Source organism: Brugia malayi (genome assembly GCF_000002995.4).
Source record: "Brugia malayi strain FR3 genome assembly, contig: Bm_v4_Chr3_scaffold_001, whole genome shotgun sequence".
NCBI lineage: Eukaryota > Metazoa > Nematoda > Chromadorea > Rhabditida > Onchocercidae > Brugia > Brugia malayi.
Window position 1 is genome coordinate 4,228,407 of NW_025062477.1, and position 101,917 is coordinate 4,330,323.

The 101,917-nt window shown below is 24.6% G+C and overlaps 5 protein-coding genes and 2 further genes across 11 annotated transcripts; 4 read left to right on the top strand and 3 right to left on the bottom strand.

The window, feature by feature from the left end:
* Positions 1-7,164: 7,164 nt before the first annotated feature.
* Bm3009 (Plexin repeat family protein) lies at positions 7,165-28,952 on the top strand (the record flags this gene model as incomplete). The annotated part of the gene is made up of 15 exons (XM_043079948.1): positions 7,165-7,309; positions 15,230-15,320; positions 16,992-17,100; positions 18,487-18,712; positions 21,940-22,079; positions 24,426-24,620; positions 24,844-25,072; positions 25,456-25,613; positions 25,744-25,887; positions 26,179-26,396; positions 26,989-27,113; positions 27,458-27,577; positions 27,882-28,074; positions 28,406-28,505; positions 28,869-28,952. The coding sequence occupies 15 exons, from the start codon at positions 7,165-7,167 to the stop codon at positions 28,950-28,952; spliced, it is 2,277 nt and encodes a 758-aa protein (XP_042935882.1).
* Positions 28,953-32,633: 3,681 nt separating this feature from the next.
* Bma-afd-1 (conserved hypothetical protein,hypothetical protein) lies at positions 32,634-53,730 on the bottom strand (the record flags this gene model as incomplete). 2 transcript variants are annotated; one of them, XM_043079949.1, is made up of 33 exons in its annotated part: positions 32,634-32,768; positions 32,953-33,042; positions 33,141-33,282; positions 33,407-33,509; positions 33,608-33,890; positions 34,081-34,443; positions 34,817-35,131; positions 35,211-35,351; positions 35,645-35,733; positions 36,063-36,132; positions 36,676-36,787; positions 37,309-37,382; positions 37,709-37,774; positions 39,113-39,190; positions 39,915-40,007; positions 41,465-41,580; positions 41,768-41,827; positions 42,177-42,372; positions 42,730-42,904; positions 43,267-43,441; positions 43,798-44,029; positions 44,228-44,424; positions 44,564-44,694; positions 48,625-48,692; positions 48,841-48,936; positions 49,019-49,200; positions 49,399-49,732; positions 49,957-50,111; positions 51,230-51,385; positions 51,844-51,925; positions 52,374-52,536; positions 52,642-52,787; positions 53,617-53,730. In XM_043079949.1, 33 exons carry the CDS (start codon positions 53,728-53,730, stop codon positions 32,634-32,636), a joined length of 4,932 nt encoding a protein of 1,643 aa, XP_042935883.1. The 2 variants fall into 2 exon arrangements, with proteins under 2 accessions (XP_042935883.1, XP_042935884.1); XM_043079950.1 differs by lacking the exons at positions 48,625-48,692; positions 48,841-48,936; positions 49,019-49,200; ... (5 more) ...; positions 52,642-52,787; positions 53,617-53,730 and having other exon boundaries at positions 36,643-36,787; positions 44,564-44,819.
* Positions 53,731-55,331: 1,601 nt separating this feature from the next.
* Positions 55,332-65,217, top strand: Bm14237 (Zinc finger, C2H2 type family protein; the record flags this gene model as incomplete). Its single annotated transcript, XM_043079951.1, has 25 exons — positions 55,332-55,548; positions 55,992-56,047; positions 56,438-56,535; positions 56,746-56,962; positions 57,363-57,508; positions 57,809-57,936; positions 58,291-58,427; positions 58,852-58,996; positions 59,159-59,208; positions 59,486-59,722; positions 59,931-60,008; positions 60,130-60,397; positions 60,683-60,822; positions 61,115-61,264; positions 61,605-61,719; positions 61,795-61,934; positions 62,412-62,471; positions 62,826-62,904; positions 63,145-63,370; positions 63,494-63,689; positions 63,795-63,883; positions 64,075-64,255; positions 64,482-64,682; positions 64,779-64,858; positions 65,070-65,217. The coding sequence occupies 25 exons, from the start codon at positions 55,332-55,334 to the stop codon at positions 65,215-65,217; spliced, it is 3,582 nt and encodes a 1,193-aa protein (XP_042935885.1).
* A 703-nt stretch (positions 65,218-65,920) lies between these two features.
* Positions 65,921-69,076, top strand: Bm6675 (Zinc finger, C2H2 type family protein; the record flags this gene model as incomplete). The annotated part of the gene is made up of 6 exons (XM_043079952.1): positions 65,921-66,019; positions 66,230-66,380; positions 67,086-67,252; positions 67,612-67,752; positions 68,180-68,357; positions 68,847-69,076. 6 exons carry the CDS (start codon positions 65,921-65,923, stop codon positions 69,074-69,076), a joined length of 966 nt encoding a protein of 321 aa, XP_042935886.1.
* Positions 69,077-72,842: 3,766 nt separating this feature from the next.
* Positions 72,843-85,627, bottom strand: Bma-hlh-2 (Helix-loop-helix DNA-binding domain containing protein; the record flags this gene model as incomplete). 4 transcript variants are annotated; one of them, XM_043079953.1, is made up of 10 exons in its annotated part: positions 72,843-72,924; positions 74,786-74,865; positions 75,761-75,905; positions 76,580-76,871; positions 77,109-77,190; positions 79,989-80,111; positions 80,421-80,531; positions 80,810-80,954; positions 81,075-81,334; positions 85,451-85,627. In XM_043079953.1, the coding sequence occupies 10 exons, from the start codon at positions 85,625-85,627 to the stop codon at positions 72,843-72,845; spliced, it is 1,497 nt and encodes a 498-aa protein (XP_042935887.1). The 4 variants fall into 4 exon arrangements, with proteins under 4 accessions (XP_042935887.1, XP_042935888.1, XP_042935889.1 ...); XM_043079954.1 differs by lacking the exon at positions 72,843-72,924 and having other exon boundaries at positions 74,722-74,865; positions 85,451-85,525; XM_043079955.1 differs by lacking the exons at positions 72,843-72,924; positions 85,451-85,627 and adding an exon at positions 82,460-82,489 and having other exon boundaries at positions 74,722-74,865.
* Positions 85,628-85,922: 295 nt separating this feature from the next.
* Positions 85,923-86,169, top strand: Bm16795. The gene has a single exon (XR_006228102.1). The product of XR_006228102.1 is annotated as a pre-microRNA Bm16795 (primary transcript).
* Positions 86,170-95,620: 9,451 nt separating this feature from the next.
* Positions 95,621-95,705, bottom strand: Bm16233. The gene has a single exon (XR_006228055.1). The product of XR_006228055.1 is annotated as a pre-microRNA Bm16233 (primary transcript).
* Between the last annotated feature and the right edge of the window lie 6,212 nt (positions 95,706-101,917).

A 101,917-nucleotide genomic window follows, 5' to 3' on the forward strand; every position in this document is an offset into this window, starting at 1 on the left:
TTTCAGATATTTTCATTATTTTTGAATGTTATTATTATCATTCTTATCATTTTATTAAATTTTGTTTAAATCGATTATTTCTTTTCTTCATCGAAATTTATGCTTTACGGACTTTTCAAACAAAATATATTAAAATTTGTCAACGATTATTTGATGTTTAACATTTTGTTATCAAATTTTATCAAATGTTTATGAAATCTTATCATTATCAATCATTAAAATTACTAAATAAAATAAAATAAATTTTTTTTAAAAAAATATATTTCTATTCTTTTTTTTCTTATTTTATTATTTCATTTTGTTATTTCTTCATTCCTACATTAATAATTGTCACTGCATCACATTCATGAATGATCATCACATTTTGAGGGTCACACAAAGGTCATTTTATCACAATCCTTTTCAAACATTTTCTTTCCAATTCGATGATTTCATTTACCTCTCTCTCTTCCTCTCCCTCTCCCTCTCTCTCTCTCTTTATGTTAACTTTATTTTTGCTTCAAATACTACAACAATTATTAATTCTAATTCTACTTATTATTCTTCCAACTTCTCTAATAGCCATTCTTCCATTTATTTCTAATATAATTTTAAATGAGTAAATATTTACATTTTAGCCAAATAAACAAACAATTATTGAGCATTTAGCAAAGAAATACAAAAAACAAATATTAATAATTTTTAAATTAAATTTCTTATTTTTTGTTTATTCAAGAAAAAAAAGATTAGTAATAAATAAATTTTTGATTAATAGCATTCAAAAATTTTCAAATTAAAAAATAATTGTACTAGAAGAGATAATTTTAGATTAACTATGTAATATAAATTTAAAAAAGTTCATTCGTCGTTGGATAATTGCCTGAGTGATAAGATAATGATAAGATGGAATATTTTAGTGATAAAACATTTAAAGTAACAAACATATTGCAAATATTACTGTTTTAAAAGAAAAAAGCGAAAATTACTTAAATTAATCGAACGATAATTTTTTGATCTGATCGTTGCTTCAGATCAAAATTACTTTTAATTAAACTATTTTTAGCCAAAACAAATTTATCGATGTAGGAGCTTGGCATTTCTTTTTTTTTTGTTTAGAAATTCAAATATTTTTAATTTCAGTTTTTTCTTTTTGCCAATTTTTTTTTTTGAAAACACATTTTGAAAGTAAAATATAATATTAATAAATAAATATAAGACATATACTTTAATAAAAATTAAATTATAAATTTTGATATTTTGACAATTTCAGTTCATCCAAATTTTTTTTTTTGTTTTTAATTAATTCTTAATTAATTTTTTTTTTTAAATCAAAATTTCAACTTTTTAAGGGTTAGAAATTGTAGCAATACGAGAAAACTTTATTTCTGTGCAATGAAAGTCACAAAAAAATTTTTTTTTTTTTTCAATTTAAAATTTAAAAAAATGTTTACTATAAAATATAAAATTCAACTGAATTTAGAGTTAAGTAATATTTGAGTTAAATTTTATTAATTTCTTTTGCATTAGCTTAAATTATATTTTCAACAGATTAATCCATTTTGTTTTTCTTTCTTTTTCTTCAAACAATCAAAAAATAAACATTTAAATTTTGGAAAAATTAGAATTGTTTTCAAAGCTTGATCATCACGTATAAATCACGTGCTTCTCTCGATCACGTCACTCCAATACGTCAATTAATAACTTCTTTCTCATTGGTATATCTAAATTCAGCAACAAATATATTATTTACTTGCAATGATTAATTATAAAAATAAATTTCATTTAAGTATTTAATTTTGTAAAAATTAATTAAAAATTTCAAATATAGAAAAATTCGAAAATTTAATTAAAATAAAGTCTTTTTCTATTCATAATTGTTGGATTAAATGTTGTAAAATGAAAGTAAACAAATTACTGTTTTAAAACTTTTCTAATTAGAATTAAATGATTCAGCAAAAAATTAAAAAATTAATTTTATTTTGTTATTTTGTGATAATAATTTTAATCAAATTTATAGTTTGATATTTAAGATGCAATCGAAAAATTAATTTAATTTCCAAAAATTCAATTTTTTCCTTATTTAACTTTATTTTTTTACTTCTAAAACATTTGATTTAAACTCAAACTAAATTATATTTAGTAAAAAAAAATTTTTTTTAAATGTTGATATTTAAATTCGAGTTAACAAATGCATATTTTAAAAAATTAAAATGGATTGCAATCGATTGAAATAGTATAAAAATGAAAATGTTAAAAATTAAAAGTTATGCATTCCATTTAAAAAATTTAAAAAGGTATGTTTATTTTCTATTTTAATTTAAGAAAGCTATTAACTGCTTTGAAAATTTTGAATTTGAAGTTTTTGGAATGAAAATTTCTGCTAAAGTTTTATTAAAAATTAAAATTTTTTGTTGTGTTTGTAGCAAAATTATACTTTTTTCCTTTTTTAATTTGTTAATCAAATTATTCCAATTTTTATAAAATTTAATTAAAAAAAACACTTTTTAATATGAAGAATTTAATATTTTATCAATGATACTTTGAATTGATATTTTTTTAAAGTTATTAAAACAAAAAAAAAAAGTGAATAGTAAAATTTGAAATTAAAAATATAAAAAAAAGAAGAAAAAAGTTTCAAAATTCAATATTAAATGATTTTTTATGTGTTTTTCAGTTTGTTTTTTTTTTTTCTTTTAATTCCTTTTTTTTACCAAATATAAATTTGAAATAAAGTTGAAAAAAAAAATGAAATTATTTTTTTTTTTTTTACAAACACAAACTATAAAAGGAATTGACAATGTCGCAGGTGGTAACAAGTAAACAAAAAAAAAAAAAAACGAAAAATAATTTGAAACAACGACCACAATGCCAGCTGTTATTTTATCAATTTCTTTTGATTAAATTTTTTTTTTTTTAAATTGTTATAAACCGGACAGACTAAAATTAAATTAGATTAACAATAATCAGTTTCCGGTTTTATTTATTAACTTTTTTTTCTGAACTTGATTTTGTTTATATACCAGTTCCTAATCATTGCAATCTTACAATACGGATTTTATGAAATCTTTTTTGATTTGAAAATTTGTAAACAAATAGATAAATTCGATTAAAAAAAAATTTTTTTTCTTTTTGTTTTTTACAATATTTTTTGGATTAAATATTATAAAATGAAAGTAAATGCTTTTATGGTTTATGTTTTCATAATAATAATTCTAAAATTATTTCAGATTATCCAACAGAAAAACTGTTTTGCTTAACTTTCTCTTAAAGTAATTTTAATAAGTTGCGCTAATAATAATAATAGTAATAATAACAATAATAGTAATAATGAATCACTATTTTATACTTATCATTCGTCATTATTGTTGTTATTATTATCAGTTGTTAAAATTATTTATCATTATTAATTATTATTATTATTATTATTACTTATATTTTTAAATTGTTCATTATAATTTGAAGTAAAATCATCTAGCTAAATTCGATTCATTTAATTTCAGTTAAAATTTTCAAATTATCTCAAAGAAGCTTTTTCTTCTTTTTTTCTCTTCGTCATTTTAAACATTTATTTTAAAACATACTTAAAATATATATTCATTCAAGAACTTTTTACTACTAATTTGATTATAATTCTGTAATTCAGACAATTCATTGCTTATCTTATCATTTATCATTTACGCACACTTACATTCTTATCACTTTCTTATCATTTAATTTATCATTTCATCTTCACTAATACTCATCTTTTGAATTAGTAATAAAATCATGAAACTGTATACGACTGAAATTTTTATTTCTATCATTTGATAAAAAAGTAGAATAATCAACTAACAAATTTTTGAGAGGCACATTTGAAATTATTTGATAGATGGGAGTGACAAGTCGTCTTTCTCTCCTACAAACTATCTCACCTCACCGGGGTTTCCAGCATTTGTCACCATGTTCTTGTCACCTTTAAATCGCCACCTTTTTCCTCCTTCTTTCCTATAACTCTACTTTATCCCTCCCTCCCTTCCTCTCTCTCTCTCTCTCTCTCTCTCTCTTTATCCTCCTTTCTTAATTCATCTTTTGATCATCTGAATGCTCCGATTGCTCCACCCTAGAACACATGTCCAAGTGTCACCTTTTTTGTGACCTGTCCACCATATACACCTCTCATTTAAAATTCTTTTTAACTTTTCTTATCATTCGTTCCGATCCATACTACTCCTTTGCGGGACATTAAATGCTAAAAAGGTTTAAATTAGCCCGCAAAGACAGTAAATGGTGACAAATAATACTTATTAATTGTCCTAATTTATTGATAACAATCTTAGCACTAATAATTTTTTTTATTTTTTTTTAATTCTAATTTTGATATTCAATTCTAATATTATATTAGTATCATTGCTTTTTCTGTTTCCTTTTTTTACTATTATTGTTGCTGTAAAAATTATTGTTGTTTTAAAAAAGTTAACATAATTTCCTTCTTTTCCTTCTTTTTAATTTCATCTTTTAAAGCAATCAATTTAAATAAAATATTAATAATAATTTGATTATTTAATTTCTGTTTTGAAAATTTTTTTCTTTTCAATATTAGTGTAAAGTATTAATGCTAAAGATTTGATTTATTTAAGGATTATAAATGAGATATAATAAAAAATTTTGTGAATGTTTAAATTTTTAATGAAATTAAAGACCAATGATTAAAGAATAAAATGATGAATTTATTTCTTTTTCTTTTCAGTAATCCATGCTATTACTATTAGATTTTAGCATTTTCGAGATGTAATTGATTGCATTTTAAAAATTAGTTTAACTAAAACAATTAAATGCAATTTCTTCAATTTCTGTTTCTTAAAAATTTCCAATTTCTATTTCTTAAAAAATTTAACTTTGAATATAATTGTTAGAAAATTTTTATATCATAATCAAATTTTTAAAAATTGATTAAGTAAAACAAGCAAAAACAAGCTTTTTTTTATTTTCTGCTATGTCAAAATTGATTAAATATTTTAGATAATTTAGTAAATAAGGTAAGGATTTTTTTTAATTGGCGAATTTTTTTTCTTAAATTTATTTAGAATATGTAACTTCTAAGGAATTATCAAATTAATTAATAGCTTATATTGAAGAAAAAAACAATAACTTATATTTAATAACTGAAATACTAAAATTTAATTTTTCCCTCTCTCTCTCTCTCTCTCTCTCTCTTTCATGTAGCAATCGATGGTTCCTTTTTTCACACTCAAAAATGTTTTTCTTTTTTTTTTAAAAAAAATTTACATTCAAAAGTTTTGAAATATTGTTTGATCAGCTAATTATTAAAGTATTACTAATAGGAAAGTGAAAAAAGTTTTAAGCTAAAAATGGAGGAAAAAATGCGATGAAATTACTACGATTATTTGCCTTATTTAAACAAACATTTTAAATGAGCAAATAGTACTACTCATTCGCTATGAAATGAAATAAAATAAAATAAAATAAAATAATCAATTTTAATTCATATTAATTAATTAATTAATTCATTCTCAAAATATAAGTTATAATAACTAATTTTATAGCTATTTATTATTACAATAAATGTAACAAAAAGTTCTATTTTATATTATAAAATACTTAAAGATATTTTATTATTCATCATGTTTTTTATTAATTTTCATTTTTATTTCTTATTTAATTATCTATTTAACACTACACAAATCTCAATAAAAGCTTTTTCGATAATTAGAATAATTATTAGATATTCAAGAAGTTCTGCTGAAAAATTTTTCCTAAAAAATATATAAAAGAAATTTAAAATTTACATTTTTTTTTTTTTGTTATTATTTACTTAAAAATGATAAATGCTATGTGTTAATAATTTAAGTTAAAATCATTTATTGAGAGAAAAATTCAATTATATTATTATTACTTTTATTATTATTATTATTACTATTACTGCCATTATTGTTTTTTTTTTTTTAAATTTTTCTACGAAAATAGCAATATTTTAATTTCTTAATTTATTCACATTTCCTTTTATGTTTTATTACATTCATACATATATTTATAAATGTACAATGAAATAATTTCAAAAAGAAATAGCGAATATTTAACTTTTTCGTTTTTTTATTTTTTTATTTTTTTATACCAATTTCAAACTATAAATAACTAAAATTCATTCATTTAATATTAATAATTCAATTTCAAGCAAATATTTGTCATTTTATTTGTTGACAATTGGAAATTTCTACTATTGCCACTTTTATATGACATTCTCTATGTTGAATAACAATAATAATTATTATTATTATATCATATGTTACAATTTAGTACTTGAATTAATAAGTATACTTTTGTTATGATAGTAAATAAGTAACAATTTTGTTGGATCTTTATTTCAAATAAAATACTTTGGTAAATTTTTACAAAATTACCAATCTGATTTTGTTATGTGATCTGATCTGTGATAATAAATAAATTGTGATGATATATGAAATTAAAAATCATTGAGTATTCCGGATCAGGAATGCATATTTAACCAGGTGATTGCTAGTAGTTTTACCGGATACTGTTGTATGAGCTTAATCATAGATTAATACTTAATTGGAAATGTTGATATGAGCAAATCGCTGTTAATTAATCACTTCCTACAAGAAAAAAAATGATAATAACATGTGATAATACAGATGATAAGAAGTGATAATAATGATTACAGCCAATAAAGATATCTAAATTTATAGGAAATTAATAAATTACTAAGTTCAATTTTTCAATTTCTGATACTTCTTTAAAAAGTTGAGGAGAATTCAGTTAATTCAATAAAACATTTCATAGCACTCAAATGTTTGTGTAACTTTTAATCCTTTTAAAAGTGACAATTGTTGATTTATTTTCGATAACCATAAACGATACATTGTATAATAAAATAAATTAACATTCTTAGGAAAAATAAACAAATATAGTTACTAGTTAAATTTAAATTTTTGTTTAAATTTTAAAATATTTTCTTCATATTTTCTCTATAAAATACATTTTTGTACTATTTTAATTGTTTTATCTTATTTAAAATGATTATTTAAATCATTCATTTTAATTCTATTTTTATATTTAAGTACTGTTATCATTTGATATTCAATTTTTTCAATTCAAATATTTTTGTTTTATAGAAAAAAAAAAAATGCATTTAATGGATAAATGATTGATTGTACATCGAAATTCTCGATGCATTCCAAAAATTTTCATTCATTTCTCGTATGGTTGCTTAATTCTGTATCAGTAATTGCTGAATTGGTTACTGATAATGGTAATATTATCAGTTCTAATGATGGATATATCAGTCAACCAGTTAAGATTTCATTATTTAATGGTTAGTCAGATTTTTGTTTTCTTTTAAAAATTTTCCATTTTTTTTTTTAATTTAAAATTTATTTTTAACTCCGTCAGAATTTATTTTCTTCATTTCATCTTTCATTTAGTATAATTTAATACAAATATCAATATTTATCAATTAATTTGATATATAAATATCTTTTTTCTGCGATAAAATAATGCAATATTTGAATTTAAATATTAGTTTATTCAAAAACATAAAAAAGTTTTAAATTAAGTTTTAAAGTATATTTAAAATATAACATTTTTATATTTTATTGAAAGAAAAAACAAATAAAAATAAATTTGCACAAAATATTTTCAATTCTAACAGATATTTGTCATTTCTTTTCGTTTGATACTTTCTATATGCAAATTTTTTTAATGCAAAATAAATGATTTATATAATTTGTATTAGAAATGTTTTTTCTTTTTTTTTAATGTGTGAAATTATTTTAAATTCACATAAATAAAGCATAAATTTTGGAATTTTCTTTGTATTGCTTTTTTAATTATTATTTTAATTTCCAAATTTTAAAAAATGAAATAAAATTTATGAATGTTATGAAAATCTTCAAAATAACTTTTCTCAAAGAAAGAAAACATTTCTATGTGTGAAATTGTTAAAAATTAATTTATTTGATGTCAATTTTCATTGCAAACTTCAAATTTCATTTCATTTTCATTTTAAATAAATAAACTTTTTTCTTCTATTATAAATATTTAAGAAGAAAATTCATAATTTCTGCAAACGGTTCATTCATTCATTCATTTCTTCTACAATTGCCACTATTATTGTCCTTTAATATGTCTGTGTGTGTGTGTGTGTGTGTATGTGTATGTGTGTGTGTGTGTATGTGTGTGTGTGTGTGTGTGTGTGTGTGTATAGAAAAAGGTGAAGAGTGAATAATTACCTGTATGTATGTGTGTGTGTTTATACATAAGTATTGAATTTTGTGAAATTGAATGAGGTCGAATAACATTGTCAAAATATGAGAAACAATAAGAAATTGGATATGTACATATGTCTGTGTATATGTGTGTGTTTGTTTGTGTGTGTGTCTGTACATTCATATTATGTAATTCTAAAATTCAATAACTTTTTTTAAATTTCAAAAAAAATTTAAAAATTCTTACAATAGTAATTTCTTGCAGTTATAAGTTTCAAAAGCATTAATTATCGATTATTTAAATATTTAAATAATCGATAATCGTTAATTTAAATTATTACTTCAAATAGTCACTCATTTAAAAAAAATTCACTTAAATTTCTTTTTGCTGAATGAAATAAATGAATAATTTGTTAACAAATGAGTGAGGTGAGGTGAGGTAACATCTGATTATGTCACCTCACCTCACCTCACCTCACCTCACCTCACCTCACCTCACCTCACCTCACCTCACCTCACCTCACCTCACCTCACCTCACCTTACCTCACCTTACCTCATCTTACCTCACCTCACCTCACCTCACCTCACCTCACCTCACCTCACCTCACCTCACCTCACCTCACCTCACCTCACCTCACCTCACCTCACCTCACCTCACCTCACCTCACCTCACCTCACCTCACCTCACCTCACCTCACCTCACCTCACCTCACCTCACCTCACCTCACCTCACCTCACCTCACCTCACCCCCTCACCTCACCCACCTCACCTCACCTCACCTCACCTCACCTCCCCTCACCTCACCTCACCTCACCTCCCCTCACCTCACCTCACCTCACCTCACCTCACCTCACCTCACCTCACCTCACCTCACCTCACCTCACCTCACCTCACCTCACCTCACCTCACCTCACCTCACCTCTCACCTCACCTCACCTCACCCCCCCCCCCCCCCCCCCCCCCCCCCCCCCCCCCCCCCCCCCCCCCCCCCCCCCCCCCCCCCCCCCCCCCCCCCCCCCCCCCCCCCACCTCACCTCCCCTCACCTCACCTCACCTCACCTCACCTCACCTCACCTCACCTCACCTCACCTCACCTCACCTCACCTCACCTCACCTCACCTCACCTCACCTCACCTCACCTCACCTCACCTCACCTCACCTTACCTCATCTCATTTCATATCCATTATTCCAATTCAATAAGTGTAATCTTCGTTTCCTTCCTGAAATCAAATTTGAAATGGTCACTTATTGAAATTGTTGAAAATATTAATGTAATGCATTAAACAGAAATGATTATAATTGAAATGAAAAATTATTTCAAATTTTAGAATATAATAAATGTTCATTATTATTATTAATATTATTATTATACTACTTATTATCATTATCATCGTTTATTATTATTAATTATAATTATCATTGATTATATCACAACAACTTTTATCAACATTATTCACAGCTATTGTTATTATTAATTATTATTGCTGGTTGTTATTATTATCACTTATAATTATTAACCGTAATAATAATGATATAACTATTATTATTATCATTCACTGTTATCATTATTATTACTACTGTTATTGTCGATTATCATTTTTTCTTTTTCTTCTTCTATTGCTATTATTGCTGCTATTATTATTATTAAATTAACAAAAGCATTAAAATATCCAAGAAGCATTACTATTGATACTATTTTTAGCATTGTTAGCTTTATAATTTTCAATTACAATGATTTTTTTTTTTAATTAAATTAAAAATTTGTGTTTAATATTTTAATTGAAGTCTTTTTTTTTTTTTTTTTTGCACGGACTTTTTTTATTGGATGAAAAAATGAGGGTTAAAAAATAAAGGTCATTTCGATTTTCAACTTGTTGACCTTTCTATAAAATGACCTTCAAGCAAATTTCAGCTATAATTTTACTGTAATTTCAATTATACCATTCCTATTGCCGTACTGTATACTAAAATTGAAATCCCATCTATTCAATATAATTTCTTTTTGCTAAATTTCAAAATTAGCTAAAATTTATAGAAATTTAGCAAAAAAAAAAAATTGAAACTATATAAATATGATAGAGTATTTGAAAAGTAATGCATTCATATAAACTATCAAACGCATATGAAATATTTACGTACGTGTATACACGTACGTAGCAGTAAATTAGACAATTAATGTTTGTGTGGAAAAAGTAGACTGAAATATTTGTTTATAAAAGAAAAATATTCGAAAATTAAAAAAAAAAATTTACAGAATATTGCGTGACGTTACGTTGAAATTTAAGTTTTACACTTAATTAATTAAATTTAATTTTGCTAAATGCTGTTGCTTAATTATGTAAAAATTTGCTAAATAAAATTTTTGAAATTAATTGAAATTAGCAAAAAGAAATGAAATTTTCTTGTGAAGGAAATAAAAAAAATTTTTATTGATAATTGGAATTAATTTAAAATTTGACATAATCGCTTGCTCTTTCTTTCTTTCTTTTCAATTATTAATTTTAATTTCAGTAAAAGGAAGAGAAAAGAATAAAAAAAAGGCTAAGAAAGGTTTAATTAAATTAAAAAAACTTTTTTTGACTTTTTAATTAAAAAAAAAGAAAATTTTCAATTTTTTCATTTCCATTTTTTTTTTTTTAATTCTTCCTAATAACCTTAAATTTATCGCTGTGTAAATATAATTAGCAAATTTATTCTTTTTTGGACTAATTATTTTTATTCTTATAGCTTAATTATTTCAAATGAATTTTACAATTCTTTAGCAAATAATTTTTGATTGAAACTAATTATTTCTTTTTTTCTTTTTTCCGCTATGCCATTTTTTAAATTTTAAAATGGAAAAGAAAAAATTATGCTAATTATTTTATTACTATTAATTATCATTTTGTATTTTGTATAATGAAATTTTATTTGCAAATTTAAAATTTCATTTTTTGAATAATTTTATATTTGTTAAATTACATGATAAATGTGAGGAGAATTTGAATTTTGAACTTTGCAAAACTTTAATTTTGATAAAATATAGTGATAAGAGCGGAATTGTTGAAAATTTTACATCTTAAATGACCTAAAATATCTTTTATATAGCAATTATTATGCATTTTTATATTACAATTTTGTAAATTTTCGGGATTTTTTCATTCCCGAGAAACTAAATTTGATCAGTGATAAAAATGTGATAAGAGAATAAAAATGGGAAAGAGGAATGTTTGATAATTATCTGAATTTAATACAATATCTAAGCATTTATACAAGTATTAAATATCATTAAGTAAGTAAGTAAGTATTAATTTTAGATTTTTAGGTTACTTCTAGTCTAATAACTTCAAAATTTTTAAATTTTTTACATTATTTTTTTTTAAATTTTAAAATTTTTTAAAATTAAATTAACTAATTAGAGCCAACATTTCATGAATTACAAACAAACGAAAAAAAAAAATTATGCATAAAATTTATTTTCTTTTTTTCTGTCTAAGCTAATTAGTAAATAAACAAATGAGTGAAATTTATTGGGGAAAAAGCTATTTAGCTAATAATTAAGTCCAATAAAAATAAAAATAAAATAATTAAATCCTAAAATATGCAAAAAATTATAATATTACAATGATAAAATTGTAATAACAATAAAAACAATCAATAAGAAATGATAAATTGATAAAATGATAACATTAGTGAATTAATTTATCACATTAATATACGATCAATAACTTATCTTAATTATTAATTTATTAATATATCATTTATAATTGATTTAAAAAAATTTATTATTTCTTATAAAAATGTTATTTGTTTCAATTTCAAGTTAAAATTAAGAGTATTAAGATATTTTTATTGGTTATAATTTCATTTTATACATTAAATATCTTTTTTGGATTCTTTTTTTTTAAAAAAAAAACAAAAAAAAAGCAAAATGAGAATTTATAAATTAGAATAAAAGAAAAAAATAGGTTAAAATGCTCTAAAATTTCAAATCATTGATTAATTTTATAAAATTTGATGTACTGATGAAGTTTGACATATTGTCCTCATTTTAATTTTTTTTTTTATTTTTTTGAAATTAACAAAATAAAAAAAAAAAAGAAAGAAATGAAAATTACAAAAATTAAAATGGTTCTTTAGCAAAAAAAGATTTAAAAGAAAATAATAATTATATTTATCATTTAATTAAATTAAATATTTGAATAAAAATTTAATAAGTAAATAAAGTAAATAAAATAGTTTGAAAAAGTAAAGGAAAAATGCACAAAATAGGAAAGTGTTAATGTTGGAAGTAAAATGTTGGAAAATTCTTTTTTGTTTTTGATCACCAAAAAGGTCAAAAGGTCAAAAAGTTAATCTATTTTTTTTGTTTGACCTTTTGAAGTTAATTAAAAAGACAAGAAAAGTGGTAGAAGTATGATAATAAATGAAAAAAAAATTTAGCATAATAACTTATCATAATGTTAAAAATGTTTAGAATAAATCTCTTATTTAATTGGAAATTAATTAAATTAATAAAAAATTTCCATTAATTTTTATTTATTGCTATTATTTGCATTCATTTTTTTAATTGATTCTTTAAAAATTTATTTTTTCATCATATTAGCATAATTAGAAATGAAAATTAGAAATGAAAAAATGACATTGAACTTTTTTTTTTTTTCGTTTTGTGGTAGAATTAAAGAAATCGTAAAATGTAATAATTACTCTTTACTTCATGCAAAAATTTTTTTTTTCTTTCTTTCTTTTTATGTAAAACTAAAAAGGAAAAAAAAAATTTAACTTTGAAAATTTTTTATATTTTAATTTAACATTTTGTATTGTGTAATTTACAAAGAAAAATGAAACATTTTACTAATATCAATTAATTATCAAATTTCAATTGAATAAAAATTCAAAATGAAATTTTCTATATTTGATAAGAAATTTATATTTTATTTTCTGTTTTTTTTTCCTTTAAATTATTAAATTTATTTATGATTAAATGTTAATAATTTAATATTAAATAACAAATTGTTCACTAACATTAATAATTATATTTTGCAATGTTAATGCAAATTTTTTTTTTCAGAAACGATAAAATCATTAATTTTTTAAAGTTAAATTTGCCAGTGAGTAATTTAGAATTAATTTTTTTTTTTCTCACTGAAATTATTCCAAAAGATCTAAAATGAAGAGAAGGTCAAATGTGAATGCATTGTGTGTCAACCTTGCTAAAATGACATCTACCAATGACAATTTTACAAGGTCATTTACTTATTGTACATGCAATTTGCAGTTTGTTCGTTGATCAATAAGCATTATACACACTCTTTTGCTATGATATATTATCAGAGAGATATTATCAATATGTTTATCAGAAACAGTAAGAAGTAGTTTATTTTTTGATTACATATAAGATAACATATTGAACGGTTGACATTGAATTTTTATAAACAAAAAAAAAAAATTCAAATCAACTTGAAATTTAGGACAGAAAATAAATCGTTAAAAAATCCTATAAAAAAAAATCTACGAAAAAAAAAAATAAAATTTAAAAATGCTAAAAAAAAGAGATCAATGGGTCTAATGAAAATGGAAAAGAATACAAATAATTCCTTCTTAGAAAAATAAAAAAAAAATCTTAAATCTTGATTTTATTTTTTTTTTTTTTTAAAAAAGAAAACAAATTTTTTTTGAAAAAAAAGAGACAGTAGCAAAATGAACTGAAAATTTTAAAAAAATTTAAAAATTTGATTAAGGAAAAATCTCCAAATCCAGTATTGGGGATTTATTTAATTATAAAAAATGAAAAATTGCTATCAACAAAAAAAAAAAAAAACAATTTCCGGATATTTTTTAATCCGGCACCATATAATTTGTATAATTTGAGACGAAAAGTAAATTCAAATTTAAGATTTTAATTTAAAAATGTAAAAAGTTAAAATTAAAAAATTAAATTAGAAATCATTTTTTAATATATAACTAATTATATTAAAAGACGAAATGTTAATTTATTTATTTTTTTTTTTTTTTTGTTTACAAAAAATTAAACATTTTAATTCGATTATCTAAAATTATCACTCAAAAAACACATTTAACATTTCAAACACTGTAAATTTGCATTTTTTTTCTTTTTTTTTTGTTACAAATTTCAATCAAAAATTTTATCGTTTGTTTGTTTATTTGTTTTCTTTTTTCTGTAAAACAAATTAGAAATGAAAATAAAATAGAATAAAAAAAAAAAAAAATTTGCGAAGTGTTAATTTATCAACAATAATTTCATTCTGTTTATTTTAGATTTTTTTCACTGATAAACAATTTTGATAACAAGAAATAAAATTTAAAAATGCAAAATTAACTTTTTTTTTTGCAAAATATTAGTATTATTAATTGAAATTTGAATTTAAAATTAACTTTTCGTTTGCAAAATATTAGTATTATTAATTTAAATTTAAATTTAAATGGTTATTAAATGTAACAAAAAAAAAAAGAAAGAAACTGCGTGTGGAAAAAAATTAAATTAATAATGCTAAAAGCTGAGATTTCATTCAAATTTTTATTTCTTTGAGTTCTTCAATTTTTTTCCAAATTAACAATTAAAATTTTTTTTTAATTTCTTTTATTTCAAATTCTTTTAATTTCAAATTTAAATCAATGATTATTTGATTTCTTCTTTATTATACTCTACCACTAGTAGCAATAAAGTAATGATCACATTAGATCAAATCTTTTACATCTCGGTCAAAAAAATTTAAATATTAATCGTTAATTTTTACAAGTAGAATTTCAATCACTCAAATTTTTTTTGCCACTATCATTACGTGTAAGACGTAAGTTAACGTAAACATCAAAAGTTGTAACGTGAAATTTTACGCGTCACTATTACTAGTATTTTAAGTGATAAGTGATTGAAATGATATGATTAAATGATAATTTTTACAAATCACTGTTAGAGATATAAAATATAAAATGGCAGAAAAAATTTTTTATTCTTAGAAAAATTATTTTTATAAAATTTTTAAATAAAATTGATTAAATGATTATTTCCTTTCTCTGTTTTTTAGATCCATCAGTACTTCGATTTGGTAATTCATCAACATCCGATTATTTCAAACTTCTTGATTTAGATGGTAATCATTTACTAATCGGTGCAAGGTAATTAACCCTCTTTTCTTCAATTCATTTCGTTTTTAGTTTTTTTTAATTTTGAGTTTAAAAAAAAAAAAAAAAACTAAAAGCCATAAAATTTTTAAAAAAAAAAAAAAACTAAAAACCATAGCAAATTAAAATCGTAACATTTTGATTTATGCAATAATTTGTCACAATCATTTGACACTCTTACTCGTTCCTTTTTTTTTTTTTTTTAATATAATAAAATAATTTAAAATTTTGTTGTGCATTTATTTTCAATTTAAATTTTATTTTATTAAAAATTTAATTTTTATGTGATAATTAAACCAAAAAAAATACTAAATTTTATCATTTATTGCCTACCAATTTGTGTATAATATAAATAAGTTTAATTGTTTTTATAAATTGTATAAAATGCTATTAAGGCAAAATTTTTTTATTCAATAATAAAATTTAATAAAAAATATTTTATAATAAATTGTTGATATTATAAATAGTATTTGTATAGAAATGTTTTACAGTGTTATTATTATTTATTAATTATTATTATTATTTATCAGAAAAGGGAAATTATGATTTTTTGAATTAGAATTAAAAATATTGTTGATAATAGCACTGTAATAATTTAATAATTTAAGAATAAATTATATTTAATATTTTTACATCATTTTAAAATTTATTCAGTTTGTTTTTCCTTAAAAAATATATTTGTAAATTTTTTTGCGCTAATAATTTTGCAAATTTTAGTTAAATAAAAATATTTAAATTATTTTAGATTATAAAAATGAATTAAGCATATATATATCTGATGAAAAAAATGTTTGTATTAAAATTAATTTTTTTAGGAAAAATTTTTTTTACAATTTTATTAATAAAGCATTATTATATATGAAATTAATTGAATTAGCCTATAAAAAATGATAGATTTATCACAGATAATTATAATTATCAGTACTACTTATCAGTTTTACATTAAATTAAAAATAAATATTGAAAAATTTTTTTTTAAAAAATAAAATTACACAAATTTTTTATTGTATAACAACATATTACAGATATTGTATCGATTTATTTAAATTAATTAAATTTCTTTTTTTTTTTTTTTCAATTCTGTTAAAAAATTTGTTGCAATGTGATCGAATGATTAGCTAATTAATTAATTAATTAATCTAAAAAGAAGTGAAAAATTTTTTTTAGCAATTGTATGAATGTATCCTTTTCTGTAATAAATGATTTTACAATTTTTGATAAATTTTCATTGTGTGTTTTTTGATGATTGAAATTTTCAATTAAATTTAGAGTGGAAAAATCTTTGATAGACTAAAATTAGTCAAATTTCAATTTAATTTTAATGTTTTTTTTTTTTTGCATTTGTTGCTATTCATTTAATTTATGTGATAAATAAAATATGTTTAAAATATTTATATTATAACTTAATTATTTCACTTATTTATTTATTTTTCATTTCACGTCAAACACGTTAAATACGTTTAAAATTAAATTAAATTTTATGCTATTTTTATTTATTATTGATCAAAATGATAAAAGCTATAAACTTTCAATGCAAAATTTTTAAAATTCTTTTCTTTGATATGATAAAGAAAATTTTTTGAATGATAATTTTATTTAAATAAAAATTTTATTTATGATTGCTAATTTGAATTTTTTTTTTAGATTTAATTAAATATTTTACAGAGATGTTGTATATAATATTAGCATTGAAACATTCACCGAAATACATTCAATTAAATGGCCATCAAAGGAAAGTGTCGTGAAGGAATGTTTAATGAAGGGAAAATCAAAGGTGAAATTGATAATAGTGATGATAAAGAAAATGATAATAGCCAAAATGATAATAATGATAATATAAAGAAAATGATAATAAAAAATGATAATAAAATAAAGAAAATGATAATAGTATAATAAAAAAATGATAATAATGATAATAAAGAAAATGATAATAGTTATAATTAAAAATGATAATAGTGACAATAAAGGAAATGATAATAGTGATAATAAAAAAAATGATAATAGTGATAATAAAAAAATTGATAATAGTGATAATAAAAAAATGATAATAGCGATAATAAAAAAAAGATAATAGCCAAAATGATAATAGTGATAATAAAGAAAATGATAATAATGATAATAAAAAATGATAATAGTTATAATAAAAAATGATAATAGTGATAATAAATTGAGAAGCAAAAATTTATGATTGTTGTAATTTTGTTGACAGAAATTAAATTTTTTGCCTAAAAATTTTCTTCAAATTTTCAAATGTAATTCAATTTTCTGTTAAACTTAATGAAAGTTTTTCTTTTTCCTTTTTTTTAATATTTTTCTTAAAAAATAATTAAATTTTGATTTGAATAGTTGTTAAAAGTTAGATAATCAAGCATTCCTTCATTCCGATTACAAAGGCTTTTGAAAATTTCCAAAGTTGAAAAATAATTTAATTTGAAAATTGAAAATTTCAAATGCTTTCTTCTTTTATCACAAACGATTGATTGCTGTGTTTTCAGTTGTAAATTTCAATTGAAAATTTGATTTATTTTATAAGTTAGAATAATTTTTTTTTTTGCCTCAAAAAAGAAATAAAAATTGGAAAAGTGGAAAATTTAAGTAAAATTCAATAATCCTAAAATATCTTTTAAAAAAAAAATAACTTTGAAAAAGATTTTTCTTCTTTCGTTGTATAAATATTATAATATCTACGATATTATAACAAAATCCAACCAAAAAAAAAAAAAAAAAAACGGAAAAAAAAAACGAAAACGGAAAAAAATATCCGTTCAGCATGATTAATCATGCAGAAAAAAAAATGTTCCGACTAATTGTAATTATATATGTATATATTTTTTTGAAATGATCAATTTCACTTTTTTGCTTCTTCGTAAATTTAAGTTTTTTTTAAAAAAAAAATTATGAGAAACGGAAATTTTAATTTGAAGAAAAGATAGAAAAAAAATGATAAAAATTATAAAATATCCTCGAGAATTTTATATCTACAATTCATTACTTTCTTTCTTATCCTTTTTCTTTTTTTGTTTGTTAAATAATAAAAATTAAAAAACATTTCAAAAAAATAATTTTCACTTTCCCTCTCTCTCTCCCTCTTTCTCTCTCTTGCTTTCTTCAAAATTTAAATTTATTTATTTACTAAATAAATTTTATTTTGAAATTTCAGGATCTATGTCATAATTATGTACGTATTCTAGCTAAACATAATAATGATCAAAGTATTTTAATTTGTGGTACCAATGCATTTCAACCAATGTGTCGAAAATATGAACCGGAAAAATATGATGAATATAGGCAAAATTTAGAATTTTCCGGACTCGGTATTGTACCGTATGATCCAAATCATAATTCAACATTTCTTCGAGATGATGATCTATTGTATGCTGGAACAGGTAATAATTATTTTTGATAATAAATCTTTTTTTTTGTTAAAATTTTGCAAAACTTTTTTTTATTTTATTAACCTTTCAAAAGTTTCTAAATTTAAAAAAAAAAAGAACGAAATTATGATTTATTTTTAAAATTATCATAATTTTTTTTTTTTAATTTAAAAAAAATTACAAAAAGAAATGATTACAGGTAATTTTTTTTTTTTATCCTATCCTTTTGTTTTTTATTAAATTAACAAATGATTAAAAAAATGAAATATGAATTTTTAAAAATTTTGTTTTAACAAATTTTTTATTGGGTAAATAACTTTGTTGATCGATTTGTGGTTATTTTACCATTTAGAGGTATGTAACCTTGGGAATTTCATATAAATTTTAAAAAATGTTAACGAAATGAATTAAATTACTGTCATCAAACAACAACTTTCCCCTTTTATCCTAAATTACAACAATAACATTCCCATAGTTTCGGGCATTTTTGGAAAATTTAACCTGTAATTTAGTTGGCTAATAAATAATCGAAAAAAAAAAAAGATTTGAGTGAAATAATTAATTATGGGAAATATATTTTGAAATCGTTATCAATTTTTGAATTTTCAAAATTTAATTTCTTTTTTTTTTGTTCATTTTTAAATCCTAAATTACAACAATAACATTCCCATAGTTTCGGGCATTTTTAGAAAATTTAACCCGTAATTTAGTTGGCTAATAAATAATCGAAAAAAAAAAGAATTGAGTAAAACAATTAATTATGGGAGATATATTTTGAAATCGTTATCAATTTTTGGATTTTTTTATTAATTAATTTATTTTTATATCAATTAAATCTTTGAATTTTCAAAATTTAATTTCTTTTTTTTTTGTTCATTTTTAAATTTTTGAATTATTATACATTTCTTTTTGAATTCATTCGTGGAATTTATAGTATTTGCATCGATCATTTAAGTAAATATTATTTTCAAATGTAAATTATTTTGTTATCTTCGGAAAGAAGAAAGAAAGCAAAAAAGAAAACAAATTATAATATTTCAAAAATTACGAAAAATGAAGCAAAAAAAAAAAAAAAAACGATACAGAAATTAAGTATTAATAAATTTATCAAAACTTGTTTTTATTTTCAAAAAAAAAAAGTAATTGTTTTTGCAAATTGCATTACGACAAAAAAAAATTCAATCAAAAATTTGATTAAAAAAATTTGATACATAAATTAAAATTAAATTCTTAAATTTTAACAATCACAATGAACAATAGCTTTTTTAATCATTTCCAAAACCATTTTTTTACGGAATGTAAAATTTTTTTTTTTTTTTGCAGTTACAAATTTAATTTTTAATTTATGGAAAAAACTAATTATAATGTTTGTTTTTAATAAAATTGTGCATAAATTTGCTAATAATTTCAACGAACAAAAAAAAAATTAATGATAATTTAAAATTTTTCAAAATTTTATCAAAGTTTTCATTATTAATTTGTATAATAATAATAATGTATAATTTTTAATAAATATTAAAATTTATAAATTATTTTATTAATTATTAAAATTTATATTAAGAAAAATAAAGAAGTAAATTACTTTAATATAAAAGTTTAGTTCTAAGTTTATTACGAATTGATTAGAAATAATAGTTTTTGACAAAGATAATAATTTTCTAGAGTGTATGATTAAATTAAATTAAATTTTCACTTTTCATTAATAACTTTTTGACTACTTCAAAAATGTCCATTTGCGCGAAGGTCAATAAACAATTTGACAAAGTAGTTTGTCACTTTATTATTCCATTTGATTCATTAAATTGAAAGAGGCAATAATATTTGTTAATAAATAGAAAGCATTTATATTTTCAAACTTTATAAGTAAATAAAGTGAAAGTGAAAATATTAAAAATTATTATCTTAAAATGATTTAAAATATTGTAAGGATAAAATTAAAATGCAAAAATATTTTTACAATTTTTAATTTTAATAGTTTTTCTTTATTTTATGATTTAGCAAAATTTTAAGTTTTAATTTTAAAAATTTTTCTTCGTTTTATGAATTAGCAAAATTTTAAGTTTTAATTTCAAAAATTTTCCATACTTACAAAATAAATGAATTCGTTTTTCTTCTCTCCTATGTATTTCATTTAAATTTAATTTCCAAAAAAAAAAAAAAAAAGACGAAAAAAAAAATTTGAATAAATTTTTTTGACATTTCAAACGTATATGGTAGGATCAATCTATCACATCTCTTTCTTCTTTTCCTTTTCCAGTAGTGTCCTTCAAAGATTAGATTTTAAAATTAAACTTTTCCCGATATCCTACTAAAAAAAATAAAATAAAAAATAAAAAATAATGACATTTCCCGAATATACCATCAAAAATATCACAGAAAATAAAAATAAAAAAAGAACAAATGGAATGATTCGAAAGACACTTTGCAAAATGAAATAATTTTAATTTTTATTCATCGTTTTTTCTTTTTTTTTTTTTAAATTGTTATCCAAAGCACAAATTTAAAAATTTTGCTCATCGAAATATTAATTAACAATTTTATCAACAACAATAAAAAGTTTATTTGAAAAAAAAAAACTATTCAAATTAAAAAATAGAAAAAAAAAATAAACATTTTATAAACGATGAAAAAAATATAATAATTTGAATAATTTAAATAAATATTTTGCATTTAATGTTTTATAAGCGAAAAGTAATAAATAGGAAAATTGCTATATTTGATTATAAAATTTTTGTCACATTAAAATTTACCATTTCTTAATGTGTGTCAACAATTGTATAATGGTAAATTTAAAATTTTTTAAATTAAAATTAATAGTTTTTTCTTTAAATTTTAAAAATGAATTTTGGTTTTAAATTAAATTTTATATATTTTATATATAATTTAAATTTTTATATTATTCCTTTTTTCATTGCAAAAAAAAAAAAACTCAAACATTTGTTTATTTATTTCTTTTTTTTCTTTTTTTTTTTTGTTTTCTGTGTTCAATTTGATAAAAATTTTTTAATAATTTTTTGAATTAAACTTAAAAATTTAATTAATTAATAATAACTAAATAGCTTTGAATTACTTTTAACAATTAATAATTTGAAATTAAATTTTTTTTGAATAAATTTTTATTATTTCTTAAAAGATTTTTGCTTTCGAGCATATCTCATTTAATTTGCTTTATAATTTTAATTTTTGATAAATTAATTTAACTAATTTTGAAAGCTATTATTTAATTGAATAAATTACAGTATCAGATTTTTCGGGTGCTGATCCTTTGATCCATCGACGAAATATTACAAAAATGATTGATTTGGGTATTCGTACGGAACGAAATGATGTAAAATTTCTTAATGAACCAAATTTTGTTGGTTCATTTCGTGATAATGAAGTAAGTTTTAATTTTTTTTTATAAAAATTTACGGAAAAATTAGATTTAAATTTTAAACAAACTTTTTTTTTTACTTCTTTTCATCTTATCTTCTTTCATTTTTTTAAGTCTAAAATTATAAAAATACTTATTTTTGTTATATCAGTTGTAATTTCCCTCTTATCATTCCTTTTTTTTTGATATGAAATTAATAATTTTTAAAATTAAATCATTCATACATCAATAAGCCCTCTCTTTCTCCCTCTCTCTCTTAAAGCAAACAAAGAGAGAGAGAGGAAAAAAGAAACGACTTTCATATATATTTTTAATTTCAAAATTCAATTAATAATTGAAAGTTAAAATTTTATTTTTTATTTTTCATTTTCTTTTTTTAAATGAAAAATGTTAAATTTTAAAAAAGTTTAAAAAATGAGCAAATAAAATTAACTGTTATTTTTTCCTCTTTTAACCAAAAAAATTAGTCATTTATTATTCGCTGTTGTTCGTTTTTCAAATCGAAATGTATAATACTTTTTCATTTTGCTAGACAATAAAGGATTTTAACTTGAAGAAATAAAGAAAAAGAAAAAACCGGAAAACCGGTTTTTTCCTCTTCTCTATTTCCATTTCATTTCATTCATTTATGTTAAACGATATTATTGAATGCTATCTATTTTATGAAAATAAAGAAAAAATGAAAAATGCAAGAGAACAATCAAATTTTTTTTTCTCTTTTCAGATAAACTTTTTTTTTTTTATTTTTTAAAAATTAAAATTTTATTATGTCTTGCTCTTTTCATTGTGTAAAAGAATTTTTTTTTTTTGATAACAAATTTTTTTAACTTTTATAAAAATTATTTTAACTTTTATTTTGTAAAAACGTTTTTCTGCTTTCTTTATTTTTCGCTTTTTTTTTTTGTCTTTTTAAAAGTTATACTGAATTTTATAGCTTTCCAATTTTTTCTTGCTTTAAACAATGTTTTATTGTAGCTTTAAAAAGACAAAATAAAAAAATAAAAGAAAAGACGAAATTATTATTAAAATAAGAAATTTTATGAAGCAGATAGTAATTCAATATTTGAAAAATTTTGCTAATAATTAATGATAATCGTAATTGTAAAAGTGATAATAGTAATAATAGCTAACACTGAATTTTATAATTTTTTTTTAGAAATTTTTTTTTTTATAATTTTTCAATAAATGAATATAAGTGAAATTTAAAATGGTATATGCATTGAAGGAAAGCATTTCGGTATAATATAATTAATTAAATAATAATAGCAATAATAATAATAGTAACAATAATAATAATAATAAAAGTTTTTTATTATCATTAAAATCTAATTTCAAAAAATACGATCATGTAATTATTTAATAACTATTCGAAGCAGAAAAAATTTTTTTGCTTGAAAAAGTATGCAAAACCAAAAAGTAAAAAAAAAATAAAAAAGTAAGAAATAAGATTCATTTTATATTAATTATTGTCTATTATTTCTGCTATCATTATTATTGTTATCGTTATCATTATTACTAGCGTTAATATTCTTATCACTATCATCATCGCTATTGTCATCATTATTATTATTATTGTTACCATTATTACTACTGTTAATAGTGCTATCATTATCATTATTGCTATTATTATCACTATTGTTAATACCATTATCATATATTTTTTTTCACCGTCTTTTTCTTCCATATTTATGCATCCGAATTAAATTTTTATTATCATAAAATAACATTACTTTTTGTAGTCTAATAATATAATACGCTAAATATGCAATAATTATAATACCGCACTATGATACCTAATAATCTTAATATAATAGTATAATAAGTAATAATTATAACACAATATAACGATAAGCAATAATGATAATATAAATATAGTGATACATAATAATTATAATAAAAAGATTATTTTTTACATATGATAATCTCTCTTGATAGGTAAAATTTTTCCCCGACAAATGTAACTTTTTTTTTCTACCATTCGATATTTATTACCAAAATGAAAATTCCCTTCTATTATTGGAATTACCTTCTCTCCCTCTCTCTCTTTCTTCTGTTTTCTTTCTCTTTATTTTCTTGAGAATATTCCATTTGTTCCGGTCAATGAATTCCCACATCATTCTTAAACGAACAAATAAACATTTTGTTTCTTGAAAGATTCATTCCGGCTAAATCAATTTCACATCATTTCCATAATGTATCAATAAATCAGTCAATATTGATCTGTTCCAGGAAGTAATCTTTCATAAAATTACTAAATAATTTTCAATTATTTTCACTCAATCAACTAACTATTAGGTGTAATCAGTTTCAAAATTCTGATTGTTTTATTTGTAATTCATTTCAAATTTTTAGTATGTATACATTTGGTTCCGTGAACAAGCAGTGGAACGTGAATGTTGTAATGACGGTGCCATATATTCACGTGTTGCTAGACTTTGTCGATCGGATAATGGCGGTCCAAGACCATATTCCAATGAATGGACATCATTTGTAAAAGCTCGGCTAAATTGTTCCATACCAGGCCATTATCCATTTTATTTTGATCAAGTTAGTAGTTACGTGAAACGTGAACTATTACTCGAGAGTTACACTAAATTTTTTTTTTTTTTTTTTAACCAAATTCAATAATTTATTTATCTTAAATTCACAGAACTTTAATAAACAATAATTATTGTTGTTTTGTTAAGAAAAATAAAAAAAAAAAAAAAAAAACAAAATTGCTATTCTGTGTTTGTATGAACTAAGCCGCCTATCTTGCGGTATATTTCAGATAGAAGCTATTGCGCCACCGGTAAATAGCTTTCATTTATTAAAGATGAAACAGTTAGTCTATGCAGTATTTCGTAGTCCTTTAGCTGGCATCTCATCATCAGCCATTTGCGCTTTTGATATTCAACAAATTAATGATGTTTTCTCGGAATCTAAATATGGTGATCGAAGTAGTTCACAATCATTATGGATGAGTGCACTTTATAGTGATACTTCAAAATATCGACCTGGTAATTTGACCTTACTTTTATTTTACAAATATTAATTTTAGAAATTTTGTGATTTAAAATTTGATCAAAGCACAAGATTTATAATTTACAATTTGATCCAATTGAAGGTTATATAAATTAAGAATAGGTCAAGTTAGAGATTTTATAATTCGAGATTGGGTTAAGTTAAGAATTTCATAATTTGAAACTGGGTCAAGTTTGAAATTACAAAAATGAAGATTAGGTCAAGTTAGAAATTTTTGAAGCAGTAGAGTGGTTTATGCTATAAGATGTATTAATGTATGAAAAATGTTTGATTCAAATTTAAATTTTTTACAAACATTAAAAATTTACAAATTCTTCTGCTGTTTTCTAATTTATATACCCAAAAAATTTTATTTCAGGTAAATGTGCAAATAATTCACGTCTGCTACCCGAAGAAGCGGTAGCATTTGCCCGATCTAATCCGCTAATGAATGAAGCTATACCAAATTATTTTGGTGCACCAATTGCAATACATACGGGTTTGGATCATTTTACACAAATTGTCATTGATGCTCAGGTATAATTTAATTTAATCAATCAATCGATCGATCAATATGAATTTTAACTGAGTTTAATTCAGAATTTTGGCTAAAAAAAAATTAGCAAAACCGTTTGTAAAATTTTATATATAGCAAAATTAATTATAGGTGAAAGCAGTTGATGGACATTTATATGATGTTATATTTATTGGTACCGATCAAGGTAATATTTTCAAAATGGTAAATTTAGCTGGCACCAAAACTACCGCAAAGCAACCATCTCATCATATTTATACATTTCAAATTACTAATGTAAGTTCATAATTAAAAATATGAATGAAATATATTGCTCAAAAAATTCTACTATTAAATTAACAAATTTTTGACATTTTTGATTATTTAAATTAAAAATTCTTGAAAAAAAGAAAATAGAAATTCAAAATTTTTAAAAATAATATTAATTAAAAAAGCTATGCTAATAGTTTTTTTTTTTTGAAAATACCATTAATAATTTATTAATTATAAGTATTAAAAATTTTTTTTACAAAATTAATTATTATTACTTAATTATTATTACTAACTTATTTATTATTACTTTGACAGGAACCAATTCAAAATATGATGATATATCAGGGAAATATGAAAGATTTATCTGTTGAAAGATATTTAATAGCTGTTAGTGAACGATCTGTTGTACGTGTTCCGCTAGCGCAGTGTAATAGATTTGAGACGTGTACTGATTGTGTCGCTTTACGTGATCCACATTGCGCATGGGATTTAGAAGCTAAGAAATGTATATTATTAAATAATAATTTAAATGGGTATGTATTTTGATATTTTTTGTATTATTCAATTTGATTACATATTAATATTTATTATTTTTGTGAATGTAGTCGAGAAAAGTTTATATTCTTAGGACTGTTATAAAAGGTGAAAGGTCATAGAGCACTGAACTATTGAAAAGCAGCTAATAAATGGTTGTTATAGCTTTGCTAAAAATAAAATGATTGTTCGAACAGCGCCAAAATGCTAAACATAAAGAAATAATCGTACTCGTCAATAAGAATTATTCATCATAAACATATGATTGTGCTAATTAATTAATAATTATGATTTTGTATTCAAAATTAATTCACAATTTTCTGTTGGGCGTTAAAGGCTATAGTGTATTAGTGATAATTATTTCATCGTAAAGAAACAAATAAATAATATACACAAATATGCAATTTTAATATATAAAACTATTTATACAATTTTAATATATAAAATTATTCATACATGACTTATTTATGCAAATTAAAGATTTAAAAAAATGAAATTATTTCGTTTTCTAAATGAATTTTCCAAAATTAATTTTTAAAATATTTGATAATTTTTAGCATCAATATTTTAACTAATTTAATATCACTGTAGATTATATGAACAACAAGTTATAACAGGCGATACACAGGGTTGTGGTACTTTTACCGAACTTCAACACTTTTTTAATTTTGATATTATACCATCGATTGTTAATGAACATGAGGAACCTTTACAAGGTAATCATTAAAATTTATTATTATTTTATTGTTTCACATAATTTTGTAAATAACTTTTTCGATCAATTAATTGCAAACAGTTGTAAGCTTTCATGTTTGCATGAACAGTTAGTTTAAGTCAATCTTTTACAGAATTAAATTGGTAAATTTTTAGCTATGATAGCATTAATAAAAAAAACGGATACGATATCCTAGATTAATGTATTGCTGTGAACGATAAATCCACTGGGTACGGTGTGCTGGACTACTGTATTTTCGGATATGGTAGTCTTACCAGATACGATAATGTTACAGTGCTGCATTTGCATGTCAGAAATTTCACTTTTTTTTTCTTTTTTTTAAAGATATATCATATGTTCTTCCATTATCAAATTCGGCAGCAATCAGTAAAAATTGTTCGTGTGAAGAAAAGAAGTCAATTCCGGTTTGTGCTTCCACTAGTAATTCATTCCGTGTTACTGCAGGTGTTTTTTTTTACTTACAAACAAATTTTAAAATTTAATTTATTTTGCTGTAAGCAAAAATTTTTTAAATTTTTATTGTTTTTTTTTACAAGGAAAAATAGCTATAAATAAGTGATAAAAGTTGTAAAATTTTTTTTTTTTTTTGAACCAATTATTAAATAATAAAGTTTATTTTATTTGGTTTTTCTTTTGCATATCACTAAAAATTTAATAAAAATTGTAATTTTTAAACTTTTTTCCGTTCTAATTTATTTGTTTTGAAAATTTTTGAATTTAATTATGGAAAAAAAGGAAAAATTTACAGAATCGACTGCATATTCATTAATTGAACATAGTTTTTTTCTGCCAATACTTTGTGCTTCCATTGCAACATTTGCAATATTTATTGGTTTTTTTGTTGGAAACTTATATTATCGTTGGAAATTATCAAATAAAGGAAAGTCTTCATCATGTCAATCATTTAGTACCACTACACCTCAACCGATCTTTGGTACCAGGTAATTTGATTTATATCCATTATCATTAATATAAATTATTCAAATAGTTTATTAAAACATAAAAATTCTATCAAAACTTAATATAAAATTTTTAAACATTATCAAATTAAATTTATATCAAACATTTGAAATAGATGGAATATATTTAGGAAAATTTTATTACCAAAATTGCAACGATAAATTACTCATGAGCAACGTTTCAAAATACTATTTCAATTATCTAATACCCTACTATTAGATCAAATTTAAGGTTAAAATGAAAAATCTATTTGAATTATTATTGTTATCATTAAAATTACACCTAAAATTATTTCTAATGTGCAAATTTTAGATTATCATCACCATCGTTAAGCATTATCAATGCATATGAATCAATATCAAAATTTAGCGGTGCTATACCATTACGATCAGATTCGCCCATATCGCTTATGGTTTGTTATTATTTTTACTTTAAATATCTATTTGAAAGAAAAAAAAAAAACATTCCTCATAAGTATTTTAAATTTTAGTTGTAAATATTATAAATGATGTTTAAAAAATATCTTGAATATTTGGTAAAATATAATTGCAAATTTATTCGTAATTAAAAAATATCAAATTTGTTCAAAAGAAATTTTGTCTCATAATTTTTAATCATTTCAAATCATTTATACATTCATTATAGTCAAATTTATAATGAAATAATTTAAAATCTATTAGATTAATTTGGAATTAAATTAAATGAAGAATTATCAAATTTAAAGAGAAAAGCAAGAAAATGAAAGACGAATAAATTATAATATGTTATTTTCTAGGTGGAAGATTTGTCACATTCATCGTCATTTAAAGACAAATTAAAGCAATCAAAAATTCATCGGCCTAATCAAATTTATTTGTAGCAAATTTAAATTCATTTCTTTGTTTAAAATATACTTTCAAACCAATTTGCGGGTCATTCGTATTATACCTTCACGCATTTTTCAGTAAGTTTAATATTGAAATTCTATAATAATAACAAAATATGGAAAAGAAATAATCAAAAAAAAAAAAAAAAAAAATGAAATAAAAAAGGAAAAAAAAATTGAGGCAATTAGTTTGAGTTAGTATTTTAAACTAATATTAGATCATTCATTTTTTACCCTCAAATGGTATTCATTGGTCGTTAATTAATTAATCAGGGTAAAGAGGGTAATATATATATATATATATAAATATATAATAGCTTTTACTTCTTTTAAATAACTTTTTGATTTTGTGTGAAATATAAACGATATCATAACTTCTAACAAATAAAATGAATTTTTAAATGAAATTTCTGAAATTCTTCCAACTTTTAGTCGTTTTAGTAAAAATATTTGATTTAGATCATCTTTATTAAAATTCCGTATATTAATATAAGCATGTAGAGGCATAATTTGTTTGAAGTTTTATGACTTCAAAAAAAAGAAAAGGAAAAAAAAAAAAAAGGATTTCGATATCAAATTTATAAAATTTGGACACAGTGTTTAGTCAATGTTTTCCTTTTTCAAAATTAATTTTAATGAAACAAAAAAGTGTTATTTTTTTGTTGAAAAAAAAAAAAAAACATGTTGTATATATAATTTTCATTTGCTGTGTTTTGATTTAATCCTAATTTATTTTTTAATAATAAATAGTAGTGAATTTTATGGTTCCGGTAAATTAAATCGGTAAATAAAGATAATCTCTGAATTTATATTGTTATTACGTATTGGTGTTTGTTTAAGTTTTCCATCTATAATTGATTCAATTTTGTATTCAATTATACAAAAATATTGATAAAATTATCAAACATTGTAAAATAATGAATTTATGTATAAAACTGATAATTTTAAAACGTTTTCCTGATTTCAAATAAATCTTATTTCATACCAAAATACAATAATTATTGCTAGAAGTTGATTATAGGTTTCGAAAATTCAAAGTTTACAAGGACAACCTAATCACAAAAAAGCAATAAAAAAAAAAAAAAAAAAGAACTGAAATTATGGTAAACTTAGAATAAGATAAACTTGATTTGAATTTGCAGTTTTAATTTTTTCTATTCGATCATACATAAATTGCATATCTTCATGCTTGATTGAATGTTAATACTGTAAATTTGCTGGTATCATAAAATAAATGAAGTGAATAAAATTGCTGAAATATACTTTTCGTTGGACATTAGTTCTCATATGTTTGTATATAAATGTGTTATGTTATGTACTGTAATGCTTCTACTACTACATGCAGGTGTACCGTATCTGCGTGCGCGACCATATACCGTATCCCGTGGAGTGCATATACTGTACCCCACAACATGATTATTAGGATTTCGAAGCAAGAACAAAAAATAAAATAAAAATTTAATTATCATTTATTTTCTACTTTCCCACATGTATCAAAATGAGAAAGGAAGTGAGATAAGAAAAGAGCAGCTGGAATTGAAGGATATACGGTAGAATGAAGAAACGATCACAGGAAAAATCTCAGTTAATCAAGGATCAAAGTAATCAAGGTAATCAAGTAAACAAACCAACCTTATATTTCTTGATCTGTTCTTCTACCCTTTCAAATATAAAAAGAATTCCATTTAATATCATATATCGTATCATATTTTCCTATAATTTCCTATCCACTACATATTGTTTTCATCTAAGTTTTGTAAATATCAAAATGAATGGTAATACTGTTAATGCTAATACCTATTTTTGTTAACATAATTTTGTATGAAAACTGGACAATTAAAATCTCCGCAAATTTATTAATGAAAATTGAGATAAAATGAATAAATTAAATTAAGTGAACAAAAATTATTTTGAAATGAATTTATTAATAGTTTGAAAAATATTTATACTCTTTTTTTATCATTCAAGCGCATAAATATTTTAGTAATATAGAATGAAAAAACTTTTCCAAAATAAATGAAATGCAAAATTTGATAAAAATTTCGCTTGAGAGAAAATAGCTTGAGAGAAAGAAAAAGCCGTAGGATACAATAGCAGCAAAGTGTTGATGATCTTTGATAATAGCTAAAACATTTCTGAAAGCCACTGATGTAGCACTGATAGAGATGTGATGATAATAAGGAAGAAATAATATGAATCAAATTTGTTTAGCAAAATGAGAAAAATGAAAATAAATGCATAGAGGAATTACAAATTTAATATAGCAGGATGTCATATAAGTGTTGTCACTAGTCACTTGCTATTCTCATTTAATAGTATTTCAAAAAAGAAAATCCATTTAAATTTAAATAAATATTTAATCTCGAACAATAAATCCACTCAAAATTTTCTTTTTTTATCGATGATTACCTTGAATATATATATTTTGCTGCTCAAGAATCCCACTTTTATCTTGAAACTCTAATGCATATATGTGTTCTTCTAATATTATGAAGTGTAATTTAATAAGTGGTATGAATTTTTACCTTTTTCGAAAATGATCAGAAAGTAATCTATGCTACAACTTGATCACTCATCCAATGACAGTATGAATAACAAAGGTGTCTCATGATAATAACTGACAGTTAAAGATTGTACATTTGGGCGAAACTCTCAGTATTAACCGAGTTATTTAGCAAAAGAAAATACACTTAGAAAAAAAGTTCAGTTCCTAAAATCTTTCGCTAAAGCCAACTTAAAAACAAAAAAAAAAAGAAAAAACATGTGCAAAAAATTGTATGCACATAGTGAAATAAAAAGGCAAAATGAGTAAAGCAGAGCAAAAATATAAAAATGAATCTAAATGATTCAAAATTGCAAAATAAAATAAATAATTGGAGAGAAATATTGCAATAAAAACCATAAAATATATAAATAAAATAATATCGACGAATTTAAACAAAGATGGTTAAGATTACACGAGACCTACCTAAGTGTGAGATTGTATGAGAGATATATAATACACGCAATATTAAAAAAAAGAAAAAAAAAAAACGATTTAAAAACAATTAATATTGCTATAAGTGCCAAATAAATAATATAAAAGACGTATGTATAAATCAAATACATATATATATGAACAATAAAGCTGAAATCTTTGAGAACATAAACGAATGATATTTACAAGGTACAACAATTCAACAATATTTTTGAAAGAGTAATATTATAAAAATATCATTGGTTTTTCATAACAAACTATTGTGTAAGTGAGAATGTGGTACCGAATGTTATTAAATGAAAACAAAAAAAAAAAAAAAAAAAGAACAATAATTCAAGAAAATAAGTCAACTTAAGTCAAACCATATATTCATTATTAAATCTCTATGCTAATGATAAATGTTTCACAGTTTTTGAATTCATGAAAAGCTTTTTATTAAACACATCAAATTAATGTTTACAAATTTTCGTTTTCTTCCATCATATATTAGCAGGAAAAAAAAAAAAAAAAAAAAACGTATATGTTTGTGTCAACGAACAACTACTATTAATCATTTTCTCGAATAATCCTTGAATTGTCACATAAAAAGAACTAACAGTTTTTTTTTATAGAAAAAGAAGTCAAGCATAACCATGAATTTGTACTTCACTTGCATAATGCTATATTTATTAACCAAGTCCAATATTCAGGGAAGGATTTCAGAAATCATCCATTGTTTGTTCGATTTCACGCTGTATAGTAGATGCTTTATAACGATCCTTTAGAGCTTTCTCACCGATTTGTTCAGCAAATAATTGCATTTTATCGCGGAATCCTAACTTGGAGCCATCAATCTGACAAAAAAATTGATTTCAAAAAAAAAAAATTTTTAAGTTGTTCAGGTTTTCTGTAATTTGTCTACAATCCCTAGAAAAGTCCTAGAAAAGACGAAGATTCTAATTCTCACTACTTATTATATACAGAGATTCTCACTACTTGTTATACACAGAGCTTATCCAATAAAAACCAAAAAATCACCTTTGCCTCTTTTGCTGCATGTTGCTTTGCTTCCAGTTCAATGAGACGTGCCTGTCGTGGATCTCGATATACTTCATGGGTACCAAGTACCTGAAATAAGGAGTGGTACTTAATGTGGTGGATCCTTTACGATAGAATGAATCAAGAAATAAGTAAAACATTATCTTTTTATAAATAAAAAAACTCACCTGAGCTCTTGGTTCCGGTTGATCGTCATCTTCATACATAAGTTTATTGTCACCATCCGAATCTCGTTTTTCAAAATTCTCCTCAACGCTGTTACCCCACTGTACTCCCTTCTTCTTCGTTATCGTCTCATCGAAATTTTCACTAAATGAAATTTTGAATATGATTTTCACAAAGGGATTGTTGAACTATGAAGTTTTGCTGTGAAATAATTTCTGATCTCCTGAAATATGAGCAAAAACTGATTACTTAAATCAAGAAAACATACTTGGTCGACAACGAATCTTTCTTTTCTTCCATAAATCTCTCTTGATCTCTTGCAAGAGTGTCCTGTTTCTGCTGTTCAGCTATTTTTTCCACATTATTCACTTCTAAAAATGTTATCTAAATGTCTGGTCATAAAAATCAATGATGCGAATGAAAGAACAGTGCAGAATATACACCAAATCTAAACTGAATTTTTACCAACCTAGTTTGCTTGATGTATTTTCACATTTTTCCGATATTGATAAGTTTTTCGGTCGTTCAAAACATGAACCATCCCCTCTTGTAGAAATAACGATCTCTGGTGATACGGATTTCAAATGTTCCCGCTGAGCAATGTTTTTGTTTGAATTTGATTCAACTGGAAATGGTACGCGGATTTTTGCTAATTCGTTAACAAGCTCACGATATTTTTGATGATCTGCTTCGGTCATTGCGGAACCTTTTGATTCAAGCTTATCCAGTTGCTCGTTCAACTCATCTCGTCTCTTCAAAATATAAAATGTTAAGGACTTCTTTCTTTTTTTAAAAAAAAGAATAAGAACATGTTAATGTGAAAGAGATTGGAAGACCTACATTAAAAACTATAAATTTCGAAAGAAAATAAGAGGTTCATTTAAAACCAACCAAAATATGATAGTACGAAGGGAGAAAGGAAACCGAACATAAAAAACTTACAGTGACATGACGTTTGGGTGGTACAGGTGGTGCTTTCTTCGTAAACCGACGTCCCGTACATTCATCCATCGCTACTCCCGGTTCTTGCATTGCAGCAATAACCGATGATCGTGAAGAATTGTGAGATGATGACGTAGAAGCAACCGAATTTTGCTCACGTAATGTGGAATTTGTGTTAGCAGTTCGTGAAGTCTCAAATTGTTGCTGCGTAGAAATGTGTGGAAAATGACGCTGATATGGAAGAATGCGTGAAGAGGTAGAAGAATAGGATGAATCGAAGGTAGAATGATGATCTTCGATTAAAGGTAAATTTGCATAATCAGTAATCGGTGATGATGATGCACTTGACAAAACATATTCCGACTGCAAAGTAAACAAATGAGAAGGAAATAGAGAAACTAGCAAAGATGATTAAAAAATTAACCTCCAAGTTACCAAATTTAATTTAAACTTGAATTTCCGAAACGAATTTTCATTTTTCTTTTCAAAATTTTGATTTGAAATAAAGATGCTAAGAAGGAAACAAATTTTCATTAAGCCAAAAGTAAAAATTCAAAAGTTGTACTAAATGAGCTGATTAAAGAAATATTGCATACGATGTAAAGAAATTTTTAATGAGAACTGGCATGAAATATACAAGAATGTATATGACAGTAAGATAATGAAAACACTTGGTAGAGTTAAAAGATAAGTATGAATGGTGCACATTTTTAAGAAAAAAAAAAAAAGAACTTACTGATAGAGTATTTTTCAATGTCGAATTCTGGCAATGAGTGGATGATAAAGCAGAATTGGCATAAAGATGAGATGGAGAATGTGAACGTGTATGATACTTCTGTTGTTGTTGCTGTTGTTGACGTAAAGTTGGTGATGGTGTAGGACGTGATGGCTGAATAACGATGGGACGAATATTTCGATAATGAGATGGCATGGTACTACGTTGCGAATTTGTTGTACTTGTCTGATATTTTTCACAGTGTACTGCTGGAACTGTGGTAGTACCGGAAGATGGCTGTAACGATGTCAGAGAAACGGTCAATGCCTTGTCAACCTGAAAATGATGATTAAAGAAAAATAAAGCATACGTAGATTGAAAAATTTGCACAATATTGTGAATTGATAAATCAAACCGGATTCTGATAAATGTCAGATGTTGAAGATGATCGATTTTTGATTAGTTGCTGATCAGTTGCAGTAATTGAATCATGCTGTGGCTGCATCTGATAAGTGCTATTAATCGTTGTCCCAGCACATCCATTGCGTGCAGGTTTCTGAAAATAAAATATAATTAATAAACTTTAATAATATATGTAAGATGTTTCTGTGATAAATGATGTGGAAGTAAATTGATCCAGGACAAGCAAAGCTGATAAGGCTATCATTTAACCTGCGACCAAATCTCAACAACAATGATATCAGCAATTGCGATGAAATTGTATAATGAAATTATAAAACAAAAAAACAAAAAGCAAAGAACAAAATTTTATTAATAATTCATAATATTTTTTTGTTTTCAACTAGCAAGTTATGAATAATATAATCCATAATAATTCAAGAAAAGCACCATTAAGTTGAAGTGAGCATTGTTGGAGTAATTAGAATTCATCGACGCGTTTGAATTTTGATATGAAAATCGCTGAGTGTTAGTGATAGCTGTAACACAAAAATAATATAGTCCATAAAATATTATGACTCATGTTTGATTCAAATTATGAAATTTAAACACAAATTTTATTGTAAATGCACTAAATTTTAAATTGTAACGGAAAGTATGCACCAAATGAGAAACATCGAGTTGTGACAATTAAACAATTTGATTCACAACAGATTATGTATTAATTTTCAGTTCAAATCTATTAAAAGTATTCTCTTATTTTGAGAGAATATTTTTATTTTCAACTGGCAAGTGGTAAAATTAAAATTGCTACAATAAGATATCCAAGAACTGAAACAATTTAACAATGAAAAATGCATATGATTACCGTCAAAAGATGCATTTTCTGAAGAATTCGGCATGATCGGTTGTTGGCCAGAAGAAGGTAGCTGACCTGTCTGCAATATAACAATCATACAAATATTGGTGAAAAGTTTCGGTAATTCTGGTAATTTTGCTAATTATTTCACTTTTCATAATCAACATGCGGGCAATGTCCTCATGATTATTCAAATCTTTTGTGTCATAAACATTGTTAACGGTTTGTTTTGGAACATAAATGCATTATGTCATCACTAAGGTCACTTTCAAATACAATAAAATTAATTCTTCACGAACAGGTTGACTCGTTATAATTTCACTGTATTTTAAGACTATAGTTCATAAATTGAATCTACAATATTTTGTAATCAATTACAATACTGTGAATGTAAAAAGACAAAGACACTTGTTAAGATGGATAGATTGGTCATTGAAGTTACAAAAAGGATTTTCTTCTTCGGCAATTGTCTCATATATAACGGTCTGTATTTTATCATAGCTAAGAAGAAAGAAGAAAGAAGAAAAAAAAAAAGAATGAAATGAGATAAACTTCGAAAAGAAAGAAATAAGTCTTAGAAAAGACCGACTTGTATACTAGAATTAATGCCTGATGATGATACTTGTGCTTGCGGAGGATTTTTCAACCATTCATATAGACCATTGTATCGTGCGGCATGTTTGTATACCTCAAACGATACGATTGGTCCACTCGAGGACATCTTCGATGCCGCTCTAAAAATAAATAAATGAATAATTGATTCAATAACAATTTTCTCGTTTTGCAAATGTATAATGTCTGTAGGTGACAATAACCAATCAACATTCTCTACTATATCATCATCATCTATTCATTCTTTAGAATACAAAAAGATTGCAAAATGTTCCTAAAATTGCTATAACACTTTTATATTACAAAAAAAAATAAAGAAAAAATCTTATGCTTAGAATAACAGCAAAAAATGATCAATTTCATTCGTAGAATGTAAATTTTCAACATGACTCATACAATTTGAGGGACAAACATTTTTTTTTCTTTTCTTTTTTTTTGACCAACAGATTATTTCAAGAAAAAAAAAAGAAATATTCCAATTCAAACTGCTAAAAGGTTGCTAAAGTATTTATAAAAAATAAACAAAGGATTAACTTGAAATCGCTTTGATAATTTGATCTTATCTATCATCTTAACCAAAATTAATATTTTCAGTTTTTTACTGAGTAACAAATGAAATTTAATAATATATCTCAAAACATACTCTTCTTGGCTGATACCAATAAGTGATTGGCCATTAACGGAAAGTAATTGATCGCCAGATTCAAGGCGACCATCCTTAAAATTCACAACTTTTTATTTTTCAAATTTCCAAACTAAAAACTTTATTTGATAATAATTAATTTATTAAAATAATAAACTTGACAGATAGATTTTTGTTGTCAGAATAGATCTTAATAGAAAACATTTCTGAAATATGCTAATTCAAAAAAACATCAAATTTTTTAATGATCTACTAACTCTAAACTATAAAGATTTGCAATTGATAATGTAAAAAAAAAATCTTTTTTTAGACATAAAAGTCTTCAAGTGAAATAATCCAAACAAAAAAGGAAAAAAAAAAACAAAACAAAACAAAACAAAAAAAAAAAAGGAAAACAAACTCGATATGCAGCACTACCATCCACAACTTTCTTCACATAAATACCAATGGAATGTTCACCAACCCCCTGAACCACGCAAAACATCATTTTAGAAAATAAAAAGTGTAGATTAAATACTCTTTCAGATAATAAATATGTCAGGTAAATTGTTATTAGGATCCGTTTGTGAAAATAAAAAAATCGCCACCAAAACAATGATAATCAGCACGATTACAGTATGCAGAACAGAAGAATGAAATAACAGATTGAAATTGATTTTTTCTTTTTTTATTTCACTTTTTTTTTTTTTTGTTTTTTTTGTTTCCTTTTTTAATTAACTATGAATAAGTTTTTCCAAATAATTGTGCAAAGAGATAGTAAAATGAAGAAAAGAATAGAAATGTAAAATAGTACAGTAGTAATTGCAAAAAAGAATATACTAATATAGGAAGCAAAAATAAGAATAAAATATGGAAAATGAATGATAAGCGTATGTGAGATGGTAATAAAGTTAAATGATCAGAGATAAATGATCAGTTATAGGAAAATTAGATAAAATAACAATTTTTATAAGTATTATAAATTGGATTAGACGTAGATATTTCACAAATGTGCAATATAGTAAGAGGAACAATTCTGCTATCTAAAGTAAAATAGGTTATATGAGATATCATCAAGGTGTTAACTATCAGTTCAACAATTATAACTTTGGTTGAGAAATATTCTATTTAATGTTTACTAATGTCATCTGTGATATGTTGTAGATTGGTAACGATAAGGCAAATTTTCCATCGCTGATGTAATTTTAGATATCTATTAGTTACATTGATATACTCCTCCTCCTCCTCTCTTTCAAATTGGCTTTTCTATCAATATCATTCCAATTCTCTTTTCATACTGACAAAATTTAAGAAAAATACAAATAACAGAATAACAGGGGACTGAAAATAATAGAGTAAGAAGAAAAGATACATTTTAATAAGAGAGAGGAAGAAGCAGTAGCGCAACATAGCAAAATAGAAGAATAGCAAGTTAAAACTTTCTTCCTCTTTGTTTTCCTACTTTCAAATGTTTTTTTTTTCTTTTTTTTTTTTTTAAAGTTGCAAAAGTTAGTGATTTGTGAATGTTCAATTTTTGGTTGAACTTCATTGCCACATTAAAAAAAAAAGACATTTAAATACAATTATCTTTACATGAAAATAAAGATTTAGATGGAAAGAATGGAGGAATTTTGAGTGATTTGTATTTGGTAATAAAATTTTATGATGTCTTTCATTCATTTGAGTAGAAAAAAAAGCAGCAATCATAAGATATAAAAACGAAAACATATATATGCATATATGATCTTTTTTAAACTACTGATTAGCAGAAAATTTTTTAAAAAAAAAAATAATATATAAGAAATGAATAAAATATAAAATATACCTGAGCGGCTACAATACTTAATCCAATTCCACCAGTACCACGATTAATAGTGATCACTACAATCTCTGAATCTCGTTCCTGAAATGTGCTAAAATTTGGAAAAAAAAAAAAAAAAAAAAAAAAACTTTCTTTGCAATTATTTGTTCAAATTGAAGATAGAAAAATGAATAAAACTACAAGTATAAGAATCAATCAAACATTCACCACTTAATAAAACCGTACATCAGTCATTTACTACTACTTTGCTGCATATATTCACACAATAATATATCTTATTTTGCAAAACAAAATTTAAAATTTCAGCTGATAAATACATATTTTAATTAATGATCAATCGATACGCATCAGAAAACTGCATAAGATTAATTTGAAATTAAACAGCCATAAACTTCAATATCAAAAAAAAAATTAAGGTTTCACAATTCCACTCCAAATGACTTAATGAAAATTATACACTACAGACTCAGTGAATGATTCAGAACCTTACTGCTTTAACTTTAAGTCTAAGTAAGATTAAGAACAAAAGAAAATACAATTTGCCACATTTATATAATCATTACTATAACAATATTATAACCAGTATGTGAGTAAATACTAGTAATATAGATACCAAACTGCAGCGATTCCAAATTAAAGAAAAAAAAAAAAAAAAAAGATTTGAGAATCTTCTTGTCACTTATTTAACCAGGACACTCAGCTATAAAATTACCAGCATTTTTGATGGTCATAAATATAAAATTTTAAAAGATTAGCTTAACAATTTTAAAAATACCAAAAATCAAAAAAATCAATTTAAACTTACTCGTTTGGGTAATGAATTCATACTGGACATTGATATTTGCTCATGTAGACTATTCGATAGTGTTCCCATTTCTGACTCAGTTTGTTCTTTGTTCTGTAACGTACATATGTATACCATATGCTTATGGTTTAAGAAATTTTCCCAAATATTCCATATATATATATATAACTTATTTCAAGTTAAACATGAAGAATGAAGAAAAGAGAGATGAATTTTCTTAAACAGCTCCTCGTTAATCCGATAATTTCAAGTAATAATTTGGTTGTAGGTAGGCGAAGCGAAAGTAGTAAAATAGTTCTTGAATAAAATTTAAATGTATTCTTAGAAATCAATGAGCAATGCGAAATAAATTAGTATATATGAGCTGATATGAATAAAGGAAATTTTAGCTTTCTTTATAATCCTTTTGAAAAAAAAAAAAAATACCAAAGTATAATCATCAATCAAACAAATGTCTCATTTTTCATCTTTTCTGAATGATTCTTGAATTGTACGGAAATAAATTATGAAAATCACGAAAGACACACACACACACACACACACACACACACACACACACACACACACACACACACACACACACACACACACACACACACACACACACACACACACACACACACACACACACACACACACACACACGCCCATTCACAATATTAGTTTTTCCGATTGAAACTTTCTTAAAATCTGTGAAAGGACGTTAAAAAATACGGAAGGAAAAAAGGAAGATATTCTGATTGACAATGAAAATGAGGTTGTTTCAGATAAATGGAACAAATAACGAACAAAAAAAAAAAAAAAATGGACGAGAATTCTTTCTAATTTCCATTATATGAACATTTTTATACACTTGAAAATGGATATATATATATCAAGTTGTGATGAATGATGACATGAAAATTATATGTGAAAAATGACAGGAATAAGTGATGATGATGATGATGATGATGATGATAACTAACACTCTTACTCTGACATACTTATTGATGTTTGCCAAAATCATCAAATAAAATCACGCAAAGTTTCATTATTATATTCTTCATATTATTCATATGTCATCAATTATACCAAATATAAAGATTTCCAAGGTTTCTTTTTCCAGTTTAATACAACTATAGTAAAAATTAGGCTACCTGATGATCATTTCTTTTTCTATCTTCTACTCTCATCTTCTTCTTTACACCTTCAAATGTTGCTATATACTTAATTTAACACTTAAAATTACACTAAACTAACAGCTGTTTAGTATTATCCAACAGTTTGAATCCCTTTTATAATCACCTTTAACCACTGACTTTTCTTTTTATAATCTCTCACAATAAGTTACTTTTTTCATTATTTCCTATCCTTTTCCATAAATTAACTATTGAAAGAAACGTCCAATTGTTCCAAAGTCAAGAAATATAAATTGCCATAAAATGGTAGGTTTCTAAAATCTTAATCCATCCAAAAACTGCATACAGATATACCGAACAAAATATTCAACCATATATCTCTAATGTAAATTAAAACCAGATCCGTAATTATTTTCAGAAGTCAATGTATACCTGTAATCTTTGCAGTGAGCCGATTGCCTTCGTAGATTCTTCAGTAGGAGATGCAGTTTTTAAATAAACTGTCCAACTACCTGAGGACTGGTTTTGTGGAAGGAAACGACATAAACCTGAAAAGTTTTGAAAGAAAAAAAAAAAAAAAAATCACATTCCAAATGATTTTCTGCAACAGTATTGGTTCTTTGTAATATAAAATGCGAATAAAATCTTCTAAAAATCCTTAAAGCTTAAAAATTCGAGAAAGTTATTAAAAAATCAGCATAAAATTTAAGAATGAAATACAGGATTGTTCAGTACCTTGCGCTTGTAGACTACTAATTACTTCAGCAAAAGCGGGAGAAAGTCCACGGATAAGATCTGAAAATTCGAACCATTTGAAAAAAAAACATTTAAGATTAATGTAATAAAAAAAAAACACAAATTTTCCACTAGTCTCAAAGTATTTATATCTAAATAGAAATAAACAAATAAACGTTTGACAGATAAGCATAATATAGAAAAAAAATAACCAAAAAAAAGCATTAAAAAGTTTCTGTGCACCAATAAATATCAACATAATTCTTCTCCGTTAGGAAATAAAAGATAGAACGAAAGATACACATTTAGGGAGGAAGTAAAAATTACATTTCTGGAAGACATGGAACTAAGTGAATAATTTACAAAGTACAAAACTTTTTTTTTTACTTCCTAAAAAAAGAAAAAAAACCTGGAGAATAGCCATCTTGAGGAAGAAGAAAAGGCAATTGCAATTGTGGTTCTTCTTCAAGTTGTATAGATGCTTTATCTTGTGCTGCCATTACATCTGCATGAATTTCCGCAAGCCGTACAACACTTTCAACTAGTTCATTCAAGACTGGCTCTTCACCAACATCCAGAACTATGTGCTCAAGGAACCAACGTACCTTAAAAATTACCGATTATGTAAAACTTCAAAAATTATTAAACAGATACATCATTTGATATCACAAAATATATAAACATCTAGTGAATGTATTTTTATTGTTACTAGCAGTGATTGAAATTTTGGAACTAAGTTCAAGAGTTCGAATAGAATGGCAAACAATTATGTGGCAGATTTGTAAGTAGTTTTCCTTTTTTTTCACAATATTAATTAATCTTTCTCAAAACATATGAGCTTGCAAGTAAATCCTGAAAATGGTAGAATTTGTTAATTTCCTCTCAGAGAAATTCGATCAGTAAAATTTTTGTTCGTGGAGAATTATTGTGAAACAAAATGAAACTTTAAAAATCAGACTTACTTGTACGCTATTCAATTTGTAGCACGTTGCACCTAAATTACCAATATGATCAACAGTTTTTGGTGTTACAAGAAGAATTATTGCTTGATTGATACGATCCATGTGACATTCAGCTGCTAATTCCAGTCCTTGCTGGTAAGCCCATTCATTCACGTAATTAAGACGAGTTCGCAGTCTAAAATCGATAGATTAGGCGTTTTCAGAAATAATGTATTAAATAATACTACACTAGTAAATGCAACAAAATAAAGGTCAAAAATTCAGAAATACATTATGAATTAAAACTAAATCCAAACAAATCACTGATAATTTCGATCTGCTTCCATTAAACCGATATTCGCTGTTAAGTTTAACTATGAAATTTGAGTTTCCTTAACTAAAACTGAATTTAGTGTAACATAATTGACTGTAAAAGATTCTCACATGTTGATTTGAGCTATGCATTTGGTTAACTATACAGCATTCTTTCCAAATTAGTAAACTTCCAGTTGGAAAATGCAGTTGTATAATAAATGAATTTATCTGGAAGAAACATACCGAACACCGAAAGCTCGACTACAGTATGGTATGCCAGATGAAGATACAAGCCAATTAAAGAGTACCACATTTATGTGATAAAATAATTGTGAGAATAACTGAATTGTTAATGCTGCATTCAAGCGACAACGACGTAACAAACACATAATTTCCTCCAATCTTGCAACTAGATCATCTGAAATATGATTGATTTAGCTAAATTTCAGCTAAGCTTTTAAAAATTTTAGTCAAATCAATGATTCATTGAAATGGTAACTATAGCAAAGATAATGAATTTCCTTTAATTTATTTAACCAAATTTTCTAATAAAAGCTTGAGAAATGAAATCAAGACAAATAAGCAGTCATTCAAAAGAAAAACAAAACAAAATTATTCATCCAATTTCTGTACTTTTAAAAAAATTTTTAAAAAAACATATGATTATAACAGTTTATCTTGTGATTGTCTCCATTAGATTTGATTTTTAAAAAATCCGAAACAAGAAAAAAAGAAAAAAACTCTCATCTCCTTGTAAAAAAAATGAACACATACGTGAAGCAGATCGATCATCCAAGAATGCATCTCTTATTGAGTTTAGTGTGCTATCCAAACTACTTTTTAACACTGTTCCCAGCATTTCAAATGTTTTTTCAACACAACCAGCTAAAATCTGCTGAGGCATACCACGTGACAATATTGCTAAGTCGACGTCCTGCTTGAAAAAATTCAACAATTCACTTGAATTTGCTAACCAGAATCCTAGAGATTCTCGCGATCGTCTTTGCTATAATATTTTTGAGTTGTAAAAGTTGTAAAATTAGAAAGAAAAGCTCACCAGAACTGCATATAATTCAAATTCCAATTTAATAAATAATTTTTAAGCTAGCGGTCTGATTGCCTAATGACTACTGTCAACCGATTATTCAGTTTCAATTTTTTTTTTTTCGTATTGAACTGATTAAATTGAAATTAGTTCAAAAACCTTTGAAACAAGAAGAAAACGATTAGCAGCTTTTGTTAAAAAAAGTTGTAATCGCGTGCGGCTATCAGTAGAAACTGTTTGCGAAGGAAACAACAATCGATGACGTGCAACCACGTACACCACATATGCTGGCGTAAGTTTGAACTGTGCATTTTCTCTTTCAAAACAAATTAGTCGATGCAGAAATTCGTCTTCAGCTAAGAAAAAATTCTCCAAATATTATTAATTTTAAAAATTACAAAAGTAATGAAATAACTGATAAACAGTTAGAAATATTTTCAATTTAGTTTGTTATTAGGATGATAAATGTCTAATTTCTCACTAAAAATTACAAACCTTCTTCTCTTACTTCAGCCAAAGCTGGTAATGTATCAGCCGTACACATTGATTTCTCAGTTCCAAGTCTACTTATGGTAGATGTTGAAACATTTCCTACTCCTTCGCTTATTGTTGATGATGATGCTAACCTAAAAGTGGTGAAATAATTGAAATTTGAAAAATTAGGGATGACTAGCAAGAAGATGATAATATCATTCATGCCAATAAGTGAAATAAATATAGAAAGAGCTAAGTTGTAAGATAATCTCTTCATGAAAAGTTGGGATAGATAAAGACAAGAGATAGGATTCGAATGCAAGGATAAGCAATGCTAAGCTAGACTCAGTAATGAGATAAGCAATACTAAGCTGGGTAATACTCAAAACAAAAAAAAAAGAAATCATGGATGGATGATAAGCTGAGCAGATTTGGCATTGCAAAATATAAAAATAAAACTACCAAAAGATTAGCTCAAAAATTCGTTAAAGTTAATTTACCTCTTTTTTTTTTCAAAAGGACTAAACTATTATTGATTTTTGAACAATAGTGAGTTTTTAGCCGATTTTGTTAATATTTTGTGTAAACAATTAAGAAATCATAGTTTAAGCAAGGAAATGCTATCCATGGATGATTTAACAAACATTTTGGGAAGGATAAAAATTTTAATGGAAAAGAAAGGGAATTTATAATATAGTAAACACATTTACTGATACAGAACGTTTCAATTCGAAGAAAAAAAAGTGGAAAATCTTTAAATACATCCTAAAATTCTATCAGTTCTGCTACACTTCTCTTAAATCTCTGTGAATAGAAAATTAGTAAATAATAAAATTAATTCATAATTGCCCAATTTTTACATAAACTAAATATATTAATTTATTAATAATCGCTGAATTTATATGAAAAAATTAATCCTAAAACTATTTTTGTTAATGGAAAATTGTTTAAATACATTAGGTATTATAAGTGATTAGAAAATAATGAAACAATAAGAAATGTTAAACTAACGAATGCTAAAATTAATTCAAATCAGAGCTATAGTAAATACAAGGAACTAAATGAAATGAAAAAGGAAAATTAAGTTTTAATTTGCAAACATATTACTTGATTTAAATTTAATTTCTTATAAAATGCAAATTCTTAGAGCTTACAATTGATTGAGTAAATCAGACGATATTCTTCCACTCTTTTTATTAGCATTTGCAGCAATAAATAATGGAATATCAGTATTTGATTTACATCTTATATGAGTTGCTAAACCTGGAAGTGGTATACCAAAGAGATGCAAACTTCTGTTCGAACCAGAATGATGATTAACACAGAATGATGATGATAATATTCCTGATGTTTCAATTGGAGTTGATATCATACTACCATCAACATCGAACGTTGTCTCCATTCCTTTCATACTGCTTCTTTCAGAACTAAGAATACGAAAAAAAAAAGGATAATTTTGATGAATTTCGTAAAAAGCGGATATCATAATAACTCATAAATGAGAAAAAAAAATGAACTGAACAGGAAAAGGAAAATAGATCTGATGCTTCATTCCGAAATAGATTTAATTTCATTCCAAAAAGTTTCTTTAAGTTTTGAAAACATATCTTTTCTAGTATAAACAGATTTAAACATATCTTTCATCTGAAACATCAACTATGATAAACACTGCTAAAATCGATATTTCAGATGAAACTTTGTTTTTTTTTTTTTTTTGTAATAATTTCTCATTTTTGTGAGAAAAGAAATTTATGATAATTTCTATCATAAAAAAAAAATGGAAAATTCTCTAACTAAGTGAATCAATGGGATATTTGACAGACGAGAAAAAGAAATGCTTCGCATATGTTAAAAGAAAAACTGTATTAAATATCGGACAATCGTTATTATACTACAGAAAACAAAAATACTTCAGGTTGTCCTCCTAATAAACTTACTATTTTTCTCATCTATTTCAAAGTTTTCAAAAAATTTCAGAATAATATTCCTAGTTATAATATAATTTATCTAATACTTTTCAATTCAACATAAAGCAAAAATGGAGCTTTGAAATTGAAAATTACCGACTAAGGTTAGACAGATAATAGAATAACCATCAATGTGATCAATTGTTTGCACGATTATGTTCTTATCAAGAACTACCTACCTTAAGTAAACAGAAAGACAATTCTCATCGCAGGCAAATAAACGATTTTTATACAGCAAATCTTCAAAAATAAAAACTAACATTTTGGACATATTTCAATACCTTCATCATTAATAAAGTTAATTACTTTACTACCTCTTAAAATATTTCACTAATCGTTACCAATGAGAATTTTTGAAATCCTCTAAATGAATGATCAGTAAAAAAAAAAAAAACTATAAATTTAATTTGATTATATAACTCCAAAAAAAAAGAAAAAAAAAACTCCCAACAAGAAAACAATATTAATTCCTAAGCTACTTTTACTTCACAATAATCTATAGCAAATATCATTCATCACATAGAAATACCAATCATTCTATTCTACTTATCTATTTCTTTACTTCTTTCTACCACAATACTTCCATTCATATATGCAAATGACTAATAGTTTCGATTTGGTTTCACCCCGGCTAATTTGAAATGAATATTTATGATTGACAAAGTAAAATATGAATCATCAAACAATGAATGTATATAAAACTGTAGATATGAATGTTTGCTTATATGTGCATGACACATAAACATCTCATCCATACATCATACCATGCCAATGTAACAATTATTTCAAATAGGAAAAAAGGTAAAATAAGAAAAGATGGAAAGAAGGAAGAAAGAAGAGTCAGTGATACAATTCATTGCTCTTTTAAAATTAAGCGTTTGTATAAAGTTATGCAAACAATATGTTTAAATAAATAATTCAGTCAAATAAGACCAAAATGAAAGAATTTGGACGTATGGAACAATTTGAAATTTATCATTGCTAAAGAAGATGATACCAAAAAAATTCAAATATTAATCATTATTTCGCTTTGAATTTTCTCAGATTTGGTCCAAAATTTACATCATTTTTTCAAATGATCATTTTTTTTCTTGTTATAATTTATGCTATTCCATTTAAAAACTTATTCTAAATCTTTTCTAAACTTTAAATACGAAATATTTGCAAATTTTATGATCTTCTCTATACCAGAAAAATTACTATTTTCCACTCTACAACAAGAAATGACAACTTAAGTTCTAAGTTTTCCAGTAAATCAAAATACACTACTTTAATTTTTTTTTTAAATTATCTGTTACAATTTCAACTCTTTATTTTTAGCTAAACTTATACCAATAATCGACTGGTTAATGAACTAGAAAATTTGTACAGTAAAATCCCAAGACTAGTTTTTCAGAGATGGTCTGGAAGTGAAAACTGACACATTGCTAATATCTATCTAACAAACAAGTAAAGCTTTACGGAAGGCTTATATGCAAATATTTTCGTCATCAACATTGCTTGCTCTATTCAAACAATGAATCATGCTGTATTATTTTATTTAAGAGACATAAAACACTCCATATGATTTAATCTAAGTTTTGCAAATAGTAAGATGTATACCGAGAAGCTTCTCCATGATTTTGAACAAATAATGGGAGAAAAAATATTGAATACAATGTGTTTTTTTTTAATTAAAAAAAAAAAAGAACCTGGGGAAAAAAAAGATGGAAACATCACGATATTTTTTGTGAATTTTGTCAAAAAAAGAATAAACAAAATACCAGATATACTTACTAAAAACACCTTTCTAAACCTTCTAGAAAATAGTGATTGCAATAATCACAAAATTTCATAATGGATCCAAAGGAATCAAAAATGATAATGCTTACATAATTTTTTGAAGTCTCGGAAAAATGGTTATCAAAAGTAGTATGCGTGAATATAGACACTCAGTTCCGTTAAAATTATCATCTCATTAAATATTTCAATCATTTAAAAAACTGAAGAAAGGTTTTTTTCTTTCATTCTTCCTTCTTCTACCTTGATAGCTCAACAGAAACCTCGGGAATCAAAGTTCAACAACGGTCTTCATTAATTTAGATGTAAAGAAAATAAACTGAATAGAATACTGACCTCCTCAATCCAGGAACCATTTCTAACTTATTATTGTTTCCATTAACCATATGCGCTTCTCCAGCATCCTAAAATTAAGCATCACTCATCCGAGGCCCAAACAATTCGAAGTGTTTAAAATTAGAAACTCAAATTGTTTTGTAAATTTCCATTTATAATAATCACCATGAATTTTAGAAAATTTTCAAAATAGAATTTAAAACCTCAATAACTAACCCAAGAACTTTGATAACGAAACATATGGCTGCGACCAATACCAATTATATTCCCATCACGAAGAGCTACAGTTTGAGAAATACGCTGACCATCAATCTGTAGATTTCATCTTTTTAAATTCGTATTTCATTTTAATGCAATTTATCTCTTCTAAAACTTCATGTATTAAAGAACAAACCTCAATATATGCGCTTTGATCAGATGGTGTGACCGTTACAATACCATTCTGATAATTAATAACGGCATGTCGGGGTTTGATACTCTGCCCATCTAGAAATAAGCCCATCGAGCGATCTGAGCCTATACCCAAGACACCAAACGGTATATGTATTGGTTTCATTTCTGGGATTTCTTTACTATCTAAATTCATATCTATATAGTGAAATTAAGACCTCAGAAAAAAAAAAATGTTTTGTGAAAAAAAGTAAAGTTTTTTTCAGTGATAGAAATAATGGAACTGGTAAAAATTAAATTAAGGGTAAAAAATTATAAATAAGGGGTAAATAAGATGAGATAAAGTGTCATTTAAAAATTTATAATATACAACCTAGAGATTACCTGAAGTTAGTTGTAAAAGACATGGTTTGACAGCAAAAATATTTTGTATGCGCAGAATTTGAGAGGTTCCTATACATAGCTTTTGCGGATCTGCGTAACTGACTCCAAGTGCTGCAGTTGATGATATTGATGAATGACGCGCATGTCGTTTTTGTACTTCTGATGATTGCTGTTTCACAACAAAAAATATTTCCTCTGATGGATCTGGTATATGATTTGCTAGGCTAACCAACGGATACTCATTATAATCCATAATTCGTTCACGCCTACTGATATTCAAGAATCGCAAATCACTTAATGAACGAGAAAGCTTCGTAGAAACAGGTATCGCCATCTGCAAATGTTGAAACAATTATTTTTCTATTGTCCTAAAATCAACATTTCATATTAGTTAGATGTCGAAGTGAAACTAGATCAATTAGCAGCTTCAACTGATAAAGAAAAAAAAAAAAAAAAAAAAAAACTCAGTCATTAGATAATGCTTTATGTATCGCTCTCATTAATAAAACAATGTACAGCTAATTCTAAAAATCAATGACAGTGACAGTGAAAAGTTACCTCAACTAAAACAAATTCCTCCACATTTCTGTTGACACCATATTTTTCTAATACTTCCTCCAATATTCTTCTTGTAGTATCACGTACTGATACAAGAAGTGTAACGTACGGTCGACTTGGTTCTAATTCATAACCATAAATCTTTAAACTACCACCTGAAATTGAAAATGAAATGAACTTTAAAATTTGACCCATTCAATCATCTTAATTTCTCAACTACAGATTTTTTTAATCATATTTGTCTTCTAACCACTTTTTTTTTAAAAAAAATTCTTATAAGAAAAGAATTCTTGCCATAATAAATAAAGAAATTATCTTACTTATATCTTTCTTCGTGCAAAATTCAAGTAAATCCACAAATCCAAGAAGATATAATGTATTATTAAATTACGCTATTAAATTAGTCCTAATTAACGCTCTAAATGATGGTATAGCATCAAAATCATGTGGTCAAAATAATTCATTTGCTAAATATCTCAAACTCTTTATGAAAACTAGAATTAGTGTCTCTAATTAACAGATGAACTAAGTCTATACTACTAATGGCATTAGCTGACATCCTTCTCCAAATAATACAAAAGAAATGCTACACGCTATTTATTTTTGTGAGATATGGTCGAATCAAGAATTGCTTTTGCGAAATGTTGGACTAATCATTTAACGATACGCCATACATAACGCAACGCCGGTAATGTGTCCGCAAATTTTATAGCACACACAAGACCACCAATTCACACTTTCAATAGCGAATTAGCTTCTCGAGGTGGTGCGAAGAATCGAAATCTTAAGCAAATTTGTCGCAATTGAAGCAATCAACCATCATACTAACTTGTGAACTGAACATCCACATCAACCCATCTTCCCAGCCAAAATAGTTGTATTTGTAGAAAATCCCAATAAGGAATTTAATATTACAATAGATTATGAGTTTTTGGGAGAAAATTCTCCGAAATTTCTGGTAGTATTCTTAAGAATAGTATTTTTGCTGTCAACTTCCTAGAATGAAATTTTCCTTTTTTCTTTCCTAGTTAAGAAAAACTCACACCCGAAGTTTTATTCCTAAAATTATTTAAACACTATATCAACTACCACATCCATCTTTATATTGTTTTCCTGTTTATTTTTATTTTAGAAATTTTAGAAACTACAATTTTTTGCAATATCAGACAACGCACAGCACTATAATAAACTGCTACTAAATCCTCAAATTCGATGACATGAAAAAAAAAAAAAAAAAAAAAAAAAAACTAAATTGTGATGTTTCTATCATTACCTTGACCCAAATCTTTTAATTTTGCCGCAATCTTTTTTTCGCGTCGTTTCTTCATCACAATTTCTGGATTGGAAATTGTTCGTGTAAATGTTGTTGGCGGCAAAGCTTTATATAATTCTTCAGAAGCTCGTAACTTTGGTTCCTGTTGCTCAACCGCTGAAATTTTGCCTCGTAGTTGAAAATCATTCTTATCAACCTTACTTTCTATTCGATACCATAAGTTGACTATTCTTCCGGCAATATTTTCTCCCCTCCCCCGTTTGTATTTTCAATTTTTATATCAAAAAAAAAAATCTAAATCTTAAAACAACCACCACCATATACTGAAATAGAAAAGGTTTGGCATTTGAATTTACATTCATTAACACCATAAAAAGAATAACCGATCAACAAGCACATCTGAGAAATAAAACGCTAACTACACATTAAAGTATTACTAGTGAAATCTACAATACAGATCAGGTGGTTGATAAAAGATCATCCTTTATCCAATTAATATACGAAAAAAAAAGTTTAAAACTAATAAAAAAATAAACCCTGAAGAAAAACAAACTTTAGTTTTAATCTCAACGAGCTACAAACATAATGTAGTATGAAATTAATAAAACTGAAACCTTTTTGATGCTTCTTTTTCAGTTCTTTTTCTTCCTTTTTCGAAAATCTTTTTTGATTGCCACTCAGGCCATATGTAGTGTCCTAGAATAATTTTTCCCTTCAAAATTATGAATTCTATCCTGAGAAAAACTGCATATCCTTCCTTTCTCCTACAAAAGTCAGTCATACCGGAAATGGTTTAATAATATATTTAAATAGCAGCAAGTAATAGGCTTTGTAAAGTAGGTTCTATAAAACTTCCTATAATATAATCCATTTCAGAATTACCTACGAGTTCTTCCTATTTTTAAGCGTATACAACTACTTCTGTCTTATATGATTGTAGTGCTTGGACAATAATTTTACAATTTAGAATCAAGTAGTTCAAGACTCCCTTAATTTCTAATTACTTCAAAACTCGGACCATATAACAATTTAGCATAAATTCGAATTACATGATTACAAATCATCTAGTTTTTCAAATCGCTCACTGTTACACCATTATTATTCTTAAAAAAGTCTTAAAATGAAGTTTTACGAAAATTTATACCTTGACAGAAGTAATATTATGGTGTGCCCTCAACAGAAACCGACCTTCGCGATCATCTTTATGCCAATTAAGCTGTACAAGTAATGGTTTCTCATTAGGTGCTAAGCATCGCTCATCGCCATTTTCATGAACCTCCCATAAGGTATATTCTGGATTGCTGAGCCTGAAAATTAATCTTTTGTGCAGACTAGTATCAAGTCCTTAGAGTAAAAACCTAAGGTGCTGGTGTGAGTTCTTTCCGCTAACGGGAAAGCATCCATAAACTTACATTTTCAAATCAGGATGAAATTTATCAACCAATGCACTGATAACTGCTCGAGTTGTTGCTGTACTGGAAACACGGATACATTTCGTCAATACCTTATCTTTTGATTCTTGAAAATAGAATCGCATCACACCATGAATTTCAAGATCCTGAAATCTCACGAAAAAAAGTTCTTGATTCCACAAATGAACAGCAATAAACAAAAGCAAGTATAAAACCATTTTATAAATATGGTTTTTTTTTTTTTATTTTTTTTTATCCACTTTTTTTTATCCACTTTTTATCCACTATTTTTATCCACCTATTATTACATTTAGATAAGACATCTATACTACAAGTAAAAAAAGAACAGTACTCAAATAAAATAAGCAAAAAAATATGCCAAAATTATGGATTAGAAATAAAGTGAATCTTTTATTATTATTTCGGCATAAGAACTGTGAAAAAAAGTGCTAAAATGTATTATAACTGTTGTAACTCATTTTTCAGTTTAACGCTAAAGAATTAATTAGTTGTAACAATAGTCGAATAAAAAAAAAAAAAATAAAACCAAATTTACAGTAAAAAATTTTAGGAAGACTGGAAAACTTTCGGTTTGTACAGCTTCCTCAAATAAACAGAGTGGATTATAATAAATCAGTTAAATATGCTCTTTTTTCTTATTAAATGGTAATAAATTATATTAAATAATAATAAATTATATTAATATATATATATATATATATATATATATATATATATATGTATATGCATTAAATAATAATATATGTATATATTAATATAAATATTAAATAATAATAAATTATGGTTTTATTTGTGCAAATATACCCTTTGTTTTAGTAATTTCATGCACAAATGTTATAATAGGTAAATTTAAACTTGCACATTCTTGTGGGAAAGCTTAAGCTAATTCGATATTTTCTTACAAGTTAATCCACAAACATTTTAACTTTTGTCAAAAAATTCGAATCGAAATACCTCTGTTGGATAGCTTAGATTGAATAAATCAAGCCGATTTTCATTCCACTGATCCACCAGCTGCCAAAGTGCTTCGCGCTCGACTTCCTTGGCAAGCGGTAGCCTGCTGAGCATGGTCGGTGCACCTTCTTCTTCCCTGAAACTAAAATACTTCCTCGAATTAATTTCTAATACATTCAAGAAAGGTAAAACGTTCATCTATTCAATTTTGATCTTCAAATCTCACACTAAAAAAAGCTCTAAAATAAAACAAAACTTAAGAAACACTCAAAAGGGCAAAATCAATCTCAAATTAGAAATTATTTGAAAATAAAAATTAAGAAAAAAATGATCTAGATTCTGTCCCGCCATGAATAATTTTCAGATTGATTTCTTTTCTCAAGACAAAATCGAAAAAAAGGGATTTATTCAGAAGGGCGAAAAAGTCGAAAAAGAAAAAGGAAAAAGGATTTATTTGAAATGGAAAATAATGAAAATAAGAAAAGTAATTGTTAATAACTTTTAAAAAATCTATGAGAAATAATAATCTGGCCCGTAATAAAATTTGCAATAATAAAAATAAAAAATTATTTTCCATGAATATATTGGAATATTTTCCGTATAACTTAATATCACCAAATAATACATTTAAAATATCAAATAATAAATAAAAATAGAAATATTTACAAAATATTTCACTAAATATGAAAGAAATGCAACAAACAGTACTGAAATGATGACTAGACTACCTGAAATTACCAACTGAATGCGAGCAACAAACTGAAATCACAAAGGTCACATTATCAAAAGGTCACATGTAAAGGTCATTCATTCAATGTCAACAATCCTCAAACCATCACTGAATTGCTTCGCCATTCATAACAAACAACTCTCCTCCTCTCACTCACCGTTAAGACCTTTAACCTCTACGTCTACCTTATTTCATCTTCCAGCACGTGGTCCGTTAAAATACGTCTAAACGGGAACTATTAATGCTTACGCAGAATGCAACGCAGAATTGTTTTCTGCTTTCTCTATTTCCTGGTCCACTACTCGTTTTCCTGTAATCTCTCACAATTCTTATCAATCTTTATCGTCTCTCCATCATTATATCACGTATTAAACAATATTGCTATCACTTTTTGAATTTATAACTACTGAAATATTTGCTATACTCTTTTATTAATTCTAAATAATTTTTATTTATATTATTTAAATTTTGCTCGATGTGTAATTCTTTTTAGCTATTGTAATGTTTATTTAATTACACTTTCTAATTTGAAACTTTTATTTTATTCATTCTATATTTTTCAAAAGTTTGATTGGTTTTCAAATTGAAAAAGGTGAGAAATATGTTTGTAATGAGTATCACATTTAAATTCAACTTTTCAATTCTATTCGATCTTTTTTTCTTTTTGTTTTTATTACAAGTTGTTATATTACAATTATGCTTTTTTCTAGATGATAAGGTAATATGCAAATAACGTCATCATTTGCGCTGACGTCAAGAAATAGCTTGCAATAGCGTCGAATTATCTTGGTTATGTTTAGAGAATATTTGTTATTTGTCATAGTAATTATGCAAAAAGTTTGTGATAAATTTAAAACTATAAGCTTATATATTACTAACTTTTATCCATGAATAAGTTTTATCCATGAAATATTTAACAATGGCATTTCAGTATTATAACAATGACATTTCAGATGGAAATAAAATTTTGTGCTTTTAAAAAGCAATGCAATGTAACGAAATGACAACTGACAACGATTCAGAAGGAATTCGTTATGTGATAATTGATGAAAATCTCGAAAATGGTGAAAGAACCGATAGCTATTCATTTACAGTATCCGGATCAACGGTATATCATCAAAATTTATTATCACTGCAACAACATCACCGTCATCTTTCTCAACAGCAACAAATGCTTAGATATGACTGTTCTCTTCAAAATGGTTGGTTGCTTGCCTCCTTTATCTTAATGTCTTGCTTACTATTCTAGGCTGATGTTTTATTTTCAATAAATTATCCATAGTGTTTGGGAGAGGTGATACTTAGTTATATCTGTGAGACTGAAATGAAGACATGATACTGTTTTGGATGTAAAATCTAAAATACCTGAGTCTTTTTTTCTAAAATTTTGTACAGGTTATACTCTGGATCAGGTTGCTCCAGCATTGAAGGAGGCACACTGAAGTGAATATTTACAGTTTTCGTACATGCACTGCCTTAAATATCATATTTAATTGCACATTCATGTTAATAGAGTCGAATTATTTTGAATAAGTCAGGCAAAATTTCATAGTTATTAAGTATCACTTTCGTATTTTATTTGTTTCCTTATTAGTTCAGCTGTTTGTTTATTTAAACGTAATTGTAAAAATATATTCTATTCAAGAATCGTCAACTTCGACATGGATGGATAATTCATACAGTATACCAGTTTCAAATAATGTAAGTTCAGAAACATGTTTAAGTTTACTTGCATCGGACAGTACGATGAATTTTTCCTTATTTTTTCTAAATATTTTCCGAAAAGGTCGAATTAATTCAGTAGCATACTGAAATTAGTTCAGTAAATACCAAAAATTTCGAAAATTTCTGTGAAATAAATGAAAATTGCTCCTAATTTGTTTGCAGAAATTCAGTAGTGAAGACATAAATAAATCTTGAACTAGAATTTAGGAAATACCCAATCTTTTAAGGCAGCACCTTATCGCTGATAACCATTTCGATTATGATATGACTAAAATATTTTTACTATAGCAGATCATTCTATTTATACATCCAGATTATCGCTCTATTGATATTTGTTTCTTCTAAATAAATTATGGCTACTTGCAGACACACTATTTGGCGCGATGTAACATTTGTGATGCTCTCTTTGATTTAGAGGAATATCTGAATCATACGAAAAATTGTAGATTAGAAAAGTCTTACAAGTATGTTTATTTATTTGCTTCTTAAAAATTTGTTTTTCGTAAGTTTTCTTCAATATTATCAAATATGATGAGAAATAATGAGACGTACTTTATTAAAATTCAATGCTTCAGTAAAATTTTAAACAGTTGGTATCAGTGTTTTTTATGTAATAAATAAATCAAACAATTTTAATTTTAATTTAATACAAATTGTTGATTAAGTAATTTTAGATGTGACATATGTGGTAATGAATATAATAAGGAACATAATTTGAAGCTACATCATCTTGGACAGCATGATAAGGCAGTGGTTGAAAATGATAAATATGTATGTTCGTTTTGCCCAAAAAAATATGCTCGATTAGCAGCTTATTATGCTCACCTTCAAATCCATGGCTTGAATGATTCCCTTATATGTACATTTTGTAAAGAAGAATTTGATTTCCAGGTATATTATCAATATAATTCATGTAGAATAATCTTTCGTTCGGAAATCTCAGTCTGATTGCCTCATTTGAATGATTTTGATCAATTAGAATCAAAAAACAAGCGTAATACATACACACATATGGAATTTTACAAACTACTACAGCTGGATGCCGATTTCAAAGGCTAGGAAATCTAAAATGCCGAAAATTTGATATTGAAGTTGAAAGTTGATTGCTACAATTAATGTAATCAATTTAATAAACTAAAAATTTAATAATCTCACTGCTTCAATATTTGGTCTGTTAGTATAAAGCGGTGAATATCTAAACTGAATGTCGAACAGTTCTAGATCTTAGTTGTATAAGCTCATGTATGAATACTAGAAACTTTTTGCTTTTGTTTTATTTTTCTCATTTTAGGTGCTTTTAAACAAACATTTACGCCTGCAGCATTGCTATCCTCGTTTGGAAGATATCGCTACTGTTGAAATATGTAAGAAATGTGGTATTGTTATTTTCAGCAAAGAAGCAATGGATGAACACATACAAATACATCGGAAAATAAAGTAATTTTCATTGGGTTTGATTGTTTTTGAAATTTTTGGATGTGCAACTTGTTTCTAAGTAAAAGCCATTTTTTCTGAATAACATCAGAAATATTCATTAATTTGACAAATTCTCAAAAAATTAGTGGTTAGTGGGAAAATAGATCTTAAAGTGAAAAAGATATCTTTGATAATTATTAAAGTTTCAGCAACGTCGAAATTTCAAGAGATGTTCAGTTTAGTTCATATGTCTTTATGTCGAGACTATTGTGTATGCTTATAATAAAGCTTATTGTGATTGATTTTATTAATAATTTTCAGCAAGACAATGAAAAGAAATAAACGAAAGCGTGAATCATATTCTGGTGATGGAGCTCATAAATGTGAAGTTTGTAGCAAAACTTTTAAAAAAAAGTTTGAATTGATAAGACATTATGTTGTCCATACAAGTAAGCTTTTTTTGATTTCATTTTAGTCTTTTAAATTTAATTTTTTTCTTTTATTAAAATTTGCTGTAAAATTCGCTCCATATATCTCTCGTATCTCGAGATAAAGCTATTAATGCTGTTGTAAAATATGGCTTGAAATTTATGAAGGATTTTCTTCTGTGATCTCAAGCATATCATGGTCGTTATTTAATTCATGATTGAACTCTGTTACTGGGTAATTTCATTGTTAGCATCGCATCACGATAGAGATGAGGAAAGCACTGTACCAAATATAAGTTGAATTTTGTTGAGAGAGAGAGAGATACATCTTAGCAATAATTTATATTCATATAATTATATGTAATTCTACGTCAGAAGAACGTCGCTTTGTGTGTGAAATTTGTGGAAAACGATTCTCTCAAAAAGCTTCTCTGGGACAACATACGCTCACTCATAATGCATCTACTGCTCAAAATCATAAATGTTCACTTTGTGATGCAACTTTCTCACAAGTAAGCTTTTTTTCAATGAACGATTTATTATATTTAAACGATGAATAATTGAATTTAGAAAATACAGCGTCTTTTTTTTTTTTCATTTATCTAATTCTATGATGCATTAGTAACACAAAATTTCTAATCTGGTTCAGTGTTATATCGCATCTTTCCAATATTTTACTATTGTTTTATGAATTGTATTTCTTAACCATTGTCCTTAATTTTAATTACCTTTTATTTTTAGCTTCACTTTCTATTCCTTTTTTGGCAAATCTTTATAAATATATACATATATTTTGCTTATATTTTGTTTTCCTGCATGAATTAGGAAAAAGAAGCTTTTCTTATAGTAGATTTTCCACGTTGTTCAATTTAATTCTTTTTTATTCTAGAAAAAATTTTAAATTGTCTGACTTTAAAATGAGAATTCGATCTTTAGGCTGGAAATTTACGTCGGCATGTGAAACTTTTGCATCCTCCAGATGCTACATCGCGTGCAGTTTTTCGATGTTTCAAATGTACTTGTGTATTCAATTCGTTGCAGCCGCTACAAGTTCATGCTCGGAAACGGCATCCAGAAGAAGGTTTGATGAATTAATTTAAATTGGTACAATTTATTAAAATATTTTGGATTCAGAAGCATTTTTTTCATCTTTTCAACTTGAAATTCTTTCTATACTTTTTAACATCTTTGCACTTTCTCAGCTTCTTGTAACTAAAATTTTCAATTAGGCTCATTTTTTCAGTAACCCTAAAAAATTCTATGATCGCTGAAGAAGGAACTACTAATTTACAGGTACTTTGTAGAATTTTCGTAAATTAGATTTTGAATAAAAAGGTTGGTGATTGAGATTTTTTTATTATTCAAACTTTTAAGCTCATGCTAATTTTTTTGCTTATCAATTTTCTTAATTTTTAAAAATATACTGTCACATATAAATTTAAATATATTACAGTTTTAAACGCTTTCATACATAAAGTTGCTTCTACTATAAATAATTCTGCAGTTGAAAGCTTTATTATTAATGCAGTGTTTTTTGCTGAACAATTTGAAATTAAAAAGGAAGTTTCAGGAATTAAAGAAAAATAAGTTGTTTTGTTGCTCTGTGTGCGGGAAAGGTTTTGGCAAAACATCCGATTTAATGCGACATTATCGAATACATAGTGGTGAACGACCATTTTCATGTAATCGATGTGGTCGAGATTTTAACTTGAAATCTTCATTAAAGTTACATATGGATAGTCATGTTCGTGCTGACCATCCCGATAATTATTACACATGTGCACGATGTCCTGTTTGCATGAAGCAGGTAAATATATATATATATATATATATTGCGTAAATATGTTTAATTTACTATTTTTTACTTTTTTTTTTTTTTTTTTTTTCTACTATGTTTAATTTATATGCGTAAATATGTTTAATTTACTAGTCTTCAAAGGCTCAAGGTTTCTGGAATTGTTTGAAATAAAAATGTTAGGAGAATTGAACTGAAATAAAAAAAGTATAATTTTCAGTTAGCATCGGCACCATCATTACGTCGTCATCTTAAAATTCATGAAAGACCATTGGAGCATTGTGGAGTGTGTTCGCAAGTAAATATATTTTCATTTGTTTTACATCACTTACCTATCTATTCTTTTCTTTATTTGCTATATTATCACTTATCACACATGCATTACTAATTTAATACATGTCTGCATTTTGCATTTTTAGATTTTTCTGAGCAAAAAAGCATTGGAGCAGCATCAAATAGCCTGTTTAACAGCAAATGCTGAAGTTGGCTCATCTGGAAGTTTGCTGGAACTTTTACCACCTACTGAAAATACTCCTGTAAATACTGAACCGGAACGAAGACCCTACAAATGCCGCACCTGTACGGCATCATTTTCAACACTTCGCTGTTTAAAAGAACATATTAATCGACACACTGGCATTAAACCACACATATGCCGATTATGTTACAAGTCATTTTATTCCTTAGGTACGTCATATTATAAAGTAATATTTCAGGGGAGAGTGTTACTTAATTAATTTAATTAATTTTTTTATAATTAATTTTTTTCGAATGCTGCAAAAATTTATCTTTCATGAGTACAAACATCACGGACATTACCTGAAATTAACTAAAACGATGTCAATATTTGTTTGTGTAAATATGAAAACTTCCTCATAAAAATTCTTAATGTCTTTAATTTGCTTATCTCTCTGTTCAAAAATTACTTCAAAATGCGAAACTAAAATTAGATGTTTTTTCTTTTTTTTTTAGCTCAGTTAAAATGTCACAGCGAGATACATACAAACAAGCGGCCATTCAGATGTTTAACCTGTGACCAAACATTTAGGCGTCATTCTCAACTAAAAGCGCATGCAAGCAAACACCCACGACCAAGCAGCTTAATGAACTTTGTAAGTTATATTATTACTTCTGATACTTGACTTAATTAAAATCTATCACTGGCATTAAAACAATTCTTCATTTATTTTGAGTTCTTTTTGATTTCGAAACTATTTGAATAACTAAATGTATCAAATATTGAAATGCGTAACTATTAAGCTAAACATCGATCTCAACTGCTAACGGAAAAATTGTTTTTAAACGAGCTGAGAACTGTTTGGGAGAGTGATATGTTTTCAAATAAAATAGATATTTCAGTAATGCATTAATTGCTGTTATTTTGCTGCTAAATGATTATTTCAGGAATCTTTTTCATGGTCACCCGATAATTTATTCAGTAAAAGTGTGCAAGATGATAATGCTCATTTTAGTGAAAATGATCTTACCAACTTTGATTTTTCATCATTGGACACTGATTCGAAACAGTTGAATATAGATGATAGTTCAGCTGAGGTAATTAACAAATAATTTCATTCATTTTGTTACTTAGCTAGCTCGTATAGTAATCTCGAGTTATATGAGGAGTTTTTAACTCAACATCTATTGATGAAATCGGAAAGTTTGAGGAATTTAAAGAAAGTTCTGTTAAGCTAATTCAGCTTAATCTTTTGGGCTTTGAAAACGTAACAATACTGGTAAATATGATAGAAAACCTAAAATTATTGGAATCTAAGGCATTTAAAATATTAAATGCAGAAATATTAAATAACCGATATAGAGAATGCATATTGTTTCAGTAACAGAAAAAAAATTAGCCTTCATCAAATTTAAATGATGAATTGATTTTTTTCAGACATCGTATTTGAATAGTTGTTTGATATCACAGGACTGCGATTTAATAAATGGCTTAGCAGTTGAAAAATCTCAAGAGACCCGTTGCCCTGTGTGCTTTTTTAGTTTCAGTTCAGGTATATTTACTAGCTTTTCTTGTCTATTGTCTTATATTTCTGTAAAAATGATGTGGAATTCGTAGTGATTTATAGATGCTACATTATCAACTCATTTGTACAATATGTCTTCTGATCCGCTACACAATCTTCCTGTCTTGGCATGTAATCATTGTTCAAAAACGTTTTCCGGATGCGTTGGCCTTGCTGATCATTTACAAGCATTTCATCGTCCTGTAAGTTGTTTAATTTTAAACATTTTTTTTAAATTGAAATTGAATTTTTTTTTTCTTTTTTTTTTTTAAATTTTTTGCAAAAGTGTGAGAGATGTCAAACAACAAAAATTTTGTCCTGCAGCCATTAGCTTGACAAAAGGGTATGTGATTAGATGACTTGTTCGTTTGCTTTTTATTCAACTTGCAATTTACGGTTTTTAGTAAGAATTATTAAAAGCATTAAATGAATGATATCAAAAATTTGTTCAAACTTGAGTTCATTTGGGAATATGAATTAATGATAGGAGGATTTTTTTTTGTCCATAAAATAAGTCTAATATTTGTACAGTTTTGAAAAGCTTTGATAAGAATTATACTTCGCTCAATTGGTTTTTTTTTTTCTATCCTAATGCAAATGAAAGAAGAAAAAAAGCAAAGGAAAGAACTGATTTTAATTAAAATAATTCTTTTTTTTTTTTTTAATGGAATTATTTGCAGAATCAGCATGAGGAACGAAGTTTCACCTATGATGCGAATTTCTTACTTAAGGAAGATCAGGTGTGTGTAGTTTTTTGACTTAAAATATGCATATTTCTGGGGTGAGGGGGGTTGAAATCAATTTGTTTTTGACTTCGTTACGCTAATACTAGTAATTAATTAGTGGTTTATCTTTGATTTTATTCCTAGAATTATTGCAAATATTATCAATGATTGTTTGGCATGCCACATATTGGATCTGATCTGTTATCTATTATGATCGATTGATCCAATGATTACAGCGATATGTACCGTTTGTTTGAGATGAAGAAAAAATTTCAGCTATGTGTCGGAGATTAAATATAATTTCCACCATATGAAGTTTAGTTGAATTCATAACAACTATAAGTTATTACATTTGTAATTTTCCTTCAGCGATCGCATGTATGTGATGTATGTGATCGACGATTCAAAAAACCATCAGATTTGGTGCGACATAAGAGAATTCATACAGGTCATTTTTATCATTTGTCTGTTAGGCTTCTTGAAATGAAATGTTTGGAAAGTTAGTTGCAGTTTTTTTTTTTTTTTTTTTTTTTTTTTTTTTTTTTTTTTTGCAAGGTTTGACAATGATTGTTGTTTTAGTTACCTGTATTTTTCAAAAACTTTTGATAACACATATGATATCATTTTTTTTTTATCTTTAAATTAATTCTATTTCAGTGGAAAGTTTTTTCTCAAATATTTGTTTTAGGTGAGAAACCCTTTTCATGTGGGATATGTGAACGATCTTTCCGAGTTAAATCAACGTTATATCAACACTTGAAAATACACGAGGATTTGGGTAATGGACGTGAAATGTGTACATTGTGTAAACGATGCTACTGTTCATTATCAGCATTACGACAGCATTTGTATTTAGCTCATGCGGAAGAGAAATCTTTCAAATGTACGAATGAAACATGCAGCGAACGATTTAAGTAAGTCCATCACGGTTTATTTGCTTTTGAAAAGCATGTAATTTTTTTTTTTTTTTTAAAAAAAAAAAAAAAAAAACTTCTACACTTTGGTTATTATAAGTGCACAAAACACCTAGATTATAGGACTGCTCGTAGCCGTGATGCACACGTCAGACAATTCCATTCGTACGTAACTGCTAACGGTATTAACCATCATCAATCATCACTTGCTGCCAGTGAGCAATTCCAGGCAACTGCCTTACAGCTAGCGCCTGATCCTAAAAATGCAGGATTTGTGCAACCTTCATTTAATTCTGCCTTTTCACGTATTGTAAACAAGGTTTGTGAAATGAAAATGCTTTTTTTTTTTCTTCTCGATTTAAAGTTGCAATCTTCAAAATAATTGGTGAAAATATCTGGCTCGACTAGTCGATTTTTGTTTTAGGACATTAATAATACGACAACGCATCTTGTATTAAGACTACAGCCGCATCTGAATCCACAGACTATTGAAGTGACAATTAATGAAATTTCGTAAGTTACCAGTTGCATGGATATTTCATACTATTTGAGCTGTTCTTCACCTACTTAAGAGTTTATCAAAATCTTGAGAAACCACTCATAAATTTGGTAAGATTCATCAAGGTAATGATCTTAAATTATTATTTTCAACTGAAGTAAAAATTTTCACTACAAACTGTTACTTTTATAAGTTTCAATTGTAGTGTTAGCAATGTAAATGAAATAAATAATTGCGGTGCAATTGTGATTCCGATGCAAATGCTGCGCTCCTTATTACCGGAAGGTGTAATGCTTCGAATTGCTGTTTCTTATCCGTTCCTAAATGCTGGTTCATTTATAATTGTCGATTCACGACGCATGTTTTCTTTTTTGTCAGAAAAAAGAGTAAGCTATTTTCCTTAAAATTCAAATTTTATAGGAAACTATCGGCATTAAATTGATATAGCACAAAGGTTTCAGTTAAGAATTGTAAATATTTTTGATTACTTATTTATGCCATTTAGTAAATGTATTGCATTTACTAATTGTTGATCACTTATTTAAATGATCAGATGCCATGGTTGAATTATTGACCAATTTTGCTGTATACTAATTAATTAATTCATTATAGACGGATACAATAATGGTACCGGTGAACACATCCATAGAACTTACCAATTTACCATTAAGTTTATATACAAGTGCTCAAGATTTCGACTCTTTGGCACAACCGCCAACATTCACTTCCAATTGTGTTATTTGTGATGAAACTTTTTCCACTCAACAAGAAAGTGATGCACATTTCAGTAGTGAAGATCATGAAACAGCACAGGTAGGTAGCTGCTAACATATTATGACATCCAGAAATAATTTCAAACCACGATAGTTTTAATTTTGCAGTTAAGTGACCTTTTTTTTTTTCTTTCAGTTTTTCTCGCTTCCGCAATTAACACGTCATTTGGATGGAGCAACAGCAACAGTAAACAACAATCATTTTCAACCATTCATGTGAATTTGTTTTGTATTCTATGAATATTAGCATTTTAATATTAATCATAAAGTTAGGTATTAATCATTTAAACATTAATCATAAAGTTAAGTTGATATTGATGAAACTTTTTTGAAAAGTTTTTTTTTTTTCAATAATTAGTTTTCCTCTAGTAGTATGTTAACTAACAACTGGCTGTTTTGATTAATCTCTAACCTGTAGGATTTTTAGAACAAGAATGGAAGTATGTAAGCTGTGCTTGGAGCAGTTTCAAGATCGCGAATGCTTATTGGCACATATCCGTCGGGAGCATGAACGAGACAGTATTGATTTGCTTGATCGAAATGATTTGTTGATTTGGCGTCGTACTTTGAATTAAATTAGTAGGAATTTTTGCTGTACATGTCTTTATATTAAACTGAAAAAAATTGCTTCAATTCTTTGTATTTTTTTACATATTTTTTTATAAATACATTTATTTCACTGAATAAATCGAATTATTTATTCATTCATTCCGGGAAAGTATTTGGAGTTTTTTTTTCTTGGTAAATAGAGTACTATTATTGCTTTGATTTTATCATTCGACTCACATACCTAATGGATTTTACACCGGTCTATGCAAAGTATACATGATTCTGAAGTGCGCAGATAATATTGCATATTTTTGGTTTTGATTTTTTTAAAAGCTATCAATAAATAATTTATTTTGAATTGTTATTTTCTGTTCATGTGCTGTTAGCATATGTATAACATATTATCATTCCATTTTATTAAAAAAATTTATTATGATTATTAAAAATTTAAATTTTTTCTTCTCTTCAAAATGTAAAAAAAAAAAAAAAAAAATGCAATGAAATAAGGGAGTGAGCGAATGTTGTAAGTAGTGTATGAATAAATATCACATGATATCATATTTTGATGATATAAGTGAGCAAGTAATGCAATGATATTCTTTTCAAGTCATCTTTGACAAAGATTATTTCACGATTATGAAGTGTAAATAATAGAGTAATCTCTTCTTGATATTTTGATTTTGAGATGTAATTATTTCCAGGATGAATTCAGATATTAAATACGCGAAAATGGACTTTATTCGGTTCAAAAATTGTATTGTATCAAATATATCGCTATGGAAATATTGCAAATTTTATTCAAATTACTGCATAAATCTTGTTTTTATGGTATCTTTTTTTTTTCAGGAAATACACTTTAAGAAATTTATCTTTAAGTTATCTGAAAAATGTACATTACATATTGATCAAATCCAACGGTACGAATCATTTAATGAATGTTAACTTGGTTGTAGGATTATATGGTAGTAACAAATATTGTAAGCTTCATATCGAAGATTAAGATGAAACTAGGGTGTATGAAATTGTGGTGTATTTCAGAAGGATTTCGATAGGTTACCACTTGTGGGTTTTTCGATTTGTTCTGGTTTTGAAATTATTAAACAGAAACTGCATCCAAATAATACGGTAGCGTACAAGAGTTGGGATTTACCAGAAATGCCGTTATGGGCGAAGAATCGTGTAGAAGCAGGTATTATGTTAAAGCTAATTTTTATCTTAAAATTTTTGTATTTTTTGTAGTTTTTCCTTTCTTTTCTTTTTTTTTTTTTTTTTTTTCTTTGATTGACTTAAAAAGATAGAAGTGGGAAAATGTAAGCTAGCAAAGATTTATTTAATCAAGCAGCGATCCTAAGTTGTTTTTTTTTCTCCTTTTTTTCTGAAAAATATCAAAATTTGGCGTAACTTATCATCTGTATAGCAATTTTTCTCATTATCTATTTGGCAAGTGTTGAGATATTGATAAGAAATAATAAGGTGTAGGCATAATAAGATAAAATTTTTGAAACTTTGCAAAGTATTATTTATCTAGTTGTTGATATTTTGAGAATTCAAATGCTGAAACTTTTTGATTATTTTTCAACCTACTTTTCAAATTTTCATTTTTTATGATATTGCATATGCTTTGTTTCAGAGGAATAATTCATAGTTCATTTCATTTTAGATCAAGATGAAAAAATTTCATATTTAAATATAACGTCATATAATTTTGTTAGGGAAAAGATTGAACTTGCAAAAAATATTTGTGATGAAGTCGTTTCTCTTAATTCACTTGCATAGCACTTTTTGATTTAATCTATTCTTTTGTTTTACTAGTTTCATTTTTTTTCTTAAAATATTATAATTATACATATTTTTCTTGCTTTATACTTTTTTTATGATAGAATTATTACTTCAGATGATTATCTACGAATATTGTTACGGTTTGAAAATAAACGCTTAGGTGTCTGTTTTCGTCTTAATTCATTCCCACCATCATGTTATGTTTATTTCGATTATCTTCCGAATCACCCAATGGAAGAGTTATATTTAGCACTGGCAAACTGTAAAATGTTCAATGAACAGGTAAAAATTAAATTGTTTTTACGAATTGAAATTCAGCGAATAGTTTATTTAAACTTATTAATGTTTAAATCAGTTAGTTTCATTTTGTATGCAATGATTTGTGCATGAAAAATTCAAAACAATTGCAATTTTTTGATTTTTTTATCTGAAAGCGAAAAACTTTTCAAATGTTTTTTCGAATTGGAGGTTATTTTCAAAAATACTGTCTGAATAATGTCATGTGTGCTTTATACTGATAATCAAATATCTTGATGATTATCTTAATATATAGCCATTTCTAACATAAAATTATTATTATTATTTGGTTTGTTTGTTTGTCTCTCCTTTTTTTTTATTATTTATTATAAATTATTTGGCAGGGCATACCTCTTATTGCAATTTTAAATCCTCTCGAAATGTTTACATGGACAGTGCAAAAGAAATATAAGGCTGTCAATAAAGATGATCGAAAAGCTATTAAACCATCGATGGAAATCGTGACATCTACTGAGTCCAAGAAGGTGTTTCATCCTTTAATATTTTATAGTTTTTCTTTTTCTTAATATTTCTTTTTTTTTTTTTTTTTTTTTTTTTGATTTAAAACATTATTTACTTTAGCAGGGTTTTTTCCCAAAAAAATGTGATCAATTTTAATTCTTTAATATTCTAGCCTCAATTTCTTTTATATTTTGTGCGGTTTTTCAATTTCTAATATAGTTTCTTCATTATGATGTAAAATCCGAAATAGTTAAACAAGGTCAGGAAAATTTTGTTACATTAAAAGTAAAGTTAATTAGATTGATGTGCTATGATTAGTAAATGAATCAGATGGAATATTCTGATTGATTTTTCTTTTCCATTTTGTTTCACATTTCTCATTATCGAAAAAAAAAAGGAAATATTTTCTGATAATAATACAACAGTCAGTTCGATCTCATTTCTTTATAGACCATAACACCATTATGTACATTTTGTTGGGAACGACCAATCGATGTGCTTTTTATGCCATGCAATCATGCAGTATGTTGTAAATTTTGTAAGGATAATTATATCAAACATGAACGACAACAAAATAAAGCAAAAAAGTTATCAATGGATATTGTGTGCCCAGTTTGTCGGAAAAAAAGTAACTTTTTTTCTTCTTTTTCTTTTGTTTGAAAACATAAATGATAGAAAATGCTTTGTTTTTAGATTTGGAAATGCTTAGTTATATACATTATGTTCATGTTAATTGAATGATTAAAATTAAAATTTTTTTCCATTATGAGAAATGTTAACAATAAAAGAATCAATAGAAATGGAAGGAATTAATAGTTGAATGAAAATTACAAGAATGTAAACAATATACATAGGAAAAATGATGAAACTTTTTAATTTCTCCTTATCATCTTTCTGTCTAGTGAAAAATTAAATTTTTCTTGCTTTATTTATAATTAAGGGAATGAAATTTTCATTCCATAATTACATTTAATTTTTTTGGTTTTTTGTTTAATCATTATTGGCATTTGAATTAGTTTAGTTATAATCTGAACTGATTACATTTAAACGGTGAATGCAAACTTATCCAGATTTGGAAATTGGGAAAATTTAGTGATAAATTACTTCTTTTTTTCAGTTGAAAGTGTTGCACAAATATGGTTTCCCAAAATTTGTCGTTGTTTACTGTGTACATATGATTGTAATATGATGTCAGCAGTTGCTGGTGGTGAAAATGGTTGCGGATGTGTTATTGGATGTTATGAGAAAGCGCGAAAATTATGTGATGAGGGTGGTTCATGTCCACATTGTCACAAAAAGCTTATTGATGTGTTGCAAATTTTCATTCAAGGTGAGTGGGAACAATGATGAAGCATGAATTCGGTGATTTTACAATTCAAAATTATGATAATTTTAGAATTATTAAATTTGTCAAAGAAAGTTTGTTGTTAAAATAATTTAGAAGGCTTTACTTGTTAATTTGAAAAGGAAGGAAGGAAGTATTTCAAAAGACCGTTTATATAATTAAAAATTGAAATTGAAATTTTGTTGAAGTGATAATAATAATATATCATTTGCCATTTTCTTTCAAAAATTGTTTTAATTTTGTAACGAAAACATAGTGAAAGTTTCTTTTATTCTATTGTACTTTTTATTTTTTTTAACTCTTCTTTAAAGTTTTGATAATTCGAGGAGAATACTGAGGATATGGTTTACCAGTTTCTCTGTGATACTGTAACTTATCGTCTTTTTTTCATGTTATTTTACGGGTATCGTCACAAAAAGATGAAAAAAAAAAAGAAAAAAAAAAACGGAAGAGTTTTCCGATAATTTTTTATTGATTGTTTCTTTTTTTTTTGTTGAATAAGTAGTGATTGATCATTGTGATTATCATATTGAATCGATATCTCTCTGTGTATTTTGTACAGACAAAATGTGATTCTTTTTGTGATCATTTTATGAAATTTGAGATATTTTAAAAAAGAAAAAAAAAAAACTTGGTCCAAAGTATGATATCCATATCCATTCATCTACTAATCTACATGTAATCTTTGCGACTTTTAAAATAAATCTAGTTAAAATCGATTTGAATAATTTTTTCAATCCAAATCATGAGTTTAAATTTTGAAGGAAAAATTGAAGCAGAACTAAAGAAGCGTAAAGAAGTCTTTGTGTTTCCTTAATTTTATTCCCTTAATCATGGATATAAGTAAGCTGAAAATCTTTTAAATTACTGATTGTGAATGATAGATGTTCATTTAAGTTTATGATATGATGTAAAACTTATCATCTCTACGAATATCCAAATCATTAGTTGTATGATAATGAGGAAGAACTTTAAAAAAAAAAAATTAAAAAATAAAAAAGAACGTTGGAAAAAGTAATCATCTATCGTCCTTTCTACTAATTTTAATTTTAATAAGAATATTTTAATTTTATAAAGAAAAAAGAAATTTTTAATTTAATTTTTGTGAAATTTTAACGTATGATACGCCATAGAGTGCCATTGAAATTACTCTTTGTGTATCAATTTTAAATAACTTTAAATGTTTTCTCTTGAATATCAGTATATTATATATAATATAATAAAGTTTTTGACATAATTAGTAACAATAATTAGTAATAAATAATAATAACTGAACATAAACTTTTGACTTTACAGTTATAATAAATTTATAGCGAAAAAAACATTTTCAGCTTTTCTCAAATCCCAACTGTAAAACATTTATTTGGTGGATTATAAAAGTGAAAGCTTATCTGTGATACTACTGAATATGAAATTCAATAAACAAGAAAAAGTTAGCACCTTAGATCATTCCATTTTCCATAATTATAAATGGTCTTAAGAATAGGTCTGAGAGTAATATGGTACATGGGTAACTTTGTATGGATTAATATGGTACATGGGTAACTTTGTATGGATTAATATGGTACATGGGTAACTTTGTATGGATTAATATGGTACATGGGTAACTTTGTATGGATTAATATGGTACATGGGTAACTTTGTATGGATTAATATGGTACATGGGTAACTTTGTATGGATTAATATGGTACATGGGTAACTTTGTATGGATTAATCATAATCTTATGATAAGATGATCCACGGGGTACTTTACCTATGATTAGTGATAAAAAAAAAAACTTTTTAAAAGTAATATAAAACATTAGCTATATTAATTCGTATGGATTAGGATCGGAATGATAATTTGATTGGTAAATTTCAAATTTTTGCAATACTAATGTATATATATATATATATGCAAAATCAAAAATTCTATTAATTATTATTGTTATTATTATTATTATTTATTGTCACAATTAATATTATTAATTATTGCTAACACCATTGCTTATGTATTGTATTAATTATTTACAAATACTTGTTTATTGCAATTGTATTGTAAGGAGCTATTATCGTTGTTATAATTACGACATTAAGTTCTTTCCGGATTATATTTCAGGTTGCTGTTTTTTGGAATCTATCAACATGAATTGTTTTGTTGCACTATACATTGTGTTCAAAGCTAGCTTCAACTTTATAGCTATAAAGTTTCAACTTCTATAAAGATTTATTAATTAATCAAATTTTTATTCAAACAATCAAGTAGAGAGAGAGAAAAAGAAGAGATAGAAAATAATAATAAAGTGGAAGAAAAAAAAAATATATAAATGCAAGGACTGAAAGAATTGTTCAAAGCATTATCTTATATGTCCTCTTACAATAGTAATAATAATAATTGCAGAGAAAATTATGTATATCATCCAAAATACATCCAAAATAATATTTTCATTATAAAATTTAAAATGAAATAACCACAACATTCAATGATATGTTTCAAAAAAAAAAAGAAAAGAAAAAAAAAAGAAGGAAAAATATATAATATATATAAAACAAAGTAATAAAACTAAAAAAGAAAAAAAAAAGGAAAGAAATATAATGGAATAATGAAATGTAACAAAAAAAAAAATATTTTTTAAAAAAAGCATAAAAAGAATTAAGTTTAGAATACAAAAAAAATAATAATAATAATAATAATAATAATAATAATAATAATAATAATAATAATAATAACGGTGATAATAATGATAATATTGATAATAATATTGGTGGTAATAATTATAATAATATTTAGAACTCACTATTGGCAAATATTTAATTATTCAAATAAATACAAAAGCAAATCGAAGAAAATAAAATTAAACAAAAAGAAAAGGAGGAAAAAAAAAGTTTTAGAATTGGAATAAAAAGATTTACTTTTTTTTAAGCTTTTTAAAAAATTTAATCAATTGCACACTTTTTTTATCACTTTCTGTTTACTATTTTATAATTTTAATATTTATAATAATTCAAAGTATAATAGTTCATAACCACTTTTTTTATTGTTATCATCTCATTATCACTTACTATTAACATGCAACTCTTTCTTTCTTACAGTAAGTACAATAATATTTGAAAATAATTTTTAATGAAGAAAATTTCAATCAAGCACACTCTTACTTCGCTTGAATTGATAAATCATTTTGATAAAAAAAAATAATGCTATCACTTAATTTTGCAATGATAACGAAGAAAAAAAAAACTGTTCGTTTATTCCTAGTGGAATTTAATTTAATTCTACGTTCGTTCTTGTCGTTCTTAACAAACAAAATTATTTGGAAAGGTCAATTTGCTTGACCCTTTCCAATGTATTGAAAAGGTCAAATTTGCTTTTTTTTTCTTTTTTCTTTTAAATTAACTTTCTGAATAAAATGCAATAATTCATGCAATAATATTATGAGCACAATTAATACTTGATTTTATTGCTTAATAAATTTTCGTAAATTATTTTTATAAAATTCTTCAATAAATCAATTTAAATTAATGGCATTTTTTCTAATTTTATATTTTATTATAAATTATTTTGAATTTGACTAAAAATTTGAAATGTTTAACAATTGGAGCAATTCATTTCAATATCTTTTTACAATTATATTTAGCATAAAATATACAAAAAAATAAAATTAATCAATAATTATTAAATTTTCACAGTATGAAGAATACAATTTAATCAAGTAAAAGAAAAAACGAATATGACAAAAAAACTTATCTCACTTATTTCGTTTATTATAGTTATTTTAATATAGTTATTATCATTGATTTAAGTGATTAGTTCCTGGAAATGCTGATTGCGCTGATAAAAATGCGCCACTATTCGTTTTTAAATTATCATTCCTGAAAAACAAAAAAAAACAATCATTTATTGCTTTTTTCTCCCTTCCTCTTTTTTTCTTTTTATTTTGTTAATTTATAAAAATGGTAGAATTGCTGTATAAAGATCTGTCAAATGCTGACAGAAATATCATTCGTAAATGTTTAACAAACATTTGTGATACTGCATCTGTCACATGTCAAAAATTCAGATGACATTAAATTGAAAAGAAAAAAAAAGAAAGATATGATATACAGAATAAAATGAAAATTATTCTTTTGTCATTGTCTGTCTACAGCTGTTACATTCTTCCTCTTTTATATGAAATGAATAATATTACTGCTATTTGCGCCTATAAAATGATAAATTGAAATGTCTCAGATAAAAAAAAAAAAAAAATTAATTAATTGAATAATTAATATTTGAATTAAATATAATACATATATGTATATATATATATATATATATATATATATATATATATTGTTATACAATTATGCATTTAACTGCTAATTAATAATAGTGGAATAGATATTTGTTAATAAATAACAATGTGTAAAATTCAATATTTAATAAAATGAATTAAGTTTTGAAAATATATCATTTACTTATGATAAATTAAATTGTGTATGATATGATAAATTGGACAAATTTTATTTTTGTTCAGTTTTTTTTTTCTTTTTGTTAAAAGACAAAATTTTAATTTAAAAAAAAAAAAAATTATGATGACAAATTTTGCAATTGAAATTATCAATTTTTGAAATACTGAAAAAAAAAGCAATACTGTAAGTGTTTTTAGCTTTTTTTGTTTATAATTATCAATAATTTATGCATCCAATAAATATTATTTGCAAACAAAATCGAATATTAAAATTAAACAGTTACGCATACAAATGGAGTTGATAATTTCAGTGAATTCTGGACAAATGAACAATAATATTTGGTATATGATTTGAACATTTTATCAATTTTAAACAACTAAAAATTCGAAATTCCAAAACTGATTCGATCAGAGCATTATAAAATTTGAAATTGATTTGAATTTGAATTAATGATTTTTGGTTAATTTGCATAAGTAAAAAATTTCCAATGAATAAAAATTTGGCACATAAAATGAGATAATTAATCAATTAATTTAGGGCAAACGATGAACAAAAGTTATATGAGCTTATCATCGATCAAATCGATCATATAAACAGTCTAAGTCTCATTAATTGTTGCTCTTTTTCGCGAATTTTCTATGTTTAAGAATACAATGTTGTTATTATTATTGTTGTTGTTGACATAATTTTTGGCAAACATATTATTATTATTAGTAGTAGTATTATGATTATTATTATTATTAACAACTACTGTTATTATCATTACCACTACTACTACTACTATTATTATTATTACCATTATTATTATTGTTATCTATTGTTATTATTATCATCATTATTATTATTTAATACTATTGTTATTATTTATTTAATATTACCACTGTTATTGTTATCATTATTTTATTATTATCATCATTATTACCATATTATTGCTATTATTTGTTAATTATTATCATTGTTACTGTTATTATTATTTGTTTATTTATTTATATATTGCTGTTATTTATTAACATAAATTTTTTATAGAAATGAAGTCGAATAAGCAAGGAAAAAAAACTTAACTAGTTGGAGAAAATTTTTCAAAAAAAAAAAATATATATATAATAATCTCAATTTTCTTTTTAAACTTACTTAATTCTTTCAATTATTAATATTATTAATATTATTGTTATTAATTTGTTAACATTCAGTTTATTTCATTTCTTTGAAATAATAATTTCAAAAAAAAAAAAAAAGAAAAAAACAGCGAATAATAAATTTTTCAATAAAAAATAAAATATACCCTGTTATAGATGCCATAGTTTTTTCTTCGTTCCTCCTTTTTAGACATGCTGCTTTCGGATTTAAATTCCTCTGACGCACCTGAAGAAAAAAAAAATGAAAACATAGTGAATTTGAAAAAAATAAATAAATAAAAACATTTTTTAAAGGAAACAAAATATTTGATATTGTTTAGAAATTTAATTGTTTTTTTGTTTTTTTTATTTTATTTTATTTGATTTTTTTTTTTTGCATTAGCATTAGATGTGTCCTAATAATATGTGGTACCTAATAGGCTATGATGGTACTAGAAGGATGATTCAGATTACCTATGGTACTAACATCAGTGGTACTAGAAGGTTGATTCGTAACAAGCACACCTTGACAAGGTAAGATAGCTTCGTTTTGTTCCTTTAATAACATTCTTTTTAAGTTCCTTTGTCGAATCTGAAGTGATAATGTCACATTTCTGTTTTTTTTTTTTTTATTTTTTTTTCCGCTTTTTTGTTTGTTTGTTTTTTGAGGTATTGGAGTGAAAAAAAAAAGAAAAGAAGATGAAAAATTTGTTTCACCAAAAATAAATTCTGGAAGGAAATTTCATCAAAAAAAAAAGAAACTATTCTCGCCTTTTTTTTGGTTTTGATTTTTAAAATTGTAGAAATAAGAGAATGTGACCAGATGAAGTATAATACTGTCAGGTAAATGATATATTTGTCCAGGTTAATTATTATTAACCTTTTTAATAATCTCTTATTCTCTGTTCCCAATTTTATGATAAAAAATAGTAAAATAGGAAATTAAAAAAAAAAAAAAAGTAGTCCACTTAATCCATTAGGATTTGATAAAGTTATCAAACAAAAATATTTTTAATTCTCATTTGTTACTGCAAATGTGTTAAACATTAAATTATTAAGTTAAATTTTTCTTTTTTTTTTATTGAAAAAAAAAATGGAAAAGAAAAAAAAAACCGGAAAAATAGTTAGTATTTTCAGGATACCTGTTCTTCAAGTCCGGTAATTACGGCAACTGCTTGATGTAAAACACCTAATTTTGTTTGCGTTTTATCAGAGCCTTGTTGCAAATGCTGAGCACACATTTTGCCAAGTTCCTTGAATGCCATATTAATATCTTTTACCCGAATCCTAAAATTACTTAATATATTTATAAGATGGATTAATTAGAATTAAATCAAATTAAATTTAAATTGAAAATGATATACAATAAGTAAATTTGATAAATAAACAAAAAAATTTCCGGAGAAAATGGTAAAAGCAAAATGTATAATTAAAAATAATCATATCATTACTATTTATTTATTCAATGAGGATAAAAATTTGATATGCAAATTTAAATATTTAAATACAAATCATAACATGAGATGATCTGAAAAATTCTCGATAAACTATAATTTTCCAGACAAGAATCATGCTCAGTATTTTAATTGTTACAAAATTGTTAAATAATCTGAAATAGTTGTATCTGATAAAGTAAAATGATAAAATTATCTGATAAAAAAAAAAGTTTTGATTAAATTCACTCCGAATTAATTACATTTAAATGGTTTGTTTTTTTTTTTTTTTTTAGATTAAATATAGATGATGATGATTAACAATTGGATAACAAGATCAACAAATGAGTGATCAAATTTTCCTGATTACATTCATTAACATCGAAAACCGTAAAAAAAACATTTGTTCTACCTTTTTCCGGAAAACCTGAAGTGAAGAAAATTTGTGAAAAGAAAAAATTTTTAAGAATTGACGAAGCTATAAAAGTGAGTAATTTTCGAAGAATTTTAACTTTAAAAAAAAGAAACCTTTCACGAGCGTTATTTGCACTACGACGATCAGCTTCACGATCATCATTTGATCTAGCATCATCATCCGAATCCAATTTTACGCTTTTTGATCGTTTCTTGGTGCTAACTCGAGGTGTACTCATCCCGATGGTACCTAATGATGACGTAGAGGTTGCTGATGTCATCCCGTTCATACCACCAGGACCAGTTAATATACCGCTATAATCGAACTGATCACGTGATGCCGGTACTCCGACACCGCTTACCAAATCCGGTCTAACTGTAGCTGGTCCGGTAACAGGTGACATAGCTGAAAAATTTTTGCTAATTTCTTTTTAATTTCTAATTAATTCTATTGATATAGGAAGAAAAAAAATAATATCTATTCGAAAACTTTTTTTTTTTCTTTGATTGTTAATATAAATTTGCTAAAAATTCATTAATATTATCTATCAGTCATTTATATGCATATGCGCAATTTTAATTTTAATTTTTTTTTTTTTTTTTTGTAAATTTAAATTTGATGAAACGAATGCAAAATTCTTACTGTTATAAGGATCCAATGTTGGAATTAATGGTGCAGATGCTGCGATACTCCTTGTATCTTCAATACTTGTTACTCCAGCATTCTGAAATATGAAATGAACTGAAAATTGGAAATGTATATTGGAAATTATCATAGTAATTATTAGTATCATTAAAATATAAATCCCATATTAGATTCTCGATTTTAGATATAATTATGATTACTAAAAAAGAAAAAAAAGGTTGAAAGAAGGAAGAGAATATGAATCGATGATAATGAAATGTAGGAGAAATTAGAAATTGAATAATTTTCAAATACTAAAAATTTTCTGTAAACATTTCAACATTTAAACATGTTTATATATATATATATATATTTTTTTTTTTTTTTTAAAGAAATAACAATCATTATTATCTATTTCAAATAGTTAATGAAAATTTTGAACTCTTTCTATGCTAATAATTATAATTTGGTAGAAAAAAAAAATTGGTATGTAAAAGCAAACAAAAAAAAATGATTTGTATTTTCCTTCATTGAAATTCCAAACATTCAGGAATGAATTAGTTGAAGTATGATTTAAATTTTAAATGAATTAAATTGAATCATTCGATTCTCTTTTTTTTTTTATAATTTAAAATGAATTAAATTCATCGATCTAAAATGAATTTCAGTTTAAAATGAAAATTGTTTGATTTGAAGTGAATGTTTGATCATTTAAAATTAGTTATTGAATAATTACTGTTTTACTGATTTGCATTTCTCATAAATTCTCATTTTCCATATATTTTGTTGTTTTATTAAGCCAATCAAAATATAATGTATTTTTCATGCATTGAGCAACTATGAATCAATCATATTGCAATTTAATTGTTAATTTTATAATTGTGATTAATTAATTTTGCAATTGTGACTTAGTAATTAATTTTATTACTTTTCAAATTAATTGCATCTCTCACCAAATTAAATCAGATAATCAAATTGGTATGATTAATAATTATTATTAAAATTATGATTATCATTTATTATCATGATATTTTTTTCAAAGCATCGTACATGCATGCATTCATTATTTATGTTTTTGCTTTCTTTTTTTTTTCTCCTTCAAGTTTTTAACAATTTCGCTTCGTTTTTGCGAATATTTTTCTATTTCCATTAATTCAAATTTCACTTTTAATAGTTTTCTTTTTTTCTTTTTCTTTTCGTAAGTTTATTCGAGAGGATTTGTTAAATAAACATAGTAACAGTTTTAGTAATGATATTAAGCAGGAATAAAATGGAGAGAGGGGGGTATGACAGGGTGAATTTTGGAACAAAGAAGAGATGTCATTGTCATAAACGATGAACAGATGTTGCGGGTTTTCCAGTGACGAGAGAAGGGATAAGAGAGAATTGAAAGATGGGGTATAAGAGAGGGTACCTTATCGATGAAAAAAAGGAGACAATTTACTCTGAAAGGTCATCCATCCAAAAATTGAAAATAATCAAAGCCAATGATTGGTGTTATAATCTTTACAATAATATAATATTGTGATTGTTTAAATAGGAGAAAAAAGGAAGAAATTTCATTTTTGAGAATTATCAAATTTGTTGCAAATTTTATGGAAAAAAAAAAAGATAAAAAAATTTCTAAAATAAATTCAATTCTATTAATTTCCTAGGCTATGATGAATATTTCCAATTTTATTTCATTAATTTCAATTTTAATTTATGCATATCAATTAGTGAGTTAAATTATAATGTTGGAAATATTTGCTGAAAATTGAATAATAAAAATTGATGTGTAAAATAAAATGATGATAGGATGGATGGACATTTTCTATATCTGTCATAAACATATTTTCATTTATTATTTTACTTTGACAAACTTTTTTTTTTAAATTGAAAAAAAAGAAAAAAAAAAAGAAGAAAACGAAGAAAACAAAAATTCAATTAATTTTCTTCAATTGTAATAAGTTTTTATTTCCAATTTATTGGATTAAAAAAGAACACATAATTTTGATGAAAAGACAAATTAATGTAATAATTTCTAACTACCATAAAAAGAGAGATAAAAAGAGAGAAAGAGAGAGGGAGAGAGAGAGTGAAAAGAGAGGAAAATTTTGTCGATTATTTAACAAATATATTAGAAAAATTAAAAGTGTTGTTACCACCTGCTGAATATACTGTTTAACAGCAGTAAACCGATCATCACATCTTATTTAATTTCATCTTAAACCAAAAATCATTGTTTGACCTTCTTCTTTTATGAAAAATGTCAAAGGAGTCATCTTCATTTACATAAATTGAGATCAAAATGACATACGACAAAAAGGGACACCGCTGATGCCATGCATGGCATGCATGCATGCATGTTGCAAATAATCCAAACAAAACCATCATCAAAAATGTTGACATGATGATCAATGATGAAAGGAAAAAAAAAAAAAAAGAAAGAGAAATAAAGGCCTTGACCATTTGTTTCTAAGACAAATCGTTTATAATTTCACCATAAAATTCATCATATAAATCGTATGACCTTTTAGCTGATCTTTTACTTTCTTAATTTGTTACCCTCTTTAAGTGTCATATATTTTGATGAAGTTTAATTTGAATAGTAAAAGGATAAAAGGAGAAAGCAACGATCTCGCTTGACCAAATCATTTCTAAGACAAAACATTTACAATATTTCCATAAAATTCATCATATAATCAATCCATCATCTAATCTTCTCTCTCCCTCTCTCTCTCTCTCTCTCTCTCTCTCATTTTCTTCTTCCAATTTATTACTTAACTTAATATATTTGAATTATATATTCACGAAAAGTTTATAACAATGAAAACTGATAATTTCTTGAATTTTAATTAAATTAAAAAAAAAAACGAATTGAAAAATTTTATAGAATTAATTTAATTATTTGTAAACCTGTAAAGGATGAGTGTAGAAATGAAGCGGTGCAGCAACATCTTCACGTCTCATCATATCACCTGTGCCACTCAAATATGAACTTGCTAAACTTTCCGGCATTTGCTTATCATCCGGTTGAAACTGAAATATCAAAATATAAATAGTTTTAATTAAAATATTCCAAGAAAATATTCCAAGAAAAAAAAAAACAAACAAACAAACGTAACATAGGTTAATTTCATTCTTGTCAGCTAAATTTTGTGAAAAAAAAAATATCATTTTGTTAAAAGTTACATAAAGGAGAAAAATTTTTGAAAAAGAAAAAAAAAAACTATAACAAATTTTAAAACTACAAATTGAATTTGTAAAATTTCGAAAAAAAAAAAGAAACCTTTCTCTTTTTTTCAGGAAAATAATAAAAGTATTAAATAGCTCAGGGAAAAAACTTACAGGAGGCACATATGAAGGGAAATATTGGGGATAACAAGTGGTACCGTGATGTGTTGAGTACATTGACGGAGGTACCGTAACACCCGGATTACTGTTATCATTATCGTATAACTGGAAAAAAAGGAAATGAATGATAATGTGAGATATATTTATAATTTATATCGTTATTTACAATCCATCCTATTTACAGCTCTTTGTTTTATTTTTTATTTTTTTCTTTTCTTCACATTTCTTTGTATCTCAAATAGAAGCCGAATAAACTGTAAACAGATTAAGATGTCATTACAGTGTCAACTTTTTTCTTTTTTTTTTTTTTGAAGATATCAATAAAAAAGAATTGCTGCAAAAAAAGAATTTATGATAAATTTACGATTAATCATAAATTATACTTTGCCAATTTCAACGACATCATCATTTGCAGGAGTTGTAGAAGCGGAAACTGGAACCGGATATGCAACGGATGCAGTAACCGATAGGGAATGTGTATAATCATCATCCGTTGTTGAATGCATTGGTAGCATTGTTCCATTATAACTAAAATGTATAAATTATTATAATTTGTTCATTTAAAAAAAAAAAAAAGAGTTATTTGAAATATAAATTAAAGATAAAAATTTTTCTTAAAAAATTTTTTTACAAATATTTTTTATATACCTTCCAGTAGTCATAAGTTGATTGTATGGATTATGTTGTGGTAAATTTGAATTATTCCAATAAACATTAGCTGCAGCAACACTACTACTCATATCATGAATTGTAGTATCATGATTTCCTGGTGTAATCATTATTTGTGTATTATCTAATGGATAGCTATTATAGCTACCATTGCTACTATCTGAATACATTGTTGTTGTTATTGCTGATGGAGTAATTAATGAGCCGGTTCCGGCTAAATTACCTTTTCCAGATTGTCCCTAAAATTAAGATTAATCTTATTGAAAATTACTGATTACTTTTATGTATTCATTTTTTTTTCTTCTTTATAAATTTTAGATAAAATATAATTTGTTAAAAAGTTTTTCTAAATATATTTTTAAAAGAAAAAATTCATACTAATTTGATGTTAATATAAGATAAAAATTGCGAGAAAAAAAAACAAAAAGATTTGAAAATTATAAATTAAATTCAGTCTTTTTTCACGTTTTCATTTCTTTAAATTATTAAAAAATTTAAAGAAAAAATGAATAAATTTTAAATTTGCCAAATGAAACTGAATAACAAACACAAATGAAACGAATAATTGATCAAATAAATACATAGAAATTACTGGAAAAAAAGAAAAAACGGAGAAATGTAATAGTGATGGATTAATGTGAAGGTTAAACAAATGTAATGAAAATAGTAAAATATTGTAAGAACAAAAAAAAAAAAAAAAAAAAACAGAAAATATTATCAACGAAAAAAATTGATATAATTTATTGAAATTAAATGATTGAAAATGATAAGAATAATTGTTCATGAAATAAGTAAGAAGAATAATAGTAATATTAGTTTCAAGTAAATAGTTCTATAATAAAAAAGTAGTCGAATTTTAGCAAATTTATTAATATAGAGGAATTAAGAGAGATAAAGAAAGAGAAGGAACAAAGTTTGAAATATCGTAGAAATAATTTTACTTATCACTGATAGTGCTGATGATAATGATGATATCACTACTTATCACTAATGATAATGATGATATCACTACTTATCACTAATGATAATGATGATATCACTACTTATCACTAATGATGATGATGATAGTAATTTTATGTTATAACCTATTCCATTATCAATTTGAATACTTAAATGCACACTGATGTTATGAACTTTTTAAAATTATTCAAACAAATCATCAAATATTAAATATAAAAGGGTAAGAACTCTACGTGTGTAAGCTAACACGTAAGTGAATTAAACGTTTATTTAAAACATTATAAAATATGCAAAATCACTTCACAAAAATTAGCAGTAAAATTTCATCAATGTAAATTCTTGAAATGATTTTGATTTTACTGGAAAACTAAATATTTATATATAAGTAAGATGGATGGAACTACCATCTTATGTCTTATGGGACTTTTCGACATATCGGATTATACAGCATTTGAAAATTCTTTGTAGTTACACTTTTAATTTTATAATTTCAAATGTGAATCTCGAAAATTATTATTACCGTAATCTTCCCGGCTACAAGCAACAAGTTTACTCATAGTGCGGAGCAACAAAAGGCTGAACTGAACTGATGTAATTACATATGCGTCAATATATATGTATATATGAATGTTAGTACGCACATGTGGGCGTGAATATGGGCGTGGACGTGGACGTGGGCGTGTGGAAGTCTTTGACGTAAGCAAATTTTTAGATTTTGTAGAAGTTTTTGACGTAAATAGATTTTCAGATTTTGTGGAAGTTTTTTGACGTAAACAGATTTTCTCACATTCTTTAGAAGCAACAAAGCAGTAGTAAAGTGCGGAATATCTCGTGAACTTACCTATAATTTTAAATTCATACTTGATTTTCAGCATAACTTCACAATTTAACTATTTCATCTAAGTTCTGTAAAAATATTAATGAAATATTTCATTTCATTTCATAAATATTACAATGTATAGAGATTTGATACTTTAAAGTTTGATATTAATTATTAAATTTTGATTTGAGTATCAATAAAGTAGAGAAAGTCTTTGGTTAATATAAAATAGATAAACCATCACATTAACATACTATTAACGGAAATACAATTTAACATGACTGAAATTGCAATTATTTTTAAAAAAAAATGTCAAATTTATTAGAAATATGTAAAAATTATCCCTTTATTAAGAGACAAGGATAGCGAGAGAGATGGAGAGAGAGAGAGAAAATAATTTGGACTCATATCTTTAGTTGTGTTAATCATTTTAAACTTTTAAGCTTTCCCAAAAATTATCTTTTTCGGAACTTTTCTTTTTCATTTATGGAAATATATCGTAGAATTTCTAACCAAATTCCTATCTCTTAAATTTAATAAATATTCGTTATAAATTGAATTTGAATAAGCAAAATTTGATTGTAACATTTGCAATTCTTCGTTTTCATATAATTGAAATCGAGAAATTTTTGCCACATATCACTAAATTTTATTAAAACAAAACTAATAATTATTACCTGTAAATTCATTATATCCACTGATTAATACTTACTATTATTTATTTGTTTATTATTTAACACATATCATGAGTCATTATTATCAACATCATTCATTATTTACCCAAACCTTTTTACAATCTATTAATAAAATAAGCAAATCAATTAATAAACAACACAAAATAAAAAAGCAAACAACACTAACAAAATAAGACGAATATACTTAAAAATAATAAAACTAAAAAAAAGAATGAATGCAATCTATTCGCTTTATGCATGATTTTATCATTCTACAACACATAAAAATATCAAATTTGGATATGAAAAAAGAAAGAAAAATTGATTGAGTAGCAAAAAAGCCAATCAAATAAATGTTATTCTTCTCTATTATCACTACTAAAGTAACAAACTCTATTCTTTCCTTAATTTTATTCATACATTTTTATTCAATTATAAACAGAAGCTATTGATTTATACTGTACAATTATGGTTATACCGTAATATCAGTGCTTTTTATATTTGAATAAAAGAAAATAAACATTTGGTAGAATTAAAATAACAATTTACATCGTTCCACTTTTTCCATTCTTCTTTTTTTTTTTTTTTTCATGAATAAAAAGTACGATTGTTTGCGCATGAATGAATTACCGTATCCAAATGAATACTTTTTCTTGTCATTACTTTTCTCTCTCTCTCTCTCTCTCATATTCTTAATTTATTTCAATTATTCTATGTCATTGTAATTATATTATACGTAAGTATATTATGAAGAAAAGAAAAAAAAAAAGAAAACTTGAAACTTTTTTCTGAAATTCTTATTCAATTATACTTCTATTTTACTAATGATCTATTTCTTATTTCATTACAAATAAAATTAATTGTTCAACATTTTTTTTTCTCTTAAAAAAATTAAAATTTCACAAATTTCCTTAAAACAATTTAAATGATTTTAAAATTCAAATTCCACATTTGTGACATAAATTAGCAAATCTGTTATAATGAAAGGTCAACAACAAGTGAGTAATGTCACCATTGTTTACACAGACAAATGCATCGGTCAAACGTATCAGAGTCAGTAGTCATTATGGACGAGACAGACAGCATGACAATTTGATGAAAAATCTAAACAAACAAAAAAACATTATTAGTTATTATCAATAAGATTTTAGATTAATCTGAAAAATGAAGGAAGAAGAGGAAAGAAGAAAGGGCAAATAATATTAAATTATTATCATATCATAATATTATCACTGTGACAAGTAAATAAACATGTTAATAACTGATAAAATCTTCGTTCACAAATTGTCCTTTATGTATTAAATGAGAAAAACTATGCAAAAGTCATATGTACAATTACATGTAATATTAGATATGTCAATTAAGTAATTCACTCATTTTTTGTTCGCTCTCGGAAAGATCAAACAAATAAACAAGTAAATAAGTAAACAAATAAGAAGTACGAAATCTCCTTCTTCTCTTTATGCCAATCGCCTTACAAAAAAAAAAAGATACTCGCTGAATTTAAATAATATCGTGTTCATTTGTGCAACTATACTCCTATAGACCTAGACCGAATGGCATCATTTATCGAATTTGAATATTTTTAAAATTTTGGACTAATAAAGAAAATCAAATTAATTCGTATAACTTTTCCAATAGAAGATAATTAGAATAAATTTTAAAATTAAATCATTCAATTTGTGTTTTTAACTTAATTTGATTTTTTTTTTTTTTTTTGAATTTTGAATTGAATTAAAATGTATGCTATGAATGATTAACATTGAATGTTTAATTTAAAATTTCATGCAATCATTTTAAACAATCTTTTTTTTTTTTTAATTTAAAAATTTATTAAAGTTAAATTATTGCTTATTTAATTACTTATGAAAAATATGATGTAAATGAAGGATAAAACTTACATTTCTCCGGCAAATACTGGAATTAAGAGGAGATGGCTGATGATTGACTAATTGAGGAATTGTACATCTGTACATACTATTGCTATTACTGTTGACTGAATTCACCTGATTAGTTGAATAATATGGAAATGTAAACGGTAATGATTCCTGTCCAATGATTTCATGACCTGATGTCATACTGGAATTGGAATAATTGTCTGGGAAATTACTTGGTAAAATTGGAAGTGAATGAAGAAGCAACCATTGAAAAATAGATATAAGAATGAAAAAAAAAAAGCCATGAAAGATCTTATTTAACGGATATGGAAAAGAATGAGGAAGGGAGGGAGAGAGAGAGAGAGAGAGAGAGGAGGAGGGATGAATAATTTTTCTTTGAGAAAATAAAAAAAAAAAAAAGGAGAGAGAGAGAGATGTGAATGCTGTTATGTTATATATGAAAGGTTAATTTTTAATGAATAGTTTGAAGAAAAAAAAAGAGAGAAATGAGGGAGAGGGAGAGAGAGAGAGAGAGAAGACAAGAATTAGAAATTTGGAGGTTAAAAGATAAGATTAGGAAATGAAAATGAGATGTTAGGAGTAAAAGTGGACAATAGTCCCCTTACATGGATTTGTGGTCATCCATACTATAGCCATGACCATTGACCTCTTTCTAGCTACTCAATAATTTTCCCTCCTCTCTCTCTCTCTCCATCTCTCCCTCTCCTTCTCTCTCTCTCTTGTACTAATGATAGAGGAAGAACTGTCCAACACTAACCTAAAAGTCTACAATCAATGAATAAAAATGAAATAAAGCAAAAAGATATAGCTTAAAGGGACAATGAATTGTAGCAATCGGCCAGTGTTAGCAGCTAATAGCAATAGGAGACGGTCACTCAGTGAAAAACAACAACAACGCGTGGACATCTAATCCACTGGATCGGTCATCGGTCACTCACTCATTCATTCATACACATTTTCAATCATTGAAATTATCGATTTCCCCAATATATATTCACACATAAGAAAAAAGAAAAAAAAACTATAATTGATGTAATTAATTGGAAATCTTTTCTTTTTTTCGATTAAATTTTATAAATGAAAATTTTTATTAAAATAATAATAAAATAAAGAAAATAAAAAATGTTAGAAAATTACAACAAAATAATAAATTATTTAAAAATATTAATAAAACAAAATAGTGACAAAAAAAAAAAATTATTATTCAAAATTGATTATATTAAATAAGTAAGAAAAAAAAGTCTATAAGAAAATTTTTAAAAAAAAATCTATATTTTTATACATAAAATTTTGTAATATATAATAAAAAAAATTTTTCTGTATTACAAGAAAGAGAAGCGAAAAAAAAAAAGAAAATTTTTACTTGGAACTTAAAATTTTATTGTATGAATTGTTTAAATTTATTAATACAGTAGAAATTATGAGAAATATTTCATTTCCTTTTTTTTTTAAATCATTTGCATTTGAATTAAATTTTAGGAGAAAAAATTATTTGTAATTCTTTTATTAATTTTATTAACATTTGAAATTTTTTTTTTGATTTAAATTTTAAATATCAAAAAATTTTTTACTTTTTACTCAAAAAAAAAAAAATAAGTTTATCCATAATTTATATTAATAGATGGAAAGGGAAAAAAAAAGAAAGAAAAAACAAGAGAAAGGGAGAAAGAGAAAGAGAAAGAAAGAAAAAAAAAGGAGGAAAAGAAGAAAAAAATAATTTAATAAAAGAAGAATTAGTGTTGTATATTTACTGATTGATACCATCATTATTCTTTTGAATAATTTTCACTCTTCAAACTTTGTCTCATCTAAGAGAGAGAGAGATTAGATTAATGGATGAATGAATTAACGGTGAAAGAGAGAAAGAAGAAATGAAAAAGAGAAGAAAAAAAGAAAATAGAAAAATGAATGAAAAGAATAAAATCGGATTTGGTATAAAAAGAATTTTTGTGATAGCAAAATAAACTAACTAAAATGGTATTAGGATGAAAGGCGAAAATGGTAAAAGGAAGAGGAAAAAAAGCGGATTTATTCTTTCAATTTTTTTTTTTTTTTTTGCGTAAAAGGAAGAAAGAAAAAAGAGATATTCTAATTTTTATAGAGTAAGGTGTGAAAAAAAGAGCAAATCATTATTGTTACTTCTTTTGTTGTTGTTGTTGTTGTTATTGTTGTTGTTTTCTTTTCACATTTCTTCTTCAACAACTTTTTTTTTTTCATTTGATTTGTTTATTTATTTATTTATTTATTTTTTTTTTTGAAATTTATAAATACAACAAATTATTTGCTAAGTTTTAGTTAAGAAATTTTGATTAAAATGTAAAAATGTGTAACTTCACTAATTCAATTATTATAATTTGCATAGAAAATTTTGTAGAAAAAAAAAAAAGATAATAATGAAAAGCGACAAGAAAAAAATCAAAGGAAGAAAAAAGTTAATGGAAATTAGCAAAATGCAAGATCAGTTTTATTTTCAAAAATTTTATTCTCTAGAAAATTTTGATAAAAATGTCTAAAGTATTGGAAAGAAGCAATCGTTGAATAAATTTAATTAAATAAACTAAAAAATAATAATTTCATTAGATAATTCCGTTGAATATAATTAAATAAAGTAAATAATTCCATAGGACAACCGTACCATATAAAGTTTTAAAACTTCTCAGATTTAAATTTGAAAAATTTTTCACTACATATATACATATATTCAAAATAGGATCAAATAAGATGATAGAATTAATTTAAATTCAATTTTCCTCCAGTAAACAATTATACCACATCAAATTACAATATAAATTATTAACAGTAGAAATTAAAATAGAAATAATTGCTGAAATTTTTTGTAATTAGAAAATTAAGCTATGATAATAATTCTTTTTTTTTTTTCAGGAATCTTTTTTTGTAATGAAAAATTGAAGAAATTTTATTCTTTGAGCATTTCTGTGCCAAATTTTAGGATTTTTGAAAGTTTTGACAAATAAAATTGTCTAAAAAGAAATTTCTTTAAAAAAAAAAAAAAAAATTACTCAACAAAAAAAAGTGTTTTTTTTTTTCTTCAAGCAATGATTGTAGTAATATTGGTAATACAAAGATAGTCGATCTATAATAGTTCTTGTATGAAAATGGTATTGATGACTGGCTCATTAAATTTGAATAATTATCGATCGAAGAGAAAATGAAAAAAAAGAAAGAGAGAGAGAGAGAGAGAGGAGAGGGAGAGAGGTGAAGAGAGGTATAATTCAATTGAATTCAATCAGCTGACAAAGAGAGAGGTCATCTTCATAATATAAAAAGGGCAATTGCTCGTTGCCTTATTTATTTTTTTTAAAAAAATGATATTCAAATTTTGGCAATAACTGCCAAACAAATATAAAATTTATTATCGTTCATCGTTTTTGTTATTTGATTTTTTTTTCCATGTAAATTTTTTTTTCTTTCTTTTTTACTTGCAATAAAGTTTGAGCAAACGATAAAAGCATGAAAAATATGAAAGAATTTTTTCATGATAATTAGTTAAATTTCTAAATACAATTTTTTATTCAAATAAAATTATTTGATGCGATTTTTATTTCAATTTCAAGATATTATATCAATATTACTTTAGGGAAAGTAAAATCTAATTTATCTAACTTATATAAGTGAAAATGTTAAATACTGTTTTTGTTTTTCCAGCTACTCTAAAAAAGAGAAATGAAAGACAGAGATAGTATTTGTGAAATTGTTCAAAAATATTTCACTTAAAAGTATGCGAAAAAAAAAAATAGATCCAAACTCATAGCTTTGCTTAATTTCAAGCAAACAAATATTTTATTGACATTGTGCACTGGAAAAATTAGGCTGCAAATTTTGTCCTTAACTTTGTGCTAATTTAATACTGAAATTATTTTATTAAAAAAAAGAGCAAACAAATAAAAATAAAATAAATTAAATTGAAATGCTGGTGATAACTATATTGCACTACTACTACTGCCACAATATTATCGTCGTTTATTTTTTAGTTATTGATTTATTGATCGATTTGTTATTATCGTTAATTATTTGTGTTTATTTATTTGTTATTATTAATTATTATTAATATTAATACTTTTATTGAAAATAAAAATTATTATTACTATTCCTACTGCTATTACTACTGTTCGTTCCTGTAAAATGTTTGCGCAATTTCAGTTTTAACTATTGGTCAAAATAAGGGATAAATTAGCATATGAAAATTTTAAGAAAGCTAACTGGAACATATCTAGAAAAGTTGAAATGTTAATATGTTTACAATTTAATATTTTCATAACAAAAAAAAATTTCACTGGAAAGAAATGTGCTAAGAGGATTACGGTAACCATAATATTGGCTAAGCAATGAAATGCGAAAGTATAACTTTACACAGTGTTCACAATTTGCTATTTTATGTAAGAGTGATAAGAAGAGAAAAAGAAACGACTTTACTCATTACAAATTAGTAAATGATAACAATGATAAGAAGTGATATGCTTCTAGAAATTGAGTTCAGAAGTAGAAGATTTATATTAATTAGAATGATAAAATAAATAAGATACTAATATCATAACAGTGACATCAAATGCTCGAGATTTCAAATATGATTTCAAATTTCAAAATTCTACAATAGACTGTGTTAAAAATCAATACGATTATTACTTATCCTATTAACTTTAACTTTTTAATATTCTTTTATACTGTTATTTACTCAATTTTTTTTTTCACTTGTTTATTTATTTACTTATTTGCTCATATGTTTATTTGTAATTGTTAAATGGACGATTGTTTGCATAGCAACATTACTTCAACATCTAATTCATTCATGTGTTAATCTATTAAAAATCTATTGTACTTTTTTTTTCAGCAAATAAATAAATTAACAAATAACTTAGTAATAAACAAAAAATGTAACAGAAAGAAAAAATAGCAGTAGTAATAATTGAAGAAAGGAAAAAGAAAATAAAAATATATGATAGACAAAAATCTATTGTACTTTTCTATCTCTCAGAAAAATTAATTATGATTATATATCAAACATTATCCTATTACTTTCCATCATAGATTAAGTTTTCCAGTATTGAATTATTACAGTAATACAGTATTGCAGTATCCAATACTGTAATCTATCGGAGAGAAAGTATATACTTATAATCAAAAACAAAAGATAGCTAATCAATTGATGCATATTTGATTGATAAGATGATAAACAATGACATATAACTGCTCAATTAAACTTATTCATTTATAAGCAAAAAAAAAGGGAAAATTAGAAAGAAATGAAAGAATAAAAAATGCATTAAAAAAGGTAATAAACAAAGTGACAACTTTTTTTTTTTTTTGATTTCCAAATGTTATGGAAAAGGTTATCGATGAAGGTCAACTGCATAGTGTTGCATTATTATCAGTCTCTTATTCCATCAACTAAAACCTTTCGTTTAACTGTGAAACTTCAAAGCGACATTACCGCTTAATGGCTGTTACGCAATCCTATCTCCCAATTCATTTCTTTTTAGAAGTGTCATGGTTATCATCTTGAAAATAAAATAATTTTATATATCATCGCTTTTTTTTTTCTCTCCAATCTTTTTGATTGGAGAGAAAAACTTCCGTCCCTCTCTTTGTCACCTCATTCATATTTGCTTTAGCTAATGATAACTTCTTATAATCATTATTTTTATCATTATTATCATCAATTATTATTATTATCATTGTTATTGCCATTATTTTTAGTGTTATTTATTATCATCCATATTAATTAATACTATTAAATTACGTAGCCTTATTTGCTGATATTTTAGATTAAAATTGAAAAATAGAAGAAAAAAAAGGATTATTTTATTTTTCCTCTTTTTTACTAGTTTTTTTTTTTAATTTTCTATTTGTTTTGAAGTGAGTAATGTTGTATAATTTCCACAAGTGTTTGACTTTTTTAATTTAATTTTCAATTAAATCTTGATATGCTTAATTTCCAAAATGAAATGAATTTCATTCCAATTAATTACCATAAAAGAAAAAAAAAACTTGGAATAAACTGGAAAAACAATAAACTGCAAAAGTTACTGAAAAGTTACTTAAAAGATAAATTAAAAAATTAGCCAACTAATCTTTTTTTTTGACATAAATATATTTGATAATATAAATATAATTTAATCGCATGAAAAAAAATGTTAAATTATCGTCCTGTAATTATTACAATGGTTTGGTTTTTTGTTGTTAATAATAAATTCATTTGTTTATTTTTTTTTTCCTTAGACTTATTTAAATCATTGAATTAGGAAATATTTTCTAAAATTGTTATTTCTGATAAGCATTGACGATAAATATTAATAAGATATCGTTTTTAGCAGTCCTTAAGCTATGCATTCATTTGATTAGTTAAGTTAATTAATTATTTAGCTAGTTAATTAATTAGTTAGCTTCCAGAAATCCACCAATTTAAATGCTAAGTTAGACTGATATTTCCATCACTTATGCATATTATTATCAACCATTATTGTTATCATTACAGTTATCATTATCACCCTTTTTATTGCTGCATCAAGAATTTATTTTGTTTTCTTCTTCAGGAAAATGAAACTAAATCTACAAAACTGGTTGATAAGTGATATCCACTGATAAATGATAGTAATACTGCGCGATTAAATAATAAGTATTCTCTAGAGATTAACAATAAAAATAATTAACAATATGAAATTATGCTAATTTTTACTACTAGTTCTCATATTATAACTGTATATAATAGTTACAAATAAAATTATTTTAAATAAACAAGTTTTAATTTTGTAATTAAATTGTTTCTTTTTAATTTATTAAAAATATAATTATGATTTTGATGTGTAATTTGCTAGCAAAATAGAAATCAAGCTATTAATATTAGTATTCAAAAATTTGATATATCAATAATATGTTATATGGATGGTCTAATCATTTGTAATTTTGAATTATTAATTTATTCAAATTTTTCTGCGCAAGTATAAACAATAATGTTTGATATTTGATAAATCTTATAGCAGGAATAAATTATCAAATGAAATATCTTAGTTACTGTAATTGTAAGTTGATAGTTCGTTTAATGGAAATGATTATTTAAACAGATAAAATTTGAAAGTTATATTATTATTATTATTCTTATCATCATCATCAGAACATATGATAGCTAACGGGATGTTTGTTATTATCAGTGGTTATCAATATGAATGATATAATATGCAATGCAAGAATTTTCAGAAATGATATAAAATTATACTTGAAAAAAAAAAAAAAAAATGAAATGAAATAATTTTATTACTTATTTTAATATGAAAATGTAGGAAATAAAAAAAAAATTATTATTAGCAGTCGTAATCGGAAACTTTTTTCATCATCGTAATTTCATCGAAATGATTGAAATATCCATTCGATGCTTATATTTCTACTAATTTCATATGAATGTGAGTATGATTCATTCTCAAAAATGGAGTTAGTTTAATAAAAATGACTAATACTAATAATTTTTTTTTTTTTTTTTTTTTTTTTTTCATCCAATTTAGCTAATATAAGCATTTGATGATTACAATTATACTAGCAGTTAAGTAGTCAAATAGTTAAGTATCTTTTAAAAAGTTTATTTTATTTTTCATTTTAAAGTTTATTTGTATAATTAGAAATTTTATTTATAAAAAAATAAAACAAAACAAAAGCAAAAAAAAAAAAAGAAAGGATTTTATTTTTCAAAAAAATAAATCAAATCTATTTCGAAATGAATGAAAAAAATATGAAAAGATTATATTATTGAAAAGAAAGGGAGGAGAATTTTTTTTTTTTTTTTGGAGAGGAGGCGGAAAGAATTATACGAATTGCATTGGCAATAATCAGCGAAAAAAGGAAGTAGACAAGTAGATAGATCGATCGATCGATCGATCGATGGATGATGATAATAAGAGATGGTTAAAAGTGAATTAATTCGGAATAAAACGGATTGGACGGACGGACGGACGGAAAAAGGAGAAAGGATTTTTGTTTGGTAAAGCAGCTGTGTAAACGTTAAAATGGTAATATTACCCTAAAATGTGATAAAGGTAGAATGTGCTACTATTAATAGTTCTATCATTTATATATTATTTAAATAAGTTGAAAATTTACGGAATTATAGAAACGAGAGAAAATAATAAAAAAATTTATTTATTTATTTATTATTTATTTTATTTTTATAAGCATTCAGTTAGATTAATGTAATAAAGCTTTGTTTTTTTTTTTTTTTTTTTTTTTTTTTTTATCATATTTAATTCAAAATTAGTTTTTATTTATTTATTTTCTCATTCTTTTTTTTACGTTTACAACATACACATATACACGCTTACGTATACGTAAACGCATGTATGATATACGCTTTTTAATTTTTAAATTTTAAAAAAAAAAAGTAAATGTTAATACTTAATCATGTAATGTCACAGAACTGCGATAAAAGATGAAATATGGCATAAGTAATAATTACTATCATTAATTACTTTCTCGATTGAACTTTTCATTACTAATATTACGAAATAGAATGACCTTTGCTGACCTTTATAGCTTTTTTGCATAATTAAAAAATAATGAAATTATCAACTCAATGAAATCGTAATTTTACATGTTAAGATTAAATTTTAGCTAAGCTTATTATTATACACAATGCTATGATGAAGAGCTAAATGCATCTAAACTGAATATGTAGAAATAAAATTAGCTTAATAATGATAACAAATAAGATAAGAAAACATTATGCATTATTTTTTAATTGTTGTTGTAAAAATTATTTAATTATTTAATAATTTATCATTTTCATAAGTTTGATACTTTTCTGTGTGAAAATGAAAAGTTTTTCATTATTTTATTTCTTTTTACTTTTGTAAAAAATTATTTAATTGTTAAAAAACCAAGAATTAAAATAATAATTTTCATTGTTTGTATTATCGTTATCTTAATTGTTATTTCTCTATAATAAAATACATTTCAGATAAATGATAAAAGTTACCTGTAATTTAACATACAATTTAACACATAAACTGATATGCCAAAACGAAGCTTCAAAAGATAAAAAAAAAAAAAAAAGAGCTTTGTATATTTACAATTTAAAACTTTTTCTTTTGAATTTCCCAGGAAAAAAAAAAGGTATATTAGAAATAATTATGATAATAAAACAGAAAAAAAATTGCTAAATATTTAATGAAAATAGAGAAAATTAAATAATTCTAAATCAAAAGGGAATGTCTAAAAAAAATGAAAGTAAAAGTATTTGTTGTTGATAGAATTATCTCAATAAATTTCTATTAAATTTATCATCATTTGAATAAATTATTTTTTTTTCTTTTCATCTCAACAAATCATTTTATAATAATTTCTAAGCAATTATAAATTTTGCTTTGCTTTTTTTTTTCTCCAAATTTTTTTTTTTTTTAAAAAAAAAAAAGGAAATTTAATAAAAGTTTTGAAGGAGATGTAATATTTAGAAAAGCAAAATTACTTCAGCAATGATAATCCAATCCGAGAACATCTGGTCCATTTGAAATTTACCATCAATCGAAGAATTACGAATGAAATGATTGAGAGGAAGAAGCACAGCAAAATGAAATGAAATGATTTGAAATGATACGGTGTAAGCATATAAAAATAAATGAATCGAGAGAGGAAGAGGGCAAGGAGGTGGATGAATAAAATTGCTAAGTGAAAAATAATCTTTAAAGCTTCTTTCACTTTTTTTTTTTTTTAATTTTCACTCTTTCTGTATAAATTAAACTTAAAAATAAAAATAACAGCTGTTTTGTTTATTTGTCTTTTTTAAATTTCTTCAAATCTATATCTAAGCATAAAATATTACAGTGAAATATCATTTTAAAAAAAAAAATAAATAAATAAATTCATTTAAAATATGAATATTTGATATGAAAAAAAGAAAAAAAAGAATGAAAGAAAAATAAAATAAATAAATAAAAATATGAAAAAAAAAAAAACTTAAAGTTATATGTTATACTATTTCAGAATGCTTATGTATGTTTACAACTAGAATTATTATAGGATAACAAAATACTTCAAATTTACTTTTATGTATTCAATCGTTGATAAAACATATTTTAAAAAAGTTAAGCAAATGTTTACATTCTTTCATTTCATTTCTTTTTTTTTCTTTTTCATTCTCTTATTTATCTACTGTATCACACAGAAGCAGTAATTGATTAATAATAATGATGATGATGACGATGATAATGATTAATTATTATTATTGTTATTGTTGTTATCAACAACAACAACAACAACAAAGGAATTGTACCAGATGTTATATTAACAAAGCTGTTAGAAGATGTGAAGAGAAAGTAATAACCGGGAGGGATTGAAGCTGAAGTTATAAAAATAGTTTACGATGAAATGAAGAAAGAAGGGATTTGAAAATAATTTTATTCTATTATTTTATCTTTTTCTTTTCTATTCTATTCTATTCTATTTCTATTCCATATTTTATTCTATTTTGATTTATTTTATTGTAAATTTTCATATTTCATATTTATCATTTTTTGCTGTTAATTTATCAATTTATCAAATGTTGTGATAAAATAAATTACAGAAATAATAACAAATGGGATCAATTGGAGTAATGAAGAGTATAACAAAAACGACAGAAAGAGGGGAGAGAGAGAGAGAGAGAGAGAGAGAGAGAGGGAAAAAAAGCAGAGAAATGATCATAAAAGTAATTTTGAACTCATAAGGACAGTTAATATGTATAGATTACTGAGAGACTTTTCGTCTTTCTCTTCTTCAATTCATTCCTTCAATTTCATTTGTTTATCATTTTGATAAACAAAAGTTGAAATAAATAATGTTTTGTCTGTTTATTACAATGCAAATTTACAACAAGTATTAAATCAATAATCAGTAATTAATATTAATATTATTAAATTTTATTGCTAATATCAGTTTATTTATTTTTCTTTTTCGTTTTGTTTTTGTTCTTTTTTTTTTCTATTGATGTGTATTTATTAAAAAAAAAAAAATTAATTTTTGATTAAAATACATTAATTTTTTTTTAGATTCAATTTATATAAGTGCACAAAATAATAATGAATTTAATGGCTAATGCAAATAAAATTAGATAATTAAAATTTTATAAATAAAAAGAAAGAATAATACGAGAAATTAACTGAAGTATTATAATTCAAAATGTTATCGATCTATCAAATAAGTTTATTCAATCGTTTCTTCTTTTTTTTTTTTTTTTTTTGCTATCTTTTGTGATGCTTCCAAACTTTATTGTCAAATTAATTCAAAAAATTTAATTTGAAAATGTTTTAATTAAAAAAAAAAACTTTCTTAAATTCGGTTGTTTTTTAATTCGATTATTAAATGTTAAAAAAACATTTATTTTGTAAGTGCTAAAAATTTAGTTCTTTAATATTAAAACAAAATGTTTAATTTCAATTCTACAATGCAACTAGCATAAGAAATTTCATTTTTATTTTCTCATTTATTTCAAATCATTAAATTTTGTAAATTGAAGCTTTTATTCATTCATTCATTTTTTTTTTTAACAATTAAATGCAAATTGAATCGCTTTTTTCTTTTTTTCGCGAGATTTTATTTTTAAAAATTTTATAATTTTAATTCAAATTTACTTTTTTTTTTTTGATTTTTTTTTTTTAATGGAATATAACAAATATGAAAAATATATGGAATGAATTACAGTAAGTCTATTATTGTAAAATTAAAATAAATTATTGAAATCACTGAAATTACCACAATTTTATTATAAAATTAACATAAATTATTCAAATTACATTTTCATATTTTGTTTTGTTTATTGAATAATTGAACATACTGGGGGGACACACATACACATATACTGTATGCATTATTTATTCACTCATTCTCTTCCTTATTTTCTAATTTTGAAATAATAAAATTGAAATTGCTGAAGTTTTCACATAATTTTAGTTTTCCTATTTTTTGTTTCAACTATTCTCTTCTTCAAATTAACTATTTATTCATTAGCTAAATAAAACTTAATTAGTATTAGACTTAATTAGTAGTATTAAGGTCATTTTTTTTCTTTAAAATACAACCCCATTTTTATTTTTTATAATGTAACAAATTCGAAAAAATTATAAAATATTTATTCATTTTTTCTTTTTTTTTGAGAAACGTTTTCATGTTTGTTTGTTATAATTTTTAAAATTTCTAATTTATTTTATTTGATTTAAAAATTAATTTTGCGTATTTTAGTTTTATAAGCATTGATTTCATCTATAATTTTTTTAATTATTTCATATATAAATCATTTTCCCTTTCATTGCATATTCACTTCAAGCTATTACTAAATCTATGATAAATTTGCATAAATCTTATTATCAAATTAATACCACAAATTTTGCCATTAAAAAATTTAATTATTTATTATTTTCGTTTCTTTTCTTTCTCTTCCTCTCTCTCTCTCTCTCTCTCTCTCTCCCCACTCAGTCATTCAAATTAATTAGTTAATAAAGAAAAGAAAAGCCGACAACTGATCAACGATAATTTTAAGTAAATAGAAAGATAAAAGAAGAGGGTAAATTTGTTATCCTTTGAAAATATTAAGCTTCAAGCTGATGACTAAAATGGCTAAAAGATTTGAAAAAGGAGAGGGATTTCAGGAGAGAGAGAGACATATTACTCTGTGCTAATCGAACAAAACTAATTATATTTTTGAATAACTAAAGTGATGAAGAGATAAGTTGAGAGAGAGGGAGAGAGAGAGAGAGAGAGAGAGAGGGGGAAAAAGATAGGAATGAAATGATTGGATGAAATGAAAATTGATCTAAAGTGTATTACCTACCATACTTTCAAATCCATTTATATTTTTCATATTCTTTCCTTCTTTTATCTCTCTTATCTCATTCTCTCTCAATTATATTTAATTAAATGAGAAGCTAAAAGCAGCATATAAGATTTGCTTAATTACTTTTGTATTCAAATTAGTCATTTTTATTACATTTCATATAAATATTTACCATACATTTCTCATTGCATTTCTATGCATTCAAAGAATTTATTTTATTAGTTAAAATATTATTACACTGAGAATAAAATTAGATAAAATGAAATGAAATGGAAATAATAAATTCAAATAATAAGAACAAATATTTTCAGATTTTTTTTTTTTTTTTTTTGGTATTAATTAGAATTAAAAGTATTTATCAATTGATAAAAAATTAATATTATTTTTGGTTTTTTTTTTTTTTTTTTGGTGATTTGATATTATTTCTAAGACTTCTTTATTTTGATACCATTCTCGAGAATAGTTTGAATTTAATATAATTCGCGGGTACTCTTTGAAAATGACAAATTAAGACGTATTATCATCATGAAGAAATGTCATCAAATCGATTGAAATTTATAATGATGATGATTTAAACATGGTATTTTTTAATTTGTATGCATCCATTAATAAACATTTCCATCAATCATTTTCAAATTTTAAATTTATCTGTCTTCCCAAATAATTTGAAATTTTTTATATGATTCGTTGGAAAATAAAGGAAAACAAGAAAGTATGATTACAAAAATTTCACCTTCAAAAATTTCACCTTCACCTTTCACCTTTCACCTTGAATTTATTTTTTTAACTAAATAAACTATACCTATAGAAATTTTTTTTTTTAAAGATAAACTTGTATATTGTCAGATTTTTTTTTCTTCTTCTTCTTGTTTACCATTTGAATAAGATATCTGGAAAATTAATCCTGCAAAATGATATTTTCAAGCAATATTATCTACCTTTAATTAACTTTTTCCACTTGGTTTGAAATCTTCATAAATAACAACAATGACGATAATAGTAATAGTGACAGTAATAATATTAATAATAATAATAATATAATTTATATAAAAAACAATTTAATTAACTAAATTATTCATTTATTATTTGCATAAAATTGTATACAAATATTATTTGTATTAAAAAAAAAAAAAACAAAAAAAGAGAGGAAAAAAGTTTCGTTTTAATTCATTCAATATGTAAATTTATTTTCTTTTTCTATGAAAAAAAAAAGTAGCATTTGGTATACAATAAAATGAACAATTTTAAATGATTTTTTAAAAAAAAAAAAAAAAAATGTAGAAGCATTTTTAAAAAAAGCGATGATTTGAATAAAATTGGTAGGGAAAAGAAAGGCGGGTAGCTGAGGAGGCTGAAGAAGGGGATTAATGGGTACAAGTCTAAAGACCCTTATCGGGTAAGTCTTTTTACCCGAGCAGATGTTCCTCCTTCAATTCTTTCATTTTTTTTGTTACAAAATAAAAAAAAAAAAGATGAAAAACGAAAAAAAAAAACGGAAGATGATAAGATTTCAATCTTTTTTTTTTTCCTTATTTCTTTTTCCCTTTTTTTTTTTTTCATTTTTCTTTTCCTCAATTATTTCTGCTAATAATTAGCTTACAAAAAAAAAAAAAAAAAAATTTTTTTTCTAAAAATTTTTGAAAATATTATTATTGCTTCTTTTGCTTTTCTATCTTTAAAAAAAAAATCAAAAATACATTGAAATTAAACAAAATATTTTATAATAATTAAAATGCGTATTATATGTTTTTTTTTTTTCACAAATACTTTTCAAAAATTTTTCATAACTTCAAATTTAATAATAATAGTAATAATAATAATAATAATAATAATAATAATAATAATAATAATAATAATAATAATAATAATAATAATAATAATAATAATAATAATAAATGACAAAAGTTAACAACAATTGCAATATTAAATTAAATTATTTTTAAATTCGTTAAATTTTGCTTTAGAAAATATTTATCCAATTATTAGTTAAATAATTGATAAAAATTTATTTAAATAAATGTAACTGTGTTTGTTTTTTTTTTTCTAATTTTTAGTTCTATTGCATAAATAAGTAAAAAATAAACAAGTAAATCTACGATTCAAAAAAATTTCTTAAAATTTTTTTCACTCATTTTTTGTTTTCTTTTTTTTTGGACATTATTCTCTCAAAGAATTTATTTGTAAATTAATTTGCTCCAAAAAAAAGAGAGAGAGAGAGAGAAAATAATTGCTACTAATTTTAACATTTTAATCATTCAAAATTGCAAAAAAAATAAACAAATATTAGTCCAATCTCTCTGTCCATCTCTTAGATGACCTTCACCTTTAGCTATGTCACTTTATTACTACTACATCAGTTTCTCTTACTGCTAATGATTTTAAAGTTATTTATTTATTTTTTTTTCAGTTATATCATAAAATTATATTTAAACAATCACATTGAAAATTAAAATTAAAATTTATTCAGCTTAAATCAATAATGTTTTTCATTTATAAAACTAATTTAGCATTTAAGAAAAGTTGCAAACAAAAGGAAATAATAACAATAATAGTTAGTAATTAATAATAATGATAACGATAGCAATAATAACAAATAAATAGATAAATAAATGAAAAAATAAATAAATGAAAAGGACGAAATATTGGATAATATTTCTAATTTTCTGTTTCTCACCTATTCTTAATTAATTAAGTAAATAAACAGAGAAAGGTTAAGAGGAGAGAGAGTGAAAGAGAAGAGAGGGAGAATTTTGATAGGAGGGAAAAGATAAACTAAACTAAATGATTTTATATTTGAATATTGATGATGACCTCCTACCTACCTACCTATCAATTGGCCAGAAAAACGAATAAATTCTATTTGGTTTTGATCGTCATATATCCACCGCAGGTGTTCATATATTACATATCTTTGAATAATAAAACAAATGCATAGAATAGTACAAATAAAAAAACAACATATTTACATAGAGAGAGAGAGAGAAAGGGAGAGAGAGGGAGACAGAGAGTAAAGAGAGCAGGGAAAATGTTGAAGTAGTAAAGAAATAAATGATTTACGATGAATGAGAAAGAAAAGGAAGAAAGGGAAACATATATATATTGAATAAATAAAATTTTTAATAATCTGATCATGATAATTGATGAAATAATTAGAAAAGGAAAGAATTACTGTTAAACTTTAAGAAAAAAAAAATACAAATAAATGAATATAAACTCAAATACTCAAATTCTTAATGCTTTTCTTATTTATATTTAAAAATTCATCAAATGTCATTCATTATCTTAACATTAATTAAAAATTAGTAGTTTGTGCTATTATTTTTCCTACCTTTTTTTTGTTTTTCAAAAAATACAGAAATTAATATGAAATAAGTTTAAAGTTTATAAAAGCAATTTAAAGTTTAATTTTATTATTTAATTTTGTTATCTGTTATAAAAAAAAACGCAGTTTCTGGCCTGGTTTTTTGCTACTAAAAATAAAAATGAAATAAGAAAAATGATAAAATTTAAAGTGTTACATAATTTTATATGCAAATTTTCATTTCTTTTAGCTTGATTCAATTTAATTGAAACAGTTACAAATCATTTTTCTAAATTTTTAAACTTAGCAAAAGTTAATGAATGTAATTTTGAAAAAAATACAGCTAAAAATTCTCGACTTTTAA